At 40.3% G+C, this 144179-nt stretch overlaps 2 protein-coding genes and 1 long non-coding RNA gene across 3 annotated transcripts in view; all 3 read left to right on the top strand.

The window, feature by feature from the left end:
* The first annotated feature begins 39955 nt into the window (after positions 1 to 39955).
* LOC134303394 (uncharacterized) lies at positions 39956 to 45323 on the top strand. The gene is made up of 2 exons (XR_010007643.1): positions 39956 to 40197; positions 44844 to 45323. It is a non-coding gene; the product is annotated as an uncharacterized LOC134303394 (long non-coding RNA).
* A 6953-nt stretch (positions 45324 to 52276) lies between these two features.
* LOC134303719 (microtubule-associated serine/threonine-protein kinase 4-like) lies at positions 52277 to 107841 on the top strand. The gene is made up of 4 exons (XM_062989193.1): positions 52277 to 52567; positions 97645 to 97798; positions 106888 to 107015; positions 107824 to 107841. Exons 1-4 carry the CDS (start codon positions 52277 to 52279, stop codon positions 107839 to 107841), a joined length of 591 nt encoding a protein of 196 aa, XP_062845263.1.
* Positions 107842 to 125029: 17188 nt separating this feature from the next.
* Positions 125030 to 144179, top strand: part of mast4 (microtubule associated serine/threonine kinase family member 4) — a 123234-nt gene continuing 104084 nt past the window's right edge. Inside the window, exon 1 of the mRNA XM_062988874.1 lies at positions 125030 to 125108. Within this exon, the coding sequence (XP_062844944.1) occupies positions 125070 to 125108 (39 nt within the window). The 5' untranslated portion in view covers positions 125030 to 125069. The remainder of the gene's footprint in view (positions 125109 to 144179) is intronic.

Here is a 144179-nt window from a genome sequence, read left to right as displayed (position 1 = left end):
GCTAGGATTTAAAGATAAAGTATTTACCCCCCCCTCCCCCAAACACACACTGTACCTCTTCTATACAGCATTTAGATACGCTCACTTCCCACTGATGTAACCCCACTCACATACAGCATTTAGATACATTCACTTCCCACTGAGCATGGGGATTCGAACCCACACCCACCTGCCACGCCCATTTTTATGCTTTTATTCACTTCCATTCATTTTTTGAAAGTTCGAGATATCGACGCCGTTCCAACTCTATATCGTAAAGCTCACTGATGTAACCCCGACTCAGGTACAGCATGGGGATTCGAACCTACGCCCACCTGCCACGCCCGGTTTTTGTCCCCATTCACTTCCATTCATTTTTTGAAAGTTCGAGATATCGACACCGTTCCAACTCTATATCGTAAAGCCCACTGATGTAACCCCGACTCAGATACAGCATGGGGATTCGAACCCACACCCACCTGCCACGCCCGGTTTTTGTCCCCATTCACTTCCATTCATTTTTTGAAAGTTCGAGATATCGACACCGTTCCAACTCTATATCGTAAAGCCCACTGATGTAACCCCGACTCAGATACAGCATGGGGATTCGAACCCACACCCACCTGCCACGCCCGGTTTTTGTCCCCATTCACTTCCATTCATTTTTTGAAAGTTCGAGATATCGATGCCGTTCCAACTCTATATCATAAAGCTCACTGATGTTACCCCGACTCAGATACAGCATGGGGATTCGAACCCACACCCACCTGCCACGCCCGGTTTTTGTCCCCATTCACTTCCATTCATTTTTTGAAAGTTCGAGATATCGACGCCGTTCCAACTCTATATCGTAAAGCTCACTGATGTAACCCCGACTCAGATACAGCATGGGGATTCGAACCCACACCCACCTGCCACGCCCGGTTTTTGTCCCCATTCACTTCCATTCATTTTTTGAAAGTTCGAGATATCAACGCCGTTCCAACTCTATATCGTAAAGCTCACTGATGTAACCCCGACTCAGATACAGCATGGGGATTCGAACCCACGCCCACCTGCCACGCCCGGTTTTTGTCCCCATTCACTTCCATTCATTTTTTGAAAGTTTGAGATATCGACTCCGTTCCAACTCTATATCATAAAGCTCACTGATGTAACCCCGACTCAGAAACAGCTTGGGGATTCGAACCCACGCCCACCTGCCACGCCCGGTTTTTGTCCCCATTCACTTCCATTCATTTTTTGAAAGTTTGAGATATCGACTCCGTTCCAACTCTATATCGTGAAGCTCACTGATGTAACCCCGACTCAGATACAGCATGGGGATTCGAACCCACACCCATCTGCCACGCCCGGTTTTTGTCCCCATTCACTTCCATTCATTTTTTGAAAGTTCGAGATATCGACGCCGTTCCAACTCTATATCGTGAAGCTCACTGATGTAACCCCGACTCAGATACAGCATGGGGATTCGAACCCACACCCACCTGCCACGCCCGGTTTTTGACCCCATTCACTTCCATTCATTTTTTGAAAGTTTGAGATATCGACGCCGTTCCAACTCTATATCGTAAAGCCCACTGATGTAACCCCGACTCAGATACAGCATGGGGATTCGAACCCACGCCCACCTGCCACGCCCGGTTTTTGTCCCCATTCACTTCCATTCATTTTTTGAAAGTTCGAGATATCAACGCCGTTCCAACTCTAAATGGTAAAGCCCACTGATGTAACCCCGACTCAGATACAGCATGGGGATTCGAACCCACACCCACCTGCCACGCCCGGTTTTTGTCCCCATTCACTTCCATTCATTTTTTGAAAGTTCGAGATATCAACGCCGTTCCAACTGTAAATGGTAAAGCCCACTGATGTAACCCCGACTCAGATACAGCATGGGGATTCGAACCCACACCCACCTGCCACGCCCGGTTTTTTGTCCCATTCACTTCCATTCATTTTTTGAAAGTTCGAGATATCAACGCCGTTCCAACTCTAAATTGTAAAGCCCCCTGATGTAACCCCGACTCAGATACATTATGGGGATTCGAACCCACACCCACCTGCCACGCCCGGTTTTTGGTCCCATTCACTTCCATTCATTTTTTGAAAGTTCGAGATATCAACGCCGTTCCAACTCTATATCGTAAAGCCCCCTGATGTAACCCCGACTTAGGTACAGCATGGGGATTCGAACCCACGCCCACCTGCCACGCCCGGTTTTTGTTCCCATTCACTTCCATTCATTTTTTTAAAGTTCGAGATATCAACGCCGTTCCAACTCTATATCGTAAAGCCCCCTGATGTAACCCCGACTCAGGTACAGCATGGGGATTCGAACCCACGCCCACCTGCCACGCCCGGTTTTTGTCCCCATTCACTTCCATTCATTTTTTGAAAGTTCGAGATATCAACGCCGTTCCAACTCTAAATCGTAAAGCCCACTGATGTAACCCCGACTTGGGTACAGCCTGGGGATTCGAACCCACACCCACCTGCCACGCCCGGTTTTTGGTCCCATTCACTTCTATTCATTTTTTGAAAGTTTGAGATATCGACGCCGTTCCAACTCTATATCGTAAAGCTCACTGATGTAACCCCGACTCATAAACAGCATGGGGATTCGAACCCACGCCCACCTGCCACGCCCGGTTTTTGTCCCCATTCACTTCCATTCATTTTTTTAAAGTTTGAGATATCGTCGCCGTTCCAACTCTATATCGTAAAGCTCACTGATGTAACCCCGACTCAGATAAAGCATGGGGATTCGAACCCACACCCACCTGCCACGCCCGGTTTTTGTCCCGATTCACTTCCATTCATTTTTTGAAAGTTCGAGATATCGACGCCGTTCCAACTCTATATCATAAAGCTCACTGATGTAACCCAGACTCAGATTCAGCATGGGGATTCGAACCCACGCCCACCTGCCACGCCCGGTTTTTGTCCCCATTCACTTCCATTAAATTTTTGAAAGTTCGAGATATCGACGCCGTTCCAATTCTAAATCGTAAAGCCCACTGATGACTCCCTGAGTTGGATAAAGCATTGGGAGACGCGCGCCCGCTTGACCGCACACGGCAATCACACTCGCATTTTCTCCGGAAATGCACTCTCTAGTTATTATTATTATTATTATTATTACAAAGACCCATATGCATACATATACAAAATATACATGACGCAACAGAGGAGAGAGAAATGAAACAACCTTAAGAAATTTAAAACATTTGTCAGTCTAAGAAACAGCAGCCTGAACAGATACTGTATATGTATCAGTCTATACATCAGTCCCATTGAACACAGTCTATTCATGTTTGCCTATACAACACGAGGGTCAGGGTGTGTGTGTGTGTGTTGTCTACATTCATTTGATGCATGTATGCTGTGTCTGTCTGTCTCTCTGGATGTATCTCTGTCTGTCTGTTTCTCTCTCTGTCTCTGTTATGTTAAAATAATAATAAAGAGCATCATTTTTCTTTTGGTAAACATTGAAAACGGGTCCCACAGACAAAAACACCACACAAGGGTTAAGTAATACTGCACATGGGCAGTGGTGTATAAAGTACCTGAAGGCCGTACTTGAGTAAAAGTACAAGTATCTTACCAGTAATTTACTTAGATAGAAGTAAAAGTCACCTCATGGAATATTACTTGAGTAAAAGTCTAAAAGTATCTTATGTTTAATGTAGGGTGGGCCATTTATATGGATACACCTAAATAAAATGGGAATGGTTGGTGATATTAACTTCCTGTTTGTGGCACATTAGTATATGGGAGGGGGAAAACTTTTCAAGATGGGTGGTGATCATGGCGGCCATTTTGAAGTCGGCCATTTTGGATCCAACTTTAGTTTTTTCAATGGGAAGAGGGTCATGTGACACATCAAACTTATTGAGAATTTCACAAGAAAAACAACGGTGTGCTTGGTTTTAACGTAACTTTATTCTTTCATGAGTTATTTACAAGCTTCTCTTTGTTTACAGCCATTGACATGTCGCAGAGGTGAGGAGCGGATAGAAATTGTGTTGATGTCTGGTGAACGCAGTACCCGGGTCATTGCAGCAGATTTCAATGCAAGACACCCTACGAGACCACCCATCTCCCATGCTACAGTTAGCAAACTGCTTGCCAAGTTTCGTGAAACTGGTTCAGTGTTGAATTTGCCAAAATGTGGACGCATGAAAACTGTCACTAATGAAGAAACATCAGTGGCTGTCCTAGCTTCATTCAGCAAGAGCCCACAGCGTAGCACTCGCCGCATGTCACTGGAGAGTGGCATCAGTCGAACATCCCTTCGGCGGATATTAGCTACTCACAAATGGCACCCTTACAAACTCCAGCTGCTGCAGCATCTCAACGAGGATGACCCAGATCGGCGCACTGAATTTGCAGAATGGGCAAAACAAAAATTGGAACAGGACCCTCAGTTTACACAGAACATTTTGTTCAGTGATGAGGCAAACTTTTATGTGAATGGTGAAGTTAACAAACAAAACCACCGCTATTGGTCTGACACTAACCCACATTGGATAGATCCCTCCAAGACTGTTAGAACACAAAAATTGATGGTATGGTGTGGTATATGGGGTACAAAGATAGTGGGGCCATTCTTCATCAATGGGAACCTCAAGGCCACTGGATATTTGAAATTGCTACATGATGATGTGTTTCCCTCTTTATGCACTGAAGCTGGCACGTTCCCTGAGTTTTTCCAGCAAGATGGTGCACCACCACATTATGGGTGTCAGGTCCGAGCATTCCTAGATGAACAGTTTCCTGGAAAGTGGATTGGTCGTCGTGGACCAGTTGAATGGCCACCAAGGTCTCCCGATCTGACCCCCTTAGACTTTTATCTTTGGGGTCATCTGAAGGCAATTGTCTATGCTGTGAAGATACGAGATGTGCAGCACCTGAAACTACGGATACTGGAAGCCTGTGCTAGCATTTCTTCTGCGGTGTTGCTATCAGTGTGTGAAGAGTGGGAGAAGAGGGTTGCATTGACAATCCAACACAATGGGCAGCACTTTGAACACATTTTATAAGTGGTCAGAAACTTGTAAATAACTCATGAAAGAATAAAGTTACGTTAAAACCAAGCACACCGTTGTTTTTCTTGTGAAATTCTCAATAAGTTTGATGTGTCACATGACCCTCTTCCCATTGAAAAAACTAAAGTTGGATCCAAAATGGCCGACTTCAAAATGGCCGCCATGGTCACCACCCATCTTGAAAAGTTTTCCCCTTCCCATATACTAATGTGCCATAACAGGAAGTTAATATCACCAACCATACAGTGTAAATGTACTTAAGTATTAAAAGTAGAAGTAAAAAGTAAATGCTGTTAGTATAAACTGAAGCGATCATTTTGAAAATATGAAGATTGTTCTTTTAATCCTGTAAACCACCTTAACCTTTTTTCTTTCTTCCATTTGAACATGATTTGTGCAATTTATCATTATAATCAGCTGTTGACATCACCTGTTTAAAATCACGTCATTATTTTCTTTACCTTATTATTAGCTCTAACCTCCAGCTTTCCAACTTTTTTAGAACGTGTTGTAGGCTTAAAATGTCTATGTTAAGAATTGTAATGAAGTTGACCAGACAAAACATGAAATATTCTGGGTTCATATAAGATATGAATGTAAATGTAAGAAACACTGTCTTTTTTATTCGCATTTTCTATACTGTCCCAATTTTGTATTTGGGTTGTACAAGTCATAGATATATCTCAACAACCTATAACCACTGAACTTTGGCAAAATTAATTAATCGTAATTAATTAATTGTATTTAAATAATCTCGTTTGGGCCGGATCTACTCCCTGATTGGCATGTGTTAAACTAAAAAAAATATTGGTATTCACATTTAAAAAAAGCACAATTTCTAACTTATGTCAGCTTGAAGCAGCAGCTGAAAAATCATCCATGAAAAGTTGGAAATGTTAAAAACTAGTAAAAGCAAAGAAATAATCTTTTAAACATTCTTTTATTGTTGAGACCATTAAAGGGTTAAAGACGTGCTGCGTTTTCCTCAACACCCTGAATCTTTTTACTGTCTGTGTAATACAGAAGTTATCTGAGGAAATATTTGTCTGCAGGTGAGTTTTTGTAAATAATGGACGTGTCTTCATGTCTGCACTGAATTCATTCCAATCTAATTTAGTGAACCGTTTTATTTGTGGTTCGAATGTAATTGAAAATGATAGCTGGATATCTGAACAATCTCAACGCTATTAATAAGAAATAAAAAATCTGATGCAGTGGTTTTACTTTATTAATCATTCTTAACTGACATCAGCGTGTTTGGTGAGGTTAGACGGAGGTTCTGATATGCCGGGATTTTCGTGTGTTTGGGTGAACAGAGCGACGCGCTTCACTCAGAACGCGAACGTTTGTTTGCACATGCGCAGTAATGTGTTAAACCACCGCTCTAACTTAAAGCGCAGATTCGCCAAACCTGCGTGCAGTCTGTCACACATCTCACATCATTTAGCTAAAAACTATTCTTGTCGTTTTATTTTAAAGTAACGAGTAACGAATTTACATACGTGAAATGTATCGGAGTAAAAGTACACATTTTCTTTAGTAAATGTAGTAAAGTGAAAGTAAAAGTTGCCGAAAATTTTTATACTCCAGTAAAGTACAGATACTCCAAAAACTACTTAAGTACTGTCACGAAGTATTATTACTTCGTTACTATACACCACTGCACATGGGTACTCATGTTCTGTTGTATACTGTATGTCTGTATACTGTATGTATGTACGTATATCTGTATGCAGTGTTGTGTGGCTGTTTGCCCTGGGTACTTTTTTGCCCTGGGCAAATTTTATAGCATGTAGATATTCATATTTTCCACATTATTCATTAGTCTGTTGACTAATGTTGCTTTAGGTTCAGATTCCAGTGATGCATGCAGTCCACTAGAGTGGATGTGTGAATAACTTCATGAAAAAATGTTTGTTAAAGAAAATAAATTATAATAGCTTTTTTCATGCCTTGATAACAATAAAAACATATAGGAAAAAAAATCCTGACTCAGGATATCATAATTCATGCACCATATAATTTATACACCACAATAATAATAGTAATAATAATAATAAAAATAATAATAGCAATAATAATAATACAGATTATGTAATATTTTATATACTTTATACATACAATCCAGATAAAAAACAGCATTTTAAATCATATCAAATCTAATAGCAACATTTATAACGTATCGTTAAAGTTCAGAGATGCTACAGTTTATTTTTGTTGTCTGAAAATAATAATAATAATAATAATAATAAAACCTTACCAGGAGAGAAGAGTGTCGCATTTTCTCTCATTATTGCTCTCGCTGACTCGAAATTTGAGTTAAATTATTACCAGCTACTACCGAGTACCAGCTTCTCAAAACTCCCGAGTACGCACTACCCGACTCCGGACTAGTAGTGACGTGACGGTGCCTATGTGACACATGACTGGTAGTTCACCAAAAGAGTCGGTTCATGGAATCGACTCTTTTAGGTAAACATTTGGAGAAAAATACTGTTTGAACATTTGATTCAACTTGCGTTTGAGTTTTTGGGTAATTGAAGTTAAATGAATTATGAATTGGTACATCTGAATACAGTTATTATTTACTTTATATAACAATTCATATAATAATATTTAAATTTAAAGTCAGCATACTAACTAATAAATAATATTAATAAGCAGACACAATACAGTTCATGTGAGTGGGATAAAACAATATTGCATTACATGGGATCCACTTGTTCCCTACATAGGCTTATTAGTTTCCATATTCATAGTGGGGCGTCAGCGAGATGTAAGAAACAAAATGCTCTTGATGTATGGAAATTAGACCTTTACTTAGGAAAAATAGTTATTGTGTGAATTACAAGGGCGTAGAAAAAGAGACCAGAGCTGATGTACAGCAGATCCCTCCCACTCATTGAACAAGTGAAAATAATCACATAGGTTACTTAACAAATCTTTACAAGTCTTTACAAACTCATTACAACTCAAACACAAAATGTGCTATTCACTACATTACTTGAACACATCTCAATCTACACAAACACTCCTAAAACAATCCAACCATTAATTGCGTTTTAACCCTTATGACTGTTTTGGCCGGGGGCAAGCAGCATAATGGGATACAGAGCTCCCATGGCCGGCGGGGTGGCTCTGGGGAACCCTGGACGGCCGCCTACTTACCTGTTTACGACAGCGTGTTGGCTGCTTGCCACAATATCTTGGCTAGGTTGTTCAGTACAGCAAAATGAATTGGTATCAAGGTAAATGACTAAACATTTGAATAATTTATAGTGTATATACAGTGTATCACAAAAGTGAGTACACCCCTCACATTTCTGCAAATATTTCATTATATCTTTTCATGGGACAACACTATAGACATGAAACTTGGATATAACTTAGAGTAGTCAGTGTACAGCTTGTATAGCAGTGTAGATTTACTGTCTTCTGACAATAACTCAACACACAGCCATTAATGTCTAAATAGCTGGCAACATAAGTGAGTACACCCCACAGTGAACATGTCCAAATTGTGCCCAAATGTGTCGTTGTCCCTCCCTGGTGTCATGTGTCAAGGTCCCAGGTGTAAATGGGGAGCAGGGCTGTTAAATTTGGTGTTTTGGGTACAATTCTCTCATACTGGCCACTGGATATTCAACATGGCACCTCATGGCAAAGAACTCTCTGAGGATGTGAGAAATAGAATTGTTGCTCTCCACAAAGATGGCCTGGGCTATAAGAAGATTGCAAACACCCTGAAACGGAGCTACAGCATGGTGGCCAAGGTCATACAGCGGTTTTCCAGGACAGGTTCCACTCGGAACAGGCTTCGCCAGGGTCGACCAAAGAAGTTGAGTCCACGTGTTCGGCGTCATATCCAGAGGTTGGCTTTAAAAAATAGACACATGAGTGCTGCCAGCATTGCTGCAGAGGTTGAAGACGTGGGAGGTCAGCCTGTCAGTGCTCAGACCATACGCCGCACACTGCATCAACTCGGTCTGCATGGTCGTCATCCCAGAAGGAAGCTGACGCACAAGAAAGCCCGCAAACAGTTTGCTGAAGACAAGCAGTCCAAGAACATGGATTACTGGAATGCCCTGTGGTCTGACGAGACCAAGATAAACTTGTTTGGCTCAGATGGTGTCCAGCATGTGTGGCGGCGCCCTGGTGAGAAGTACCAAGACAACTGTATCTTGCCTACAGTCAAGCATGGTGGTGGTAGCATCATGGTCTTGGGCTGCATGAGTGTTGCTGGCACTGGGGAGCTGCAGTTCATTGAGGGAAACATGAATTCCAACATGTACTGTGACATTCTGAAACAGAGCATGATCCCCTCCCTTCGAAAACTGGGCCTCATGGCAGTTTTCCAACAGGATAACGACCCCAAACACAACCTCCAAGATGACAACTGCCTTGCTGAGGAAGCTGAAGGTAAAGGTGATGGACTAAACCCAATTGAGCACCTGTGGCACATCCTCAAGTGGAAGGTGGAGAAGTTCAAGGTGTCTAACATCCACCAGCTCCGTGATGTCATCATGGAGGAGTGGAAGAGGATTCCAGTAGCAACCTGTGCAGCTCTGGTGAATTCCATGCCCAGGAGGGTTAAGGCAGTGCTGGATAATAATGGTGGTCACACAAAATATTGACACTTTGGGCACAATTTGGACATGTTCACTGTGGGGTGTACTCACTTATGTTGCCAGCCATTTAGACATTAATGGCTGTGTGTTGAGTTATTTTCAGAAGACAGTAAATCTACACTGCTATACAAGTTGTACACTGACTACTGTAAGTTATATCCAAGTTTTATTTCTATAGTGTTGTCCCATGAAAAGATATAATAAAATATTGGCAGAAATGTGAGGGGTGTACTCACTTTTGTGATACACTGTATTTCATATATAGCACATGTGTCGAACTCAAGGCCTGTGGGCCAAATCCGGCCCGCCACGTCATTTTATATGGCCCATGAGAGCTTAAAAGACGTATGATTGTCTTAAAATACACTGTAAAATCGTACAAAACAAATCCGACCCGCCAAGTCATTTTATGTGGCCCACGAGAGCTTAAAAGAGGTTTCATTGTCTTAAAACACACTGTAAAATCGAACATAACAAATCCGGCCTGTCACATCATTATATGTGGCCCGTGAGAGCTTAAAAGACGTATGATTGTCTTAAAATACACTGTAAAATCGTACATAAACTGCATCTCCCACAACGCATGCCGATTTTGTGACCCGCAAAGTGACCGCATCCCGCCACAAGATGGCAGTGTTTCCACAGCAGCATTTAACTGAGGCAGTTTTCCAACAAGTGATGTTGAGAAATATTTACAAATAATCCCAAAATGTACAAGTAGAGAAAACTGAAGCAGAAGGAAGAGAATTTAATGAAAGATGGGAAAGTTAACACAAGTTTGTGCTTCAAGAAGAGAAACCAGTACGTCTCTTGTGTTATAAGGCCGTGTCTGTGGTAAAAGAGTACAATATAAATGTAGATATATATTACAAATATATAGTATAAATTTGAATTTAGCCTCCAAGAAAAACAACAAATTGTCCAAGACTTAAAAGGCAGACTGCAACCACAGCAGGATACGTTACAATCGGTAATCGGTACGTTACAATCGACCATAATGCAGATGTGGCCCTCTGTGAGAATGAGTTTGACACCCCTGATATATAAGGTCTTTTTAAATGTCTTTAAATAAAAGTTAACAACATGTACATTATTATTAACACTAGTGTTGTCTCTAACATAACATTTTACACATTATCTAAAGGTATACAAAAATGTAATAGGTATTTTGAACTTGACTCATGAAGTTCCTTATTAGACACCCTTTAAAGTGAGAAAACACAATGAAGCACACTTCAGAAGAAAATGAGATGCAGTGCCCTACAGTCTCCCTTAAAACATGCCCTCTAGGGCAGGCTTTCATGATGACAGTCTATAGGTGCCGCTTCATTCTTTTGATAAGAGTTTAAGAAGCCTTGTCATCCTAAGTCACTGTCTTGCATACTGAGAGTTTTATAATATAGAGGAAAAAATCCTGTCACTTACCTCAAGGTATTCCACTCATCATTTGCTCTCCCATCCAGCAATCTCAAATTTGTGCTAAAGTGCCATAAGACAACAATGTGGAATCAGTGTCCATACTCTGACTATGTTGTCAAAACACATTCTATAATTGCAGTGAGAACTGCTGTAGTAGAGCGATCATTCTCTAAAACCGAAACTGATTAAAACCCTACGTGGGAAAAGAAGGCTGTAATTGAGAGGGGTATCCCAGTCGGCCATAATGAGGTCACTGACAAATATAAATACACAGTAGAATTCTGCTATGACTCCACCACCCACCATCTCCCTTCCCTGACTACTAGACTCCCAAATAATAGCTTACTTATTGACATGATCACATCTGCGTGGGTTTGTGTGTGTGTGAAACAAATGTCAATAGTTCCCACTATATTTTACTTCAGAGGTGTTTGTGGTGGATTACAGCTTTTTGTGCGATGGTGGGGCCTCATGTCATGAAGCAGATGGCCTTTTTTATCTTTCAAACATCATAAAGCATAGTGGGATGCAAAAACAGGACAAAAACAGACATCAAAATAAAATTAATCCCAGGCCTGGTTTAAGTCAGTGAATGTGTTTGAGCAATATTTGACTTTTTTATGCGTTTTCCCCCTTTTTTCCCAATTTAGCATAGCCAATCTGCTGGCGTCCAAGGAGGGTGTATATTCGCTTGACACACTACCCTCTGATGTGTGTGCAGTCCACCAATCCCTTCTTAAGGCCTCAGTATACTTTGTGCGGAGATGACGTTTGCCTGGCTTCGGCGACCTATGTGACATAATTGCGGAGAAAGCGAACAACCAGACATCGTGCAGAGGCTTAGCTCGTCTTGTCGCACACATGGAAGCTGGGCAAACTCCGTAGAAGGCGACACTCCGCAACAACGCCTGTGATTGGTTGGTAAAAAAAAGAGGCGTGCCATGAAAACAAATATGGACGATTTTGTGGAGCGTCTCTCAGAGCAAGTACGGTGGTATTGTCACCTTTATGATTCCTCGCTGAGAGATTATAAAGACACTTTATAATGTTTTACCAACATTATAAACTCTCCGTCCTCAACCCTTAATCAGTTCAAAGGTCTCACGTACCACCTGCGTCTTTCTCTTTTCTTCTTTTGTTAAAGACAGAGACAGAGCAGCACAAACAGTTCTTCCTCTGCTTCTTCCTGTAGCATTTTTTATACACTTCCAATACCTCGCACGTCACCATAACTGTGATCATCGTTTTTCGGTAGTCATGGAACTTAACATCATAAATGTTACAGCGTCACCTACAGCTGTGGAGCAGATGCGACAGGCAAAACTAAACCGCTGAAAGTATGCCAGCTTGTAAACTCACAAAGGCGCGTTCAGATTCGTGCAATGCTCGGAAACTTAGTTTCGCAGGAAGTATGCGGAGGCCTTTACTCTCCCATACTTCAGTGGATTCGCGTGTGAGGTAGCAGGAGCTCAAAATCTCAGCGCTGGTTGCTAGCAGTATATCCTGCTGCACCACCTGGGCACCCCAATGTTTGACTTTTAATAGACTTTAAATACACAAAGGTTTACTGGTTTAATGGTACTTACAGGCTCCTGCTAGTCCCATTATAGAAATGCCTCAAAGAGGCCAGCGGTTGCTCTGGCTAAGATCAACTCCTCATCCTCCTGCCCTAGACTGAATGTAATGCAACTAAAGGTCGTACATAGAGCCCACTTGTGTAATGCCAAACTAGCCCAAATCTATCCAGAAGTAAACCCCAATTACCCTGGCTGATGTTATGTCCTTTCTGCATCTTGAGAAAATTAAATTTAGTCTCAGGTGTTCAACAGACAACTTTTAAAGGTGCTGGTCACCCTTTATAACATTCTTCAAATCCCTTCTACAACTTCCTATGGAGGACTCGAGTAACCTTACTTCTTAACTTATCCTCCCCCCCCCTTTTTTTTATTATATATATATATATATATATATATATATATATATATATATATATATATATATATATATATATATATTAGTTATTTATTTATAATTATTTATAATTATTACTTTACAATTTTAGCCTTTTCTTTCTCTTTTCTTTTCTCTTCTTACATACTTGCAATGTTTGTATGTATGGGTTTAATTCTCTGTATGTTTACTGCATTGTTATTGTTGACGGGTTTACATGTTGAGAAATTTTTGAAAAGCAGTTCACCACAGCAATTACTCACTAATGTAAAACATGACAGACCCTCTTGCTAAATAGTAAGCAATGCTAATGAGTAATGCTAATGAGCGAAGAGTGGTTTAGAGCCCAAATATTCCAAGTCTATACGGTTGAAAAACTGATCTCACTAGTGTTTGAGGAGCTGAAACACACACACACTCACACTCCAGTGTCATAAGTGGTTTATTTCCCTTAGCCACACCAGCAAGAAATGCCACCACATCTGCGCCTAGTGGGAGCCACACATAAGAAGTAAACATTTACTCTGTCAGTCCTGTTACTGGTAAACGCCACTCATGGGTGTTTGCGGAAGTTTCACTTCCTGAAATCTAAAATAGATGTTTGTCAGTTATTAAGCATTTCATACAAGGGGTTGAAGAAATGTCAAAAGCAGATAGTAGTATATTTATTTTAAGGAGCTAATGTGGAGTAGTGCCTCCCAGTGCATCTAGCTTTAATCCTTCTTGAAATGTTCTCATACAAGTTCAAAGTGGTTTTGTATAGCAATGCTTGATCATTCTTATGAGAATGGTGGTGGCTTTTAAGACCTTTAAGACATACAATTAAAACAATTAGTCTGTTTTTGTAGGTGCCAGAACTGCAAATAATAAAAAACACAGAGTTTCTTACATTTACTTTGACTTTTATTTCACTGCAGACAGGATGGACCTGAGATATTTCATGTTTTGTCTGCTCAACTTTATTTCATTTATTAATAAAAAGGCCTGCAACACATTCCAAAAAAAGTTGGGACAGTAAAGTATTTTTGCACCGAGGATACCAAGTGATTTAGTGTTTCAGCTTTTATTTTGTCCCATTCTTCCTGAAAACACGTCTTAAGATTTACAACAGTACGGGGTCGTCGTTGTTGCATTTTTTGTTTCAAAATTCTCCACACATTCTCTATTGGGGACAGGTCAGGACTGCAGGCAGGCCAGTCCAGTACCCGTACCCTCTTCTTCCGCAGCCATGCCTTTGTAATGTGTGCAGCATGTGGTTCTGCATTGTCTTGTTGAAAAATGCATGGACATCCCTGGGAAAGATGACGTCTTGAAGGCAGCATATGTTGCTCTAAGATCTCAATGTACTTTTCTGCATTAATGCTGCCATCACAGAAGTGTAAATGACCTTTACCAAGGGCACTGACACAGTCCCATTCCATGACAGTGATAGCTCAGTGGTTAAGGTACTGGACTAGTAAACAGAAGGTTGCTGGTTCAAGCCCTGCCACCACCAAGTTGCCACTGTTGGGTCCTTGAGCAAGGCCCTTAACCCTCAATTGCTCATTGTGTAAGTCGCTTTGGATAAAAGCGTCTGGTAAATGTAAATGACAGACCCTGGCTTTTGGACTTGTTGCTGATAACAGTCTGGATGGTCCTTTTCATCTTTGGTCCAAAGCACATGTCCATTTTTTCCAAAAAAAGACCTGGAATGCTGATTCATCTGACCACAATACACGTTTCCACTGTGTGATGGTCCATCCTTGATGCCTCTCCTCCTAGATTCTGTAGTGGAGGGATGGACCAGGCTTTTTCCAGATTAGACCATGCTTATCAAGATGCTAGCAAAAAACATTCTAGCAAAAATGCCACACTCAACATAAAATAGCCACCAGATTTCTTCACAATTGGGGTCTGTCATTTAGGACAGTCCTCAAAACATGCCAAAGACATGGCTTATGCCACCTATGCTTAAATAATCAAGACCCTTTTAAATTTGATTTGATTACTTTGTCTTGCAAAAGAAATATTTAGTCAGCTGGACCTGCTTAGTATTTTTATACTTGCCTTAAAGCATGGTAGGATGTTAATTGTTTAATTATATTGTGCAGTATACTCTACAGTGTCATGAAAACCTTATTAACCATTAATAATTTATTTCATTTTTGTATATTTGTCACAGTTGATTGGTTCATAACTTTAAATTAATATGACATAGACAAGCACATTAGCTCATTTAATTTATCATTTTGATTTAATGAAAACAACTTTTCCAACAACTGGCCCTCGTGTAAAAAAAGTATTTGACCCCCTAGATACTCAATTAAATAAGTAAACAAATGTTATAATTCAGACTAAACACACTCATGCTTAATTGCTAAAAAGTTAGATATTAGAGTAATAAGAGTAATGTTTAGATTACTCTAACAGAGCTGACAGTAATGTAAAGTGTGGAAAAAAGGTCTCACAAGCATCACACAATGCTTCACACTTATAGTTCCACTACTTGAAACAGTGGAGAATCTTCCCAGAAGTGGCTAGCCTAATAATATAGTGCTTTAACAACTTCTCCAGGAAGTTGCAAAATAACCCAGACAAGCATTTAAGCCCTCGCATCAGTGTTCATTATTTGACAGTAAGAATGAGACAAAAACTGGCCTAGTCAAAGCTTTTACTTAAACTCATATTAAGATGCTATAGCAGGACCTTAATCAATCAGTTAGGGCTTAAAGCCCCCCAACATGGCTAATAAAAGCAAGAAGTGAGCCATCAGCAGTGATGTTAAAGAATAATCTCCAGTCATTTAGTTGCAGTTGTTGTCGCTAAAGGTGACACAAGTTATTACATTTAGAGAGCAGTGTTTGGTGTTTTCCATGTCCTCCTTGTCTCAAGTGTGACAAGCAGAGAAAATCATGAGGAGGGAGAATACTTTTTACAGCACTGTACCTGTCTGCACTCTTTTTATACCTCCATTTATTTATTTATTTATTTATTCCTTTTTTTATTTTTAATTGTCTGTGTTAGTGTCAAACAGATTCACACATCAGAATTTATAAAATCTGAACTTTTCTGAAAAGCATACAAATGGACATGGGCAGTTGTAGCCTAGCGGTTAAGGGACTGGACTAGTAAGCAGAAGGTTGCTGCTGTTGGGCCCTTGAGCAAGGCCCTTAACCCTCAGTTGCTTAGACTGTATACTGTAAGTCGCTTTGGATAAAAGGCTCTGCTAAATGCTGAAAATGAAAATGAAAATGGAAATCTTCATGGATGGCATGGTGTTGCTGTGGGTAGTGCTGTCATCTCACAGTAAGAAGGGATTCAATTCCTGGACAGCCAGGAGCCTTTCTATGTGAAGTCTGCATGTTCTCCCTGTGTCAGCGTGGGTTTCCTTTGGGTGCTCCAGTTTCCTTTCACAAGTCCAAACAAATGCAGTCAGGCCTATTGGAGATACTAAAAAATAAAAAGTGTAAATGTGAGAGTGAATGTGTGTGTGTGTGTGTTTGCCCTGTGATGGAATGAATGAACATCTTACTTCACAGAGTTATTTAAAGTAGACGTAATTCAGTATTTTTGTTCACCTCTCAAATCTATTTGCTTTATCTGTTAGCAAATGTCAGAACAACTCATTTTTTTAAACAGCACAAAATATCCTCAAACATGGTTTTCTAGCTAAAATTTTAGTGTCTGTTTTTTGTTTTTTTTTTGTCTTTAAAATGTTTATTCTTAATTTTACATGGCTAGTATTATTATGTTAAACATAGTTATTTTTTCTTAGACTTTCTGTTAAAAATAACAAGTGTATAAAATAACACAATGCATTTTCTTGATTAAACAATGAACTATTATTGTAGCAACATTTTTTCATAAAGAAAATGTCTTCAATTGCAAATCAACTCATTTGCATGAATCTAAATATAAGTATGCAAATTAAAGTTTAAATTATATAGATATCATTTCAACACTATTTTAGTACACAATACATTTAATGTACAGGTACATCATTATAATTATTATATTATTATTATAAATTAATGGCTTTAATTAATAAATTTTTTATTTTATAGAAATTTTTACTACAACCCCAAATCAGAAAAAGTTGGGACAGTAGGGAAAATGCAAATAAATTAAAAATGCAGTGTTCCTTACATTTACTTTGACTTTTATTTGATTGCAGACAGGATGAACCTGAGATATTTCATGTTTTATCTGCTCAACTTCATTTAATTTGTTAATATACCTCCATTCCTGCTTTTCAGGCCTGCAACACATTCCAAAAAGAGTTGGGACAGGGCAATTTAGGGCTAGTAATAAGGTAAAAAAACTAAATAATGATGTGATTCCAAACAGGTGATTCTAATCATGGTTTGGTACAAAAGCAGCATCTAGGAAAGGTCTTTGATGAGCAAAGATGATCAGAGGATCTCCAGTTTGTCAACAAATGTGAGAAAATGATTGAAATGTTCAAAAACAATGAACCTCAAAGAAAGATTAGAAGGGATTTGCATATTTCTCCCTCTACAGTGCATAATATAATTAAACGATTCAAGAAATCGGGAGGAATTTCAATGCGAAAAGGCCAAGGGCGCAAGCTTAAGCTTAACGCCTGTGATCTTCGATCCCTCAGGTGGCACTGCATCAAGAACCGCCACTCAACAACAGCTGATATAACCACAATGCTGTGATGGCAGCATTAATGCCGAAAAGTACATTGAAATCTTAGAGCAACATATGCTGCCTTTAAGACGTCATCTTTTCCAGAGACGTTCATGCATTTTTCAACAAGACAATGCAAAACCACATGCTGCACACATTACAAAGGCACGGCTGCAGAAGAAGAGGGTACGGGTACTGGACTGGCCTGCCTGCAGTCCTGATCTTTCCCCAATAGAGAATGTGTGGGGAATTTTTGAAACGAAAAATGGGACAAAATAAAAGCTGAAACACTAAATCACTTGGTATCCTCGGTGCTAAAACATCTTTTAAGTGTGGTGAAAAGGAATGGCAACATTATAAAGTGGTAAATGCTTTACTGTCCCAACTGTTTTTGGAATGTGTTGCAGGCCTGAAATGCAGGAATGGATGTTTATTAATAAATGTAATGAAGTTGAGCAGATAAAACATGAAATATCTCAGGTTCATCCTGTCGGCAACAAAATAAAAGTCAAAGTAAATGTAAGAAACTTGTGTTTTTTTATTATTTGCTTTTTCTGATTTGGGATTGTAGTTGAAACTGAACTGAGCTGAATGTGACTGCACTCTTAATTATTCATATTGTAACTAGTAAAATAAAGCAAAGGTTTCACTTTTTAATGTAGGGAGTTTCATATGACAATTCAAAACATAATGATGTTCAGAAATGTGTCAGATTAGAATGAAAAGCTTTCAAGGAAATTATTTTTGCACTGTCTGAATTTAATTTAAATATGCTTCATTCTAACGTGCACTTTGACAATTTCTGCCAACTGCACACAAACCACATTGGCAGAGTCACGGCAGGCACGCACCTCCTCTGTGTAACACCGGAAAGCAACCTACCGAAGGCCTCAGCATGTACAGGGGACCCCACATTTTCTTGACAAGACAATAGCCAGGCCAGGTCAGTGGTGCTACTGAGACTCAAGACTTGAGTTAGAGCTGTGTTGAGATAGCATTCTGCACCACCCAAGCACTAGAAACTATTAATTTATCCTTTTTAAATCCCCTGACCTGCAAACAGGTCCAAAAGCATTATATTTTTAATGTATACTTTTTTATATTGGTAGCTGAGTTACTATTTAAAAGCTACTTTTTAATCATACCGACAAATTACTCACTCACTCACTCACTTTCTTAACCACTTATCCAGTTAGGGTCGCGGGGGTGCTGGAGCCTATGCCAGCTTTTCAATGGGTGCAAGGCACACAGTAACACCCTGGACTTGGCGCCAGTCCATTGCAGGGCAGACAAACATACAAACACACACACACACACACACACACACCCATTCACCTATAGAGCCATTCAGTGTCTCCAATTAACCTGACTGCATGTTTTTGGACTGTGGGAGAAAACCCATGCAGACACGGGGAAAACATGCAAACTCCACACAGAAAGGACTCGGATTGCCCCGCCTGGGGATCGAACCCAGGACCTTCTTGCTGTGAGGCGACAGTGCTACCCACCGAGCCACTGTGCTGACCCCTTCCAGCAAAGAAAACCGTTAAAAAAATTTTAATGATTATTTTTTGTAGCCGTTCAAAATGAACTGCTAAAAGGTTGAATAGTATTTGTGCTGCTTCATACTGTTTGGCCAAAGTCACTAGTAATTGCCTTGCTTTCTCCTTCTCACGCTCTTTTTCTCTCATTTTCTCTCTCTTACTTACTCTCACATGCACAGGAAGGAACTTTTCACACTTTATAGTCTCATGAGGCCCTAATTTAGAAAACACACTAACACCCACATCCAACACAAATTCTTTCTAGAAACAAAACACAAGAACTTGTAGAGTTATTGGACTGTTATAAAACGCTTCACAAACATGAATATGTTCGTTTCTTACTCACTTAGTCAGTGTGTATTTGTAACCATATGCTGGTATCAGTTAACTGACAATTTTAGAGCACTTACAGTAATGAATAAGCTAACATGAATTTCAGAAGGATCTACTTTAAGATGTAGATAGTGAGTCAACGATGAATCCTTCGCATAAAACAGGAAAAGGAAATGACTGGAAATTGTTCATTCGAAAAAATCCCCACCCATGACTTCTTAAAGCACTGATCAAACACTGGAGTGTTTTTTGACACCTGTCATATGGTGTTGAGATGCCACAGTGAGATATGAGTGTGTGGGCTCAGTGTGCATGATACTGTTTTGATGTTTTACTCGAGTTCTCTTTTTAATGACCGTAAATCAGTATGTTTGCACTGCAGAATGAATTTTAACCTCGTTTCAAGGTGTAAAGGGTTATGAATTATTTACAGTTAATGTCACATAGTCATTCTTTGATGGTTTGTAGTAGGCAGTCTTTTCAGTAAAGAAAAATGTTAATGCTACAGAGCAAAAAGACGTTTAATTGTATGCCTCCAGCTTGTGTCAACAGTTTGGGGAATGATTTTTCCTTTTTTACCATGACAGCACATCCCTTCACTACGCATGGTCCATAAGCAAATGGTTTGGAGTTAACTCCATACATTCCTATTTAAACTGAATCTGTGCTCAGCCTTACTAATAAAACATGTAACACCGGCTGTAACTCCCTGGAAATATGCCATGATCATGAATATAATGCCCTATGAAGTACAACCCCAAATCGGAAAAAGTTGAGACAGTATGGAAAGTGCAAATAAAATAAAAACACAGTGTTCCTTACATTTACTTTGACTTTTATTTGTCTGCAGAATACAAGATATTTCATGTTTTATCTGCTCAACTTCATTTAATTTGTTAATAAACATCCATTCCTGCTTTTAAGGCCTGCAACACATTCCAAAAAAAGTTGGGACGGGGACAATTTAGAACTAGTTATGAGGTGAAAAATCGAAATAATGATGCGATTCCAAACAGGTGATGTAAACAGGTGATTGTAATCATGGTTTGGTGCAAAAGCAGCATCCAGGAAAGGCTGAGTCTTTGATGAGCAAAGATGATCAGAGGATCTCCAGTTTGTTAACAAATGCGTGCGAAAATGATTGAAATGTTTAAAAACAATGTACCTCAATGAAAGATTGGAAGGGATTTGCATATTTCTCCCACTACAGTGCATAATATCAGTGCGTAAAGACCAAGGGTGCAAGCTTAAGCTTCGATCCCTCAGACGGCACTGCATCAAGAACCGCCACTTAACAATAGCTGATATAACCACATGGGTGAGGGATTACTTTGGCAAACCTTTGTCAAGCACTACAATACGTAACATGCACAAATGCCACTTAAAACTTTACTGTGCAAAAAAGAAGCCTTTACGTGAACCATGTCCAGAAGCGGCGTCGACTTCTCTGGGCTTGAAGACATCTAGGATGGACCATCACACAGTGGAAATGTGTATTGTGGTCAGATGAATCAGCATTCCAGGTCTTTTTTTGAATGTTTTCTTTGTCTAAAAATGATTCCATATGGCAAAATTTTCAGATTACTTAGATTCATTAAGCTTTAGTTTTATTTCACAGAAAACTTTTGGATTTTTATTAAAAAATTTAAAAAGAAATCATAATGTGTTTTAATAACAGTAATTTAAAAATACACTAAGAATATTTAACCAATCTCTTTTATAAAAGCCTTTATCTAAATAGTGACTTCACTGTAAATTACATAGTCTGACTCCAACAGGGCAATATTTTTGTTTTTAAAATATGCAAAAATACACTTTTAATTGGTTACACCTTGTTTACATTTACATTTACGACATTTAGCAGATGCCTTTATCCAAAGTGACTTACATTACAGTTACAGTATACAGTCTGCGCAATTAAGAGTTAAGGGCCTTGCTCAAGGGCCCAACAGCAGCAACCTGGCAGTGGTGGGACTTGAACCAGCGACCTTCTGGTCCATTAGGCTACTGCTTGCCCTACAAAGGCATTGTTTACATAAGACTTTTATTTTGCTTTTAATATTCTAACAGCGTTTTGCTTGTACTGAATTAAGAGAAACACAGAAGCTGAATGCGACCGCACACTTAATTATTCATATTGTAACAAATGAAACATTAAACAGAAGTTTCACTAACTGCACTGAAACATTGAGCAATTATAGTGGAAGATTTCATATGAAAATTCAAAACATAATGATGGTTAAAAATGTGTCAAATTACAAACCCCATTTACAGAAAAGTGTGAACATTTAGAAAATGCATTAAAACCTTTTTACTGACTAAAGTACCAAAAAAAGTACGATATTTTATTGACCAACATAATTGTATTTAGTAAATAAAAAATATGAGGTTGGCACAGTGGGTAGTGCTGTCATCTCACAGCAAAAAGATCCTATGTTGAATTTCCTTTCTGTATGGAGGAAATTGTATACATGTTCTTTCTGTGTCTTTGTGGGTTTTCTCAGGTGCTCTGATTTCCTACCACAAGTCCAAAGACATGCAGTCAGGGTGTTTCCTATTTTACTTCCAATTAATAAGACCCTCCGTGACCCTGACCAGGATAAAGCAGTGGTAAAACACAATGAATGAATGAATGAATGGCTGAAAACATAAACACATATAATATGTGATGCCTTGCAACACACTTAACAAAACACACTTGCAACAAAAAAGGGGACAGTGGCATGTTTAATAACTGAGGACACTGATTGCTGCAATTTTGCAAGTGGAATTTGTGCCCATTCTTGCTTGATTCGAGACTTCAGCTGCTCAACAGTCTGTTGTGCTGTTTTCTGATTCTCTCGTTTATGATGTGCCATACATTTTCAGTTGGGGGTGGCACGGTGGCTAAGTGGGTAGCACTGTCGCCTCACAGCAAGAAGGTCCTGGGTTCGATCCCCAGGTGGGGCGGTCCGGGTCCTTTCTGAGTAACTATCATTTCCTGTCATGAATGTAACCAAAGTGTAAAACATGATGTTAAAATCCTAATAAACAAACAAACATTTTTAGTTGGAGACAGATCTCGACTGCCTGCATGTCATTCAACCACACACACTCTGTGTCTACAAAGCAATGATGCTGTAGCGATCTTGTCCAATATGGCCATTATGATAAAATGGTCAAAAATGCAAAAAATAAATTGCATTAGACACAGTTGATTTCATTTGAAACATCTCTGAATTAACAAATTGCATTTAACTGTATGGAACCAATTGTAGATGCTTGCAGTAAAGTCACCCACTCAAATTGCAACTGCAATAATAAAGAGGTTATGGCATGGGAGGATGTAGAAGAGGGGGCTGCCACCTAAATGTACATGTGATGTAACTCAATTTACAAGAACAGACCCCAAGCAGAAGTCCAAACAAGCAATAACTGCTTGCCAGCAAAAATATTAATTTTATTATAGCTCCTGTTTACAAAATAACCAAACCCATTTTGCATGGCAGTAAAGTGTTATCAATAACCTCTAGTCCTACCTGCAGTTTGGAGTTCTGATGTGATGAACCTTCCAAAAAGAGTTGTAAGAAGCAGAAAATACAGACTGTTTAATACAATGCATGTTCAGGACTGCAGAATGAAACTGTGAGTGAAGACACTGTCAACAAAAAAATGTAATTTAAAACTGTTTTATAGGGTGTGTATATAATAACTCAACTTGAGATATTTTGGTATAATATAAAAATTCTATATCAGGCTGAAAACGTAGCAAAAAGAACAAGGTTTAGCTGGCAACCTGATGAGGTGTGTTACAATCTGCACATGAAATCTTATACAGTGTGTTCAAAATAGTAGAATTGCCATTTGTTGAAATCTAATTTAGCACACTATTTAGTATATATGTATATGAATGTATTTGGGGTACAGCAGCAACAGGGCAGGTATTATTTAGGTGGTGGATCATTCTCAGCACTGCAGTGACACTGAGATGTGGTGTGTTAGTGTGTGTTGTGCTGGTATGAGTGGATAAGACACAGCAGCGATGCTGGAGTTTTTAAACACCTCACTGTCACTGCTGGACAGAGAATAGTCCACCAACCAAAAATATCCAGCCAATAACCCCCCCCCCCCTTTGGTCAGCATCCTGTGACCACTGATGAAGGTCTAGAAGATGACCAACTCAAACAGCAGCAATAGATGAGAGATCGTCTCTGACTTTACATCTACAAGGTGGACCAACTAGGTAGGAGTGTCTAATAGAGTGGACAGTGAGTGGACACGGTATTTAAAAACTCCAGCAGCGCTGCTGTGTCTGATCCACTCATACCAGCACAACACACACTAACACACCACCACCATGTCAGTGTCACTGCAGTGCTGAGAATGATCCACCACCCAAATAATACCTGCACTGTGGTGGTCCTGTGAGAGTCCTGACCACTGAAGAACAGGGTGAAAGCAGGCTGACAAAGCATGCAGAGAAACAGATGGACTACAGTGAATAATTGTAAAACTACAAAGTGCTTCTATATGGTAAGTGGAGCTGATAAAATGGACAGTGAGTGTAGAAACAAGGAGGTGGTTTTAATGTTATCAGTGTAAGTATAAATATTTTAAAATAATATTGCATTAGTACATAAAATATTATTTAAGAATATTTTACCCATACATTCATATGTGTTTACATTGTTGAGTTAAGAAAGAAGTCCCGCACCTTTTTTAATTCTGTAAATGTATCATGCCCCCTGGTGTCATAATGTTCTTTATTTTATATTTTAGTCTAAGTTTTTGCATGAGCTGATCTAGTGGCTGGCTGCATGGTGTTGGAGTGGGCACCTGGTGACCTGAGTTTGATCTTCAACTGTTGTATGTGGGGAGAGACTTGAGAGTGCTTGTTACTAGCCAAGTGACAATGAATAAATAAATCAACCATCTAAACTCAAACCTTAAAACCTAAAATGTATATAATTCAAAACAAGGTTACAGTTTAGCGGAGTATATCTTTAACTGTGCTATTTAAATGTTAAAATGTTAGCATCTGTTTTTATAATCAGATAACTGTTGAAATAGTTATGCAAACAATGACCAGCTCTTGAATAATGTATTAAGTGACCGCACATTATTATATCATTTTTTGTTAAAGCTTAAAAAAGACTTACTTAAAACTGAATAATTATTAGACAGACAATTCTGATAATTAAAGACAAGACAGGGAAATACAAGACCGAAACAACGCTAAACAAAATACAAAGACCAAACTGGCTAAATGCTAATAAGCTAAACTAATCTAAACATACAAAGACTAAGCTAAACAGGAACTAGACAGGACTGGACCGGACAACACAAACTAAACTGGACTACAAAAACTAAACAGAGATAAACAGGACTAAAACTAAAGAACAAAGGCGAACACACAGAGCTAAGAAACAAAGGGCTAAGGCTAAACAGAGAGCTAACGAACAAAGGGCTAAACAGACAGGAACATTAGACAAACGAGACATAAACAGAACAAACAAACCGGATGAGACGGACCAGAGCAAGGCAAAAGAGTTCAGACAGAGTCACCAGAGCAAACAAGAACGAACAGAGTTACAAAGAACGAGCAGAGTTACCAAAAGCGAACAGAGTTACACAGAATAGTCTCCAACCAGCCTTTCCCTGATCCTCTCCTAAATACAGGCAGCTGGGGCTAATTAGCCCCAGCTAACCAATCAGGAGAGGGAGGCTGGCTGGAGACTGGGGAGAGAAGGGCGTGGCAGGAGACTGAGTGTGCACATGGAGAGAAGGGCGTGGCACATAGGAGCTCCAGAGCACAGAGGGGCTGAAAACGTGACAGTACGCCCCCTCCCGAAGGCACGACTCCTGGCATGCCCAAAAAACCCAAAACAAGGAGGTCCCGGGCCCTGAGGGGCAAATTCAAAGTCATTAAGAATGTCCTGAGGCAGTCTTGATAAAAGCGCTGTAACACAGGCTGCCGACTCGGGAGAGACCAAAAGCGCCGTCGGCGAAGAGGCTTCGGGAGTCAGCTGCGTAGAGCCTGGCGAAGAGGCTTCGGGAGTCAGCTGCGTAGAGCCTGGCGAAGAGGCTTCGGGAGTCAGCTGCGTAGAGCCTGGCGAAGAGGCTTCGGGAGTCAGCTGCGTGGAGCCTGGCGAAGAGGCGTCCGGAATCAGCTGCTTGGACCCTGGATATGCATCAGAAGTCAGCTGTTTGGACCCTGGAGAAACTGGACTCAGCTGCGAAAACACTGGAGAAACATTGTGAATCAGCTGCTTGAACCCTGGAGGGACGTCGTGAATCAGCTGCTTGAACCCTGGAGGGACGTCGTGAATAAGCTGCTTGAAACCTGAAGATTCGTCTTGAATCAGCTGCTTGAAACCTGAAGATTCATCTTGAATCAGCGTCTTGGAACCTGGTGAGGTTTTTTGAATCAGCTGCTTAAACCCTGGAGAGGTTTCTTGAATCAGATGCTTGGAACCTGAAGAGGTTTCTTGAATCAGCTGCTTGGAACCTGAAGAGGTTTCTGGACTCAGCTGCTTGGAACCTGAAGAGGTTTCTGGACTCGGCTGCTTGGAGCCTGGAGGCGACAGCAGGAGAGCTGAAGGAGAATTGTCTGTAGTAGACTGTGGCTTGAACTCTGCAGGCTGGAACATAACGCTTGGAACTTTGACAGGAAACAGAACTGGAGAGGACTTGGAACTGTTCGACTCTGTCTGGGTGGCAGGAGGGCCCGAACGTACAAACAGACCATTTTTGAAACCCTGACCTGCTGACTCATACTTAGGACTGATAGACAGCCGGAACTTGGAACAGGACTAGACAAACTAGAACTCAAGGAACCTGACTTAGACACGGAACAGCCTTGGACAGACTGACCAGGGCAAGACATGATAGACTGACTGACTTGATCAGACAAACCAGAATTCACAGAAACAGATGAAGATACATGACGGACTTGGACAGATGGACAAGACATGGCAGGCTGAATGACTAAACTAGCATGATCAGACAAACTAGGACTTACTGAACCTGACAGACACAGGACAGACTTGGACAAGACTGGACAGACTGTAAAGACGGACTAGGAACAGGCAAGATCGACGAACCAGCAGAATTAACAGCATTAGGTAAATTCATGGGACTACCATGAACAGACAAACGTGGCGACATAGGCTGAACTGGCAGAGGACTGACCTGAGTCTGGGTACTAGACACAGTTACTGGACTAGTGAGAACTAGCGAACATGACATGGACTGGTCTGACTTCGACACTGGCGAACATGAACATAACCGAACTGGCAGGATACAGTCATAAACTTTCCTAGACAAAGGCTTCGACTGACTATGAGTCAAGGAAACAGACGGAACCGGCATAGGATTGACCTGAACCCGAGTACCTGGAACTGGAGCCGGTGAACAAACAGAAGGAACCCTGGAACCTTTGGGGTCATTACAAGAAGCATTACTAAACACACGATCCTCACTGGCTACTAACATGGACATGGGGCGGTCACGAGCATTGATAGCGGGCACTGGCACCCGGACCACATCAGCAGTGGGCACTGGGGCGAAATTTTACATCCCCAGTGGTCACTGGATGCCGGGTATAAGCTGCAGTGGGCGCTTTGCTACGTGAAAGTTTGGCTCTCATGAGGCCCTCAAAATCCTTCACCGAGTTCAGCACAACTCCCCTGTCAGACCAAAGCTGCTTAGCCCACTCACGAGCAGCACCCCTCAGTCTAGACATCATAAATCACACCTTGTCGATTTTAGCTGGCTGGGGGTCCAGAAGGTTCTGCAGGTAGAGCTGGCTATGTAGAAGGAAGCCTTCGACGCCTGAGTCGCTTCAATCATATGGAGCTGGCCGACTAAGCGGGAAGGTTTGAGGAAACCTCATGGAGCGGAAGTCCGGAAAAACATGGACAAAAAACATCTCGTTGTGTCCTCTTTGGGAGATTATTATGTAACGGTTATGGGGGCTAGACCGACAGTAGGGCGGACACAAATGCAGAGATGTATAATAACCAAAATATTTGTATTGATAATTAAAGACAAGACAGGGAAATACAAGACCGAAACAATGCTAAACAAAATACAAAGACCAAACTGGCTAAATGCTAATAAGCTAAACTAAACACAAAGGAACTAAGTTAAATGCTAACTAATCTAAACATACAAAGACTAAGCTAAACAGGAACTAGACAGGACTGGACAGGACAACACAAACTAAACTGGACTACAAAAACTAAACAAAGATAAACAGGACTAAAACTAAAGAACAAAGGCGAACACACAGAGCTAAGAAACAAAGGGCTAAGGCTAAACAGATAGCTAACGAACAAAGGGCTAAACAGACAGGAACATTAGACAAACAAGACATAAACAGAACAAACAAACCGGATGAGACGGACCAGAGCAAGGCAAAAGAGTTCAGACAGAGTCACCAGAGCAAACAAGAACGAACAGAGTTACCAAAGAACGAACAGAGTTACCAAAGAACGAACAGAGTTACCAAAGAACGAACAGAGTTACCAAAGAACGAACAGAGTTACCAAAGAACGAACAGAGTTACCAAAGAACGAACAGAGTTACCAAAGAACGAACAGAGTTACCAAAGAACGAACAGAGTTACCAAAGAACGAACAGAGTTACCAAAGAACGAACAGAGTTACCAAAGAACGAACAGAGTTACCAAAGAACGAACAGAGTTACCAAAGAACGAACAGAGTTACACAGAATAGTCTCCAACCAGCCTTTCCCTGATCCTCTCCTAAATACAGGCAGCTGGGGCTAATTAGCCCCAGCTAACCAATCAGGAGAGGGAGGCTGGCTGGAGACTGGGGAGAGAAGGGCGTGGCAGGAGACCGTGGGTGTGTTCGAAAAGCTAGGGAGCTCTCTACATAGGCAGCATTTGACGTCATCCTGTGCGCGCTCCCGAGAAGGAGGCTGTTCGAAATCCTAGATGACTTAAAATCCTCACTACTGAGGCATCTTCATATTTCAATGTTATTTTGGCTCAAGAACGAGTGAGCATCGGAAGCGTCCTTAGTGATCAAGGCAACAGCGTTCATTGCGGGTCGGCTCTCACAGAAAAATAAACATTGCTGACGGGTCGGAGAAAAGAATGGAGTTATTTTTAAACGTAAATAAAATATTACTGATTTTTAACTTGTATAAACTTGTGCCGAGTGTTTTTATTTGCAAGTTCGAGCTTGTCAGGAAATGTAACCATTATCGGTACATGAAGGGAAATGTTATATTGACGTTAGCGTTAGCGCTGTGCTACCTCAGTTCATTGTTTTTAATGGCAAGATGCTAAACGCGAAACGCGATGGAAGCGCTATCTAAGTAGTGCGTTCGAATAACCTGACTTATAAGTCATTGACTTACTAGAATCTTCTCTACTGAGGCAGCTGCCTGTGTAGACAGTAAGACAGCAAGGCAGCTCCCTAGGTTTTCGAACACACCCTGAGTGTGCACATGGAGAGAAGGGCGTGGCACACAGGAGCTCCAGAGCACAGAGGGGCTGAAAACGTGACAGTGGTACATGGGTGAAGTTGTGAAAGGTTTTTTAAATCTCCACAAGGGGGCCCTAAAGGAATGGCCTCAAGGTACACAGTCAATTACCATAAAGTATGTGTAATATACAGTATGCTAAAACAGACTTGGTCTAACATTTATACAGAGTCCAGTACTTGTCATCTGTTTTAGGACACATTTATAACTTAGCATATCTCAAGCACTTCTTGGATTTAATATTGTGCTAGTTGTTTTTTTTTTTGGTTTTTTTTTGTTGTTGTTGTTGTTGTTTGTTTTATTAGGATTTTAACGTCATGTTTGACACCCTTCGGGTACATTTACTACAGAAACGGTACATGTTACACACGGTTTATCAGTTCACAAGGTTTTATCAAGCACAGTCATGGACAACTTTGTATCTCCAATTCACGTAACTTGCATGTCTTTGGACTGTGGGAGGAAACCGGAGCACCCGGAGGAAACCCACGCAGAAACAGGGAGAACATGCAAACTTTACACAGAGGGGACCCGGACCACCCCACCTGGGGAGCGAACCCAGGACCTTCTTGCTGTGAGGGAACAGTGCAAGCCACTGTGTCGCCCCCAACCAGTTAAGTAAAACATTGCATTTGTTTGGTCAGAAAATCCAGAAAAATTAAAAAAACTAGTATTTGTGAAAGATGCTCCAAATGCTTCACAGAACAAATCACTAGCAGAAATACATGAAATCCTAGAACTGACACAACTACATGTCACTAATGAGTCCATGTTAACTATTTTTTCAGCTGTAGGTAATGTAAAATGTATGCATGTTCTAAGACTATATGATGATAATGTATGCATGTTCTAAGACTATATGATGATAATGTATTCATGCGCTATATGATTAAGAAGAGCTCCATAAAGACAAGGCTTGGAGAGTCTGGTGTAAATAAACTACAGTGACCTAACCCCCTACCCCACCAAACAATACACTGAAGATACATCTACAAATGACCCCCTATCAGTTTTAGTGTACATATAGGCATGAAAGCCCCCAAAATAACAATTTTGTATAGTTTTCAAGTTTTCTTTATTACAAGCAACTTACTGCAGCCGGCAATCTTCTGTGCACTTTAAAACTACCATACACCATTTAATTTTTAAGTGGGGTGGCACGGTGGCTCGGTGGGTAGCACTGTCACCTCACAGCAAAAAGGTCCTGGGTTTGATCCCCAGGTGGGGCGGTTCCGTGTAGAGTTTGCATGTTCTCCCCGTGTCTGCGTGGGTTTCCTCCGGGAGCTCTGGTTTCCTCCCACAGTCCAAAGACATGCAAGTGAGGTGAATTGGAGATACTAAATTGTCCATAACTGTGTTTGACATTTAAACTTGTGAACTGATGAATCATGTGTAACGAACAACTACCATTTCTGTCATGAATGTAACCAAAGTGTGTGAAACAGGACGTTTAAGTCCCAATAAATAAATAAATAAAATACAGTTTATTTGTGACTTAAATATTTTATCCTTTGTTCCACTGAGCATAAATTAGGTACATATGCACTAAAAGGGCTTTAGGGCAGTGAAGCACTGATAATTTTGTAATGAGGAAATTAGCATGAATGTGTAATTTACTAATCTTTTAAATGATCATTTTATTTTATTCTTTTATTTTTAACAAATAGCTCTTTTTTCTTATTATTGTAGGTTCATCAACTAGTGAAATGAAAAAATAAATCATATGCAGAAGAAGTATTCCACCTTGTGCTGACTGGTGGTATCACTCTTATAAAGCATTGCTTTCTTTTTTAGTAGTTTGCCAAGTTGTTTTCTGTGACATTGTGTAAAATGTCATTTGTATGGATATTTACTGTACAGTTAAAAGATTATTGTACAACCCCAAATCAGAAAAAGTTGGGACAGCATGGAAAATGCCAATAATAATAAAAAAGTTTCTTACATTTACTTTGACTTTTATTTGATTGCAGACAGGATGAACCTGAGATATTTCATGTTTTATCTGCTCAACTTCATTTTATTTATTAATAAACATCCATTCCTGCATTTCAGGCCTGCAACACATTCCAAAAAAAGTTGGAAGAGTAAAGCATTTACCACTTTGTAATGTTGCCATTCCTTTTCACCACACTTAAAAGACGTTTTGGCACCGAGGAGACCAAGTGATTTAGTGTTTCAGCTTTTATTTTGTCTCATTCTTCCTGCAAACACGTCTTAAGATGTACAACAGTATGGGGTCGTCGTTGTGGCATTTTTCATTTCAAAATTCTCTACACATTCTCTATTGGGGACAGGTCAGGACTGCAGGCAGGCCAGTCCAGTACCCGTACCCTCTTCTTCCGCAGCCATGCCTTTGTAATGTGTGCAGCATGTGGTTTTGCATTGTCTTGTTGAAAAATGCATGGACGTTTCTGGAAAAGATGACGTCTTGAAGGCAGCACATGTTGCTCTAAGATCTCAAAATACTTTTCTGCATTAATGCTGCATCACAGAAGTGTAAATGACCTTTACCAAGGGCACTGACACAGTCCCATACCATGACAGATCCTGGCTTTTGGACTTGTTGCTGATAACAGTCTGGATGGTCCTTTTTGTCTTTGGTCCTGGAAATCCTCAGGATATCTTTGTAAATGTGAGGAACACTGCTTTTTTATTTAATTTGCATTTTCCATACTGTCCCAACTTTTTCTGATTTGAGGTTGTATTATTTTCCCCAATATTCCAGCACAGCCTGACTCCTGGCATCGGGCAGTAGAAGCACACCTAAAGCTTAGCAGACAGAAATAACAGATTGTTTGATAGTATGGGAACATACAGTGCTCGTCACAGGGTGTATGCTTAGCATTGTGTCAGGACTCCAGTGGGTCAAGCTCCAACAGTTTTACAAGAAAACAAAGTTGGTAGGTAGTAGAACCAGTTGGTGAGTAAGCATTAGTGGCACCTAATTCCCTGTGAGGCACGAGTCTATTACGTCTGCATTCTGGATGTACTGATTAGACGACTACTGAAACGTAAAACACAACTTAAAAATAGTTAAAAGAGGAGAGTTTAATTGTATTGTACTATGGCATGATAGATAGATAGATAGATAGATATAGATATAGCATATAGATGGTGGCAAAATATTTCATTTTGTAATATTTCAAGCAGTTATAATAAAGGCCATTTAAGTCTATGTATAACTTCTAGGGTTACAAAACAAGCAGAGGCAGATTGGCTTTTATTTGTCAGTCATTTGGAGGGCAGAACAGTAGCAGTGCAGACAGAGGGAGCGCTGCACAGCAACATGAACCTAACGTGAGCCAGTGCTATGTAGATTTATTGATTATTAGGATTTTAACGTCATGTTTTACACACTTTGGTTACATTCATGACAGGAACGATAGTTACTCATTACACAAGATTCATCAGTTATATCAAACACAGTCATGGACAATTTAGTATCTCCAATTCACCTCACTGCATGTCTTTGGACTGTGGGAGTAAACCGGAGCTCCTGGAGGAAACCCACACAGTCACATGGAGAACATGAAACTCCACACAGAAAGGACCGCTCCACCTGGAGATCGAACCCAGGACCTACTTGTGAGCTCTATGGTGGCCCTGACCAGGATAACACAGTTAGTGAAAATATTACATAAATAAGTGCATTTGGCAGTAATTATTACAGTGGCTACACTAAAGCAGCTGATAGTTAGGATTAACGACCAGGCATAACATTATGACCATTGACAGGTGAAGTGAATAACACTGCTTCTCTCTTCGTCACGGCACCTGTTAGTGGGTGGGATATATTAGGCAGCAAGTGAACATTTTATCCTCAAAGTTGATGTGTTAGAAGTAGTAAAAAAAGCAAGAGTAAGGATTTGAGTGAGTTTGACAAGGGCCAAATTGTGATGGCTAGACGACTGGGTCAGAGCATCTCCAAAACTGCAGCTCTTGTGGAGTGTTCCCAGTCTGCAGTGGTCATTATCTATCAAAAGTGGTCCAAGGAAGGAATAGTGATAAACCGGCAGGGTCATGGGCGGCCAGGGCTCATTGATGCACGTGGGGAGCAAAGGCTGGCCCGTGTGGTCCGATCCAACAGACGAGCTACTGTAGCCCAAAGTGCTAAGGAAGTTAATGCTGGTTCTGATAGAAAGGTGTCAGAATACACGGTGCATCACAGTTTGTTGCGTATGGGGCTGCATAGCCGCAGCAGACCAGTCAGTTGGTCAGAAAGGTGGTCATAATGTTATGCTTGATCTGTGTATACTCTCTTTAAAATGAATACTACTCTTTACCAAGTGAATTCTTACAGAAGCTAGGATCCTTGATTTTGACTTTTGGTTAATCAGTAACAGTTTTTGTATTAAACGAGATAAGGAGGAATTGATAAAGCTTGAGACAACAAAGACATTGATTGTATTGAGTGAACTTTACAGCCAGGAGGCAATTCAGCAGATCCTTTAGGACAGTGAAAGTAGAATTACATCAGTTATAAGAAACATTGTCAAAAATGTTACCATAGTGAAAAGCTTGACGAGTTAAATGGTACAGATTTAACCCTCTTTAGGAAATAACCATGTGATCATTTGTTGTAAATGGCCCTACGTCGGTACGTCGTAACGAATCCAGCTCTGCCTTACCGGCCGAGGCTGGGTGGCTATGTGAACAACGACTGGCCTGTTGTTCAGATGGGCCGGACTAAGGCCGGAAGTGGGTCTCTCTCTGTCAGAATGGTGCAGTAACGACCTCTGCTGGCTGATTAGAGGCGCCTACACGGAGATGAGGAAGGAGTGCCCTTAGGGTGTGTCTCTCCGCACGCAAAGCTAGGTGGCGCAACACTCGTCAATGTGTGGGTGGCAAGATGCATACGGCTTGCTGCTCAAGTGTCGGAGGGGATGTGGGTCAGCTTCGATCTCCTCAGTCAGGGCAGGGATCGGCAGAGGCAGAGAGGAGGTGTGATGCAAATTGGGCAATTGGACGCGCTAAAGGGGGAAAAAAAGGGGAGAAAATGCATTAAAAAAGAAAAGACGTTTTGGCACTGAGGAGACCAAGCTATTTAGTGTTTCAGCTTTTATTTTGTCCCATTCTTCCTGCAAACACGTCTTAAGACGCGTTTTAAGCCTCTTCTTTCGCAGCCACGCCTTTGTAATGTGTGCAGCATGTGGTTTTGCATTGTCTTGAAAAATGCATGGATGTCCCTGGAAAAGATGACGTCTTGAAGGCAGCACATGTTGCTCTAAGATCTCAATGTACTTTTCTGCATTAATGCTGCCATCACAGAAGTGTAAATGACCTTTGCCAAGGGCACTGACACAGCCCCATACCATGACAGACCCTGGCTTTTGGACTCGTTGCTGATAACAGTCTGGATGGTCCTTTTTGTCTTTGGTCGGGAGCAAACGACGTCCATTTTTTCCAAAAAAGACCTGGAATGCCCTAAATTGCCTCATCCCAACTTTTTTTGGAATGTGTTGCAGGCCTGAAATGCAGGAATGTATGTTTATTAATAAATGAAATGAAGTTGACCAGACAAAACATGAAATATTTCAGGTTCATCCTGTCTGCAATCAAATAAAAGGCAAAGTAAATGTAAGAAACTCTGTGTTTTTATTATTTGTATTTTCCATACTGTCCCAACTTTTTCTGATTTCTGAATGGCCCTGCATAATATCTATTTTTTCAGTATATTTGTTCTACACCGTTTTACTGTGGAATTTTCAGGTTGTTTACATAGTTTTCATATATTTTACTCATAATGAAAAAGGTGTCTTATAACTTGTGGTGGTATAACTTTACTGTCTTAATAATTTTGCCTGTTCACTCACTTACTCACTGTCTTAACCGCTTATCCAATTATGGTGTAAGGCACACAGTAACACTCTGGATGGGGCACCAGTCCATCGCAGGGCAGACACACACACACACACACACACACACACACACACATCCATTCACATATAGGGCAATTCAGTGTCTCTAATTAACCTGACTGCATGTTTTTGGACTGTGGGAGGAAACCGGAGCTCCCGGAGGAAACCCACGGTAGACACGGAAAGAAAATGCAAACTCTGCACCGAAGGGACCCAGACCACCCCACCTGGGGATCGAACCCAGGACATTCTTGCTATGAGGCAACAGTGCTACCCACTGAGCCACCGTGCCTTTTATTTTTAATTGTTTGATTAAGCATGTGCCTGTGCACTTTAGCTATAGGGAACACTGGTACTGTCGTTTTGCCCTGTGATGGACTGACACCCTGTACACTGAAACCTCAGATAGGCTCCAGCATTCTCTGCGACCCTGATTAGGATAAGTGGCTAAAAAAAGTGAGTGAGTGACTGAGTGATCCAGTTGTTGGTGTGAGCAGGGTAGTGTGTTAAAAATGCTGAATGCCAAAGCAATTTTATATTTATAAGCCAGTGATCAATTATTTTTGCTGTTGAACAAGTATATTCTTATTGTGAATGAGATATGTTGGCATAATGTTTTGCTAGCAGGTTTTAACCTGCCTTTTGTAATGAAATCTTACTGTATTATGTGACTCTGTTTGGGACACACCCTTCTAAAAAAAGAATGGTTTATTCACTTACAGAAAATAATGATATAATTGTGTTTGTTTTTCTCCTTTTTCTTACACAAATATATTTATACTATACACTGATCAACCATAACATTAAAACCACCTCCTTGTTTCTACACTCACTGTCCATGTTATCAGCTCCACTTACCATACAGAAGCACTTTGTGGTTCTACAATTACTGACTGTAGCACATCTGTTTCTCTGCATGCTTTGTTATCCCCCTTTCATGCTGTTCTTCAATGGTCAGGACCCCCAAAGGACCACCACAGAGCAGGTATTTTTTAGGTGGTGGATCATTCTCAGCACTGCAGTGACACTGACATGGTGGTGGTGTGTTAGTGTGTGTTGTGCTGGTATGAGTGGATAAGACACAGCAGCGCTGATGGAGTTTTTAAACACCTCACTGTTACTGCTGGACTGAGAATAGTCCAGCAACCAAAAATATCCAGCCAACAGCACCCCGTGGGCAGCGTCCTGTGACCACTGATGAAGTTCTAGAAGATGACCGACTCAAACAGCAGCAATAGATGAGCGATCATCTCTGACTTCACATCTACAAGGTGGACCAACTAAGAGAGTGGACAGTGAGTGGACACGGTATTTAAAAACTCCAGCTGCGCTGCTGTGTCTGATCCACTCATACCAGCACGACACACACTAACACACCACCACCATGTCAGTGTCACTGCAGTGCTGAGAATGATCCACCACCTAAATAATACCTACTCTGTGGTGGTCCTGTGTGAGTCCTGACCATTGAAGAACAGGGTGAAAGCAGGCTAAAAAGCATGCAGAATAAGAGATGGACCACAGTCAGTAATTGTAGAACTACAAAGTGCTTCTATATGGTAAGTGGAGATGATACAATGGACGGTGAGTGTAGAAACAAGGAGGTGGTTTTAATGTTATGGCTGATCAGTGTATGTTATAAATGTAAAATATGTAGAAAGTAGTAAACAGTTTCTTAATTCGAATTATACAGTATGTGATTATCTCTATTGCTTGCTTTGTGTAATGATCTATAGTGTTATAAAAGAGTGCAATCTATCATCATGATGTACTATGGCGAGGCTGGATGGAACAAGTGCAATATTTCAGCTATAAAGTTACACTTTTATAAACTTCTTGTTTGGTTATGATAATGTACAACACAGTCGTTTGGGAAATTTTGGGCACCCCTGGTCTTCCGAGGTAAAAAAAAAAAAAAGCAAGTGAACACATCATTTAAATACTTTTAATTTAGTTTTTATAGTTCACTTTATATTTAATAAACTTCATATAATATAATATAAATTGTTTTAGAAATTAGAAATTGTTAGGGAGGTCAAGAATATTGTTACTAGAAACTTATTGAGCACTTACAACCCAGCACGTTCACTTTGTTCACAAGATGCAGGGTTACTTATAGTTTCTTACAAAGCTCCACAACTTTGGAATAATTTTCCTGCCTCTGTTTGGGATTCAGACACAGTCTCAATGTTCAAGTCTAGATTGAAACCCACCCGAGGTTGTTGAGACTGCTGTGCCAACGATGCTGCTCCTGCTAGATTTTACGGGTCCAAAAATGTCACTACAGACTTTATTACAGACTAGACTGAATAATGAAAAACACCCATTTTTCCAGTAATAACTATTAGTTCAATTTAATTTTGTGTATGTATGTGTGTAAATTATATTCATTTAAATTATCCTCCAGGCCACCCAAGGAGGATGGGTCCCTGCTGAGTCTGGTTCCTCTCAAGGTTTCTTCATGTATTTTTATGGGAGTTTTTCCTTGCCACTGTCGCCCTCGGCTTGCTCAACGGGGGTTTTTGGCCTGTCAGTCCTGGATTCTGTAAAGTTGCTTTGAGACAATGTCCATTGTAAAAAGCGCTATATAAATAAAATTGACTTGACTAGAAACTAGGGATGCATCAATACCATTTTTTCCCAACCGAGTACAAGTACAAGTACATGTATTTTTGTACTTGCCGATACCGATACCGATACCTATTTAGAACAGAGGTGGAAAGAGTACTAAAATATTGTACTCAAGTAAAAGTACTATTACTTTAATGAATTTTTACTTAAGTACGAATAAAGTTACTAGTAAAGTAACTCATTTAAAATGTACTCAGAGTAAACTTTACTTAGTTACTTTTTAACAGGAGAGCGTGTCTCTTCTGTGTAATGCAAACAGGACAAGTAGATATTAATCTCACAATAGTTGTTTTTAATAATAATAATAATAATAATACATTTAATTTGTAATGCACTTTACATTTGTGTACAAATCTCAAAGTGCCACAAGATAAAAGACATCACTACAAATAATTAATTAATAAATAAATAAAATAGCTGCAATCACTACATAAATTAAAAATTATTCATTGGTTCTGCTAAAAAGAAAGGTTTTGAGTCTCTTCTTAAAAGTCCAAATCGTCTGTGGTGCCCTCAAATGTTCAGGGAGGGCATTCCAGAGGCGAGGGGCAGCAGAACAGAAGGCCCGATCACCCATGGTACTGAGCTTGGTTCTTGGGGGGAGAAGGCGATTTGAGTTGGTAGAGCGGAAGGATCGGAATGAGGTTTGAGTGGTGAGCAGTTCTTTCAAATAGGTGGGAGCATATCCATAAATACACTGGTGAGTGAGGAGGGAGACCTTGTATTCAATCCTAACAGAGATGGGAAGCCAGTGAAGAGAACGTAGAATCGGTGTGATATGCTCATATTTTCACACTCTCATCAGGATCCTAGCGGCGCTGTTCTGAATGCTCTGTAATCTATGAAGACTTTTGCTAGAAATCCCAACGAGAAGTGCATTGCAGTAATCCAGTCTGGAGGAGACAAAAGCGTGCATCAGTTTTTCAGCATCTGACAGAGTGAGAGTGGGACGAAGTTTAGCAATATTTCTCAGATGATAAAAAGAGATATTGCAGAGGTGTTTAATATGGGTATCGAAAGTGAGATGTGAGTCAAATCTTACACCAAGATTGGTGACTGATGAGGAAATGGGAATATTGTGACCAAAGAAAGTAAAGTTGTTTATGGAAGATGACTGAATCTGATGCGGAGTGCCAACCAAGATTGCTTCAGTTTTGGCACTGTTCAACTGGAGAAAATTGTGTTTCATCCATGACTGTATCTTCTCCAGACAGGCAGTAAGCAATGTCAGAGAAGATGATGAAAATAATGATGATGAAGAGGAGGGTGTGTTGATTTTCAAATACAGTTGTATGTCATCAGCGTAGCAATGAAATGAAATTCCATGGTGAGTAATGACATGACCAAGCGGGAGCATATACAGATTGAAAAGGATGGGGCCAAGAACTGACCCCTGTGGGACTCCGCAGGTCACAGTATGTGTCTGGGACCTTGCATTACCGAGGGAAACATACTCTGTTCTGTCACTGAGGTAGGATTGAAACCAGGAAAAGGCAGTGTCCGTGAGGCCAATAGTGTGATGTAGCCGATTTAGGAGTATTCCATGGTCCACTGTGTCAAATGCAGCTGATAAATCAAGAAGGATGAGCAAGGAAGGTGAGCCAGCATCAGCTGCCATTAGTAGGTCATTAGTGACTCTGATCAATGCTGTTTCGGTGCTGTGAGCAGAACAAAAACCAGACTGGAACTTTTCGAAAAGATTATTGTCTCTAAGGTGGACCTGAAGGTGGGCAGCAACCACTTTTTCCATTACTTTGGAAAGAAAGGGAAGGTTAGAGATGGGCCTATAGTTTGCAAAAACCTCAGGATCCAGAGTGGATTTTTTGAGAAGTGGTCTGATAATGGCAGTCTTTAGAGCAAAAGGAACATGTTCAGCCTGGAGAGAGTGGTTTATTACGGTGGTGATCAGAGGACTTATGGCAGAAATATTTGCTTTGACTAATTGTGTAGGAAAGGGATCTGAGGCACAGGTAGACGGTTTCATCCTCCTAATGATGTCTTCTACTTCTTGCTGTGAGGCTTCTGGAAAACAGTTAAGGTTAAAAAGTTAACCGATTCGCATTTCTGGGAGTCGTTATGTATATATACGGCTCTTTAAAAGGAATCGAGACAAAAGATCCGACTCCCCATCACAGAATTCACTGCAGCAGTTTCCCAGACGCGATTTTTTTTTTACTCAGTAACGGATGTTATTTAAAATGTAGCGAATTACAATTCTTAGTACAAAACATACTTAAGTAAAATTACAGGCTGTAAAATCTACTTTAAAAAGTACAAGTACACAAAAAAACGACTCAATTACAGTAACGCGAGTAAATGTCATTCGTTACTTTCCACCTCTGATTTAGAATGATGCAATCTGGAGCATTATGGAATAGTGTAGTTTTTAGTGTAAAATAGTGCAATGGAATGATTTGTTCCTTTGAGTACACGCACTGAACAGAAACCAACGGTCTCACAAATACCGTTTTTTTAAACAAAAACACGTGAGAAGTGATGAGGGGTTTAATGATACCACGTCCAAAAATGCACGTCAACAAGTAGCGAGTGATCAAAGTGTTTGTGCGCTGTGATGAAATCAAGGAGGAAAAATAAATGAATCTGAGTGGACGAATAGCATGGATTGTTCTGTAGTGAGTTGGATGTTTTGTAGAGAACGATGAGGTCAGAAATTATGGAGGTAAATATGTAGCAAAAGTTTTGCACCTGTAAAAACGAAATCTGTAAAATTTGTACCTGTAAAAAAAAAAAATCTGTAACTGTGAAAAAGATTTGTACCTGTAAAAAATAAATTTGTAACTGTAAAAATAATATGTAAAATTTTTATCTGTAAAAATAAAATCTGTAACTGTAAAAAAGATTTGTACCTGTAAAAAATAAATCTGTAACTGTAAAAAAGATTTGTACCTGTAAAAAATAAATTTGTAACTGTAAAAATAATATGTAAAATTTTTATCTGTAAAAATAAAATCTGTAACTGTAAAAAAGATTTGTACCTGTAAAAAATAAATCTGTAACTGTAAAAAAGATTTGTACCTGTAAAAAATAAATTTGTACTTTTATTTTCGATGTGAGAATAAAAACATTGCAGCAGTTTCAAATCTGCCCGCCATGAGTTTTGCAACAAATATCTCAGTCAGCGTGTTGCAAAACTGATCTGTACCTGTACTACTACTAGTGAGGGCTTAGATTCAGCTGTAGCAGTCCCGAATGCCAGCAGTTCAGGTACAGAACCCCAGACTCCGGCATTAGAGCCCTCACAGCGGGGCGACTGGGTGACGTCTCGGCGACATAGTCGTAGGGAAAAGCACCGACCATCTCAGTTGCACGTGTCCAACAGGTTTTCCCCACTCAGTGAGCCACCCGCTGAGCAGCCTGTTAATGTAAGTGCTCTGGTTATAGGAGATTCTCAGCTCCGACACGTGCGTATTGCGACCCCCATAGAGACACCAGCAACCATAGTCACTTGTATTCCGGGGGCCAGGGCGCCTGACATCAGAGCAAACCTGAAAGTGCTGGCTAATGCTAATCGTAGATTTTCGAAGATTGTTATCCACGTCGGCACTAATGATGTTCGTTTACGGCAGTCTGAGGTTACTAAGAGTAATGTTAAAGAGGTGTGTGAGTTAGCTAGGTCGATGTCTGAGGCAGTAGTGTGCTCTGGCCCCTTACCGATTCGACCCAGTGGCGAAACCTACAGCAGGTTGTTGTCGCTGAACCGCTGGATGTCTAAATGGTGCTCAGAAAACTGCATCGATTTTGTAGATAACTGGTCCACCTTTGAGGGAAGGCCTGGTCTTTTGAAGCGGGATGGTGTCCACCCCACGTGGGAGGGTGCTGCTCGCATTTCTTGCAGCATAGGTGACAGGCTTTACCACCGCGTTAGTGTAGCGGCAGATAGTGTTAAATGACTATCCAGAGCCAAGACCAGGCAGCAGACTAACAGGCCTAACCGACTGTCTGCGAGTCGCCATCGGACGTCACCCGGAATCCTTAGGTCACAAACCATTGAGACTGTGTCTGTTTACCGTGGCAGGTGTAAGCCAAAACAATATCAAAATGTATGTCATAATAACTTAATTAAAATTAATCTAAATGAGCATCATGAAAACCCTAGTAAAGTTAAACTAAAGTTAGGACTTCTAAACATCAGGTCACTTGCATGCAAAACAGTAATTGTAAATGAAATAATTACAGATAATTGTCTTAGTGCCCTGTGTTTAACCGAGACCTGGGCTAGACCTGATGAGTATCTAGGTTTAAATGAAGCATCTCCTCCGGGTTACAGTTATGAACATAAGCCACGTCTTAGCGGTCGTGGTGGAGGAATAGCCGCAATTTATGATAAAGACATAGGTCTTACTGTAAAATCAACTCCCATAACAAACTCGTTTGAAGTTCTTATCTCTGACATAACCAATAAATGTTCATCTGATAAAAATAGTATGTTTAAACTGGTTACTGTTTATCGACCCCCTGGTCCTTACTCAGAATTTCTTAACGAATTTGCCGATTTTCTTTCTAAATTAGTCTTATCAACTAAGAAAGCTCTAATTGTTGGTGACTTTAATATTCATTATGAGGATAAGTGTAATCCACTCAAAATTGCGTTTGATTCTATTTTAGAATCCTTAGGCATCACCCAAAATGTAACAGGACCCACTCACTGCTGTAAACATACCTTAGATTTAATACTTACTTATGGTATAAACATAGACAACCTGGAAATTATACCACAGAATGACTTAATCTCTGATCACTCCCTACTAATATAAGAAGTGTCCCTGTCCAATAATATACAGCAACCAAATCGTTTTAAATGTAAGCGCACTATTACATCTGCAACTGCAGCAGCGTTCATAAACTGCCTACCAGAATTACCAAATATATCAGCATCAGAACCTAAAGAACTAGATCAGGCAACTCAAAACCTAGAGACCGTACTGCGCACAACCTTAGATAACGTAGCCCCACTCAAAACTAAACTGATTAGGGAGAAAAAACTTGCTCCATGGTACAATGACCACACATGCGCACTTAAACAAGCAGCACGGAAATTAGAACGTAAGTGGCGTCACACTACACTGGAGGTGTATAAGATTGCTTGGAAAGATGCTCTAACTGAGTATAAACATGCACTTATAAAAGCTAAATCTGTATATTATTCATCCCTAATAGAGAAAAATAAAAACAATCCCAGATTCCTTTTTGAGACAGTGTCCAAATTAACTAAAAACGTCAATGAAACTGAATCTAATATACCGCCTGACTGTACCAGTGATGATTTTTTAAAATTCTTTAATGACAAGATAGAAAAAATACGACTTCAGAGTCAGAGTGTGTCACTTGCCAATGTTAAGTATGGACTCACTCCGAGCAGCAGTGGTGATAATAGTAACGAGTTAATCCAACTAAATTCCTTTAATCCAATCTCCCAAAAGGAACTAACTGTGTTGATTAAATCATCGAAGTCATCATCGTGTATACTCGATCCTGTTCCAACTCGTTTACTTAAAGATTTACTCCCAGCTATTGTAGAGCCCCTGCTTACATTAATCAATGCATCCCTTAGCCTTGGGTATGTACCTAAATTGTTTAAAAGTGCTGTTATTAAACCCCTGATTAAAAAACCTAATCTTGATCCACATGTTTTATCTAATTATAGGCCAATTTCAAACCTTCCTTTTGTCTCAAAGATATTAGAAAAAGTCGTTTCCAAACAGCTATGTTCTTATTTGAATGAAAATTGTATTCATGAAAAATTTCAATCAGGATTTAGACCCAACCATAGTACCGAAACCGCATTAATTAGAGTAGTTAACGAGTTGTTAATGTCTTCTGATAATGGATGTGTCTCTTTTCTTGTTCTATTAGATCTTAGTGCAGCGTTTGATACGGTCGATCATAACATTTTACTGGAGAGGCTAGAAAATACAGTAGGTGTTAAAGGACTCGCACTCTCTTGGTTTCAATCATATTTGACTGACCGCTCTCAATTCGTTTATGTAAATAATAAATGCTCAGAAACTACAAAAGTAAAGTGTGGTATTCATGGGGTGAATACCACATGAATTCCACATGAATTCCACATGAATACCACATGAATTCAGGGGTCGGTACTTGGACCGCTATTATTTACACTCTATATGCTTCCACTAGGTGAAATTATTCATAAACATGGCATAAACTTTCACTGCTATGCAGATGACACACAGCTGTATATATCAGCCAAACCAAATGATACTGACACAATCAGTAAGATAGAAGATTGTGTAAACGACATAAAAAACTGGATGTCGTGTAATTTTCTTTTACTTAATTCAGATAAAACTGAGGTTTTACTTGTTGGCTCTAAAGCTGCAAGAGACAAGTTGTCTAACCTGGTGCTAAACTTAAACACGTTCTCTGTTACTCCCAGCCCAGATGTAAAAAACTTAGGTGTCACAATAGATTCAGATCTCTCCTTTGATACACACGTTAATAATATTACTAGAGTTGCTTTCTATCATTTGCGTAATATCTCTAAAATAAGAAATATACTATCTGTTAATGACGCCGAAAAACTGATCCATGCGTTTATAACTTCTCGGTTAGATTATTGTAATGCTCTTCTAACTGGATGCTCTGGTAGATCCTTAAACAAACTCCAGTTAGTTCAAAATGCAGCAGCTCGAGTGCTAACTAGAACTAAAAAATTTGATCATATCACTCCTGTTCTATCATCTCTACACTGGCTGCCAGTTAAATTTCGCATTGATTACAAAATACTTTTACTAACCTATAAAGCGCTACATGGTCTGGCTCCACAGTATCTGAGTGAGCTTATTAATTACTACAGCCCAGCACGTCCACTTCGTTCACAAGATGCAGGGTTACTTATAGTTCCTAAAATTAAAAAGACCAAAGCTGGTGGAAGAGCATTTTCTTACAAAGCTCCACAACTTTGGAATAATCTTCCTGCCTCTGTTCGGTATTCGGACACAGTCTCAATGTTTAAGTCTAAACTGAAAACATATTTATTTTCTCAGGCTTTTGATTAATATAGACAAAGGCGCAGAGCTTGGGGGTTCTTGGTCATAGAAACTTGTGGTGATCAGGGATGTTGGGTCGCTGTCGTTCTGCCTCTCTTGTCCAATCACTCTGGTTTGGGTAGGAGAGGTGGGCGCTGATGTCCTGTGAAAGCCTTCATGACCTTGTTACCTGCTCGCTCTCCCTTTTAGTTATGCTGTAATAATTAGGGCTGCCGGAGTCTAAAACTCTCTGTAAAACTGTTTGTCAACTAGCATTGTACATTATTAACTACATTCTCTGTTGTTTTACCCCGAGGGCATTCTGATGGAAACCTGTTTACCCGCCGAGGTTAAGGATTAAAGTCGAGACTGCCGGGACAACGATGCTGCTCCTGTCAGATGTGATGGGTCTGGAGTAATTGCAACGACAAGAAATCACTACAGACTTTATTGAAGACTAGAGCGGATAACAACTCTATTATTATTTAATTGTTTATTTATCTATTTATTACCACTGTATGACTTTTAGATCATTCAATTCTGTGTTTGTATGATTTGTGTAAATCGTGTATTTATTTAAAGTATCCTCCAGACCACCCAAGAAGGATGGGCCCTGTTGAGTCTGGTTCCTCTCAAGGTTTCTTCCTGTAATTTTCAGGGAGTTTTTCCTTGCCACAGTCGCCCTCGGCTTGCTCAACAGGGGTTTTTGTATCTGTTGGTCCTGGATTTTGTAAAGTTGCTTTGAGACAATGTATATTGTAAAAAGCGCTATATAAATAAAGTTGACTTGACTTGACTGTAGCAGCAGGGGCGGGGCTTAGGGGCGCAGGGGGCGGGACTACTGGGGAGATAGACGTAATTACCGACCAATCAAAAGAGCTTGTTTTTAGAGCCGCAAGAAGCGTGTCAATCACAAAGTTTCAGTGTAGTTGGATCAGAACATCATAACTCACGTTATAACGTCCTTATTAGTGTTGCTGTGGGTATTATGTTGGATGTTTGCTGCGTGTTGTCTGCTAGTTAATGTGTTAATGCGTTTAACCCTGCTAGTTTTATAGTGGACATATTGGACACTCGGCCTGACATTCGAGTTTCTTTCATCTCGTTCTCGGCTAATAAACATTCAAAAGCGAATAAACCTGCACGAACTGACTCTGCAGTAAACAAAGCACAAACTATAAGCAATGTAAATTGCAATGAAAAATTTCAATATTTCATTCTTTATTATTATACTCATGCTGTAGGACTTTGTATGATTTATCACTGCTGTAAGACTATTATGTAAAATAGTGAGTAGTGCAAGTGACATGGTAACTACTACAATCTTTTTTGTATAAAAATGTACGTTTCTATGTTATATTTCTACGTTTATATTTTATTCTTTATTACTATACCCACACTAGAGCTTTTTTTCTGTAATTTAGGGGTAGTAGGTGGTGCATGTCACTACATTGCTTATTACATTAAAATGTACGTTTAGATTTCTTTTACACGGTATGTATTTGACTGTACCGGTACTGTAGGACTTAATACAGTTGTGGTGAATGGTACATGTCATTAGATAATACAGAGCTATAACCGGGTTTTACGCACTTTTGAGAGGCTCCCTTGGCTTTTCAAGGCAGATAAAGCTCACAGTCACGAAATAGCGTTAAATAAAAATAAACAGAAAGACTTTTAAAAACATATTAGATTGTAGTTTGTGCTTTGTTTACTGCAGAGTCAGTTCGTGCAGGTTTATTCGCTTTTGAATGTTTATTAGCCGAGAACGAGATGAAAGAAACTCGAATGTCAGGCCGAGTGTCCAATATGTCCACTATAAAACTAGCAGGGTTAAACGCATTAACACATTAACTAGCAGACAACACGCAGCAAACATCCAACATAATACCCACAGCAACACTAATAAGGACGTTATAACGTGAGTTATGATGTTCTGATCCAACTACACTGAAACTTTGTGATTGACCAGTGTTGCCAACTCCTCAGTAAGGAAAGTAGCTATTGGCTGTTCTAAAAGTCGCTAGAAGTCGCTAAATGACGTCATCGCCAAATTTGCATAAGGTCAATTTGCGTGTAATTGACGGTGTAGAAGAGAGGAATAACATCGTGGGAGAGACAAAAAGTGGGTAAAAACACCCTAAATATGTTTAGAACTACAGATGAACGTTCTTCTGTTGATTCGTGGTTTGTTTTAGTTTTTTAAGACAACACTGAGCTACTCTGAGCAGGGTTGCCAGATTGCGACAGTAATTTTCAGCCAAAATGCATGAAAAAACGCCCAAAACACAGGATAAGCAGATGATGTTTAGCATTTCACAAATAATAAACCAGTTAAACCATCATGACCTACAAATTAATATCTTAAAATGTACAGATCAGTAATTATACATTATAAAGGACAAATTATTTTTGCTTGCATGTCTTTAAAGTAGCCTGCCAAGTTAGTAAAATGCATTATTTGTTGGGACACACAACCCTTTGCATGTAAATAAGAATAAACTTGCAAGCAATGAAAGTTTGCCCTCTCGTACATATGAGAGGTTGTATGTACGAGACTTGCTTACCTTCATATTCAACTCAAATCACTTGTCTAACATATGAATCAGTGTATTGATGGGCGTGGCAACAGTGTCTTGGACTGGAAAGAATAACCTGTCAATCAAACTTTTGACAACGGGTTGGATGTGGTGGGAGAAGGTAGACCTATTTATATTCCACCTGATTTAGCAATAGCTTTTTTTATTTATATTTTAAGCTGCCAAAATTATTACAAACCAGCCCAAATTTTGTCCACCTGCCACAGTGTGTTTTTCCCTGCCAATTTCCAACAAAATCCGCTCATTTAGGTGGAAAACCGCCCAATCTGGCAACACTGACTGTGATACTGACCGCACGTGCTTTGGGAAGGGGGAGGGGCTCATGGCAGGACCCGCTGCTCGTTGAGGACAATAACTGCAGAACGATGTGTTTTTTCACGTTCGAGTCTCCAAAAGTCTCCAATAACACCAGAAAAAGTCGCTAGATTTGTCGCTAGTCGCTTTAAGAAAAAAAAAGTCGCTAGAGGGGTCTGAAAAGTCGCTAAATATAGCGACAAAGTCGCTAAGTTGGCAACACTGTGATTGACACGCTTCTTGCGGCTCTAAAAACAAGCTCTTTTGATTGGTCGGTAATTACGTCTATCTCCCCAGTAGTCCCGCCCCCTGCGCCCCTAAGCCCCGCCCCTGCAGCTTACAGGTACAGATCAGTTTTGCAACACGCTGACTGAGATATTTGTTGCGAAACTCGTGGCGGGCAGATTTGAAACTGTGCTGCAATGTTTTTATTCTCACATCGAAAATAAAAGTAAAAATTTATTTTTTACAGGTACAAATCTCTTTTACAGTTACAGATTTATTTTTTACAGGTACAAATCTTTATTACAGTTACAGATTTTATTTTTACAGGTAAAAATTTTACATATTATTTTTACAGTTACAAATTTATTTTTTACAGGTACAAATCTTTTTCACAGTTACAGATTTTTTTTTTACAGGTACACATTTTTACAGATTTCGTTTTCACAGGTGCAAAACTTTTGCTACATATTTACCTCCATAATAAATACTGTAAAACGTGTGTGTGCCGGTGTATTCTGATATAAACTATCAGGGCAAAAATCGTGTAGTGTGAACTAGGCATAACGCAGCAACGTGCACTAGGCACACGGTATCGGATGTTTAGTATCGGAGCCTCGTTTGCGAGTACGAGTACAAGTTAATGAGCGCGGTATCGGGCAAATACCCGATACCAGTATCGGTACTCATGCATCTCTACTAGAAACTATCAGCCAAAATTTTTAAACCATAATACATTTTCTGACTCATTAAAACCTTGTGCTAGCACACTGACTGAAGGTCTAAACAAATTAGTTTAATTAATGCCCACAAAGTACAGGCATATAAAGATCTAGCTCAATTTTCACTGACTGAAATATCATTAAGAAAATTTATGGGGAGCTGTTATGGTCAATGTAAGATCTAGAAGATTAAGAAAACTCTTAGACGCCAGAAAGGCATCTCTGACCTCTTCATATGACAGCAAAGGTCCTGCAAAGTTCAAAGGTGGTGTTACACTAATCTGCTGTGTAGAACTGCTTGCACAAACATGCAATGCAGAGTTTTTTTTGACTGATGACGTGAAAATGAAACTTCATGGTCACAATTGCTAAAGGTATGTTTCAAAAAAGAAAGAATATTTGATAAAAAACAACATCTTGTAAGTTGTTAAACATGAGGTGAGCTATTATGCTTTGGGGTTGTGTGGCAGCCAGTGGCACAGGACATATTAAACAGGTTAGATTGCACTAATATTAACTAATTATGTAAGAAAAAGTAAAAGTTTTAACACCAAACACTGAAGTAGAACCAGTAGCAGCGATTTGTGTTTTCTTTCTGACCTTGGTAAGGGGCTCACTGTTCCATGGAAAGACGTCACTGAACAAACTCACAACCATACTTGACAACTCATCACCAAATCCACCCCCCCCCCCCCAAACCCATCCAGCGCCACTGTTCCACTGTAACAAGTAACAGTACAGGAGATCATTTGTACCTGCAGCGAACACGCTGTATAACACTTAGGGACATCATCAAACACTGAACTACTATCCAGATAGACTCATGGAGCATGATCTAGCATAGGAGCCTACATTACCCATCTGCTAATATTTACTGCAAAGAACACTTCACAACAGTTGACAATGACACTTTTTATATTTTATTACATACTACATTTTTTATTCTATTTATTTAATTACATAGCATTGTACAACATTACTTGTGTACTTTAATACATTGTACATAAATACTCCTGTATTTTAATAATTGTGTACTTTAATAATTTTTTACTATCTGTTCAGTAAAACTAGTGCTATGGTCAGAAGTTGTAGACAATCATAATTATTAACCAGGGTTTATTGCCATGCCAAACGTTGCTATATGTATATTTTAAGCCAGCATTTCTTGGTCAACAAATCCACAGTAAAGCTATAAAATTACACATTTTTGTGAAAATATGCTATGTGTTGCAGACATCAACACTCACTTTATCAGCTCCACTTACCATATAGAAGCACTTTGTAGTTCTACAATTACTGACTGTAGTCCATCTGTTTCTCTAGATACTTAGCTCCTTTCATGCTGTTCTTCAATGGTCAGGACTCTCTCAGGACCACCACAGAGCAGGTATTATTTAGGTGGTGGATCATTCTCAGCACTGCAGTGACACTGACATGGTGGTGGTGTGTTAGTGTGTGTTGTGCTGGTATGAGTGGATCAGACACAGCAATGCTGATGGAGTTTTTAAATACCGTGTCCACTCACTGTCCACTCTATTAGACACTCCTACCTAGTTGGTCCACCTTGTAGATGTAAAGTCAGAGACGATCACTCATCTATTGCTGCTGTTTGAGTTGGTCATCTTCTAGACCTTCATCAGTGGTCACAGGACGCTGCCCACGGGGCGCTGTTGGCTGGATATTTTTGGTTGCTGGACTATTCTCAGTCCAGCAGTGACAGTGAAGTGTTTAAAAACTCCATCAGCGCTGCTGTGTCTGATCCACTCATACCAGCACAACACACACTAACACACCACCACCATGTCAGTGTCACTGATATATATAACCCAGTATTCTTTGTAGTATTCTTGGTTCCCAAATGATTGAATAATAGGAAAGTTGATGTAATGGTGGTAAACTTACAGCTAACATAACTTTTTCTGTGTGTGTTGCAGGGATTACATTTTAGATGAAAATAAATACAAATAAATTGTTGAGTAAATATTTTCTTTGTTTTTTTCCTGGTTAAATAAAGGGCTTTTTTTTATTTTACAAAGTGATCTGGAAATGGGGTTTGTAAAAAAAAGACAGAATTAAGGTAAAAGTGATGGAAACTTTTAAGTAATCATATCACAGTTTAGCAACATTCCGCCTTTAAACACACTGCACATTACAAAGCCATAGCCATGAATTGAACACTAGGAGGGGTGTCAAATCTATCACAAAGTTTCTGCCATTCTAGTGAGTGGTAAATGTCTGTTTACAGTTTTCACATCAGTGTATTGAGGAGGACATTTTAAGCATATCAGAATATGGGAGGGGACATGTCGCCCAGTCTTGGTACATTGTGTAACATTACTGAAATGAACACACTCATTCTCTTTCTGCTGTGCCAGTTTTCACACCAAACAAAAAGTAGCTCAAAAGAAGATGGAAGAAATTCCCTTGTTTTTTGTTTATATATGTTTATATACACCGATCAGGGATAACATTATGATCATCTTTCTAATATTGTGTTGGTCCCCCTTTTGCTGCCAAAACAGCCCTGACCCATCAAGTCATGGACTCCACTAGACCCCTGAAGGTGTGCTGTGGTATATGGCACCAAGATGTCAGCAGCAGGTCCTTTAACTCCTGTAAGTTGCGAGGTGTGGCCTCCATGGATTGGACTTGTTTGTCCAGCACATCCCACAGATACTCGATTGGATTGATCAACACCTCAAACTCGTTGTTGTGCTCCTCAAACCATTCCTGAACCATTTTTGCTTTGTGGCAGGGCGCATTATCCTGCTGAAAGATGCCACAGCCATCAGGGAATACCGTTTCCATGAAAGGGTGTACATGGTCTGCAGCAATGCTTAGGTAGGTGGTACGTGTCAAAGTAACATCCACGTGGATGGCAGGACCCAAGGTTTCTCATCAGAACATTTCTCAAAGCATCACACTGCCTCCGCCGGTTTGCCTTCTTCCCATAGTGCATCCTGGTGCCATGTGTTCCCCAGGTAAGCGACGCACACGCACCCGGCCATCCACGTGATGTAAAAGAAAACGTCATTCATCAGACCAGGCCGCCTTCAGCACTTTGAGCTACAGTAGCTCGTCCACACGGGCCAGCCTTCGCTCCACACGTGCATCACTGAGCCTTGGCCGGCCATGACCCTGTCCCTGATTTACCACTGTTCCTTCCTTGGGCCATATTTGATAGATACTGACCACTGCAGACCGGGAACACCCCACAAGAGCTGCAGTTTGGGAGATGCTCTGACCCAGTCGTCTAGCCATCACAATTTGGCCCTCGTCAAACTCACTCAAATCCTTAAGCTTGCCCAACAACTTTAAGGATAAGATGTTCACTTGCTACCTAATATATCCCACACACTAACATGTGCTGTGATGAAGTGATAATCAGTGTTATTCACTTCACCTGTCAGTGGTCATAATGTTACGCCTAGTCAGTGTTTATACACATATAGATATAGAAACAAAAATTACCAAATAAAATAATAAACTAAACAAAAAAACAAGTGTGACATGTATTTCTTACATCGTTTGTGCTGTTATTTTGTTTGGTGTGTAAACTGGCACAGCAGGAAGAGACGATCTTATTATTTTGTGTATGATCGAAACGTAAACACGATCAAAGGTGAACGATTTCTGCGCGAGCTGTCCTAAAGTGGGCGTGTCGGATTCTCCAGCTGGGCGGAGTTTCTCCTAAACTACGGATACCCGAGTTAGTTCTGTCATGGCACCTTCCTAAAAACAAGGCACGGATGAGACGCCCGGGTTTTTTATTTTGAGTGAAACTTTATTATGGAATGGAAACGAGTCCAGCGCTTTTGGTTTGTTCAGGGAAAGCGCGTGTAAAGTCTCTCCGCGCGCGTCAGTACAAACTTCTGATTCTCTTCTAACAAAGTCTGAGTACGTTTTCAACAATGGACCGGGAACCGGCTGAAGAGTTCGGAAGCCAGACCTCCTCCAGCTCCGAAACCCTGTCTGAGGGGGATTCACAGAGCTCTAATGAGGAGACCGAATCTGAACTGGAGAGCGCTGAGGTGCTTCGTCCTCGCGCTATAAGCTTCACATGTTTCGACCGAAAGGTGACGGAAATCTGCGAAGGAGATTCGGAAGACGACAGCGATGAGGAGAAAATGAGGAATAAATGGCAGAATGGCAGAAATGGGCAGAAACAGAACCGTGAAGAAAAAGAAGATGAAGACGAAACGGTAATTAATCTCTTAATGTGTGAAACTTTTAAATTTTAAACTTCCATATCAGGGCTTTAAATTTAAGAGCAGGTGTTTCTGTGTGGAACCTCTATCACGTCTATGAGTGTCAAATGGTGTATATTGTGTATTATGTTTTATTCATAAACCTTATTAACAAAACTCAAGTTCTAATAAGCACATTTAATAAGCAACCGTCTTAATAAGCAAGTTTATTCTGAAATAAAATGTTTTAAGCGTTCCAGAATTTAAAAGGACTGTATTTTTAATCCTGTCAGTCTAGAACTTTCTGATGCTGCGTTCACTAAATAAGTCAAAAGTGTGTTTTATAGTGTTTAGTAATCATAACTTGCTTCTTTTTTTTTTTTTTTTAGTTATCTAGCAGTCTCATTTAAACTACAACGTACTGTATGACCTCACTTGCAAATTGACACTATTGTTGTAGTAGACCAGTTTCTCCAGTTGCACTGAATAATTATGGTTTTGTACTCGTTACTAATGGGTTTACCTACACACCACTTTCGGTGCCATTAAAGCAGTCTGTTTTGAATTGGACGTTGGATTATACTCATATTTTCAAAAAGTCAAAGATAGTGATGGTTTGTTTTACACAGTATAAAACTGAACCAGACTTAATTCTGACGGACTAATTAGCTTAAAAAAGCTGATTTATTTGCCCCTTTTATTGCTGACTTATCTAAGGGATCTGTACATGAAATCATTCCAGTGTTCATTATTGTTGACTGACACCTACAGCACCTACAGTTTTTTTTGTCTTATTCACAATTAACACTGAGCTACACCGATCAGCCATAACATTAAAACCACCTCCCTGTTTCTACACTCACTTACCATTTAGAAGCACTTTGTAGTTCTACAATTACTGACTGTAGTCCATTTGTTTCTCTACATGCTTTGTTTGACCCCTTTCATGCTGTTCTTCAATGGTCAGGACCCCCACAGGACCACGACAGAGCAGGTATTATTTAGGTGGTGGATCATTCTCAGCACTGCAGTGACACTGACATGGTGGTGGTGTGTTAGTGTGTGTTGTGCTGGTATGAGTGGATAAGACACAGCAGCGCTGCTGGAGTTTTTAAACACCAAAAATATCTAGCCAACAGCGCCCTGTGGGCAGCGTCCTGTGACCACCGATGAAGGTCTAGAAGATGACCAACTCAAACAGCAGCAATAGATGAGCGATCGTCTCTGACTTTACATCTACAAGGTGGACCAACTAGGTAGGAGTGTCTAATAGAGTGGACAGTGAGTGGACACGGTATTTAGCAACTCCAGCAGCGCTGCTGTGTCTGATCCACTCATACCAGCACAACACACACCAACACACCACCACCATGTCAGTGTCACTGCAGGGCAGAGAATGATCCACCACCTAAATAATACCTGCTCTGTGGTGGTCCTGTGGGGGTAACTTACCATTGAAGAACAGGGTGAAAGCAGGTAAAAAAAGTATGTAGAGAAATAGATGGACTACAGTCAGTAATTGTAGAACTACAAAGTGCTTCTATAAGGTCAGTGGAGCTGATAAAACGGACAGTGAGTGTAGAAACAAGGAGGTGGTTTTAATGTTATGGCTGATCGGTGTATATCTGTGACCACAAAGCAAACCCGGGGGTAAAATTACATCTGACTATGATTATACAACAAACAGTTGTTTGTGGTTCTTTCATATGTTAATAAACACGGATGTGCCATAAATTAGGACAACCAAAACCCTCAAATAGTTAAGCATATGCCTATTCTGTAACAATTGTATATTCAATTTTATTTTATTTCAGTTTTATTTTAGGAACAGTTCAAAAATCAGTTTTAACTTTCTTGTGTCTTGGCATACTCCTCAGCAATCTTTTACATTGCAATTGGGAGCAAGAAGGTCCTGAGTTCGATCCCCAGGTGGGGCGGTCCGGGTTTTTTCTGTGTGGAGTTTGCATGTTCTCCCTGTTTCTGTGTGGGTTTCCTCTGGGAGCTCCGGTTTCCTCCCACAGTCTAAAGACATGCAAGTGAGGTGAATTGGAGATACAAAATTGTCCATGTCTGTGTTTGACATTAAACTAATGTGAGCTGATGAATCTTGTAATGAGTACCTACCGTTCCTGTCATACAGGGGTTGGACAAAATAACTGAAACACCTGGTTTTAGACCACAATAATTTATTAGTATGGTGTAGGGCCTCCTTTTGCGGCCAATACAGCGTCAATTCGTCTTGGAAATGACATATACAAGTCCTGCACAGTGGTCAGAGGGATTTTAAGCCATTCTTCTTGCAGGATAGTGGCCAGGTCACTACGTGATGCTGGTGGAGGAAAACGTTTCCTGACTCGCTTCTCCAAAACACCCCAAAGTGGCTTAATAATATTTAGATCTGGTGACTGTGCAGGCCATGGGAGATGTTCAACTTCACTTTCATGTTCATCAAACCAATCTTTCACCAGTCTTGCTGTGTGTATTGGTGCATTGTCATCCTGATACACGGCACCGCCATTGGATGCACATGGTCCTCCAGAATGGTTCGGTAGTCCTTGGCAGTGACGCGCCCATCTAGCACAAGTATTGGGCCAAGGGAATGCCATGATATGGCAGCCCAAACCATCACTGATCCACCCCCATGCTTCACTCTGGGCATGCAACAGTCTGGGTGGTACGCTTCTTTGGGGCTTCTCCACACCGTAACTCTCCCGGATGTGGGGAAAACAGTAAAGGTGGACTCATCAGAGAACAATACATGTTTCACATTGTCCACAGCCCAAGATTTGCGCTCCTTGCACCATTGAAACCGACGTTTGGCATCGGCACGAGTGACCAAAGGTTTGGCTATAGCAGCCCGGCCGTGTATATTGACCCTGTGGAGCTCCCAACGGACAGTTCTGGTGGAAACAGGAGAGTTGAGGTGCACATTTAATTCTGCTATGATTTGGGCAGCCGTGGTTTTATGTTTTTTGGATACAATCCGGGTTAGCACCCGAACATCCCTTTCAGACAGCTTCCTCTTGCGTCCACAGTTAATCCTGTTGGATGTGGTTTGTCCTTCTTGGTGGTATGCTGACATTACCCTTGATACCGTGGCTCTTGATACATCACAAAGACTTGCTGTCTTGGTCACAGATGCGCCAGCAAGACGTGCACCAACAATTTGTCCTCTTTTGAACTCTGGTATGTCACCCATAATGTTGTGTGCATTGCAATATTTTGAGCAAAACTGTGCTCTTACCCTGCTAATTGAACCTTCACACTCTGCTCTTACTGGTGCAATGTGCAATTAATGAAGATTGGCCACCAGACTGGTCCAATTTAGCCATGAAACCTCCCACACTAAAATGACAGGTGTTTCAGTTATTTTGTCCAACCCCTGTAAATGTAACCAAAGTGTAAAACATGATGTTAAAATTTTAATACACAAACAAACAATATTGTTAAATTATAAAAACATACAGTTTAAAAAAGCTATGTGGACTGTGCTTTGAACACGATGGTATGCTCATCCTAGAAGAGGAATGGGCCATTTTCTTTTATCCTGGTCTGCCTTTTCGCAGCAGGTCTGGTTCCTCTGGAAAACCCAGAGTGCAAGGCAGCAATACCCTTAGCAATACCTTTAGACATCTCCCCCTTAAGCATAGCCAGTCATTTCTGTGTAGATGCCCATCTGGTCAATAGCAAAACTGAGATTCAAACTCTGATTTCTGTGGCGGTGGGCTAGCAGTGGTGGGCTTTGCCACCTGTGGGCCTACTCACCCTCACCACATTTTATACACTGATCAGCCATAACATTAAAACCACCTCCTTGTTTCTACACTCACTGTTCATTTTATCAGCTCCACTGACCATACAGAAGCACTTTGTAGTTCTACAGTTACTGACTGTAGTCCATCTGTTTCTCTGCATACCTTTTTAGCCTGCTTTCACCCTGTTCTTCAATGGTCAGGACCCCCATAGGACCACCACAGAGCAGGTATTATTTAGGTGGTGGTGCGTTAGTGTGTGTTGTGCTGGTATGAGTGAATCAGACTCAGCAATGCTTATGGAGTGAAAAGGATGTGTCCACTCTAATAGACACTCTTACCTAGTTGGTCCACTTGTAGATGTAAAGTCAGAGACAGCCGCTCATCTATTGCTGCTGTTTGAGTCGGTCATCTTCTAGACCTTCATCAGTGGTCACAGGACGCTGCCCACGGGGTGCTGTTGGCTGGATATATTTTTGGTTGGTGGTCTTTTCTCAGTCCAGCAGTGACAGTGAGGTGTTTAAAAACTCCAGCAGCGCTGCTGTGTCTTATCCACTCATACCAGCACAACACACACTAACACACCACCACCATGTCAGTGTCACTGCAGTGCTGAGAATTGTCCACCACTCAAATAATACGTACTCTGTGGGGGTCCTGACCATTGAAGAACAGGGTGAAAGCAGGCTAAAAAGGTATGTAGAGAAACAGATGGACTTCAGTCAGTAATTGTAGAACTACAAAGTGCTTTTTATGGTAAGTGGAACTGATAAAATGGACAGTGAGTGTAGAAACAAGGAGGTGGTTTTAATGTTATGGCTGATCGGTGTATATTTAAGTATTAAAATATCATGTATATTATTTTTGACATGTTTGTTGGTCAAAGCAACCCTAAAATTAACTTAATTTTTGTAGTAAAAGAACAAGACAACTTATGTATAATAGATGACATTTCTAGTAATTTATGTGATTGTCAGGTACTGTGTTACAAAAGTCTGTCAGGATTTATCATGATTGTATTTGCTTAATTCTCATAAGACCTTCATCAGTCAGTATTAGCATTAGAATGTTGCTTCAGGGCTAAATAAAAGCATCTCTTGGAAGATTAATCACACTTTATTTTATTAGGTAAATAAAATATTGGGTAAACTTTTTTCTCTCTCGCTAAGACAGTCCTGAAGACACTATGTACTTGGTTTAATGACAGTATACATAAGGGAGTGTTTTTTTTTTATCTAGGTGCAAATGTTTACTCTATTATCATCAGGGATAGTTTCACTTTCTGAAAATACCTATCAAGCATAACACAATAAACTATAATTCACCCAACAGAAGTGCTGCTGCTTTACTTGTTTAATTTATCCAAGAATTCAAGGCCTTAATATGTATTACATTGTCTTAAATGGGAATTTATGTGGTCACATTTCGATTAGTTCACATTAGGTCACATTTTATACATGGTATTAGATGTGTAGCAATACAGCACTGTCCACAGTGTGGTTAACAGAAGTAACATGCTTCTGTATAGATGTAACTGGATAATACCAGATAATCTTTGTGTTTTTTTTTTTTATTCTATTTATGCATTTTCCCATTTAATTCCAATTCTGGGTGGCACAGGTAGCACTGTCGCCTCACAGCAAGAAGGTCCTGGGTTCGATCCCCAGGTGGGGCAGTCCGGGTCCTTTCTGTGTGGAGTTTGCATGTTCTCCCCGTGTCTGCCTGGGTTTCCTCCAGGAGCTCCGGTTTCCTCCCACAGTCCAAAGACATGCAAGTGAGGTAAATTGGAGATACTAAATTGTCCATAACTGTGTTCGATATAACCTTGTGAACTGATGACTCTTGTGTAATGAGTAACTACCGTTTCCTGTCATGAATGTAACCAGAGTGTAAAACATGACGTTAAAATCCTAATAAACAAAGAAACATTCCAATTCTAGTCATATCCAATTACCAGATGTACAGGGGTTGAATAATGAAACTGAAACACCTGTCATTTTAGTGTGGGAGGTTTCATGGCTAAATTGGACCAGTCTGGTGGCCAATCTTCATTAATTGCACATTGCACCAGTAAGAGCAGAGTGTGAAGGTTCAATTAGCAGGGTAAGAGCACAGTTTTGCTCAAAATATTGCAATGCACACAACATTATGACATACCAGAGTTCAAAAGAGGACAAATTGTTGGTGCACGTCTTGCTGGCGCATCTGTGACCAAGACAGCAAGTCTTTGTGATGTATCAAGAGCCACGGTATCCAGGGTAATGTCAGCATACCACCAAGAAGGACAAACCACATCCAACAGGATTAACTGTGGACGCAAGAGGAAGCTGTCCGAAAGGGATGTTCGGGTGCTAACCCGGATTGTATCCAAAAAACATAAAACCACGGCTGCCCAAATCACGGCAGAATTAAATGTGCACCTCAACTCTCCTGTTTCCACCAGAACTGTCCGTCGGGAGCTCCACAGGGTCAATATACACGGCCGGGCTGCTATAGCCAAACCTTTGGTCACTCGTGCCAATGCCAAACGTCAGTTTCAATGGTGCAAGGAGCGCAAATCTTGGGCTGTGGACAATGTGAAACATGTATTGTTCTCTGATGAGTCCACCTTTACTGTTTTCCCCACATCCGGGAGAGTTACGGTGTGGAGAAGCCCCAAAGAAGCGTACCACCCAGACTGTTGCATGCCCAGAGTGAAGCATGGGGGTGGATCAGTGATGGTTTGGGCTGCCATATCATGGCATTCCCTTGGCCCAATACTTGTGCTAGATGGGCGCGTCACTGCCAAGGGCTACCGAACCATTCTGGAGGACCATGTGCATCCAATGGTTCAAACATTGTATCCTGAAAGCGGTGCCGTGTATCAGGATGACAATGCACCAATACACACAGCAAGACTGGTGAAAGATTGGTTTGATGAACATGAAAGTGAAGTTGAACATCTCCCATGGCCTGCACAGTCACCAGATCTAAATATTATTGAGCCACTTTGGGGTGTTTTGGAGAAGCGAGTCAGGAAACGTTTTCCTCCACCAGCATCACGTAGTGACCTGGCCACTATCCTGCAAGAAGAATGGCTTAAAATCCCTCTGACCACTGTGCAGGACTTGTATATGTCATTTCCAAGACAAATTGACGCTGTATTGGCCGCAAAAGGAGGCCCTACACCATACTAATAAATTATTGTGGTCTAAAACCAGGTGTTTCAGTTTCATTGTCCAACCCCTGTATCCCCTCTACTGCTGCAGACCTCTACCCTGACTGAGAAGGGCTATACCTAACACGCCATCTCCAACATGTGTGTAGTAGCAAACCGCTTCTTTTCACCTGCATGGTGCAGTATTGCATACAGTCACACACTGATCTCCATTATCCTCCGTCTCAAAAACACAACAGTTTTAACTTTCCATGCAGCCACAAAAATAAAAATTTAAATACCTGACCCAAAATATTAAGTGCATAACTGGTGCAATTACGACCTAGGGCTGGGCGATTTTGCAAAAAAAAAAAAAATCTTGATTATTTTAAAATTATACCCGATTGTCGATTACGATTTCGATTTTTTTTGTTCTTGTATAATGCAATTAAAATAAGACTAAAATTTATTTTTTTGCATTGTAATTAAAGGCTGCAGAAGTGCAAAAATAGTAACAGCACCACCTATAATTATCCTTTAAAGGGACTCAAACTTTATAACAATAACGATATCACAATAATTAACAATAATTAAAACAAAATAGATCTAAATTATCTATATCCTTATCTATCTATATCTAAGAATAGCTCACAAACTACTTTTATTTTAAATAATGTTCAGCAGAACCTCCTTACATTAGGAAAAAAAACTACAAAAAGTTCTTTACAGGTTTCTTAAAAGGAACACGAGACTGTGCTGTTTCCACCACTGAGTGAGTCTGTATCAGTATCTACGTACATTGCTCAGCTCACTCAGCTCAGCTTTGATTTTGTCCTCTTGTGATTTGGTGGGTGGATACAACATTTTAAACATTTAAGGATGTGTAATGTGTCATTTTAGTCCCATAAAACTTTCAAACTGTATTAACCACTATTATGTGTCGTAGAATGATTCGATTCTATTGAACGGCCCTTTAAGCCAAAATAAAGGAACCGATTCGCGCATTTGGAGTCGTTACATACATACGGCTCTTTAAAAGGAACCGAGACAAAAGATCCGACTCCCTATCGCAGAATTCACTGCAGCAGCTTCCCAGACGTGATTTTTACTCAGTAACGGATGTGATTTAAAATGTAGCGAATTACAATTCTTAGTACAAAACTTACTTAAGTAAAAGTAAAATTACAGGCTGTAAAATCTACTTTAAAAAGTACAAGTACACAAAAACGACTCAATTACAGTAACGCGAGTAAATGTAATTCGTTACTTTCCAGCCTGATCACGCTCATCGGCTCCGTATTTTGATTCAGTTCAGCGGTGTTTGATTCAGTGAATCTTAATTAAACTCTTCTGTTTGTGTCTCGTTTTGCCGATCGTGTTTGCGTCCTTATTACTGAATCTAACCGTTACCGTGTATAATCCTTGTTGTCTTCCGTTTACTGTTTTGGTTTTCGCTGGTTTTGGACTCTACCTGATTTAGTACACTGTTTTCACCCTTTTTATATTAAACTTTCCCTGATTTATATTCCGCGGGCGTCTGGTCAGTTTCTGCTTCGTGACATGTTGGTATTTTATTTAAAATATAAAGTATGTAAACAATCGCGATTGTCACATTCTAACATCGTGTGAAAACGTTCATGCGAATTAACCGAATTAATCGTGAAAATCGCCCAGCCCTAATACGACCTCTGCTGGCTGATTGATGGCGTCTGCACAGAGTAGAGGAATAATGCGATCGGGGTGAGGCTCTTTGTGCACAAGGCTGATTTGCATATGAAGTCGCCTGGTGCAGGTGAAAAGTTGCAGTCGGCTACTGCTCACGTGTCGGAGGGGGCGTGTGTCAGTTCGCTCTCCTCAATTGGGGCAGAGGTCAGCACCAGTAGAGAGGAAGCATAACGCACTTGGGTGAAATTTGGACATGCTAAAAGTCGGGAGAAAAAACAAATTAATTAAAGAAAACAAATAAATAAGTAAATAAATCAATAAATCCCCCATCTCTGTTCAGGTACCAGCCAGCAGAGGCTGTTTGTGTTTGTGTTTGTGCCGCAGGCAGGCTGATAGCAGAGCTGAGATTAGTGATGGGCTAGCGTGTTTTACTGCTGCTCCCCCTGAGCGCTCTGATGTAGTGTCTTTAGCATGTGACTACCATCAGCTTAGCGCAAACTAGCTACCAAAAAGGGGTTAAAGTACTAACACTCATCAGTGTCATCATTGACAGCTTATCAGCTGATAAGCATACATTGTAAAATATATTTGTTGTTTTAATGTTTAACCACAGGCAAATAAATGTAAATAAATAATGTATATTTATATAATGGAAAAGCACTGGCTTGACTTTGGAATTGGAAAATGAGTGATTGCAGAATATGTGCAGAATATTGCAGTCTTGTTGTACAATAGCCATGAATACTATGCACTATGTAGAATATATAGTTGTGACCAAACATTCAGCCAAATGAATATTGTATGATTGTCTTTATAACTTAAGGATATGTTTAGACCCCCTTGGGTAAAATGTTTAGGTTACTGCTGGGATTGGAGAGCTTTAATTGCCTTGTCTGCCTCATAAGTAAAGCCCTACTAAATGTGCCTAATTTCACAGACCTCGTTTTTTAAAAAGTGACATGAGTCGTGTTTTTAGCTGCTTTAGACTTGGATATCTTGGATGTTTTGACAAACCGATTGCTAACTGAATTGCCGTAGGATTGCTAGGACCACCTGATAGTGGGGAGCGAAGGCTGGCCCGTGTGGTCCGATCCAACAGATGAGCTCCTGTAGCTTAAATTTCTGAAGACGTTAATGCTGGTTCTGATAGAAAGGTGTCAGAATACACAGTGCATCACAGTTTGTCGTGTATGGGGCTGCATAGCCACAGACCAGTCAGGGTGCCCATGCTGACCCCTCTCCACTGCCGAAAGCGCCAACAATGGGCATGTGAGCATCGGAACTGGACCACAGAGCAATGGAAGAAGGTGGCCTGGTCTGATGAATCACGTTTTTTTTTACATCACGTGGATGGCCGGGTGCGTGTGTGTCGCTTACATGGAGGATGCACTATGGAAAGAAGGCAAACCGGCGGAGGCAGTGTGATGCTTTGGGCAATGTTCTGCTGGGAAACCTTGGGTCCTGCCATCCATGTGGATGTTACTTTGACACGTACCACCTACCTAAGCATTGCTGCAGACCATGTTCACCCTTTCATGGAAACGGTATTCCCTGATGGCTGTGGCCTCTTGGTTCCAATGGTTCAGGAATGGTTTGAGGTGTTGACTTGGCCTCCAAATTCCCCAGATCTCAATCCAATCAAGCATCTGTGGGATGTGCTGGACAAACAAGTTCAATCCATGGAGGCCCCACCTTGCAACTTATAGGAGTTAAAGGATCTCCTATGAACATCTTGGTGCCAGATACCACAGCACACCTTCAGGTGTCTAGTGGAGTCCATGCCTCGAGGGGTCAGGGCTGTTTTGGCAGCACAAGGGGACCAACACAATATTAGGAAGGTGGTCATAATATTATACCTGATCAGTGTATAATGTATGTATACATCCAGAGTAGTTGTTACACCAACAAACAGTCAGAGGCTTTCCAATTGAAGGTGAAAAAAATATCCCAGCATACACAGTTACCAGCTCTGGCTTATCTCTCTGTTTGTTTGGGTTTTGTTTACTTTAGATGAGTTTAGCTGTAACGTGGCCTAAATTCTGATCAAGGGTCTGATATCACAGTAAACACAGGGCTTGTAAACATGCTTACAGCTCTGGATCGAACAAGGAAGGGCAGTGAGAGATTGGTGCACTTTACAGCGCAGTGTTTAACTGTTTACCTAGTCTTTTAACTGCAATGTTTATGATCCACAAACACTAACACTTAAAAACAGTGGTGTACACACAGCAGACTTTGGGAAAATGTTTTCTGCAGTACTCCAGGGCTGATGTGGCTATATTTATTACAGTAGCATGACGGTTTCTCATACAATGTCATCTGAGGGCTTGAAAGTCATGCACTGAGATAGCTCTGTGGTTAAGGTACTGGACTAGTAAGCAAAAGGTTGACGGTTCAAGCCCCGCCACCACCAAGTTGACACTGTTGGGTCCCTGAGCAAGACCCTTAACCCTCAATTGCTCAAGTCGCTTTGGATAAAAGTGTCTGCTAAATGCTGAAAATGTAAATGTAAATCTTTCTACACTTTTATGTATAGTAGATGGTAAAATACAAATTTGTTTACAATCTTAATTAAGAAATGTTCTTTTCTATGTGATTGATAATTCTCTTATGAGGTTAAAAATAAAAACATGCACCAATATAGCAGTGGTGCTGAAGTCTCAAACTCGCGAGTCTGCTACTAGCAGGTTGGGCGCCTATACGGGCATTAATTGGCTCGTCGATTGGCTAAGTAAAAGTGACACATTTCACGGCAGCTATTAAGTTACACTCATAAATTGAATGATAGAATAAATGGAAGCTACAATACACAGCACAGCCTACCTCTAAAGTTAAATGTAAACCTAGAACATCGATCAACGGTGTTAGGCATATGCGAAATTACAGTGTTGCCATTCTCGGCCATAGGATTTCTAGGACCGCTTCATAGTCCAAAATAGCCAGTAAATGTGAAGCACTTGAACGCTATGCGAATGAAAAACATTAAATTGCTAAACACAAACCTTAAAGTTTGAATTTCAGTGCCCAGTTGGCGCAGCGGGATATTTCACTAGCACACCAGCACCGAGATTCAGAATTCTTCAGTTCGAAATTCGGCGTTGCCACCAGTCGGTTGGGCTCCATCTAGTGGGCATAATTAGCAGTGCCTGCAGCAGACACTGATTGGCTACTGTTTCTGCTAGGGCGGGATGACCGGACTATGTGGGTGGGGTCTTCAAACGCTGTGTAGGGATTCTGATTGGCTGATAGAGAGCCTGTGCAGAATGCATGGATGAAAAAGGGTTCCGCTAAGGGCTGCGCGTGGGTCGGAGGAGGCGTGAGCAGCAATATACCCACCTCGACTGCAATCAGGGATCCCCCAGCAGCGGAAGACAAATTGACTATGCTAAATCAGGAGAAATAATGGGAGAGAATGCATAAATAGATAGGAAAAAAAGCTAGAATTTCACAGCTAATTGCATATTACACGGGAAACGGTTCGTTTCACGGTTTGTGGCGTGATTTTTCTTAGGACGTTAGTTATAATATCACTGTGGCCATTCGTTCAATAGATCCAAGCCTGGGCAACTTAGACTTCATTTCCGGCTTGATGAACAGGGCTTCTCTCTTTAGGGAGAGTTTAGATTCAGTAAACAGCTTACAAGTTAAGAGGATTCATCTGTAATCACTTTAAGGCTCTTTTACTTTGGACTGATGTCATTCTTGACATGCTTATCTGATGTCTAATGTTGATCTCTCACACAGTCTGTGCTGTTTAAATGTGAAAGCCACATATATAGTTTGCTTTACCTGAAAGAGACACTAATGACACTGAGGTGGAATTTCTCTGTACCAGAAACGGCTGCGTTGCTTGATAGATTCCAGGTAGGAAAATCTTAGCAGAATGTTTAAATGCAAGTGACCGCAGGTTACTGTTCCAGGATTTACTTTCTTTTAGCTGGAAGTTCAGCAAAAGTTCAGACATAAATAGAGACAGTTTTTATATACCATACTTAAAAACAGTTATCTAAATTTTTAGAGATAGTTTTAGAGATCATCACTCATAACTAAGGCCCTATAATTCACAGTTTACTGTGTAATATGCAATATGCTGTTAAATTATAAATGTAAGGTTTGTGTTTGTGATTTAACATTTTTCATTAGTGTACCATTCAAGTGCCTCTTGTTTACTGGTTAATTTGCACTATTAGGCGGTCCTAGCTAGAGATGGGACGATCGATCGGCTATGAATCGGTATCGGCCGATTTTTAATCAAAATATGCTATCGGCGATCTGCGATATTTCCTAAAAGTAGCCGATCCGATGGTGTGATATATAAAGATCACGTTAAGTTAACAGCTCAGTGGATTGATCCAGACTTTGAGCTACGAAGCACCAACCATCACATCACCATTCATCAACCATCGTACAGAAACCACAGTGAAAGCTCTTCATGACCTAAAATAACATCATTAACGTTGTGCATCATACATACGATGTAATTTTGCTGATTGTAATATTTACTTTAAAAAGATAATTCAACCCGGTCACATCTGAGTCGATTCTATCAGCACGTTATATAAACTCCTGGTTCACTTTGGTAAATCGTAAGCGGTTCTTACTTGTGATGTAGATGAGAACAGAAAACGTTACAGAGCCAATCAGAGGCAAAAGTTTATTCATTACCAAATTCGTTAGTTCAGGATCATCTGCTGAACTTTAAGCTCCTTAGACGGAACGAGTCTGAGTCGGTTACAGATCTGTGGTAATAGCAGTTTAATGAAGCTTTTTAATGAAGCTTTTTAATGTAAGAGAGTCACACAGAATGTTCTGTAGTAGCTGGTGTTTATTTAAAACCACGACATTTAATTAATAACAGTAAACACGGAGAGATAACTGAGAAGAGAAACTTACGCTTCGCGAAAAATGACTCGTGAATCAATGAATCACTTATAGCGATACAGTGAACAAAGCGTCTCTTCTAAAGGCGCACACACACACACAAACGCGCGCGCGCTGCTCCGGTTTATCTTCACTGTGAGGCTCTTTTTAAGTTTATTTATTTTATTTACTGCTACCCCCCCCCCCCCCCCCCCCCCCCCCGATCGCAATCGGCTATCGGCAGATGTCCCTGAAAGGAGATCGGAGATCGGAATCGGTGCCAAAAACCCCGATCGTCCCATCTCTAGTCCTAGCAATCCTACGGCAATTCAGTTTGCAATCGCTTAGTCATGACCAAGATGTCGAAATGTAAAGCAGCTAAAAACACGACTCGGGTAACTGAGTTTGGAAAACCAATTTTGTGGATGCAGAGGGGTGTGTCAAAACACGCACATGGACTGTTTTTGAGACCGTCGCTGAATGTTCTAGGTTTACATTCAACTATTAAGGTAGTCTTTGCTGTGTATTCTAGCTTTCATTTGTTCTATCATTCAGTTTATGAGTGTAATTTAGTGACTGCCATGGGGCCCTACTCATAGGATAGTAGCTCAGCTGTTAAAGTACTGGACTAGGAATCGGAAGGTCCCTAGTTCAAGCTTCACCACTACCAGGTTGCCCCTGTTGGGTCCTTTAACTCTCAATTGCTTGAATGATATGGTCCGAATTGCCACTATAGTGACTTTGGATGGCTGATTTATGTGAAAGTTGATTTATATTGGGCAGCTGTAGCCTAGTGTTAAGTTAAGTTACTGGACTAGTCATCAGAAAGTTGCCGGTTCAAGCCCCACCAATGCCTGGTTGCCACTGTTGGACCCTTGAGCAAGGTCCTTAACCCTCAATTGCATACACAGTGTTCTTGTGGACTGTACTTTATAATTCCATGAATAATTAATAGTGTTTAGGTCTTTTTACCACACATTTTTATTATATGGAGATTTACCAGTTAGTTAAAACAATGTTTGTGTGTATTACAAATACAGTTCAGCAATATAGAGGATTACTGGTTTATTACGCTAGCTATTGGCTGGCCAGGTGTATACACAGGTGTAATTGGCTATGTTCAGGGATGTGTTTCCCAGTGAAACCTGACCTTTCGCAACAGACCAGGATAAAGCAGTTCATGAAAATATTATACCTGTGGAAAAAAGGTATAGTGCAATCGGCAAGGCGTAAGGAAACATAACCAGATCTGATATACGGCAGATCCCTCCCACTTATGCCTAGTTCACACTACACGGTTTTTGCCCTGATTTGCGCTCGCCGAATGGTCGCCGCCGAACTAGGCTCTTGATCGCTATGTGTAAACTGCTCAACGACTCGATCCGAGCAGCTCGTCGACTGAAGTGAGATCTCTAGCATGCGACTGGCAGGGGAGAAGTTGTAAAACGTGGGACGGGGCATAACATAGTTTCTATCAGAATATATCGGCACACACAAGCTTTACAGTATTTGTGACCTTATCTTCGCGACAAAACATATTACCAACGTTGCATTGCAAAAAATATTTATTAACCTCCAACTCACTAAAGAACAATTCATGCTGTTCGCGTAACCAAATCAACTCATATTCTTTGATTTTTCCTCTTTTCTTTTACGCTTCACATCAGCGCACAAACAACTTTGATCGCTTGCTTATTGTTGACGTGCATTTTTAGACGTAGTATAGTTAAACCCCTCATCACTTAACCAAATACAGACCAAATAGACTTGTCTGCGATTCTAGTTGGTGATAAATCGTGTGGTGTGTGACCCCCTAATGCCGATCAGTCGTGTAGTGTGAACCACAACGACTGAAAAGACTCCTGTGTGCAAGAGATCCTGTTGTGTAGTGTGAACTATACAGCGATCTGAACAACTTGAAAGTTGTGTAGTGTGAACTTGGCATTATTGAGCAAGTAAATGTAACACACAGGTCACCCTACACAGCACAATGAGCGAAAATGGTAACTCGACAGACATAATACAAACACAATGTTCTAGGTGCTACATCATTTTAAACACAACTATTTTACTCAAAGCTCCTAAAACAATTCAACCATTAATCCTGTTATGACCCTTATTACTGTTTCGTGAGCAGGCGGTGTATCCCGGGGGAAACCCAAGCTGGCTGCCTGCCAACCTTTCAATGACTGCAAGCCGGCTGCTTGCTACAATACTACTGCATTGGGTAAAATACTAAAAATTCCAACAGTAGGAAGAGAGCCTATGAAGAGTTTTAATAAAGTATAAAGCACACTGGCATTAGACTTTGGAGCAGTATAAAGGTTTTCTTGAGTGTTTAATTGCTTTTGTCTGACTGAGGATTGGTTGATGACAAGAGAACATCGCATTTTGTTGTCCTCATGTTTGCCACAGAAAGAATAAAAGATTGCATCTGTTTGGAATTGTTTTTGATAAGATTCCTTAGTCTCATGAGGATTTTAATTTATTTCCATCCTGATTTCTCAGCACACAGTCCGTCAGTCCTTCTAGAGGATTGTATGACAATTGTTTAGGGGAAACCCTGTACTGTTTTTGCATGAAAGCTATCTGAGGTCATCTATAAAACATGTTAAAAAAATGTGTAAAAAACTTTGGACCGATTTGGACTTAAACTTGATCCCAAACTCATACACCTTTAGGATGAATTAGAATGTTGACTTTGAGCCAGGCTTCTAGTCCACTTGTGTCTGACCTTGCTATAGTTTTTGGTGGCTAAATACAACAACATGCAAAAAAATTTGTGAAATGTTACTTTTATGGGTTTAAGCAAGACCACTCCTAAAATTCTTAAGCCCTTTAAACTTTTCAAATTTTAAATTAATTTATATGCAATTTTCGCTGGATGAATTACACCTCAGCTTTAGCTCACAGACGAATAACCTTACATTCTCCCTAAGAAGGTTAATAAAAAGTGAGAATAATTGTTTTGTTGATGTGGCAAGTGTTCCAGGTCCTGATGCAGCGAAGCTTTACCATTGTTGGTATTAAAGTGTGGTGCCTTACCTTCATGATGTGTATATACTGTATATTTTTGTACATTTGTAAATATACAGTGGTACCTTGTAACTCAACGTCCCCTAAACTCAAAATCTTTGAAACTCAACGCCCTATGTTGAGAAATTTGTACCCTTAAACTAGCGATGTCCCGATCACGTTTTTTTGTTCCCGATCCCGATACCGATCTTTAATTTTGATCCCGATCCGATACCGATTCTCAAACCGATACTTGTATTTTCTAGATATTGTCTAGATAAGAACTAGATAACACTGTTTACACAGTGCACACTTCAAGTACATTATGGTTATTCAAATTAATCCAATGTATATGTTTAACAACTGAATAGCTCTGCAGTGCTGTAGGAAAAAAAATTGCCTGCATCCAAGCTATTGCTTAATGTTCTTTTACAAAATAAAAGTAAACAAACCTAGTGCAGCATTGTAGTAAAAATGAAGTGAGATAATTACAGTTTCACTTTGAACTTTATATTCAAAGAACATAATTCTGTTTATGCAGTGATACACTAAAAATGAACAAAAATCTCCACTCACAAGTGGTGTAGCAGCTTAACTTGAATATAAAAAAACAAATAAGTTACTTAACAGCATTACAGTAAAACCTGAATACCAAAATAAAATGGAAAGTCACTCTTGTTATGAAGGAAAGCCAGTTCTTAAAGTGCTTGTATTGTGACAATGGTTTGATGGACGGGTCTACGCAAAGTGAGTGTGTTTTGACCCTTTGGGGCTTCCATAGTGCATGGGATAGCGTGCTCGGCTCTGGCTGTCCGCTATTCGGAACAGAAGAAGTTAATAAAGTGTTTTGCTCCCGACAATTTGTGAATATAGCGTGTATTTATTTCTGTATTAAGCGAGTGCATCACCACCACGCTCGGTTACATAACTAAGCCAATCAGAGAGCTTGATACTGAGTCGTTCAGTCTTGTAACACGTAAACTCGTAAAAGCTGTATGTTATGGTCCTGAAGTTTTCATACTCTGATTAAAAGTTATTGTTTTGTAAACCGGAGTGACTCACACTCACACTCACACACCATTTAAACAGTAAAATTCTACAGTAATGAACGCAGCTCTGCTCCTACCGCCTCGTGAAACGCTCGCATTGCAGACATTACACCGCTGTTGGAATTGTTTCACTTTCCAATTTAAAGTATTTCCACACAGCGGACATGCTGACGTAAAACAAAAGATCGGGTTATGATCGGCATTAGTAAAGCCGATTTCCGATCAGTTAAAAATGCCTTGATCGGCCCCGATCCCGATCTGTGAGATCGGATCGGGACATCCCTACCTTAGACTCAACGTTTCCCTTAAACTTAAAGTTTTCAGTTTGTTTTTTTAAACAATTATTTATTTAATTTCTAATTAACAATGAACAGTCGCTTTGTTCAGCACTCAGCTGGAGCGGTGCAGTAAGACGTCATCAAAGTGTGAATATGAGACGAATCTGTATGTGTCTGAAAGCGTCCACAAGTATCTGTGTTTAGATGGATTTTTCTAACTGTTTTACTTTTAAACTTGTGTTACAGCTCGGGGTTCTGAGAAATTCTAAGAATCAGCTTTTTTTTTCAGTGTTCTTTATATTATATGTGTTATTTTCAGTGTATAAGTGTCAGAAACAACCCCATCATTTTACATTAACCTAAAATATATGCAAGTCCACGGGATCATGGAACGCATTAACAGGTTTCTCATACATCCTTATGGGAAAAATACCTTGAAACTCAATGCTTTTTAAACTTAACGCCAGAACCAAGTGACACTGAGTTTCAAGGTACCACTGTACTTATATTTTTTCACCCACATAATATATTTAAATATGCAGAAAGCAGACAGACTGGGGGTTACTTTTGTCCACTACCTGCTATACACACTACTTAATAAGACTAAGTGTTTCAGCAATTATAAAACCAACTATAAGTGTTTATTTAAGTTACCAATAGTGAACTTTTTTATAAAGGTGATATGGGTGCTACTGTGTTTTTAAAGTAAAGGAAATCGTATTTATATCTGTTTTCTTTGCATTCTGCCTTTTTAATGCTTTTATTTAGAAATTTTAAGCTCTGTATTTGTTGTTGGCTGAGGTTTAATTCATGCACCATTTTGTTTGTGCTGATTTTATTCTAATTTCTTATGGGTAAAATGTAGATTTACTCTTTTACAGGAATAAAACTTGAGTGTGCTTCTATAGTGAAGCATTTCCTAAGCAGTTTTCTGGCAGTTTGAGTGAGCATGAGGAATTATTTATAAACAAATTTATATATAACCACTTTTATACCAGCGGTATCTAACATGAGGCTGAAAGTCACACAGCTGCTTCTGTCCAGAGAGAAATCCTGGGAACACAGGAAGCTCCGTCTCATGGGAGTTTGCAGAGCTGGAGAAGCTTTCTTTGTGGAGGGGTGTAGGATAAGCTGAAGCTTCAATCATGTTGTGGGTCTTGGGTGATGGGAATGGGGCGCAGTGGTTGGCCTTTAAGGGTGCAAGATTAGGCCAAGCTGATGTTTATTACTGTATTTTTAGTAGCTGTTTTATCCTGATTAACTTGCATTGTATGTGTTGTTAAGCACGTTCAATAGAATTTGTGTAAATTGATATGTTGGTATGATTTGTGTTCTGTTTTTCTTTAAGGATGTGATTTCTTTTAGAGCTGCAGTATATTTTCATCATTAGTGGAATTGATTTGGTTGCTCTTTTGAGTTTCACGTACATCAGTCTAAAAAATTTGAACATTAATTGTGAACTTCCCCTAGATCACTGACTTTTACTTTACAAATTAGGGGCGGCACGATGGCTCGGTGGGTAGCAATGTCACCTCACAGCAAGAAGGTCCTGGGTTTGATTCCCAGTTGGAATGGTCCAGGTCCTTTCTGTGTGGAGTTTCCTCTGGGAGCTCTAGTTTCCTCCCACAGTCCAAAGACATGCAAGTGAGGTGAATTGGATATACAAAATTGTCCATGACTGTGTTTCTGGTTCAAGTCCCACCGTCACCAAGTTGCCACTATTGGGCCCCTGAGCAAGGCCCTGAATCCTCAATCACTCCAATTGTATTCAGTAATAATTGCAAGTTGCTTTGGATAAAAGCGTCTGCTAAATGCCATAAATGTGATAAATTTGTTCAGGACAGTGGTAGCTCAATGGTTAAGGTACTGATCTAGTGATCATAAGGTTGCTGGTTCAAGTCTCACCATCACCAAGTTGCCACTGTTGGGCCTCTGAGCAAGGCCCTTAACTCTCAATTGCTCAAATCGTATTCAGTGATGACTGCAAGTTGCTTTGGATAAAGGTGCCACAAATGTAAATGTATAATGTGCAATATACACTGACCAGGCTGCCAAAACAGCCCTGACCCATCGAGGCATAGACTCCACTAGACCTCTGAAGGTGTGCTGTGGTATCTGGCACCAAGATGTTAGCAGCAGATCCTTTAACTCCTGTAAGTTGTGAGGTGGGGCCTCCATGGATCAGACTTGTTTGTCCAGCACATCCCACAGATGCTCGATTGGATTGAGATCTGGGGAATTTGGAGTCCAAGTCAACACCTCAAACTCGTCGTTGTGCTCCTCAAACCATTCCTGATGCATTTTTGCTTTGTGGCAGGGAGCATTATCCTGCTGAAAGAGGCCACAGCCTTCAGGGAATACCGTTTCCATGAAAGGGTGTACATGGTCTGCAACAATGCTTAGGTAGGTGGTACGTGTCAAGGTCATATCCACATGGCTGGCAGGACCCAAGGTTTCCCAGCAGAACATTGCCCAAATGTCTGCGTTTTAGACTCTCTCAAAAAAGCCGATTCTCACAATTTTTCAGCACCCGAGCTATAACACAAGTTTAAAAGTAAAACAGTGAGGAAAATAGAGCTAAACACAGATACATGTAGACGCTTTCAGAGTGAATTTGACGGTTATTTTACACAAATGCAGATCCGTCTCATATTCGCACTTTAATGATGTTTTACCGCATTTAAGCCAAACGCTGAGCAAATCGGCAGTTTGCGCCAAGGCTTGCGGTGAGCGAACGCAAAACACTTCTCATGTATATGCACCCTAACATTAAAGAGTATTCCTGTGAAGAGTAGTACTGTGCTTTAACTATTTGTACACAGTTTATTTTATCATGAATTGATGAACACATGGCAATTATAAACGCTCTTGAATCCTTTTCAGACCTTATGTTTCTTTTTGAAATTTTATGCATGTAGTATGTTTTGTATTTTTACTTTTTTAAGCCATGGTACTTCTCCAATCCTAGATTCTATCTTATTTTATTCATTATTTTTTATTCAACACCTAACTTTTGGAGAGATTGTGAGCCAAAAGACTAGGAGGATTTGTTCATCCTGTACTGTGAACGAAACATCATCGTTTTTAGTAAAAGTAACAGTGAAATGTACCAGGCACCGTCTAGTGAAGCAGGGCATTTGAAGGTTGTGTTATGATTTCCAGATACAATGTTAGGCCGGGGTTTTCTTTCAATATATCACAGGGTCGTTAAACAGTAAAAGCAAGCAACATGTGACCACCTGAGTGGCATGTGTGCCATGTTTAAGTAGTTCTTTTGCTGTTTCTTAAGCTAAATAAAATATTATCTTGACCTTAAACATGGTGGTACGCACGCTGAGACGCTAGCCTAGTTGTTTGTTTGTAGCCTTTAGCTAAATAACTTTTTATATACGTATGTTTTAAACATATAATTTATACGTTAATCTTCCGTGTGTTGTTGATTTAGTTTTATTTTGTTTATCGTAAAAAAGCGCTTGTGTTTACTAACGTAAACTCGTGCTGTGTTGGAAACTAGGAAACTTCTGCTACCGGCATCCGAACGAAGCCGGTTTTGTTTGTTTTTGTACTTCAGCGCATAAACATCATAATTATCCAGAATTAAAACCGTTTTCGGTCCGCACGAAGCACGTTTGTGTTTGGTTGTGTTCTGTATTTCAGCTCTTAAAACACCTTTGTTTTGTGAGGAGTTATAACCGTTTCTGTTCGTAGGAACCGCGTTTATTTGTTTTGTACACCAGCGCATAACACCGTTTTCCTTTAGAATTACAGTCGCTTTTGTCCGAACGAAGCGCGTTTGTGTTGTTTGGTTGGTGGTTTTTGTATTCCAGCTTATCATCGCCTGTTTCATTTGGAATTAAAGCCGTTCTTCTGTGACTACCAGCAGAAGCGCCGGTGAATCCAACATAAACATCATCTCCAACTCATCTTGTAAAGCTAAGTATATTACTTTGTTACTATGGCCCCAGCAGGAGCTTTGTATCCATGTTCTGAGTGTAATATGTTCAGTTATTCCTTCTCCGTGTTTAGTGATAACTTTACATGTGATAAGTGTAGATTAGTGGTTAGTCTAACGGAGAAGATCTCAGTGTTAGAAGGGCGCATTCGGGCGTTAGAACAGACTACTACTAGTGAGGGCTTAGATTCAGCTGTAGCAGTCCCGAATGCCAGCAGTTCAGGTACAGAACCCCAGACTCCGGCATTAGAGCCCTCACAGCGGGGCGACTGGGTGACGTCTCGGCGACATAGTCGTAGGGCAAAGCACCGACCATCTCAGTTGCACGTGTCCAACAGGTTTTCCCCACTCAGTGAGCCACCCGCTGAGAAGCCTGTTAATGTAAGTGCTCTGGTTATAGGAGATTCTCAGCTCCGACACGTGCGTATTGCGACCCCCATAGAGACACCAGCAACCATAGTCACTTGTATTCCGGGGGCCAGGGCGCCTGACATCAGAGCAAACCTGAAAGTGCTGGCTAATGCTAATCGTAGATTTTCGAAGATTGTTATCCACGTCGGCACTAATGATGTTCGTTTACGGCAGTCTGAGGTTACTAAGAGTAATGTTAAAGAGGTGTGTGAGTTAGCTAGGTCGATGTCTGAGGCAGTAGTGTGCTCTGGCCCCTTACCGATTCGACCCAGTGGCGAAACCTACAGCAGGTTGTTGTCGCTGAACCGCTGGATGTCTAAATGGTGCTCAGAAAACTGCATCGATTTTGTAGATAACTGGTCCACCTTTGAGGGAAGGCCTGGTCTTTTGAAGCGGGATGGTGTCCACCCCACGTGGGAGGGTGCTGCTCGCATTTCTTGCAGCATAGGTGACAGGCTTTACCACCGCGTTAGTGTAGCGGCAGATAGAGGTAAATGACTATCCAGAGCCAAGACCAGGCAGCAGACTAACAGGCCTAACCGACTGTCTGCGAGTCGCCATCGGACGTCACCCGGAATCCTTAGGTCACAAACCATTGAGACTGTGTCTGTTTACCGTGGCAGGTGTAAGCCAAAACAATATCAAAAAGTATGTCATAATAACTTAATTAAAATTAATCTAAATGAGCATCATGAAAACCCTAGTAAAGTTAAACTAAAGTTAGGACTTCTAAACATCAGGTCACTTGCATGCAAAACAGTAATTGTAAATGAAATAATTACAGATAATTGTCTTTGAGTATCTTGAAAAGCGCTATATAAATAAAATGTATTATTAGTGCCCTGTGTTTAACCGAGACCTGGGCTAGACCTGATGAGTATCTAGGTTTAAATGAAGCATCTCCTCCGGGTTACAGTTATGAACATAAGCCACGTCTTAGCGGTCGTGGTGGAGGAATAGCCGCAATTTATGATAAAGACATAGGTCTTACTGTAAAATCATCTCCCATAACAAACTCGTTTGAAGTTCTTATCTCTGACATAACCAATAAATGTTCATCTGATAAAAATAGTATGTTTAAACTGGTTACTGTTTATCGACCCCCTGGTCCTTACTCAGAATTTCTTAACGAATTTGCCGATTTTCTTTCTAAATTAGTCTTATCAACTAAGAAAGCTCTAATTGTTGGTGACTTTAATATTCATTATGGGGATAAGTGTAATCCACTCAAAATTGCGTTTGATTCTATTTTAGAATCCTTAGGCATCACCCAAAATGTAACAGGACCCACTCACCGCTGTAAACATACCTTAGATTTAATACTTACTTATGGTATAAACATAGACAACCTGGAAATTATACCACAGAATGACTTAATCTCTGATCACTCCCTACTAATTTATGAAGTGTCCCTGTCCAATAATATACAGCAACCACATCGTTTTAAATGTAAGCGCACTATTACATCTGCAACTGCAGCAGCATTCATAAACTGCCTACCAGAATTACCAAATATATCAGCATCAGAACCTAAAGAACTAGATCAGGCAACTCAAAACCTAGAGACCGTACTGCGCACAACCTTAGATAACGTAGCCCCACTCAAAACTAAACTGATTAGGGAGAAAAAACTTGCTCCATGGTACAATGACCACACATGCACACTTAAACAAGCAGCACGGAAATTAGAACGCAAGTGGCGTCACACTACACTGGAGGTGTATAAGATTGCTTGGAAAGATGCTCTAACTGAGTATAAACATGCCCTTATAAAAGCTAAATCTTTATATTATTCATCCCTAATAGAGAAAAATAAAAACAATCCCAGATTCCTTTTTGAGACAGTGTCCAAATTAACTAAAAACGTCAATGAAACTGAATCTAATATACCGCCTGACTGTACCAGCGATGATTTTTTAAAATTCTTTAATGACAAGATAGAAAAAATACGACTTCAGAGTCAGAGTGTGTCACTTACCAGTGTTAAGTATGGACTCACTCCGAGCAGCATTGGTGATAACAGTGGTGATAATAGTAACGAGTTAATCCAACTAAATTCCTTTAATCCAATCTCCCAAAATGAACTAACTGTGTTGATTAAATCATCGAAGTCATCATCGTGTATACTCGATCCTGTTCCAACTCGTTTACTTAAAGATTTACTCCCAGCTATTGTAGAGCCCCTGCTTACATTAATCAATGCATCCCTTAGCCTTGGATATGTACCTAAATTGTTTAAAAGTGCTGTTATTAAACCCCTGATTAAAAAACCTAATCTTGATCCACATGTTTTATCTAATTATAGGCCAATTTCAAACCTTCCTTTTGTCTCAAAGATATTAGAAAAAGTCGTTTCCAAACAGCTATGTTCTTATTTGAATGAAAATTGTATTCATGAAAAATTTCAATCAGGATTTAGACCCAACCATAGTACCGAAACCGCATTAATTAGAGTAGTTAACGAGTTGTTAATGTCTTCTGATAATGGATGTGTCTCTTTTCTTGTTCTATTAGATCTTAGTGCAGCGTTTGATACGGTCGATCATAACATTTTACTGGAGAGGCTAGAAAATACAGTAGGTGTTAAAGGACTCGCACTCTCTTGGTTTCAATCATATCTGACTGACCGCTCTCAATTCGTTTATGTAAATAATAAATGCTCAGAAACTACAAAAGTAAAGTGTGGTGTTCCACAGGGGTCGGTACTTGGACCGCTATTATTTACACTCTATATGCTTCCACTAGGTGAAATTATTCATAAACATGGCATAAACTTTCACTGCTATGCAGATGACACACAGCTGTATATATCAGCCAAACCAAATGATACTGACACAATCAGTAAGATAGAAGATTGTGTAAACGACATAAAAAACTGGATGTCGTGTAATTTTCTTTTACTTAATTCAGATAAAACTGAGGTTTTACTTGTTGGCTCTAAAGCTGCAAGAGACAAGTTGTCTAACCTGGTGCTAAACTTAAACACGTTCTCTGTTACTCCCAGCCCAGATGTAAAAAACTTAGGGGTCACAATAGATTCAGATCTCTCCTTTGATACACACGTTAATAATATTACTAGAGTTGCTTTCTATCATTTGCGTAATATCTCTAAAATAAGAAATATACTATCTGTTAATGACGCCGAAAAACTGATCCATGCGTTTATAACTTCTCGGTTAGATTATTGTAATGCTCTTCTAACTGGATGCTCTGGTAGATCCTTAAACAAACTCCAGTTAGTTCAAAATGCAGCAGCTCGAGTGCTAACTAGAACTAAAAAATTTGATCATATTACTCCTGTTCTATCATCTCTACACTGGCTGCCAGTTAAATTTCGCATTGATTACAAAATACTTTTACTAACCTATAAAGCGCTACATGGTCTGGCTCCACAGTATCTGAGTGAGTTTATTAATTACTACAATCCAGCACGTCCACTTCGTTCACAAGATGCAGGGTTACTTATAGTTCCTAAAATTAAAAAGACCAAAGCTGGTGGAAGAGCATTTTCTTACAAAGCTCCACAACTTTGGAATAATCTTCCTGCCTCTGTTCGGTATTCGGACACAGTCTCAATGTTTAAGTCTAAACTGAAAACATATTTATTTTCTCAGGCTTTTGATTAATATAGACAAAGGCGCAGAGCTTGGGGGTTCTTGGTCATAGAAACTTGTGGTGATCAGGGATGTTGGGTCGCTGTCGTTCTGCCTCTCTTGTCCAATCACTCTGGTTTGGGTAGGAGAGGTGGGCACTGATGTCCTGTGAAAGCCTTCATGACCTTGTTACCTGCTCGCTCTCCCTTTTAGTTATGCTGTAATAATTAGGGCTGCCGGAGTCTAAAACTCTCTGTAAAACTGTTTGTCAACTAGCATTGTACATTATTAACTACATTCTCTGTTGTTTTACCCCGAGGGCATTCTGATGGAAACCTGTTTACCCGCCGAGGTTAAGGATTAAAGTCGAGACTGCCGGGACAACGATGCTGCTCCTGTCAGATGTGACGGGTCTGGAGTAATTGCAACGACAAGAAATCACTACAGACTTTATTGAAGACTAGAGCGGATAACAACTCTATTATTATTTAATTGTTTATTTATCTATTTATTACCACTGTATGACTTTTAGATCATTCAATTCTGTGTTTGTATGATTTGTGTAAATCGTGTATTTATTTAAAGTATCCTCCAGACCACCCAAGAAGGATGGGCCCTGTTGAGTCTGGTTCCTCTCAAGGTTTCTTCCTGTAATTTTCAGGGAGTTTTTCCTTGCCACAGTCGCCCTCGGCTTGCTCAACAGGGGTTTTTGTATCTGTTGGTCCTGGATTTTGTAAAGTTGCTTTGAGACAATGTATATTGTAAAAAGCGCTATATAAATAAAGTTGACTTGACTTGACTTGACCTTGCTGGACATGTTGCTCAGTGTCACTCTTTCTGTGACCATTGTGTCTACATCCCTAACAGCTTTTAGAGAGTGAGGTTGTGTTTCTCATGTTACCACTCTGGCTCTCATGCTAACACTATTTAAGTAGAAATGATTTTCACCGTTCTACTGCACATGGTGCTGGACCTGGGGTCGTACTGGCCGAACTGCTGAAACCACCTTGTGCTAGTAGAAGGTTTGAAGTTATGAAGAGCATTGAGGCCATGTAACTAAAATACAAGTGACGTTTGGTAGTACGGCTAGTTCAGAGTGTGTTAAATATACAGTGCTCCACCCATAAAAGTTGACCTGATTCCACATTTAGGGCGCTGTGCTGGCTCAAAGTGTACAGTGTGAAATGTTTACGGCAGTTGTGTTAGATTCTCAGTCATAAAACGCGTCCTTTGTATCCGTGACGTTAGCATCGGCTGTAAATCATGACCGTCATGGCAGCTCATGTTGAAGCGTAAATCATTTGTTGGACAGGCGGTTAGATAAGTGGAACTGCTATAAATAAAACGGGATCAGTTTGATAGTGGTTGATAGTCTCTAATGCTTTTTATGCATTTATATTAGATAAATAAGGAAGCCAGTTTGCGTCAGTATGGATTAAGGTTGCTTGTTATCTCTGTGGGCGTACGTGTCATTTATTTATTTTCATTATAGTTGTTTATGAAAATAATGTAAGTTCTGCATCATGTCCTAGGTTGTTGGGAAAAGCTTTACCGCATATCTGTCTGTCTGTCTGTCTGTCTGTCTGTCTGTATCTCTCTGTCTGTCTGTCTGTCTGTCTGTGTATGTCTATCTATCTGTATGTCTGTCTGTCTGTTTGTGTGTCTATCTATCTATCTATCTATCTATCTATCTATCTATCTATCTATCTATCTATCTCTCTCTGTCTGTGCATATTTCCCTCTCTATCTGTCTGTCTGTCTGTTTGTGTATCTGTCTATCTATCTGTCTGTCTGTATCTTTCTATCTGTCTGTCTATCTGTCTCTGTCTGTCTGTCTGTGTATCTCTCTATCTGTCTGTCTGTGTATCTTTTTATCTGTCTGTCTGTCTGTCTATCTGTCTGTCTGTGTCTCTCTATCTGTCTGTCTGTTTGTGTATCTGTCTATTTCTCTATCTATCTGTCTGTCTGTGTATCTTTTTATCTGTCTGTCTGTCTGTCTGTGTGTATCTCTCTATCTATCTGTCTGTCTCTTTGTGTATCTGTCTATATCTATCTGTCTGTCTGTCTATGTGTATATCTCTCTATCTGTCTGTATATCTCTCTATCTATTTTCCTGTTCGTCAGTCCATCCGTCCGTCCGTCCGTCCGTCCGTCCGTCTGTCTGTCTGTCTGTCTGTCTGTCTATTTCCACTATAATTTGTTTGCACATCCTTGTTTCTAAGAATTGGTAACAATCCTTTCAGCTTTGACAGACAGTTTTATCATGAATAATAGGAGATCATATACAAGTTAATCTTTCAGCATTAAGTTGCTCAGACTCTGAGCTAGATTGTGACATTAGTAGTGTAAATTTGTGATCTGTATTTGAGCCTAATCCTAACATAAACAATGCATTGCTAGATACACAGCCAATGAATTAGATCTTGTTTAATACCAGCCCTCATTTTACATCACCTACAACCTTTATTCTCTTTAACTGCATCGTAACACAAGTGTACACATCTATATCAATAATGAATCATTAATTACATAAGAGCTATCTGTAAGCTGTGTGCTTTGGTGATTAGGTTTATTTTGCAGTGTTTAAAATTAATCTTGTCGTTTATTTATCTCAGTAACCACAGACTATTAGTGTCCTCAGTTCCCAAACCATTAAAGAGTCTCATTAATAGGATAGGTGATGGAACACTGGGGTAAACACGCCTCTGTCCCAACTTTATTGAAGTGTGTTGCAGGCATTGAATTGTAAATGTGTTTATATTCACAAACTGCATTAGAGTTTATCTATCAGTGAAAACGTTGGAAAGTTTTTTTATCAGTCAAGTTAAGATAGGGACAGGGGTAGCACATTGGTTAACATTCTGAACTAGTAATCATGAGGTTGCTGGCTCAAGCCCCACCATTGCCAAGTTGCCACTGTTGGGCCCCTGAGCAAGGCCATTATCCCTCAATTGCTTGCATTGTATTCAGTGTTGATTCTTGGTCACTTTGGATAAAAGCATCTGCTAAATGCCACAAATGTAATGTAAATGTAAGATTTAAGATAATTAACAAATCACACATTTTTACTGCAAGATACAAAACGTCCCAACTTTTTTGGAAATGAGGTTTGTAATAACAAACATGGTTGAGAATAATTTAGCTTTTATTATGTGATCGGCTTACATAATGCTGCATGTCATTAAAGCCTGGCTGCATTATACTAATTACATTTGAACCATCATACTATTTAGATCTGCTGTTGTGCACTGACGGTGCTAATGACATTCAGCAAAAAGAAATGCAGGTCAAATATTACTGTTTCATTGAAAATATTTTTCATTATCTGTTATATAACTACAGTTTCAATTGTTGAGTTGAGTTTCTGATAACCAACTAGAGGTCTGCACGTTTCAAAACTGATATGCACAAAGAACAGTAATACAACGATCAGCCATAACATTAAAACCACCTCCTTGTTTCTACATTCACTGTCCATTTTATTAGCTCCACTTACCATATAGAAGCACTTTGTAGTTCTACAATTACTGACTGTAGTCCATCTGTTTCTCTGCATATATTGTTAGCCTACTTTCATGCTGTTATTCAAAGGTCAGGACTTTCCCAGGACCACCACAGAGCAGGTAATATTAAGGTGGTGGATCATTCTCAGCACTGCAGTGACACTGACATGGTGGTGGTGTGTTAGTGTGTGTTGTGCTGGTATTAGTGGATCAGACACAGCAGCGCTGATGGAGTTTTTAAACACCTCACTGACACTGCTGGACTGGGAATAACCCACCAACCAAAAATATCCAGCCAACAGCACCCCATGGGCAGCGTCTAAAATATGACCGACTCAAACAGCAGCAATAGATGAGCGATCTTCTCTGACTTTACATCTATAAGGTGGACCAACTAGGTAGGAGTGTCTAATAGAGTGGACAGTGAGTGGACACAGTATTTAAAAACTCCAGCAGCACTGCTGTGTCTGATCCACTCATACCAGCACAACACACACTAACACACCACCACCATGACATTGTCACTGCAGTGCTGTGAATCATCCACCACCTAAATAATACCTACTCTGTAGTGGTCCTGTGGAGGTCCTGACCATTGGAGAACAGGGTGAAATCAGGCTAAAAAGTATGTAGAGAAACGGATGGACTACAGTCAATATTTGTAGAACTACAAAGTGTTTCTATATGGTAAGTGGAGATGATAAAATGGACAGTGAGTGTAGAAACACGGAGGTGGTTTTAATGTTATGGCTGATCAGTATATAATAAAATTAAGACCCTAAAACTATTCTTAGAGGGAGAAAGAGTTGGAGTTTTATTTCACCGTCTCCCCCATAACTTTCTATATAGGTTTAGTAATGTTAAAATCTGCACATTTGGAAGGTGATGAGAGGCATTTGTCTTTACATTTACAACTCTAGTGTAAGTTAACAACAGTGCAAGGATACAAATCTGCTGAAACTCTGTTAGAACTCTGTAAAAAAATTTTTTTTAAATAATTTAAATGCTATAGAAGGTTAGTGGGCGGCACATTGGGTAGCACTGTCGTCTCACAGCAACAAGGTCCTGGGTTTGATCCCCAAGTGGGCCGGTCCAGGTCCTTTCTGTGTGGAGTTTGCATGTTCTCCCCGTGTCTGTGTGGGTTTCCTCCAGGAGCTCCGGTTTCCTCCCACAGTCCAAAGACATGCAGTCATGTCAACTGGAGATACTTAAATTGTCCATGACTGTGTTTGACATTAAACTTGTGAGCGGATAAATCTGGTGTAATGAGTAACTACCGTTTCTGTCATGAATGTAACATCGTGTAAAACACAATGTTAAAATCCTAATAAATAAATATTAACTATAGACGGTTAGTAAGTGCATGCTAGTTCTGAGCTTAAGTGCTTAGTAAAGAGGTGATGAAGGTCTTTAATCATCTGTTGAAGATGGTGAGAGACTCAGATGTTCGAACATACTGGGGAAGTTCGTTTCACCTCTTGATGTGTCTTCCTTGAGATCTTGTTAGGGGGGAAGCCCCCCCCCCCACTCTTTGATACCTGCCAAATACCTGTTTATATCAAACATGTACTAACTGGTTGTCCTAAATACTCATGCCAAGTTCACACTACACGACTTTAAAGTTGTTCAGATCGCTGTACAGTTCACACTACACATCTGGATCTCTTGCAATCGGGAGTCTTTTCAGCCGTTGTGTATCTAACACTACATGACTGATCGGCGATAGCCGGTTTCACACTACACGTTCATCACCACGACGAATCGCAGATGATTCTGTCTGGTCTCCCAAACTATGTTTTGTTCAGAGGTGGAAAGAGTACTAAAATAATGTACTCAAGTAAAAGTACGATTACTTCGATGATTTTTTCAAGTAAAATTACTAGTCTAAAAATCTACTCAAGTAAAAAGTAACTCATTTAAAATGTACTCCGAGTAAACGTTACTTCGTTACTTTTTTAACAGAAGGAGGGACATGATTTTCCAACAGAAGTTCATAGGTGAATGATACAGCAGATCACACACAGCTCACCAGCCATGCATATTAGCAGTTCATGTGTGGATTTAACCACTCTACACACCTAACAGACTGCAAAAAATATAACGGGTCTTACCCCGTCATAGGAACATGATCAAAATCAAAAACAAACCAGCTAAATCTCACAATCACATTTATGCTGTCCGTTTTACTTAAATTAATACTCAAATGAACATAAAAAAATCACAATATTTGATAATGCTTTTCTATCGTTGCAAAATGAAAGCCAGACGTAAACAGCAGAACCTTGACCCAGATCAGTCACACAGCAGCAGAAAATCATAACCACTTATCTGCTTACCTGATCTAAATCCATGTGTTGTTCCATTAGGGATATAATCTATTTTATATAAGACCAACTGTATTATCCACCTAACTAATGAAAACTATATTTATTCTCTCGGCTTTCCTGGTAAAAGCTTAAATTGGTGATTCGTTCACTAAACTGTCATTAATACAACAACCAATGAAGAAAGAGATTGAAATTCCACCCAGAATCTGAATTCTGAAGCTCTGATTAGTTTATACATCTGAATCTCTTCACCAAATGAACCGATTCATGGAGTTGTTTATGCACAACATCATAGTGAAACAGAGTGAGTCGTTTCTGACTCGTTAACTCGTGATTCAGTTCGCAAGCCCTACTCTAAAGAACAATTTCGTAAATGCTCAGCGGGCCGGATCAAACAGCCTAACGGGCCGGTTTGATGTGGAGTTTTTTATTGTTTTTTACTCAGTAACGGATGTTATTTAAAATGTAGCAAATTACAATTCCTAATACAAAACATACTTAAGCAAAAGTAAAATTACAGGTTGTAAAATCTACTTTAAAAAGTACAAGTACACAAAAAATCTACTCAATTACAGTAACGCGAGTAAATGTAACTCGTTACTTTCCACCTCTGATTTTGTCACAAATACAAACGCGAGCAGTGATGAGGGGTTTAACTATACTACGTCCAAAAACGTACCTCAACAATAAGCGAGTGATCAAAGTTGTTTGTGCGCTGATGTGCAGCGCAGGGATTGTCTGTTCTGTAGTGAGTTGGAGGTTAATAAACATTTTTGCAATGCAGCTTTGTATGTTTTGTAGAGAACGATAAGGTCAGAAATACTGTTAAACGTGTGTGTGCCGATGTATTCTGATAGAAACTATATTATGCACCTGTCCCACGATTTACAACTCCTCCCCTGCCAGTCGGCCGACTGATATCCAGATATTTAGCATGCTAGATATTTGTCTTCACTCGCCGAGCGCTTGGCGAGTGAACGGCGAGCCGCTCGGATCGAGTCATTGAACCGTTCAGACATAGCGATCGAGAGTCGAGTTTCGATCCCAGAGCGAATGCAGAGTTGCTTCTGAGCGACCAGTCGGCGAGCGAAAATCAGGGCAAAAATCGTGTAGTATGAACTAGGCATAACAGGAACAATAATCTATAGCAGTACTTAAGACTATGAGAAAAATCTTTAATCAAGCCAAAATGAAAACAGTCCTCAAGTTCTTAATAAAAGTTATGGTCTAAAAGAGCACATCTAAAGAACAACATATACGAACACTTGAACAAGGACTTTAGACTGACAGAAAAAAATTACCTACCCTTACTGCCATGTATGCATAGCGTAAAATATCTGAATTTAAGCTCAAAACTTGAACTTTCAGTTTTCGAGTTTTGTTTTTCAGATGAACACAACTTTTGTTCCGGATTGGGCTCCATAAAGTCTCGCTAGGCTTTCCTGTCTTTGGAGTTAGCCTGGAAGAGATTAAATATTACTCTTTGCACTCATTCTTCCCAAACTCTTAAGATTCAAGTGTAAACATGAAGCCAAATCCTCTATAATCACGTCTTTATTGCTCAACATTGGTTCTTCATTAACAGCTGTTTCCAAGGTTGAGTGTGGAATAACAGGCTAATGAGAAGCTATTGTTTTCTGTGTTTTTATTGGTGGCTTTTTATTTCCCCACAGCTTTTAATAATAAAACACATCACTAAACCAAGCCAGGACTAATATATTAATTTTGACGGGCTACGAGAACAGCCGTGCTTATCATGCTGCTCGTTGATTCTTGATTTGATTGATTGATAGTCCTGGAATTATGCAATTTCATCATTAATCTTCTGTGTTGTTGGTTTTATTATTATTACACTTTGATTGGTGCTGCAGTTTATCCTTGTATATCCTTGCGTGCCAGTACTTTTCACTATAATCCCTTTCTAGAGAACCGTCCACAGTGTTTGTTCATTATTACTCATGGTAGGCAAATAAATGTTCGCAACACTCCAGCTATGATGTCATTGTGGTGCGCTGGAAACAAAGAGAGTCAAATTACACATTTAAATGACTAACACAATGTCCAGTTCTGTAAGCAAATGTATCATGTACTGTCTGTTACACTCGCAGTGAGACGCGTGCTGTCTGTACACTAGCAGTGAGACGCGTGCTGTCTGTACACTAGCAGTGAGACGCGTGCTGTCTGTACACTAGCAGTGAGACGCGTGCTGTCTGTACACTAGCAGTGAGACGCGTGCTGTCTGTACACTAGCAGTGAGACGCGTGCTGTCTGTACACTAGCAGTGAGACGCGTGCTGTCTGTACACTAGCAGTGAGACGCGTGCTGTCTGTACACTAGCAGTGAGACGCATGCTGTCTGTACACTAGCATCTGCCGGCTTTCCTTCTTCCCATAGTGCATCCTGGTGCCATGTGTTCCCCAGGTAAGCGACGCACACGCACCCGGCCATCCACGTGATGTAAAAGAAAATGTGATTCATCAGCTCCGTGGTCCAGTTCCGATGCTCACGTGCCCATTGTTGGCGCTTTCGGCGATGGACAGGGGTCAGCATGGGCACCCTGACTGGTCTGTGGCTATGCAGCACCATACACAACAAACTGTGATGCACTGTGTATCCTGACACCTTTCTATCAGAACCAGCATTAACTTCTTCAGCAATTTGAGCTACAGTAGCTCGTCTGTTGGATCGGACCACACGGGCCAGCCTTCGCTCCCCACGTGCATCAATGAGCCTCGGCTGCCCATGATCCTGTTGCCAGTTTACCACTGTTCCTTTCTTGGACCACTTTTGATAGATACTGACCACTGCAGACCAGGAACACCCCACAAGAGCTGCAGTTTTGGAGATGCTCTAACCCAGTCGTCTAGCCATCACAGTTTGGCCCTTGTCAAACTCGCTCAAATCATTACGCTCGCCCATTTTTCCTGTTTCTAACATCAACTTTGAGGATAAAATGTTCAGTTGCTGCCTAATATATCCCACCTACTAACAGGTGCCGTGATAAAGAGATAATCAGTGTCATTCACTTCACCTGTCAGTGGTCATAATGTTATGCCTGGTCGGTGTATATCATGTACCAAAGCATTTTCAGTATTTCTATTTCTCATTTTTTTAACATACCAAATATTTGCCATGAATGTTTTCACATTTAGGCGTAGTAATGTACACTAACGTTTACGAGTTTACGAGAATGATCAAAAATGTTTGAATAGGGATTACCTGATGTGCACCACCCACAGCCAAATGACAGTACAGTACTGCATTATAAACAGCACCACCCTTGAGTAACAACACCTGTTGTAAGCCTGCCAACATCAGTCTGGTCATGTTGAAAGCATGTTGTCCCATTAGAGCAGGCTGGTTAGATTAAGCACATGAGCTTACATTAGTGAGAAGTACAAACAAGTGAGTTGTGTTTATATATACCGTAGTTCTGATGGAAAACCTTGTATTCTCAAGGGAGTAAATAAGTATATAAATATAAAAAGAAAACAATTGGAAAATAAATGAAAAAATACAATTACCATACGAGTAAGAAAAGAAAGAATTGGCATGTTTAATGTGTGTATTGTAGACACACACTAAAATGACAGGTGTTTCAGTTTCATTGTCCAACCCCTGTATATTTACAGTATATATTAGGGCTGTCAAACGATTAAAATTTTTAATCGCGATTAATCTCAGAATTTCATATAGTTAATCGCGATTAATCGCATTTAAAAAAATCTGTGTAAATGTTATAGAAAACAAGGATTTTTAAGTGAAATGTTACAATTAAAATGGTGAACACATTTTATGCTAAATGTACTGATGTTAAAAACTGCTGGGACAAGAGAAAACTGTAAGGGAGTTTATTCACTCACATACTAGGCAGTAAATGTCAGATTGTAGTTTAGAATTTCTCCATCAGCAAACATTGTAGATCAGCGGTGCTTTAGGTGGGATAAGGCATAGTTATTGTAACAGACTTTTCTGTGGTTGTATTGTGACAATGGTTGATTGTAGATCAGCGGTGCTTTAGGTGGGATAAGGCGTAGTTATTGTAACAGACTTTTCTGTGGTTGTATTGTGGCCGTAGATGTAGATGGCCGTTTCTACACGAAGTGAGTGTGTTTTGACCCTTTGGGGCTTCCATAGTGCATGGACTAACGTGCTTGACTCAGCTTTCCGGTATTTGGTACCTTAACAGAATAAGTTAATAAAAGTGTTCTGCTCCTGACAACTTGTGAATATAGCGTGTATTTATTTCTTTATAAGTGCATCAGTACAACGCTCGGTTACATTATGTTAACAAACCGCAAATGAAAAACGGTGGCAAGTCCGACATTAAAACGTTTGTTCTACCAGTCAAGTATCAACATGAACTAGAACTTGCGTTAACGGCACTATTATTTTTAATCGCGTTAAATTGAAATCGCGTTGATGCGTTATTATCGCGTTAACTTCGACAGCCCTAGTATATATATATATATAATAGGCAGGGTACCGAGCTGCTGATAAACAAGCTTGCAATATTTACAAGCAGTATCAAGTAAGATCTTCCTTATTGAAATTGTAATTTATTTAATAATTTTAATATGAAAAGTATTGTTGCAATGTTGCAAGCAGAATTAGCCCATGTGGCTGTATGTATCACAGTAGCATGAGCATTTTTTATGCAGAGTGCTGTATGGGCACGAAGGTAACACACATTCAACTTACCCTACATGGACTGAGATTTCTCCAGATTTCTTGAATCTTTTCATATATTATGTATGGTAGATGGTGAAAGACCTAAATGTTTTGCAGTCTAAGCTGTGAGATTTTTAACCTGACAATTATCTTTTGATTTTTGATGCCATGATACGTCTTTGCTTGCAATGACTGAGCCTTTGATGGATGAGGATCTTTTTTATTATTTTTTATAATTATTAATAATACTCTCAGGTGTTCCCAATTCATCTGCTTATTGCCAAATGTTTCAATCAGGTGTAACTCGAATATTTTATATTTAAGTTACACCTCTTATATTGGCTCTGTCCCAGTTTTTTGAGTGTGTTGCAGGCATCAAATTCAAAATGTATTTATATTTACAAACTACAATTAAGCAGGTCAGGTAAAACATTACAAACATCAAAATTTTCAAGAAATGGGGTTTAATAGCTATTTTAAGCAAACTAAATAATGATTAGATGTAATGCTAACAGTCAGGCAACTACCAGGCCAGCAAAATAAACTAGCTCACAATTTAGGGGAGTGGCACGATGGCTAAGTGGGAGTTTGCATGTTCTCCCCGTGTCTGTGTGGGTTTCCTCCGGGTGCTCCGGTTTCCTCCCACAGTCCAAAGACATGCAAGTGAGGTGAATTGGAGATACAAAATTGTCCATGACTGTGTTCAATATAACCTTGTGAGCTGATGAATCTTGTGTAATGAGTAACTACCGTTTCTGTCGTGGATGTGACCGAAGGGTGTAAAACATGACGTTAAAATCCTAATAAAACAAACAACTACAACAAAAAAATACAATTTAGGGTTCTAAATCAATTTGGGATCTTAATAATTTGATTGTTGGAATGGATCAGCGCTCTGGAGCATAAAAAGCTGAATAACTGTTTCATGCTCAATCATCACACAACTCTGTTCATCGATTTTTATCATATAGGAGTGTTATTTGTTAATAGAAATAATAATAAAAAATGTTTATCTTATTGTTTGTTCAGAACTCCTGGGTAACGTGTGAACTAACATGAGCTATAACAGACGGGAACTGAGCTTTGCATGCCATGTATTTCTGGTGGAAAGTTGGCAGTGATGTTAGTTCTGTCTGCTGTGTGGAATCCAGGTCTAAACCGTGCAACATGCACTACTAAATTACACACAGCAATTCTTCTGTTTGATTAGGTTTGGTAAACAAATTTCACATTAAAAATATTTTTTCTTCATTTCATTATTTTTCTGTAGAAAAGAAAACCAGACAGAAAATCCTATAACATTAAGCTCTGTTGATTTGCTAATGAAGAAAATAGGGATGCATGGTATCAAAGATTCTTATCAAGGCATCAAAAAAAACCCAAAACATTTAATTACTGGTTAAGTAAACTTTTACATTTTTTTATTTTTCGTAACCACATCTAACAGAAAAGCAAATTCATAAGTGAGTTGGTAACAATTAGAGATGCATGAGTACCGATACTGGTATCGGGTATTTGCCCGATACCGTGCTCATTAACTTGTACTCGTACTCGCAAACGAGGCTCCGATACTAAACATCCGATACCGTGTGCCTAGTGCACGTTGCTGCGTTATGCCTAGTTCACACTACACGATTTTTGCCCTGATTCTCGCCGACCGGATCGGGATTTCTAGCTCGTCAGATATCTGTGAGATGTGCGACTGGGAATGAGTGACATGTCGAGCAGCCAATGAGAACGCAGGATACGGTGTGAGGGGAAACGCAGGAGAGGAGTGTAAACAGGTGGGACAGGGGGATAATATAGTTTATATCAGAATACACCTACACACACGTTTTACAGTATTTCTGACCTGATCGTTCTCTACAAAACATAACAACAAAACACCAACATTGCAAAAATATTTATTAACCTCCAACTCACTACAGAACAATCCATGCTATTCGTGTTGCCAAATCCACTATTTTTCCTCCTTGATTTCATCACATCAGCGCACAAACACTTTGATCACTCGCTACTTGTTGACGTGCATTTTTGGACGTGGTATCGTTAAACTTCTCGTCACTTCTCACGTGTGTTTTTGTTTTAAAAAAAACGGTATTCTAAATAGGTATTGGTATCGGTATCGGCAAGTACAAAAATACATGTACTTGTACTTGGTTGGGAAAAAATGGTTGATGCATCCCTAGTAACAATAATCTTGCTGTCATATGCTTTTTCTATTTAAATTTTTAATATGACTTTTATTTATGTAGAGTTTTTAACAACAGACGTTCACATTTACTCACAAAGCAGCTTTACAAAGATTCATGTCAAGAATTTAAATATGAAACCAAGAGGTGACAGAGGCATGGAAAAACCTTGAGAAGAAGCAGGTTCCTAAAGGGATCTAATATAATACAATGTATCCATCAAACTGTCTAACAGTGAAGTGAAACTGTATATAAAATATGTAAGCTGTACGGTAAAGCATACTGAATAAGGCCAGCTTTTTAACAAATGTTTAATTGGCATCGCTTGCACTGGATGGCTGTAAAACCAGAGCTGCGTCTGGAATCGCATACTTAGAGAGTACGTACTAGATTGGAGGAAGTATGCACTACTCTGCCGGTAAAAAAGTACATACTTCCAGTACAGAAGTATGCAGTATGCACACAACACCGCTACGTACTACATCCGCCATCTTTCCAACGTCAAGTGATGACGTGGGACGTGATGACATAATATCACCATGGTTACAGACTCATTACAAACCCCACTCGCCAAACTTTTGGATATTTATCGTGTTTTTGTTATTAATTCGTCTTTAAAATGTTTTATTTTATTTATCTTACTTACACTTGTAAACAGAGGACCGCTATCTTTCTTGTTTCTTATTACGCTTCGAACGCCTACGCAGCTCCAGTTGCATTATGGGATACATTAACGGACCGCAAGTGTGCATCGCTTGCATACTCAAACATGGCTGCCCAATAAGTAGGTCATCCGGGTACTTCTCGCGTACCTCTTTGTGTATACTATGTATTCGGACATACTAACCGCTCTCGCGTACTCATTTCGCGTACTATTGAGTATGGAAGTATGCGATTCCGGACGCAGCCCAGGTCTTTGCAGCACTTACTTTATACGTTGTAGATATGTTTCACTTGCATGTGTAGGTGAAGCATAAAGTCTGTAAGATTGTACATTGAATTGTTTATAAATGACTCTATTTAGAAAAGCATTTGGATTAAGGCTTAACATACATTTTGGCTCTGGATACATTTGAATATTAATTGAGATTTTATTGCCACAGACAGCACAGACGTAATGTTACTTCATTATTTCATCATTCGTTTTGTTTGAGGAAATTTATACTTTAAATCCTGTAACATATTTTTTAAAAAGGTGGGACAGGATTACCTTTCCCATTAATTACAGTGGAGTATACTTATTGTTGCAATTTGGCAAGCAGAATTAACCCTTGTGGCTGTATTTATCACAGTAGCATGACCATCACACATTAAACTTGCCCTACATAGACTGAGATTTCTCCAGATGTCTTAAATCTTTTTACATGATGTATGGTAGAGGGTAAAAGACCTGAATGTTTTGCAATCTTGTGTTGTTTTTTGGATTATTTTATCATTGTCAGATTGGTTGAGGGCAAGAAAATGTAGGTAAATTGTTGTTAAATGTCACTACAATCTGCTGTATCAGTATTATTACTACAATGAAGGATCTTTGTTTTCCTGTGTGCTTGTTGCCAGTAGTGTTTTTGCTTGGAATTGATTTTTGATTTCTACAATTGATGTGCCATAGACTCAATGATTACGTGCCATTCTTAGTGTACATTTGCGATAACCACTTACCAGCAAATAGGTCACTGGTGACTAGTAAGCTGTGAAATGTGGAGGTTGTTGTTTTAGACTAAGCTACTTTGAATACAAAACTGCATGTGAGTAAACTGTCAATACTGTCTGTCAGTACTGATGATTGTTTTTAGGCTCACTGCTGAGTGACTCAGCCAGCAGAAAGCTGTTTTGCCACGTATCATGTCAAAGGCATAAATGCCATTATAAGCAACAATGTGTGCCCGGCCTTGCGGTGAACAAATTGTAAAATGCTTATCATATAAATGCAGCATTAAGACATTCTTTGGATGTGATATTTCTGAACAAAATAATACGGATATTATTTATTTTCCTTTCCAGATTTTTAAAGAAAAGTGCTTAATATCATTAATGATCTAAAATCATTCAGTTTGATATGTTCAATAACAGAGGGATTCAGAAAATTAGGCAATTACCTTTTCACTTTGCAAGTCTGGGCAGAACTGTTGTGCAACAGGTACTGAAAAAAAAACACACACAACTCCAGACACTTGGGTTTTATTCTTGCCCACACTCATTGTTCATGGTATGGTATACCATAACCATATCAGCCATAACATTAAAACCACCTCCTTGTTTCTACACTCGCTGTCCATTTTATCAGCTCCACTTACCATATAGAAGCACTTTGTAGTTCTACAATTACTGACTGTAGTCCATCCGTTTCTTGGCATGCTTTGTTAGCTTCCTTTCACGCTGTTCTTCAATGGTCAGGACTCTCCCAGGAACACCACAGAGCAGGTATTATTTAGGTGGTGGATCATTCTCAGCGCTGCAGTGACACTGACGTGGTGGTGGTGTGTTAGTGTGTGTTGTGCTGGTATGAGTGGATAAGACACAGCAATGCTGATAGTGTTTTTTAACACCACACTGTTACTGCTGGCCCGAGAATAGTCTATAAGGTCTAGAAGATGACCAACTCAAACAGCAGCAATAGATGAGCAATCGCCTCTGACTTTACATCTACAAGGTGGACCAACTAGGTAGGAGTGTCTAATAGAGTGGACAGTAAGTGGACACAGTATTTAAAAACTCCAGCAGCGCTGCTGTGTCTGATCCACTCATACCAGCACAACACACACTAACACACCACCACCATGTCAGTGTCACTGCAGTGCTGAGAATGATCCACCACCCAAATAATACCTGCTCTGTGGGGGTCCTGACCATTGAAGAACAGGGTGAAAGCAGGCTTAAAAATGTATGTAGAGAAACAGATAGACTACAGTCAGTAATTGTAGAACTACAAAGTGCTTCTATATGGTAAGTGGAGCTGATAAAATGGACAGTGAGTGTAGAAACAAGGAGGTGGTTTTATTATGGCGATGTACGATGTATATCTTATGATTCTATTTTTAAATGTAATATAATTACAGGGATTTCACTTGTAATCAATGTGTATTGACTTAATTTTAAAGTTGGTTGTACATTTTTAAACATTGTATTGTTTTACTTAATTGTTTTTCTTGGCCTAAGTCTATTTTTTGAGTCTATTTTTTGTACTTTAATGCAAACATCATTGTATTCTTTAACTTTAAGCTTTCTAGCTTCTCCTGCTGTGATTCTCAAGGTCCATAAAGACTTGGTTTTACTAGTTTAGTTTAACGAAGTTCCACCGGCCTGCGTAGAGAGTGCTGGCCTGGTTCCATTTAATACCCTTGGAATAAAACGTTACATTGTTGGTGAGCCAGGCCTTGTCCATCATCAGTTCCTGATCTCACAAATGCTGTTTTGACTAATTGGGCACAAATTCTTACTGACACAATTAAGACTTAGTGAATGCATTCCCAGAAGACTGGAGGTCACTTTTTGATTCTACATGTACATTTGTGGCATTTAGCAGATGCTTTTATCCAGTGACTGAATACAATTTGAGCAGTTGAGGGTTATTGCTCAGGGGTCAAGTAGTGGCAATTTGATGGTGGTGGAGTTTGAACCTTCTGATTACTAATCTAGTACCGTAACTGCTGAATAACTCTACCTAGGGCTGGACGATATGGCTAAAATTTATATCACGATATAACTCCTAATTTCGGTCGATACGATATAATTCCGATATCGATATGAATAATACAAATGTCAGAAAAACTGCCAGGAACACCAACATTGAAAGGCTGTACCTGCGAACCTCTGAAAAATTTATTTGCAAAGTCTATGAAATCTCACCCTTTACATCTACATAACATTTTAGAAATAATAATAATAATAATAATAATACAAATAAATTAGCTTTCACCTTTTACTTGTATTCAGCATTTGTATACAGACAAAAACACGACTTCATTCTCAAATAAACATAAGCTTTGACAATATATAATATAATATATTAACATATGTCTTAACCAGAGGTGGAAAGACTAAAATATTGTACTCAAATAAAAGTACTATTACTTTAATGAATTTTTACTTAAGTACGAGTAAATTACTAGTCTAAAAATCTACTCAAGTAGCTCGTTTAAAATGTACTCAGAGTAAACTTTCCTTTGTTACTTTATTAACAGCAGGGGGGGTCTCTTCTGTGTAATGCAAACAGGACAAGTGGATATAAATCTCACAATAGTTGTTTTTAATTCAAATATAATAGAAGAAACATGTTGATACAACATTTAAAACATTTAGTGGTGTGTAATGTGTCATTTTAGTCCCATAAAACTTTTTTAAACTGTATAACCACTAGTGATGTGTCGTAGAATTATTTGAATCTATTGAACGGCCCTTTAAACTGAAATAAAGGAACCGACTCTTCTGGGAGTCGTTATGTATATATACGGCTCTTTAAAAGGAACCGAGACAAAAGATCCGACTCCCCGTCGCAGAATTCTCTGCAGCAGTTTCCCAGACGCGATTTCTTTAGCGTTTATTATTTTACTCAGTAACGGATCTTATTTAAAATGTAGCGAATTACAATTCTTAATACAAAACATACTTAAGTAAAAGTAAAATTACAGGCTGTGAAATCTACTTTAAAAAGTATAAGTACACAAAAACAAAAAAGTACACTCAATTACAGTAACGCGAGTAAATTCGTTACTTTCCACCTCTGGTCTTAACTAACTTTAATCCACAACATGGACTGATTATTATTTGTATGTAAACATTTTCGAACAAAAGTGCTCAACCAGGATAAAGAATATAAAAAGTGCTTAAGAGTTGCTGCAGAATTTGCTGCAGCAGATGTTGTGCTTAAAGAATACAGAAAAAAAGAGTCTAGTCTTTCCTCTCTTATCAACTATTTCTACTGCTTCTTTTTTAACTGTGGATGCTCGTTCACTCACAGCTGTTGAACTCATTTAGCCGCTAATATCCACCGTGTTGTAGCGGAGTGTAATCAGAGCGGTAATGCTGAGCACTGGCGTCATGCCTGTGGCGTACGTCATCACGCACTGACGTATGCATATCGATCGAATTTGTTTAAAAATCATATCACTGTTATTGAAACATTTTCTGTCGCGATATATATCGATATCGAATTATTGTCCAGCACTAACTCTACCCTATGATTATTATATATTAATATTATTGTGTTTATCTTGTCATGATTTGCATGATGATGTCACAACTGCTCTGACCACTGTTTGTCTATTTGTATTTATATTGTGCTTTTTTTTATCAGCTTTAACGTCTTTTTCATTTTACTATGGATCGCATTAGCTATAAAAGAAACACTTTTATTTATATCCATTTACAATACACTCCTAATAATAGACGTTTTTCTCTGTTATGGTATTAGAAGCGTTTTAGCTACAATGACCAGCCATAACATTAAAACCACCTCGTTGTTTCTACACTCACTGTCCATTTTATCAGCTCTGCTTACCATATAGAAGCACCTTGTAGTTCTACAATTACTGACTGTAGTCCATCTGTTTCTCTGCATGCTTTTTTTTTAGCCCGCTTTCACCCTGTTCTTCAATGGTCAGGACCCCCACAGGACCACCACAGAGCAGGTATTATTTAGGTGGTGGATCATTCTCAGCACTGCAGTGACACTGCCATGGTGGTGGTGTGTTAGTGTGTGTTGTGCTGGTATGAGTGGATCAGACACAGCAGCACTGCTGGAGTTTTTAAATACCATGTCCACTCATTGTCCACTCTATAAGACACTCTTACCTTGTTGGTCCACCTTGTAGATGTAAAGTCAGAGATGATCGCTCATCTATTGCTGCTGTTTGAGTCGGTCATCTTCTAGACCTTCATCAGTAGTCACAGGATGCTGCCCACAGGGCGCTGTTGGCTGGAGTTTTGGTTGGTGGACTATTCTCAGTCCAGAAGTGACAGTGAGGTGTTTAAAATTTCCATTGTCATTGGTGTGTCTTATCCACTCATACAAGCACAACACACACTAACACACCACCACCATGTCAGTGTCACTGCACCACCCAAATAATACCTGCTCTGTAGTGGTCCTGTGGGGGTCCTGACTATTGAAGAACAGCATAAAAGTGGGCTAACAAAGCACGCAGAGAAACTTCATGAAACGTTCTTTTTTACATGAAAAAAAAATATTTCTATTGTGTAGTTATTTTTGTCCAATTCTGTAATTACTGTGACAAGCATTTTGCTACCAGTTGTACTGTTTGACTATGTGACAAATAAACTTTGATTTGATTTTGATTTGATTTATTAATGTAGAGTGGTAGTGAATTAAATATTTATAGTCATGAATTAGGTAAGAGTCACTGCATAGTGTAGCATTAACTTAAACTTAATGGATACTAGTCCTCATTTCTCAAGTATAGTATAGCAGTGAAAGGTATTATCATTTCACTGAAACCAGTTTTACTTCTAGAAGAGGGAGCCTTGAGGTGATGGTGATCCGTCATGTAAGATTTATAGCTCAACTATCATCCTGCACTGCAGTAAAGTAAAGCCTCATTTGTCAGGTGTAGATAAATAGAATAAGAATATCTTAAGCTAATTGTTTCAATAGCTTTTAAACAAATCCCTTAATAATGAATAATGCCGTTCATTTTCAAGTAAAAGTTCTATGTTTTCTTTTCTCCACTAGCTGGATCACATCCTGTCTCCACCCTTCACGCCTTTCAGCAAGATGAGCAATCCTGAGCTGCGCAGCGGTTCTGGCCAAGCACTTAAATTCACACGTCAGTTAAGCGATGAGGGCAGACAGCTCCGTCGAGGGAGTCTGGGCAGCGCGCTCACAGGTAACGGTTTTGACACGCATGTATTCATGATATGAATTTCCACACAGCACATACAGTTGTTCTTATACACTTATAAGCAGAGTGTGAATTATACAATGATACAATTGAGGGAGGTCAACTTGTGGAATTCAGATGGCGCCAAATCCAGACTATAAGCTGTCTCTTAGTCTCTTAGACACGACCAGAGCGGTAGAGAGAACAGAGTGGCGACATTCCCATAGGGAACCGTTGTAACGGGGGCGGGACATTTTTTTGTGCAGCTTCCGGGTTGTGGAGCTCTGTATAGTTCCAAACATCCCATAGAGCCCCATTCATTTCCACCACTTATCAAGCATTTTTAGCTGTATGTTGCTTTGTTTTTAAAAAAATAATGAATTTAATGTCATTAATATACTTAATACTGTTATTGTTTAGCATTTGCTCAGCACTAAATGTTACATGTTTATCTTAATTAATAGGTTTTACCCAATTTAGCTTAGTCAGTTAAGCTGAATTAATGACACACGAGTCTTTTCACCTAAAATGAGTTGATTAATCAAGAGTGTTGTTACAGAAATGATCATAAAACATTAGAGCCATAATAAATCATGCTACTTTTACTTTCATACTTAAGTACATTTGAAGGTAAATTTAGTTTAGTACTTTTACTCAAGTGGAGGTAAAGAGTATTTTTACTTTTACTACTACTTTTACTGGAGTAATATTTCACCTTGGATATTCTACTTCAACTCAACTACATGGTTTGTGTACCTTGTCCACCACTTACATTAGACAAAATGAACTAGTGCATATTAATTATGAATTACTTCATGTATTACATGTAGGAATAAATTATTACTTACTCATGAAATAAGACATGAATTAATGCTATTTCATGTACCTGCACTATAATGTTAAAGGTATTGGTACGGTAGTGTGTTTATGAATCTGTTCATTCAGTGCAGGTAAACCTTATGAATCCAGCCACATGGCTTAGTGTTTAACCAAAATGATTATTATTATTATGAATCCTCAGGAAAGTGAAGGGAGATTAGTTTATGCAAAAAACAAAACAAAAACTGTCTAATCTCTGTACTGTATATTGTCTCTACTACTTAATGATATCGCATTATGTAATGTATGCTAATATAATGTACTGTGTGTTAACAAGAACGACCTATTAAGTCATTATAAACATCAATCTTCCACTTTATATACCAAATTGGCATTAAAGCAGATGCAGTAAATGTAAACACAGTTGAAAATACCCAGAAATTGTACAAATGTTTATTATTTGCCGTTTAATATTTCACTCACTGCTGCCTGTCCCATATGAGAACATGACAGCGCCGGGTTTGTTTGGAACTATTGGAGGATTACATGAACCGGCGGCGAGATCAAGGAGTGTCGCAACTCTCTCTATCTACGGCTCTGGACACGACCAGTTACTACTCCTTCCGCCTTCTCAGTTTCCAACGAAAATACAAAAGTGCAGAAACTTCTTAAAGATCCCTCGTGTATATACAGTCAAGCTGGAAAGTCTGCACACCCCTTTCACCTTCACCACATTTTATTACATTACAGACTCATTCTATAATAGATTAAGTTCTTTTTTTGCCTCAAACATCTACACACAATCACCAATAATTACAAAGTGAAAACAGGGTTTAGAAAATATGCCATTTTATTTTACTGACAAAAATGGTTTATTTAGGGGTTACATATCTGTACACACCCTTAGCCCAAACTTGGTTGATGCACCTTTAGCAGCAATTACAGCTTCAAGGCATCTTGGGAAAGAAACTATGGCCTTGGCACACTTGTTTCTGGACATTTTTGCCCATTCCTCTTGGCATATCCTTGTAAGCTCCGTCAGATGTTCGTTTGGATTCGGGTCTGGGCTCTGACTGGGCCACTCGAGGACATTCACAGACTTTCTCAGAAGCCACTCCTTTGTTGTCTTGGCTTCAGGTCGTTGTCGTGTTGGAAGGTAAACCTTCGCCCCAGTTTGAGGTCCAGAGCGCTCTGGAGCAGGGTTTCTTCAAGGATCTCGATGTACTTAGCTGCATTCATCTTTCCCTCTATCAGGACTAGTCGCTCCGGTCCTGCTGCTGAAAAACATCCCCACATCATGATGCTGCCTTCGCCATGCTTCACTGTAGGGATGGCATTAGCCAGGTGATGAGCGGTGCCTGGTTTCCTCCAGATGTGACGCTTGGTATTCAGGCCAAAAAGTTCCATTTTGGCTTCATCAGACCAGAGAATCTTGTTTCTCATGGTCTGAGAGTCCTCTAGGTGCATTTTGGCAATCTCCAAGTGAGCTGTCATGTGCCTTTTACTAGGGAGTGGCTTCTGTCTGGTTACTCTACCATAAATGTGTGATTTGTGGAGTGCTGCCTGGATGGTTGATCTTCTGATCTTCTGATTACCCTCGGGTTCCTGTTCACCTCCCTGGCCAAGGCCCGCCTTCCCCGATCGCTCAGTCTGGCCGGGCGTCCAGGTCTAGGAAGATATTTGGTGGTTCCAAACTTCTTCCATTTACGAATGATGGTGGCCACTGTGCTCTTTGGGACCTGTAAAGCTGCAGCAATTTTTCTGTACCCTTCTCCAGATCTATGCCTTGACACAATCCTGTTTCTGAGGTCTGCAGATAATTCCTTTGACCCCATGGCTTGGAGTTTGCTCTGATATGCACTGTCAACTAATTAAATTGTAGAAACATCTCAAGCAGTATCAGTGAAAGCAAAATGCACCTCAGCTCACTTTTGGGTGTCATATCAAAGGGTGTGCACACTTGTGTACATATGATTTACATTTTGATTTTTAATAATTTAGCACAGATGTCTAAAAACCTGCTTTCACTTTGTCATTGTGGCTATTTTGTGTAGAATGTTGTGACAGAAATGAAGTCAGTCTATTATAGAATGAGTTTGTAATGTAATAAAACATGGAGAAGGTGAAAGAGTTGTGCAGACATTTCGGCTTGACTGTATAAGTATATATATTTATTAATAGTATATATAGTGTTTTCCTATATGGTTGTAATTGTGATACTGCTGTATAATAGTAATTGCATTACATAGTCAGTATTTTTTATTTTATTCTACTCTATTTTATTTACTGTACTTACACTGTGCTGGAGCCCATGGCGATCAATGAAGAAATCTTATCTTAAAAATAGTGCATATTAAAATAAAACTGTGTGAACATCTTTTAAAACAGGGGTGGGGAACCTTTTACCCACTGAGGGTCAGATTAATAATTACATATCTGGTCACGGGCCACAGACTACAATGGCGCAACATACAGCCAAATAATATAGGCTTTATAAATACATGATGCTGATGGTATGTAGTGTTTATATTTGATCTCAGACTTACCTTATCATAATTTCAATGTGACGGTTGTGAATGTTTGGTCTTGACCAGCTGTGGAATATCTGGGGGCCATGACGTCGTGGCAACACGTAACTGGTATGTGTCAACATCACTCATATTTGTTATGTGTTATAAAGCCCAGAAAATAAAATCTAGGAAACATATGGCGGGCCACATTTGATTGAGCGGGGGGGCCGTATACGACCCACGGGCCGGAGGTTCCCCACCCCTGTTTTAAAATGTATCACATGATTGCACAGTATTTATGTTTTACTGTTGTCAGATTTTTTACTTTATTTCTGATGCTTCCGGCAGTGCACGAACACACACTAATGAAACATGTAGACAGCTGCATGAAGATGGATCATCACCAGGTTCTACCTAATGATGATAAATAGGCACTTCCTTACTGCTGAGATGAATGACTATGAGGAAGCACAGATTTCCTTTTTATATCCTGTTTTTACCTCAACATGATGTAAGAGTAGATGGGAACATAGCGCATGAAAAACAAACCTCTACACCCTGTATGGGTGTGCGTGCACCCTATGCCCGGAGTCTGGAATAGATGGTGTGAGAGTTTGCAAATATGTTTTTGTAATTGACTGTCATCTTTTGTTACTTGTTGGACAGAGTTCTAGGATGTTTTTTAGCTGAACCTTGTGAGAGTCTTTTCTGTGCCAAACCCCCTTTGGCTGTAGTACCAAGATAATATGTGTTTGAAGGATGATAACAGGGTGTGGCTACAATCTTGCCGAAAGACATAAAGCAAGCATATGATGTACACATGATTATCTCTGCATGATCACACTGTGGTTTCTGAAGAACTTTCAACGTTCTTATTAAGGTTCAGAGGCGGAACCACTAATGATACTTAATAAATAACACAATATCAAGATAATTGCAGGTAAACATTCTGAGTTGGTCACCTTCTAGACCTTCATCAGTGGTCACAGGACGCAACCCACGGGGTGCTTTTGGCTGGATATTTTTGGTTGGTGGACTTTTCTCAGTCCAGCAGTGACATTGAGGTGTTTAAAAACACTATCAGCATTGCTGTGTCTAAACCACTCATACCAGCACAACACACACTAACACACCACCACCATGTCAGTGCCACTGCAGTGCTGAGAATGATCCACCACTCAAATAATACCTACCCTGACCATTGAAGAACAGCATTGTGAAACTGGTCATTGTAAGGTTTGGCACGTACTGTTTGTGTATTACTGGGTTCCCTCATACCTTTAAAAACATGCCAGTAGGTGGACTTTTTTTTAGCTTGACGAGAATTGAGTAAGCATTGTAATATTTCCTGCCTTGTGTTCAGTATTTTCGGGATAGGCTGTTGATCCACCCTGACTAAAAGCAGTTACCAAAAATGATTCACTGAATGAATCATTGCGTCATTTATTTTTCTACATCTATTGTTTCTTCATCTTTCATATTTCATATGCATATTTTTTTTTATAAATAATAGATTGTTGTTTTGACCTAGGATTGTCCAGATTGTTACCAACACAAAGTTCAAAATCCTCTGTGTGTGTATTTAATTATACAGTGGGGAAAATAAGTATTTGATCCCCTGCTGATTTTGTAAGTTTACCCCCTTACAAAGACTTGAACAGTCTATAATTTTTATGGAAGGTTTATTTTAACAGAGAGAGACAGAATATCAACAAAAAATCCAGAAAAAAAAAATTAAATAAAGGTTATAAATTAATTTGTATTTAATTAAGGGAAATAAGTATTTGATCCCCTACCAACCAGCAAAAATTCTGACCCCCACAGACCGGTTATGTGCCCATGAGGCACACAAATTAGTCCTGTCCCTGTATAAAAGACTCCTGTCACAGAATCAGTTTCTTCCGTTCAAATCTCTCGACCACCATGGGCAAGACCAAAGAGCTATCAAAGGACGTCAGGGACAAGATTGTAGACCTGCACAAGGCTGGAATGGGCTACAAGACCATCAGCAAGACGCTTGGTGAGAAAGAGACCACTGTTGGTGCGATCATTCGAAAATGGAAGAAATACAAGATCACAGTCAATCGCCCTCACTCTGGAGCTCCATGCAAGATCTCACCTGGTGGGGTAAGAATGATTCTGAGAAAGGTGAGGTCAGTCCAGAATTACACGGGAGGAGCATGTCAACGATCTCAAGGGAGCTGGGAGCACAGTCACCAAGAAAACCATTGGTAACACACTTCGCCGTAATGGATTGAGATCCTGCAGTGCCCGCAAAGTCCCTCTGCTCAAGAAGGCTCATGTACAGGCCCGTCTGAAGTTTGCCAATGAACACCTGAATGATTCAGAGAAAGCTTGGGAGAATGTGATATGGTCAGATGAGACCAAAATTGAGCTCTTTGGCATCAACTCCACTCGCCGTGTTTGGAGGCAAAGAAATGCCCGATGGGGGTGGTGTTCTTGGGGTCATATCCAGCATTTCTCTGCTCCCAGCTCCCTTGAGATCGTTGACAAGCTCCTCCCATGTAATTCTGGACTGACCTCACCTTTCTCAGAATCATTCTTACCCCACCAGGGAGATCTTGCATGGAGCTCCAGAGTGAGGGTGATTGACTGTGATCTTGTATTTCTTCCATTTTCAAATGATCGCACCAACAGTGGTCTCTTTCTCACCAAGCGTCTTGCTGATGGTCTTGTAGCCCATTCCAGCCTTGTGCAGGTCTACAATCTTGTCCCTGACGTCCTTTGATAGCTCTTTGGTCTTGCCCATGGTGGTCGAGAGATTTGAATGGAAGAAACTGATTCTGTGACAGGAGTCTTTTATACAGGGACAGGACTAATTTGTGTGCCTCATGGGCACATAACCGGTCTGTGGGGGTCAGAATTCTTGCTGGTTGGTAGGGGATCAAATACTTATTTCCCTTAATTAAATACAAATTAATTTATAACTTTTATTTAATGTTTTTTTTTCTGGATTCTTTGTTGATACTCTGTCTCTCTGTTAAAATAAACCTTCCATAAAAATTATAGACTGTTCAAGTCTTTGTAAGGGGGTAAACTTACAAAATCAGCAGGGGATCAAATACTTATTTTCCTCACTGTATATGGAATGGAATACCTTTATTTGTGATATACAACAATGAGGCATAACATTATGACCACCTTCCTAATATTGTATTGGTCCCCCTTTAGCTGCCAAAACAGCCTTCACTCCCCACGTGCATCAATGAGTCTCGGCCGCCCATGACCCTGACGCCGGTTTACCGCTGTTCCTTCCTTGGACCACTTTTGATAGATACTGACCACTGCAGACCGGGAACACCCCACAAGAGCTGCAGTTTTGGAGATGCTCTGACTCAGTCGTCTAGCCATCACAATTTGGCCCTTGTCAAACTGGCTCATATCCGTACGCTCGCCCATTTTTCCTGCTTCTAACATCAACTTTGAGGGTAAAATGTTCACTTGCTGCCTAATATATCCCACCTACTAACAGGTGCCGTGATGAAGAGATAATCAGTGTTATTCACTTCATCTGTCGTGGTCATAATGTTATGCCTAGTCGGTGTATACATATACATTTGTACAGCGCAATTAAATTCTTCTCTGCATATCCAAGCTTGTTTGGAAGCTGGCGTCGGAGCACAGCGTCAATTATTGGGCTGGCCAATAACACCACCGGGATTCTAACACAAATCTCTGTGGTGGTGGGCTAGCATAATAGTCCACTTCACCACCTGAGTGTTTCACAATTATTTAAGTCCTATATTACATGTACTTCATGTCTGTATGATCTAAACTTGGGTTACAACATGATACAACCATTGGGAACTCAGCTGTGATGTGTTATTTAAACTCCACCCAGAGATTCAAGTGTTCAAGGTGTGGTGCAAACATGGAGATCAGATCATTTCATTGCACCAAAAGGACAATGGGTATTAGAAGATTTCCAAGACCTTGAGTGTCCCTAGAGACCAAACAGGTGCATCAAAAAACCTGTCAGGCTGTTCAGAGGCCAATCTCATCTGGACAATACACATTGCCAACACACATTACTCAGGACGGGTTGACTAGAATACGCCAGAAGGAATTTGGAGGAACCTGCAAAGTTCTGGGACGCAGGTGTTTAGAGTGACGAATCAAAACTGGAACTGTTTGGCCGTATGGTTAAGCGGGTTTGTTTGGCACAATAAAGGAGAGGCTTATTTACATTTATATTTTTGGCATTTAGCAGACACTTTTTATCCAAAGCGGCTTACAGTACTGTGATATTATATTGTCTGAGCAATTGAGGGTTTAGGGCCTTGCTCAAGGGCCCAACAGTGGCAACCTGGCAGTGGTGGGACTTGAACCAGCAACCTTTTGATTACTAGTCCAGTATCCTAACCACTAGACTACAACTGCCCTGTTGGGCTTATGACCAGAATAGTTCTATCCCCAAGGTCAAGCATAGAGGTGATTCAGTGATGATGTGGGAATGTTTTTCTGGAACTGGAACTGGAAATATTGACCATGTGACTGGCATCATGGATTCAGAAGATACCAAGGGCATTTTGATTAGGAATGTTATACCTTCTGTGGTGAGATTGAACCTTGGTGGTTTTAAGACTTTCCAAGCACAGTGTCAAGTCAGTCAAAGTTTGGTTAAGGAATCAGTCCTGGAATATTCTGGATTCTCCAGATTGGAATCCCACAGAAAATCTTTGGTGGGATTTAAAGAAGGCAGAAGCCATCAAACCTCAATGAGCTTGGAAACCTTTGAATAAGAAGTATGAGAGAAGATTTTACAAGAGTGTGTCAAACGCTTGCTTGCACTAACCAAAATCACTTATTAGAGGTTATCAAGGTTGAAGGATGTTCCATCAAGTACTGATTGTTTTTTTTATATTTTGTTCATGCGTTTTCTCCGCTTTTTCTCCCTTTTATTGCGTCACGCTTCCTCTCCACCAATGCCGATCCCCGCTCCGATTGAGGAGAACGAAGCTAACCCACCGGCGCAGGCGCCATCAATCATCCAGCAGAGGTCGTAATTGCACCAGTCATGAGAGAGACCCTATCCGGCTTAATATCCCATCCATATATAAACACAACAGGCCAATTGCTGTTCATGTGGCCGCTCGGCCCAGCCGGCAGGCAGGGCTGAGACTTGATACGATGTATTCGAGATCTCAGCTCTGGTTCCAGCATGTTTTTTTTTTACTGCTGCGCCACCTGAGCGACCCATATAATGGATTTTAATCAGCTTTTTGAACTTCTTCACATTTTACATGGCTGTCTGTTTTATTTACATATTTTCTACCATTCCAGCTTCGTTTTAAGCTGCGGTTGTATAAAGCTAGTACAAATCTAGTTTTTTTTTTTTCCGATCATGAGAATTCCATCTTGTTAAAATCTCAAAACATTTCAGCAAATTAATCCCTTTAAGATTGTCGTAACAAGCAACCCCCGGCGCTTTACCAAGATATGTCTTCAGACTAAACTGTTCTCAGCATTAAGACCATGCTATGTCTTACCACTTGGAACAGTGGTAGCCTAGTGGGTAGAAATTTGGGCTATCAATTGAAAGGTTGAGAGTTTGAATCCCAGCTGTGCCATACAGCCACTATCGGGCCCTTGAGCAAGGCCCTTTCGGCTCCAGGGGCACCGTACAATGGCTGACCCTGCGCTCTGACCCCAGCTTCCAAACCAGCTGGGATATGTGGAAAAAGAATGTCATTGTACTGAACATCTGTATATGACAAATAAAGGCTTTGTATCTGTGCTTTTTAGGGAAGTACCTGTTGCCATACATGTTGACTCAGCAGTCATGGCCAGCTGCGAGGATGGACAGCTCAAACCTTGTGCGCATGAGATCCCAAAGCTTTGGGAAATCAGCTCCCTCTCTTACTGCCAGTTTGGTAAGTTTTACCACACTCTCTTTTAGCTTTTGGATTTCACCTTTTCTAATGTTTTATTTAGTTGTACACACCTGGGCATTGTACGGCCTCCGGGCCACATCCGGCCCTTTGGCTGTCCCCTATTGGCCTGCGTGAGGTCAGTGGTAATTACTAATCAGATGTAAATTAGTGTACATACATATCTTTTATTTTGAATAGACTGCTATTTTTTAATTTACGTTTGTGCGTGTGGGAGTGTATCCAGCTTCACTGTACTGTGTTGAACAGAACTGTAAGTGCGATTGATAGACATGGATGTTTAAGTGTTTATTCACTAAAGTCAGCTGTAAAGCTGTTTAAAAATTATAATTTAAATTGCACAGTACTAAACACACAGAACAATACAAGAACTTGAACAATGCAGAGCGCTCACATCTGAAGCTTTGCTAGATAAACTGCAAAAAGAGGAAGTACTTTTTAATAAAAAGCCGTCAAGACTAGCCTTGTGATTTTCAAGAAGAATATCGAACAATAATAAAGGGCTGAAAATAGCAAATTAGATTCCAAACTTTGTGTAAAATTAATTTAAATCCCACACATTTTGTTTACAATAGTGAAATACATTGATGTTTTTACTCTGTCTGCTTCTTGTTTTAACTGCCTCATTGTAACATCTACTCTTACTAGTAACAGCTTATCAACACTTATCAAACAATTTACTTAATATTGAGCAGCGTGAAAAACAGCGTAGCAAACGTGGCATGAATGTAGAACAGTATGATGGAGAAGCTAAGAGATTTAAGTGTTACCGTTATGTGTTGACGAACAGAAATGTGAGTGTGATTGATACAACGTGTAGAGTTTTTAACAAGACATGGACTTAAGAACAGTATTTATTTACTGAAGTCAGATGTAAATCTGTGTTCATTTATGGAAAACAGACCGCTGTGTTTAAGGTTCACAATTTAAACACCATCACGGTACTAAACGTTGCCTCACAGCAAGAAGGTCCTGGGTTCGATTCCCAGGTGGGGCGGTCTGGGTCCTTTCTGTGTTGTTTGCATGTTCTCACCGTGTCTGCGTGGGTTTCCTCCGGGTGCTCCGGTTTTTCTCCCACAGTCCAAAGACATGCAAGTGGGGTGAATCGGAGACACTGAATTGTCCATGATGAGTGTGATGAGTAACTACCGTTTCCTGTCATAAACAGTTGTCTGTTGTCTAATAAACAAACTAATAAACAAACGGTATTAAACACAGAGAAATAATGAACTTGAATGATGCAGAGCGCTCACATCTGCAAATCTGACTTTTTACACATCCATAAATGGAGTAGTCGAAACAAATATCCAACAATAATAAAGGACTGAAAACAGCAAATTAGGTAATTAGACTCTAAACTAAATAGCAGCTTCACTTTGTGTAAAGTTTATTTAAAACCTGCACATTTTGTTCTTGATTGCTTATGTGAATGTTGATAAAATAGTGAAATAATGTTGATGTTTTTATTCTAGCTGCTTTTCATTTTTATTGTCTGATTATAAGCAGAATTAGGTTTAGCCTATTGATTCGGCCCTCCACAACAGTCCCGGTTTCTGATGTGGCCCCTTCCAAAATGTAATTGCCCACCTCTGTTTTTGTGTATGTTGGACTCATTTTCAGTCACAAGGTGGCACTGTTTCTTTAAGATGTTGTACAATGCAGCTTTGTCTGGGTCACTGTCTCTGTTTGATGGACTGCTTGTGTGATGGAGAACAGGGTGTCCTTTCATTCCAATACAATGGACTTTGAAGATACTGTTGGGAATGCATCAGCAGCAATTCAGAACCATTACTCATCTGTCACTGAGGCACATACGGGAAAGAAAAGTGGCTGAGCTAGAAGGAACATAGTGCAGAGAGGGTTTTCTTTCTCTACATACAACTCTTGTATGTCTCACTCTTCTTTTCTTTGTTTTTCACTATTGAATTTACTTAAATATATTACTTAAACATATTCAAATATAATAATATATCTTATTTCTCTATTATAATTTAGCTGTTGTTACATATATATACATATATGTACAGAGCAGGTATTATTTGGGTGGTGGATCATTCTCAGCACTGCACTGACACGGTGGTGGTGTCTTAGTGTGTGTTGTGCTGGTATGAGTGGATCAGACACAGCAGCGCTGCTGGAGTTTTTAAATACCATGTCCACTCACTGTCCACTCTATTAGACACTCCTACCTAGTTGGTCCACCTTGTAGATGTAAAGTCAGAGACGATCGCTCATCTATTGCTGCTGTTTGTGTCGGTCATCTTCTAGACCTTCAACAGTGGTCACAGGGCGCAAATGACTGGATATATTTTTGGTTGGTGGACTGTTCTCAATCCAGCAGTGACAGTGAGGCATTTAAAAACACCATCAGCATTGCTGTGTCTTATCCACTCATACCAGCACAACACACACTAACACACCACCACCATGTCAGTGTCACTGCAGTGCTGAGAATGATCCACCACCCAAATAATACCTGCTCTGTGGTGGTCTTGGGAGAGTCCTGACCATTGACGAACAGCATGAAAGGGGGCTAACAAAGCATGCAGAGAAACAGATAGACTACAGTTAGTAATTGTAGAACTACAAAGTGCTTCTATATGGTAAGTGGAGCTGATAAAATGGACAGTGAGTGTAGAAACAAGGAGGTGGTTTCAATGTTATGGCTGATCAGTGTATATATATATATATATATTGAAAGTGGAACATGATTGCAGGGATGTGCCTTCACTGATGCGTGTATGACTATATATATATATATTTGTCTGACACACGCTCCTTCCGATGCATACACAGTCCACGACCGCTTCTTATTCTACCATACATTGGTGGCTTCATGCTTTGAGGCCAGTCTCTCGAACGGAGAGTCACGCACTGATCTTCATGTTCCTCCACTTCTGTACAGACACCTCAGGCTACTAACTAGGGTCCTTACACAGCGTCGAAGACCCAGTTTTTTTTTTTATGGTCTTTTCCCACCCAGCAAACTAGTGGCCAATTTTGTCAGCTGCATGCACTGCTAATTGTGACTGCTAGGGGGCGCCCAGCCAAACGGTAGAAGAGGTGAGATTTAAACTCGGAGAGTCCGGAATCCCAGCACTGGTGTTCTAGCGGAATATCCTGCTGTTCCACATGGCCGCCTCCTAGAACTGTTTTACTTTTGGTTTCCCATTTCCATTTTTTTCCCCCCTAGACTCCCCCACAAGTTCAAAAAGAACATGTTTGTGGGACTCCCTTGACATGCGCTATAATATTGTTCCTACTCTTTCAGTGAGGATGACAAAAGGTGTTGTGTTCTTGCTCATGGAAAATTTAATGAATACATGATGAAGGTAAATATCTTGCTATTTTCTGATTTTGGTTGATGTAGTGGGTTTACTTGTGGTAAACTGGTAGTAGGAGGTTCCTCATCTTTGTCTACTTCACCTGGATATGCATCAACTGCTGAATCAGAATCATTCAACGGGACCCCCCTCTAAGGGGCCTCAACCCTCTGGTTGAAAAGTTCTGCGCTACAATTCTGTATTACGGAAATAAAACTTGAATTCGGAACATGACTGCAGGGATGTGCTTTTACAGTTGCTTGTATGACAACAGAACAAAACTTCCCAAAACATTTGCTTTGGTCATACTAAACAGGAAAAGGTCTTGTCCAAATTATTGTTCCATAACCCACAATTCTTTAGAGTTGGCAGTACGGCATTGCACATTGTAGCAGTAAAAAAGACCAGCTCGGAATTTGGGAACATTTTAGGGCTGCCACTAACGACTATTTTTTTATCGATTAATCTATAGACTATTTTATCGATTAGTCAGTTAATCTAAACGATTATTTTTCTTTTATTTTAACAACAAACTGTATGGCATAATAATATGGCACAAAACTAAATGTAAACAAGGTTTATGTCCATATGATCTCAAGTGCTCCATATTAAACAAAGTGCTTAAACTTATAGAAATAAAATAGAGGTAGGCACGTCTCATTAAGTCCAACGTACAGTAACGACAGAATTAGGCCAGATTCTAACTACACATTCACTCAAAACTTACTTCAAATTCTAAGCGATGTAAACACAGTGGTAAGTGTTTCACATGAGAAGCTTTTTGTGCTTTGAGCACCGCGGCAACTGCAAAAATCACGAGCCCGACGCATCAAAGTGCGCGCCGGCCTAACTGAACTCGGAAATACGGTATTCCAAGATCTCCATGATTAAGAAGCTTAATGAAACAATATAGATGTGCTGGTGCTGCTGTGGTACCATCAAAGCTTTGCACAGTGTACAAACCAACTTGCCATTTTTTAAGACTGCGCTTTAATGCTGCCAACCAGTGAATGGACCAATTACGATTTAGGTCATGCACGCAGCAAGTAGTGCTGAGGAAAATCATATGAACGCTTATATGAATGGAAACAGTGTAGAAATTAAAAAGGATCATTTATTAACATAGTTTTAAAAACGATGCATCTACTTAAAATATCGACGTCGACGCTACTAGGTTGATCAATCTCGGCAGCCCTAGAGCATTTGCTTAAAACGTCATGCAACCTGCGAGAACAAGATTAGTGTCCATTGCTGTTTTTGTTACAGTCCAACAATAGACCACTGAAGTCGTGTCGTCATTTTGTAGTACACGCCATGTTGTTATGCCCATATTTGGTAACCCGGGTCTAAGAAAAATTTTGAATGGGGAAAAATGAATTGAGATTTTGTAAATTGCCTCTCTCGCATCCTGTAGTCACAAAAAATGTTCCAAAGCTGTTACGTTTTGTTTTATGGAGATTCTTCTGTCTATTATCACTGGATCCTCTGAATTATGAAGTTGTTAGAGTCAAAATATGAATATTGCTACACCGCTCAACATGACCTGACTGAAAGTGCTTTTCACCTCTTTCATTTTGTAATCATCCTTGAAAAAGGAGGACAAACCACAAAGCGATACGACCACCATAGTACGCCTTGCTTCGGTGTAGTTCAGTGACTCCAATTAATGCGCAGTAGCATTAGCTTTTGTGTAGCATTATTAGTATTACGACCTTTTAACAACCTTGTAGTTCAGAGGATCCAGTGATGTACAGGCGAAAAATGTACACAGGACAAAACGTACAGGGTTCTGAACATGTTTATTCAGCATGTGTACATTTTTCGCCTGTACATCACTGGATCCTCTGAATTACAAGGTTGTTAAAAGGTCGTAATACTAATAATGCTACATAAAGCCGATTTTTTTAAAAAACCCCATTCATTTTTGCCATAGGAAATCGGGCTTAGACCCGGGTCTCCAAATATGGGCATAACGAGGACTACAGAATGACGCACGACTTCACTGGTCTATTCAAACTCAATTGTAGACGGTTTGAGCTGCATTGAGATCTATGAATATAAATGTATAGGAGCACCACATGATTGGATGTGCTGTGAGAGGCTGATCTTTGTAAACATCATCAAGGGACATTTTCTAGCTTTGGATCTTCATTAACGATGTACAGAAGTGTTGTTTTTTTTTGGCATACACCAAACTCAATTTGTTTAGGTTCATCACTGCAGAGGGGTGGCATGGTGGCTCAGTGGGTAGCGCTGTCATCTCACAGCAAGAAGGGGGCCGGAGTTCGATTCCCCGGCCTAGGCACATAGGTTCCTTTTTGTGTGGAGTCTGCATGTTCTCCTTGTGTCTGTGTGGGTGTCCTCCGGGTGCAAAGACATGCAGTCAGGCTTACTGGAGATGCTAAAAATTGCCCTAAGTGTGAATGTGTGTGTGTGTGTGTGTGTGTTTGCCCTGTGATGGATGTCTTTCTTGCCTTTCATGTAATGAATCTGACACACTGTGACCCTGTCTAGGATAAAGCAGGAGCAAAACAGACAATAAATTAATGAACAGTGTTTCTACTGTGCCAGAGTCCTGTGGCATGTGATTTACACCACTTATGCTGATGCTTGGTATTTCTTAAAATAGTAGATTAGAATAGAATGTCCTTATTTGTCATATTTATATACACAGTTTGACAAACCCTGTTCTACGGTATATAACTGAGGGTGTTTTTGTACATTTTGTGTCCCTTCCAAACAGTAAATATCCTAAAAATGTTGCGTCCATCATCTTTTTCGCACCAAACAGTGAACCATGTGACAAATACTCAACATATTTCGTGAACACACATCTTCTGTCTTCTCACAGTAGAACTGTTTATACAAAACCAGCCGCCCTTTCAGTCTTCTCCTCAAAGCCCCTTTGTCCTTTTCTGTCCCCTGGTCATGATGTCATGCTGCTAAAGTGACTGTGATTAACTGCAAGATGAAGACTCAGACATTTATACTAATACCAATACTAATACTAATACCACACGAATCCTAAGCTTTACACATCTTGGACAATTTGAGCAAGTGATTGCTAACTGAATTGCCGTAGGATTGCTAGGACTGCCTCATGGTGCAAATTAACCAGTAAACGTGAGGCACTTGAACGCTACACTAATAAAACAATGTTAAATTGCTAAACACAAACCTTAAAGTTTGAATTTCACAGCAAATTGCATATTACACGGGAAACAGTCATTTCATTTCACAGTCCATGATGCCATTTTCATGGCCGTAAATTAGGTAATGCTTTATTTATACTACTTATCCACAAAGTTTTATCAGTTCATTTGGACATGAAGTTCGGTCATCAGGACGCTGTACCACTGAGCTAACAGCATCCGCACTGACACTTCGGCCAAGGAAAGAGAGAAGTCTCATCTCAAGAAGGTCCTGGGCGAATGTGGTTATCTCATTTGGACAGGGGTAGCTCAGCGGTTAAGGTACTGGACTAGTGGCACCCGGGTGGTGCAGCGGGATATTCCGCTAGCACAACAGCGCCAAGATTCTGAACTCCTCAGCTGGGTGCCATCTAGCAGGCATAACTGGCAGTGCCTGAGGCAGACACGTTTCTGCTAGGGCGGGATGACCAGACTATGTGGGTGGGGTCTTCAGACGCTGTGTAAGGACCGTGGTTAGCAGATAGAGAGGCGCCTGTGCAGAGTGCATGGGTGAAAAAGGGTTCCGCTAAGGACTGCGCGTGGGTCGGAGGAGGCGTGAGCAGCAATATACCCACCTCGACTGCAATCAGGGATCCCCCAGCAGCGGAAGACAAACTGAGTACACTAAATTGGGAGAAAATGCATAAATAAAACAGAAAAAAAGTTACTGGACTAGTAATAATACGGTTGCAGGCTTAAGCCTCCCTACTGCCAAGCTTCCACTTTTGGGCCCCTGAGCAAGGCCCCTAACCCTTAATTTCTCCCATCGTATTCAGTCAGAATTGTAATTCGCTTTGGATAAAAGCGTCAGATAAATGTTGAAAATGTAAATGTAAATTTGGGCATTTGTCAAAGCCGGAAACACACAAACTGAGTAATATAGGGTGTTCTGTTAGGTGACGGGGCAACTAAACAGCCACTGGCGAAACAGGTGATACAACATCCGATACAACATCCGTACAAGATTGCCCCCTTCTGGCCTGGCGGTTTACACTCACCACTCATTTCATGATGAAGATGTGCAGATCCTTGATATGGAAGAACGCTGGTTCGAACAGGCAGTCAAAGAGGCCAATGACCATCCCTGAACCGAGAAGGGCTGGGTAGTCGCTGGGTAGTCATCTCTCATCATTTTACAACGCTGTGATTGCGGCTATACTTCTCTCAGACGTGAATAGCACAGCCACTGTAATTAATGGTCATTGTGATTTGCATATGGATCTGATCACCTGTTCCACTGATTGTTACGCATTGCAAATCGGCTGCATATAAGGTTTGGGTATTCAACACCAGGTCAGACTGAAGAAGTCACAAACGTATCTCCACACCAAACTTTGTGTCCAGATGAACTGATTAAACTTTGTGGATTTGTTTACCTGGATTATTGGAAAGACAAAGACTACATACGCCCAATACACTTAAAGAAATCTTCGCCCAAGATAATACAGAAATAATCCTCATATAATATAAGATTGAAAAGACATATAAATATATTTCTATATCCGGCTGTGAATATCATAAATGTGATAACATGGTCTTATAAAAACAAACAAACAAACTTAGACTATTGAGCATGCATCAAGAGATTTAGACTCGTACTACTTGCTTAATAATATGTTAATAATAGTATGCATTGTTATTAGGGATGCATCAATACAATTTTTTCCCAACCGAGTACAAGTACATGTATTTTTGTACTTGCCGATACCGATACCGATACCAATACCTATTTAGAATACCGTTTTTTTTTAAAACAAAAACACACGTGAGAAGTGACGAGAAGTTTAACGATACCACGTCCAAAAATGCACGTCAACAAGTAGCGAGTGATCAAAGTGTTTGTGCGCTGATGTGATGAAATCAAGGAGGAAAAATTAATGAATCCGAGTGGATTTGGCAACACGAATAGCATGGATTGTTCTGTAGTGAGTTGGAGGTTAATAAATATTTTTGCAATGTTGGTGTTTTGTTGTTATGTTTTGTAGAGAACGATCAGGTCAGAAATACTGTAAAACGTGTGTGTGCAGGTGTATTCTGATATAAACTATATTATCCCCCTGTCCCACCTGTTTACACTCCTCTCCTGCGTTTCCCCTCACACCGTATCCTGCGTTCTCATTGGCTGTTCGACATGTCACTCCATCCCAGTCGCACATCTCAGATCAGATATCTGACGTGCTAGAAAACTCGATCCGGTCGGCGAGCGCTCGGTGAGCCGGTCGGATCGAGTTGTTGGATAGTTCACACTTAGCGATCGAGAGTCGAGTTTTGATCGCCGAGTGAACGCCGAGTTGCACCTTGTAATGTAACTTGTAATGTAAAATGGTGGCAATCTGGTCCCACTGTGGTTAAGCCTCCACAAGGGGTGTTTGTGTACAAGTTCATTTTGTGTTTATGTGCCTATTAGAAGAAGTTTATTTAATTATTAGTATTTTTCTCTGCGACCCTTTTTTGGCTTGGTCGTGACCCAGGGTTTAACAAACTGGGACACACACGTATTTTGTTTTACTTTTATTTTAGATGCTGTTTCATTTTTCATATGATTTAGCTCAGGGTTTTTCCAAACTTTTTTAAAGCAATCCACATTTTTGTCCATGATTTCTACCATGACCCAGGCAACATAAACGATGCATCAAAACAAACCACAAAAACAAATATACTTAATTAATAAAAATAGTGGCAATCTGGTCCCACTGTGGTTTACAAGATAATGTAAAGCTTCGACAAGGGGTGTTTGTGTCCAAGTTCATTTTGTGTTTGTGCCTGTTAAAAGTAGTTTATTTAATTTTATTCTTTTTCTCTGCGACCCTTTTTTGGCTTGGTTGCAACCCAGGGTTTAAAATAGAGATGGACCCGATCTGATCCCGGATCGCTATCGGGTCCGATATTGACGTCATATACAGATCGGCTGATCTACTTACCGATCCAAATTCCAGTCCACATCTTGTGCTGGACCACAAACCCGCCGTAACTTAACATAATGTAACATGAGGCACGTCACCGATCCAAGTTCCATTACACATCCTACCATGAACCCGTGACGACTTCAGTCAGTAACGGGGGGAAAAAAAACCATTAGCTGCTTATTTTACTAAATTGTCCTTTGTATGGAAAAGCAAAACAGCTACTTGCAATGTGTGCAAAGCTCGCGTGGCAGGGGGTGGAAGTAAGGTTTCATTGTAAAACACCACGAGGCAGCATTGGATATCGGTATCGGCAGTTGTGTATCGGAATCGGATCAGAACTGAAAAACTGTGGATTGGCCACTCACTAGTTTAAAAAACCCTGATTTAATCTGGGCAGTTTTAGTCACTTTATCTTCACGTTAACTGTGCAGTCACAGCGTGCACACTTCATGTTTACCTGCCAATCCAGAGTTGTCTCAGACACCTCTCCAAAATCTATTAGTAACTGTAAAATTACAGAATGTAATGCACACCCAGCATTGGAGAAACCGTAAAACTGGTCTCAGATCAGAGTTGAAAAAAGCAACCCCTACCAGACCTGCCACGGCCGCCTCATCCGTCTTGAGCATGATTAGCTTTGGCAGGAAATCAATACAGTCTCCCCATGGGCTGATATGGAGATAAAAACTCATAATCCTGAGATTCAACCTTCATTATGTTCAGAGATGTCCTTCACTGATAGCTGCGTGTACTCCTCCTTGTGAAGTGGATTTGTTCAGCGTGATCATGAGATAGTGGTGTAAACTGGGGTTGCTTTTGTTTGCCAGTATAAAGCTTCCATAGGTTTGTGATTCAGGTGAAATGACAGGATCTAGTGTGTTACTGTAGACTGTAGTGTTTGACTAGGGTGGCACGGTGGCTGGGTGGGTAGCACTATTGCCTCACTGCAACAAGGTTCTGGGTTAAATTCCTAGGTGGAGCGTTCTGTTTGAAGACCTAGTGAGCTGCCCTTGCTGCCTAATGCCTACTTAGGCAGCTGCCTACGTAGAGAGGTGGAGCGGTCTGTTTGAAGACCTAGTGAGCTGCCTTGCTGTCTACTGCCTACTTAGGCAGCTGCCTACGTAGAGAGGTGGAGCGGTCTGTTTGAAGACCTAGTGAGCTGCCTACTGCCTACTTAGGCAGCTGCCTAGGTAGAGAGTTGGAGCGGTCTGTTTGAAGACCTAGTGAGCTGCCTTGCTGCCTACTGCCTACTTAGGCAGCTGCCTAGGTAGAGAGGTGGAGCGGTCTGTTTGAAGGCCTAGTGAGCTGCCTTGCTGCCTACTGCCTACTTAGGCAGCTGCCTACGTAGAGAGGTGGAGCGGTCTCTTTGAAGACCTAGTGAGCTGCCTTGCTGTCTACTGCCTACTTAGGCAGCTGCCTAGGTAGAGAGGTGGAGTGGTCTGTTTTGAAGACCTTGAATATGACATTTTGCGCAGTGTTGGTGCACTCATGCTGAGGGGGGCATCGCTTTGTCCATATATTTGATTCCCTGAAAAGGCTAAGTTGGTATCAGGACTGGTCAGATGTGTGTGTGTGTGTGTTGTGTGTGTTGTGTATTAGTACTCAGCAGGACTTTAGATTCTATCGTTTCACCTCTGATGAGCTCAGGCCAGAGCTCCACCTCGAGGTCACTCAATCAACCCTCACCACAGGGTCTCTTTACTCCTCTGAGCCTTCCTCTCGCTCTTGACCTCTCTTTCACTCTCTCACTTGCTTTATTTTACTTTCTTCTTCCTCTCTGTTAAACCCTCTCATATCTTTTTAAGGTCGGCAGCGGTGCACATGGCTCGACCCGCCTCGGCTTATCCGTTCTTGGGGTTTTCCAAGCATTTTCAGCTCTCCTTCATCGATTGTTTTTCCGCCTTCACGACTGAACTCGTAACTCGTTTAAACGTTTTTTTTCCCCTGACGAATGAGTGAGTTTCCTGAAATTCGGCAGGAAATATGTAGCGACCACACAAACGAATGCATTGGCGATGAAGTCATTTCCAGACGAACATGATTTACAATACATCTGTGACACTGCTGTGATTTCCAGAAACTTCTCATTCATTAGAGGAAAAGCTGAGCCCTTTGTTTTCTATTCACACTTAAAAACAACTGCTTCTAATGGGAACCAGTAGATCTTGCGATTCTAGTCCAGTTTCTACCAAACATGCTTTACGCTTTGGTTACACTAATGGCAGAGGGCCGCTCAGGTGGCGCAGCGGTAAAATACGCTACCACATCAGAGCTGGGATTTCGAATACATCGTATCGAATCTCGGCTCTGCCATCCAGCTGGGCTGGGCGGCTACATGAACAACGTTTGGCTGTTGTTCATCCAGGCAAGGGAGCCGGATAGGGACCTCATAACTGATGCAATTACGACCTCTCCTGGCTGATTGATGGCGTCTGGACAGAGAGAGGAATAATATCGATCAGGGTGCGGCTCTCCGTGCACAAGGCTGGTCGACATATGAACTCGCCTGAAAAGATGCAGTCGGCTACTGCTCATGTGTTGGAGGGGGCGTGTGTCAATTCGCTGTCCTCGGGGCAGAGGTCAGCACCAGCAGAGAGGGAGCGTGACACAACTGGGTAAAAATTGGACACACTAAAAAATCGGTAGAAAAAGGGACGAAAAAAAACATTCATGGCAAAGCGCCCACGTGGCACAGCGAGGTAATCCGGTAGCATATCAGCACCAGGATTCTGAACTCCCTGAGTTTGAAACTCTGCTCTGCGACCGGTCGGCTGGGCACAGTTGGCAGTGCTTGCAAGCAGATGAAATTGGCGGTTAAGTCTGCTGGGTGGGAAAAGACCAGACTGAAAGTTGGTCGCGTCTTTGAAGCTATGCAAGGACCCTAGTTAGTAGCCTCGTGTGCCTGTGCAGAACGTGGAGGAGCATGGAGATCAGTATGTGGCTCTTCTTACTAATTCACAGAGAGTATGGGCAAATAAGTAGGGGTCAGTGGACTGTGCACGCGTCAGAGGGGGCGTGTGTCAGGCAAAATAAACCCTCCTCAGACGCAACCGTAGTCTCAGGCAGCGGAACTTATATTGGCTAAGCTAAATTGGGAGAAAAAGGAAGTGCTTTAAAAAACATTCTAGACAGGACAGGTAGTTACAGGTTACACATGATTCAGTGTCAAACACCATTACAGGGCAACAGATTCACCTCACTTCCATGTCTTTGGACTGTGGGTGGAACATGCAGACTCTACAAAGCAAGGATCCAGACTGCTCCACCTGGGAATCGAACCCAAGACCTTTTTGCTCTGAGGCTTGGAGCTACCCTCGAAATCTTGAACAGCCTTCATATTCACCCACAATTTTTTCCCAATCTAGTCGTATTCAATTACCGGATTGCATTTTGCTTCCCTTCTACTCTTGCTGACTTCTGCTCTAGGGAGAGCCGTGACACACGCCCCCTCCGACACGTGTGCAGTAGCCAACTTCATCTTTTCACCCACACAACACGGGTTCATTTGGGGCTCAGTCTTGCACATGGAGAGTCACACACTGATCTTCATTATCCACTAACTTATACCGGTCATAATTGCATCAGTTATGAGAAATCCCCTTCAGCATCCAACCTATCGGATGAGCCAATAATTGTTAGTGTAGCTGAGATTCAACCTCATGAGTTGGAGGTGTCAGTGCTGGTGTGCTAGCGTGTTTTGCACCACCTGAGCGCCCACATTTAACTAGAGTAAGGAAATGTTTACTGTGGAAGCACTTCTGTATGTCGCTCTGGGTAACGGTGTCTGCTAAATGCTGAAAATGTAAATGAATCAATGAGAATTTAGTAATGGAAATTAGGACTCGTAATCAGGTGATTTTGCTTGTTTGTTGTGTGATGTGAATAAATTACTGTCAGTGATTGAAGCAGACACTCTGGAGCTGACATTATACTGGTGACTGAGTTAAGTAATAATAATAATAATACATTTTATTTATATAGCGCTTTTCAAGATACTCAAAGACGCTTTACATAAGACAAATAATCAAAACAAATACGTACATACACCATACAAATCATAGTACAAAATCAAAATAGTACATCAACATCAAGAATAATTAAGATAAAAACAAAGAGAGCAGCATAAGACAGTTCATTAAAAATTAGCTAAATTATGAGAGAGAACAACAAATATAGAACAATTTCTTAAAATTAGACAGAAACAGGACAGATTCACATGCAATCAGGAAACTGAAAACTTTACAAGTTTTAGGATCTAGGACTTCACATTTCTGTCGTGATCTAAGTATAAAAACTATTAAAAAGAATAGCAAAAATAAAAGCATTTATTTTGTGTTGTTACAAGTTAAATGCCACTCTGAATAGATGAGTTTTGAGAAGTGACTTGAATTTGGACAGGTCAGGACAATCTCGTAGGTGTTTGGGGAGAGCATTCCATAAAGATGGAGCAGCTATGGAAAAGGCCCTGTCACCCCAGGTCCGGTGCTTGGTCCTAGAGGGTATGGACAGTAGGTTAGCCTCAGAAGAGCGAAGGCTACGGGAGGGAATGTGCTGATGGAGCAGGTCGGTGAGGTAGGATGGGGCCTGATTATGGAGAGCTTTGTGAGTGAATAGAAGAATTTTGAATTGAATGCGTTGAGCAACGGGAAGCCAATGAAGTTTTTGTAGAACAGGTGTAATATGATCACGGGAGCGAGTATGAGTAAGGAGGCGAGCAGCTGAATTCTGGATATACTGAAGTTTTTTTAGGATTTTGTTAGATGTACCATAAAGGATGCTATTGCAATAATCAATTCTGGATGTAATAAAAGCATGAATCAAGGTTTCGGCGGCAGAAAAGGAGAGTGATGGACGTAGACGTGCTATGTTTTTTAGATGAAAGAAAGCAGTTTTGGTGATGTGATTTACATGGCGGTCAAAAGAGAGGTTGCTATCAAAAATTACACCAAGATTTCGGATGTTAGAAGACGGAGACACAGTGAGCTCGCTGCTTATTTGTGTGCATCACAAAATATTCAGTGCTAATGTATGTGGTGTGGGACACAACCTCAGTGTTTTGAGTTTTAATGAATATCAACGGCAAGATCCTTGAGTACTTGTATTTGAAAACTAGTTGATCATACACTGATCAGCCATAACATTAAAACCACCTTCTTGTTTCTACACTCACTGTCCATTTTATCAGCTCCACTTACCATATAGAAGCACTTTGTCGTTCTACAATTACTGACTGTAGTCCACCTGTTTCTCTACATACTTTTTTTTTAGCTTTCACCCTGTTCTTTAATGGTCAGGACCCCCACAGGACCACCACAGAGCAGGTATTATTTAGGTGGTGGATCACTCTGTTGTGCTGGTATGAGTGGATCAGACACAGCTGGACTGAGGATAGTCCACCAACCAAAAATATCCAGCCAACAGTGCCCCGTGGGCAGCATCCTGTGACCACTGATGAAGGTCTAGAAGATGACCAACTCAACCAGCAGCAATAGATGAGCGATCATCTCTGACTTTACATCTATAAGGTGGACCAACTAGGTAGGAGTGTCTAATAGAGTGGACAGTGAGTGGACATGGTATTTAAAAAATCCAGCAGCGCTGCTGTGTCTGATCCACTCATACCAGCACAACATACACTAACACACCACCGCCATGTCAGTGTCACTGCATTGCTGAGAATGATCCACCACTTAAATAATACCTGCTCTGTGGTGGTCCTGTGGGGGTCCTGACCATGAAAGAACAGGGTGAAAGGGAGGGAAGGAAAAAAGAGAGGGAAGGAAAGAAAAAAGAGGGAAGGAAGGAAAGGAAAAAGAGAGGGAAGGAAGGAAGGAAAAAAGAGAAGGAAGGAAGGAAAAAAGAGGGAAGGAAGGAAAAAGAGAGGGAAGGAAGGAAAGGAAAAAGAGAGGGAAGGAAGGAAAGAAAAAAGAGGGAAGGAAGGAAAGAAAAAAGAGGGAAGGAAGGAAAGGAAAAAGAGAGTAAAGGAAGGAAAGAAAAAAGAGGGAAGGAAGGAAAGAAAAAAGGGGGAAGGAAGGAAAGAAAAAAAGAGAGGCAAGGAAGTAAAGAAAAAAGAGGGAAGGAAGGAAAAAAGAGGGAGGGAAGGGAAGGAAGGAAAGAAAAAAGAGGGAAGGAAGGAAAAAAGAGGGAAGGAAGGAAAAAAGAGGGAAGGAAGGGAAGGAAAAAAGAGGGAAGGAAGGAAAGAAAAAAGAGGGAATGAAGGAAAGGAAAAAGAGAAGGAAGGAAGGAAAGAAAAAAGAGGGAAGGAAGGAAAGGAAAAAGAGAGGGAAGGAAGGAAAGAAAAAAGAGGGAAGGAAGGAAAGAAAAAAGAGGGAAGGAAGGAAAGAAAAAAAGAGAGGGAAGGAAGGAAAGGAAAAAGAGGGAAGGAAGGAAAAAAGAGGAAGGGAAGGAAGGAAAGAAAAAAGAGGGAAGGAAGGAAAGAAAAAAGAGGGAAGGAAGGAAAGAAAAAAAGAGAGGGAAGGAAGGAAAGGAAAAAGAGGGAAGGAAGGAAAAAAGAGGAAGGGAAGGAAGGAAAGAAAAAAGAGGGAAGGAAGGAAAGAAAAAAAGAGAGGGAAGGAAGGAAAGAAAAAAGAGGGAGGGAAGGGAAGGAAGGAAAGAAAAAAGAGGGAAGGAAGGAAAAAAGAGGGAGGGAAGGGAAGGAAGGAAAGAAAAAAGAGGGAAGGAAGGAAAGAAAAAAGAGGGAAGGAAGGAAAAAAGAGGGAAGGAAGGAAAGGAAAAAGAGAGGGAAGGAAAGAAAAAAGAGGGAAGGAAGGAAAAAAGAGGGAAGGAAGGAAAGGAAAAAAGAAAGGAAAAAGTGAGGAAAGGAAGGAAGGAAAAAAGTAAGGAAAAAGCAAGGAAAGGAAGAAAGAAAAAAGCAAGGAAAGGAAGGAAAAAAGGAAGGAAGCAAAAAAAGAAAGGCAAAAGCGAGGAAAGGAGGAATGCAAGGAAAAAGTGAGGAAAGGAAGGACGAAAGGAAGGAAAAAGGAAGGAAGGAAAAAAGCGAGGGAAGGAAGAAAAAATCGAGGGAGGGAAATAAGGAAGGAAAAAACGAGGAAAGGAAAGAAGAAAGAAAAAAGCGAGGGAAGGAAGGAAGGAAAAAAAGGAAGGGAAGAAAGGAAGGAAGAAAAAAGCGAAGGAAGGAAGGAAGGTAGGAAAGAAAAGGCAAGGAAGCGAGGGAAGGTAGGAAGGAAAAATCAAGGGAAGGAGAGAGGGAAGTAAGAAAAAAAGGGAGGAAAGGAAGAAAGTAAGGAGGGAAAAAACCAGGGAAGGTAGAAAGGAAGAAATGAAATTGTAAAGAAAGAAGAAAGAAAGAAGGGAAGGAAGGAAGGAAAAAGTGAGGGAAGGAAGAAGATTAAAAGTGAGGGAAGGAAAGAAGCGAGAGTAAGAAAAAAAAAAAAAGCGCGGTAAGAAAGGAATGAAACAAATGGAGGGAAGGAAGGAATAAAAAAGAGATGGAGGGTGGGAGGGAAGGAAGGGGGAGGGAAGGAAATTTGCTGTATTTATGATTCTTTGCAGGGTCTTCTTTTCAGCCTCTGTGCAACACACCAATAACACACTATCAATAGCAGACTCATGGTGTAGCAAACTGGTCATCTCTATGGGGCAGTGGTCTTTGGGACAGTCGTAGCCTAGTGAGTAGAGCTTTGGGCCATCAATCGAAAAGTTGAGAGTTCAAGTCTCAGCTCTGCTATTCAGCCACTGTTGGGGTTTTGAGCAAGGCTTTTAACCCTCTTGGCTCCTGGTGTGTCTTACGATAGCTGACCCTGCACTCTGACCCCAGTTTCCAAATGAGCTGTATGATGTAAGATATATGTTTATGTTTATATGACAAATGAAGTCGTTCTATTTCTTCCCTGTGAAAAATCTTAAGGACCAGAAACCTGTGACATTCTAGTTCCTTCTGTCCAGCTGTTAGGGGTCTTTCATCAGGCTTTCTGTTGCCAGGTCATGGCCAGCGTCTCTCGCCTGACCTTCATACACCCGCTCTTATCTGCCGGGCCCAGAGAAAGATGGCCGCAGGCTCAATACTGCCTGCCGGTGACTTGCTAGCTCTATTGACAAATGGTGGCTCTACAGACAGGATGCCAGCTGCATTGTCTTGCCGTGGCAGAACAACGCAGCACAGGATTTCCTGTCTGGTCTTCCTCTCACCTTCCTCGCCCCTGTTAAGGCGCCAAAAGCATGTCTGTCCCGGGGTGAATTTGTACCTGTGCTGAGAGTGCTAATGTCTCACTTGCTGTTCCTGCACCCCGACACTCTCTCGCTCGCTCTCTCTCTTTCTCTCTCTCTCTCTCGCTCTCTCACACACACATGCACTCACACACACTCACACATACTCACACACACATGCTTTAGTTTCACATTGCCCTGAACTTCCAAGCAAGGGGGGGAACGACAGAAAAGAGAGGGACAGTGTCAGCTGACGAGCCCTCTCCAATCAGATAAGTTCTGATGTAAGTGCTTAGCAGCTGCTTAGACAGGGTGGGCGTACCCACAGGACTTGTGCGCCAGTGCACCATGGCTTACAACCGGTAAGGACTGAGGATTGAGAAGCAGTGAAAGAGCGTGAGAGAGCGAGAGAAAGCGAGGGCGAGAGGAAGAGCGCTGTGCTCCTCCAGCATGGACGAGTCCAGCATTCTGAGGAGACGAGGGCTACAGGTAGGGCTTCATAAACCCTGGTTACTAAACCTCAGCTGAATACTGAGTCGCCGTGCATTGGCTGTGAGCTCTTCGGACTTTTGTGTTAACACTCGGAGGTGCTGCTTGCATAGTAATAAGAGTCGTGAGCCGGTGGAGTTGAGCGAGGAATGAAAAGCGAAAGAGCAACAGGAAAGAGGGAAAAGATGAGAATGCCCGGATACATCAGATTTACTTTTAATAGTTTAGTATATTTATAACTTCTCTACTTAATAAGGACTTAATGTAGTAAAAACTTCTCTCATCTCGTCTGAACTTTTTGTTTTGCATAAATTAGTACCATGCTGAGCCAAAACCAGGCTGAGCCAAAACCAGGCTTCTATAGTTACATTCAATGGGATTCATGACACGGTGTAAAGTTTCATTTGTTATGTTTGTTATTATGCGTGTTGTTGTTTTCAGACCTGGTGATGCCAGAGTACGCCAAACAAAGGGCATCGTTAGCTCAGTGATCATGATAGGGGCTGTTAATCAGAAGGTCAGTGGTTCAAGCCTTATGACCACCACCACTCAGTTGCTAGTGTTGAGCCAATGAGCAAAGCTCTTTAACCTTTAATTGCATGCTTTTTATGATGTCATTAATTGTAAGTTCATTTGGTTGGTTCATTTAATTGTAGGTTACGTCTTGTGCCACCATTTGTGCCCTCAGAAACTTTAAATAAATAAAGAAATAGATTTTTCTCACTATGCGTACAGTCTTATTGAAACATTTAACCAAATAACCCCAGTATTTTGTATTTGCCTGTTTTTGCAAAGCTAAATTTATTGTGCTAAAATAAGTCAGCATAAATTTACAGACATTTTTAAACATACGTAAATTATAAACATTTAAATAACTTATCTGTTGTGTGTTGGTAGAACATGTATATAATCTTTTGTAGAAATTGGCAAGTTAAAATAGGCTGTTACTAGAGACACAAACAAAAGATTAAGAGCATTAGTACTGTTCTTATTATTTAGTTCTTGCCAAAAAATAATTATTATTATAATAATTGTCATTTTAATAATAATAATAATAATTTTAATTATTATAATAATTAATTATTATTATTTTTTATTTTAATTCTTATTTTTATTATTGTTGTTATTATTATTATTATTATATTAAAAAATGAGAGGAATATTTCTGTTAAAAAATATTCAAAAATATAGTTTATAATAACAATTACTATTATTATTATTATTATTATTATTTATATTAATAATATGAGAAGAATATTTTTGTTAAAAATATACAAAAATATAGTTTAAAATAACAAGTATTATTATTATTATTATTTATATTATAATATGAGAAGAATATTTTTGTTAATTTACAAAAAATATAATTTATAATAACAAATATTATTATTATTATTATTATTATTAATGCTCCGACCTGCGCGCAGCCCTTACCACCCATGCACTTTGCACAGGCGCCTCTATCCGCCAGTCAGAATCCTTACACAGCGTTTGAAGACCATGCCCACATATTCTGGTCATCCCTCCCTGCAGGCACTGCCAGTTATGCCTGCTAGATGGCACCCAGCCGACCGGTGGCAACACAGAGGAGTTCAGAATCTCGGTGCTGGTGTGCTAGTGGAATATCCCGCTGTGCCACCTAGGTGCCTATTATTATTATTATTTTTATTTGAATTTTTATTATTTTATTTTGTTATAATTTTGTTTTATTTTTATTATTATTTAAATTAATAATATGAGGAATATTTTTGTTAAAAAATATACAAAAAATATAGTTTATAATAACAGTAATTATTATTATTATTTATATTAATAATATGAGAGGAATATTTGTTAAATAATATACAAAAAATTTATATAATAACAGTTTATAATAACTAATTATTATTGCAATTATTATTCATACTAATAATATGAAATTAATATTTATTGTTATTGTTTATATATTTCAGTAAAATATATAAAGAATTATATTTTTGTTTTTAGTAATAATTGAAGTAAATAACAATAATAAAAATCTATTACATGAAATTATAATACTAGAATATTTGTAGTGTAAATAAAATAAAAGCCACTATGGATAAAAATGTAGTCATTTCACGCTTCGAATGGCACTTTGACCTCGTCTATATGTGCTCTGCCATTCTTTAGAAATGTGGTTATACTATAGAATGTATTTACTCTGACTCTGCTGGTGGGTGTGTGGAGTTTTCAGCAGGATGAATGGAACCTTGACTGATACTGCTGTCATCTTCCACTGAATCTGTGTCTCTGTGTGAAGCTCAATTTATTATGACTGTTATTCTGCGTGTGTATTGTGTCACTGATTGATATGGTAATAAACCAAGATTAACATTATTGTTAGACAGAACGGGTGATGCTGGAGTGTTGAGGAAATGCAGGGAAATTTCAGAAGGTTCATGTGACTAATAGTTTTAATTATATTTTAGGCTGAACACAGCATTGATTTCTATTAAACACAAACTGTTGAACTGTTTGTGTGGTGTGTAGTGCACGACACTGAAATGTTTCAAGATATTTGGAACAGTGTTTGATCTGTTAGGAGATTAAACCCTTATCTTTCTGTACTTGCTCGTTTTATATAAATGTTACAATATTATAGATATTGATATAGAAATAATATAACAATAACTACTTATAGGGATGTCAATAATTAACTGGTTAACCAATAACAACTTAAAAATCATTATTCAATTAATGCTGTTGGAACGATACAAGCTTGATGGTTATTTGTTAAGCGTTGACTAATGATGTTCTGTTATTGGTTAAGAGACATTTGCTCCCCCAAAATAAATCAAAAGGATAGTTTCACATGGTTATTTTTTATTGATTTATTGAGGGCGGTACGGTGGCTCGGTGGGTAGCACTGTCGCCTCACAGCAAGAAGGTCCTGGGTTCGATCCACAGGCGGGGCAGTCCGGGTCCTTTCTGTGCTGAGTTTGCATGTTCTCCCCGTGTCTGTGTAGGTTTCCTCCGGGAGCTCCGGTTTCCTCCCACAGTCCAAAAACATGCAGCCAGGTTAATTGGAGACACCGAATTGCCCTATAGGTGAATGGGTGTGTGTATGTGTGTCTGCCCTGCGATGGACTGGCGCCCCGTCCAGGGTGTTACTGTGTGTCATGCGCCCATTGAAAAGCTGGGATAGGCTCCAGCACCCCCCGCGACTCTAATTGGATACGCGGTTAAGAAAGTGAGTGAGTGGTTTATCGATTCTAGTCACGGCAGTCTATCACAGAGCTTCGGCCACCCCCTCCCTCCCAAACATAGCCAATCATGTCTGTGTAATCGCCTGGCCATCCGGTAGCACTGATGAGATATCAACCCAGATCTCAGTGTCAGTGCGGTAGCGTAATAGACCTCTTATTTTATATCATAAACAGGACATCTAGACTAATTGCAGTGTTTTATTACACGTCACGGTGGCTAAGTGGGTAGCACTGTCGCCTCACAGCAAGAAGGTCCAGGGATTGATCCCCAGGTGGGGCGGTCCGGGTCCTTTCTGTGTGGAGTTTGCATGTTCTCCCCGTGTCAGCGTGGTCCGGTTTCCTCCCACAGTCCAAAGACATGCAAGTCCATAAATCGTCCATTACTGTGTTTGATATAACCTTGAGAAGTGGTGAACCTTGTGTGGTGAATAACTACCGTTTCCTGTCATGAATGTAACCAAGTGTAAAACATTAAAAGCATTAAAATCGTGGCTTGAAATAATACACTAGTAAAGTGCACTATTAGGACTGATTAGGACCCCCCCTTGCCCCAAAGCAAATGTATGTAGCAACTGTTTTTTGTAACAGTAATTGTGTCACAGTCAGGTTTTAACGGCGGGCTGATGGTAATTGCTTGTAGTGCATGTGTTGGGGTGATTACCCACCAGTAGTGATCCAAGAAGGGCCACAAATTACCAGTCTCACTGATGTCAGAGGACGTGAAGGCAACGTCTTTCGGGTATGAACCAACCGGAGGACTGCTGTGGCTTAAATCGCAGAATATTTTTTATATTATTGATGCATTAAAAGTTTTCCTGTTTGGAATCCAATCTTTAATGTATCCATAAACAAAACTGCCACATGCACACCGAGGGTGGGTCAGTGCTTTTAATCTGTACAGATCTTCAGCTTTCTGCTCAGTTGCAATGAACCAACAGCTATTAAAATTCATTTAAATGACATTTTTTTATTTATTTATGATTGTTCTCTTGATTTAGCGTAGTCAGTTTGTTTTCCGCTGCTGTGGATCCCTGATTGCGTTTAAGGAGGGTATATTGCTGCTCACGTGCCAACCTTGCACAGCGTTTGAAGACCCCACCCACTTAGTCCGGTCATTTCCCCACCCAGCAGACACGATGGCCAGTTTATTTATGTTTTGTTTATGCATTTTCTCCCGACTTTAGCACGTCCAATGGCCAGACTGCGTCATGCTTCCTCTCCACTAACTAACTATCCCTGCTCTGATTGAGGAGAACGAAGCTATCCCATGCCCCCTCCGACACGTGGGCAGCAGCTGTATGCATCTTGTCACCTACACTTGACGAGTGCATATGCGGATCAGCACTGTGTACGGAGAGACACACCCTGATCAGCGCACTCTTTCCTTGTCTCTGTGCAGGCGCAATCAATCAGCCAGCAGAGGTCATAGTGCATCAGTTACGAGAAGTCCCTATCCGGCTTAATACCCCACTCCTATATGAACAACAGGCCAATCGGTGTTCATGTGGCTGCTCAGCCCAGCCGGCAGGCAGAGCCAAGACTCGATACGATGTATTCGAGATCCCAGCTCTGGTGTTCTAGCGTGTGTTTTTACCCCTGCTCCACCTGAACGGCTACACGGTTGCCAGTTTGTGTCTGTTGCAGGCACTGCAAGATTAAGACTGCAAGTCGAGACTGCAGTGCCAACAATGCTGCTCCTACTAAATGGGATGGAAACCTGGTGTGTTTGCACCAAAAATGTCCAGAACTTACAACGGACTTTATCACAGACTGGACTGAACCATGAAGAACTCCAATTATTTTATTTATTTAAAGTATCCTCCAGGCCACCCAAAGAGGATGGGGGTCCCGGCTGAGTCTGGTTCCTCTCAAGGTTTCTTCCTGTAATTTTAAGGGAGTTTGCCCTCAGCTTGCTCAACAGGGGTTCATGGTCTGTTGGTCCTGGATTCTGTTAAGTTGCTTTAAGACAATGTCCATAGTAAAAAGCGCTATATAAATACATTTGACTTGACTTCCAATTGTGCTTCCGTAGATGGCGCCCAGCCATCCGGTCTCGGCGCTGGTGTGCTAGCGGAACGTCCCACTGCGCCACCTGGGCTTCCTTAAATGACATTTTTACCCGAAAGTGTTAATTGGTTAATGACTTCCCTGTTAATTATTGACATGTTGACTATAAGATAAAGGATCTATAGACTGTTGTGATCACCCACATTTGTTTCCACAGTGTATGCATAGAATAGGAAAATGTTAGACGTCTGTTTCACTGACCTTCTCTGACATTTTATAAGACACCCTCTCATGCTGTGGAAAAACTACAGTGTCTTTAACACAGGATGAAAAGTGTGAACCATGTGCAGACTTCACTTCCACAGCTTTTACATTTACTGAATGTACAGTGTGTGATGCAAGTCAGAACTTTGCAGTGACTTTAAAAATGCTTTTGCTACCCCCACTAACTTCCTGTGCATACCACAGACTTACAGTCTTTCTATTCTTAGTAAGAAATTAAAAAATGTCTTTCATATGAGATCGTCCCTTCAAAAAAAAAAAAAAAAAAAAAAAAAAAAAAACTTTAAATCCCTGCATTAAAATCCCTGAAATTGCGTAAACAAATAATTGTTTTTAACCATGAAACCAAATCAAATCAAAGCAAATCAAGGTTTATTTGTCACATACATAGTCATACACAGTACAGCTGGCAGTGAAATGCTTTTGTGACTGCTCGGCCACAGTAGTTACAAAACTAACAGGATGCTACGCCGGGGAGCTCGGTGTGCCCTAGCCCTCAGCTTGTTAGCAGAAGCATAATCTTATAAACACTACAAAATGCATACAATCATTTTTGGGGTGGCATGGTGGCTCGGTGGGTAGCACTGTCGCCTCACAGCGAGAAGGTCCTGGGTCGGTCGGCTGGGCGCCTGCAGCAGACCCGTTTCTGCTAGGGCGGGATGACCGGACTATGTGGGTGGGGTCTTCAAACGCTGTGGAAGGACCCTGATTAGCAGATAGAGAGGTGCTTGTGCAGAATGCATGGGTGAAAAAGAGTTGGGCTGCATACATGTCGTAGTAGGTGTGAGCAGCAATATACCCACCTCCACTGCAATCAGGGATCCCCCAGCAGCGGAAGACAAATTGACTACACTAAATTGGGAGAAAATGGGAGAAAATGCCCCCTGGAGAGAGAGTTTGTTTTTCCTGTATTATTGTATCTATTGTAAATACATTTGTGATTGTGAAGCTCACTTCAGTGAAACTGGTGTGTGTAATTTTGGTGCATGAGATACACAGATACTCTAGGTTGGCGTGTAACAAAAAGGAGGTCCTGGGTTCGAGCCCCAGGTGGGATGGTCCGGGTCCTTTCTGTGTGGAGTTTGCATGTTCTCCCCGTGTCTGTGTGGGTTTCCTCCGGGTGCTTTGGTTTCCTCCCACAGTCCAAAGACGTGCAAGTGAGGTGGATTGGAGATACAAAATTGTCCATGACTGTGTTCGATATAACCTTGTGAACTGATGAATCTTGTGTGATGAGTGGCAACCGTTTCTGTCATGAATGTAACCAAAGTGTGTAGGGCGGCATGGTGGCTAAGTGGGTAGCACTGTCGCCTCACAGCAAGAAGGTCCTGGGTTCGAGCCCCAGGTGGGGCGGTCCGGGTCCTTTCTGTGTGGAGTCTGCATGTTCTCCCCGTGTCTGCATGGGTTTCCTCCGGGTGCTCCGGTTTCCTCCCACAGTCCAAAGACGTGCAAGTGAGGTGAATTGAAGATACAAAATTGTCCATGACTGTGTTTGACATAAAACTAATGTGAACTGATGAACCTTTTGTAATGAGTAGGGCAGTTGCAGCCTAGCGGTTAAGGTACTTGACTAGAAATGAGAAAGTTGCCGGTTCAAGCCTCACCACTGCCAGGTTGCTGCTGTTGTGCCCTTGAGCGAGGTCCTTAACCCTCAATTGCTTAGTACTGTATAATGTTACAGTAATGTAAGTCACTTTGGCTAAATGCCAAAAATGTAAATGAGTAACTACCATTTCTGTCATGTAACCAAAGTGTTAAAATCCTAATAAATAAATAACAAGCATTTTTCTGCTTGATAATGATCAGAACAGAGCTGGATTAAAGCTGAATTGCAGCCCTCATTGAGCCCTCTGTCGGAACTAGACTAACAGTTCACACATAAATCAGATAGCAAACCCGGCTATTTTTATTCTTTTGTTTTATTCTCTTTTATTCCCTTTTAATTTTTAAACTTTTTGATTAATTTCACTCCTCCAGTCATTAACAGTCCGGGAACTTGCAGTGCATGTTGATCAGGGCAGACCAAAGGTGTGATTGTCTTTTGAGGTCTATGAATCCTGAGTCTCTTTTGGATTTTAGCACGTCGAAGCGTAATTAAGCAATAGAACACGAGAGGGAGTGTGTTATCGCCTTGGGTTCGTGCCTGCGACCAAATCACAGCTGTGATGTTATTCGCGATAACACACGACCTCAAGTGTTCTATTGCTTTTATACAACAGTTTTTACAAAATAAAGAAAGAAAATAAATAACAAAGAAGCAATGAATTTCTAAATAAATATGCTTTAATATTGACAATACCTTCCGCCAAAAAGTAGTTCCACAACGAATATAAAGTTTAACACTACAAAGCAGACATCCCAAGTTGCAAAAACTCATTTCAGGGAGGTAAGAACAACAAGAAGAAAAAGGCAAGAACCTCTGAAGGGAAAAAAAAAAGAAATAAAAAACCTCTTGCACACACCAAAGGATTATGGGTGATAACAGAACTCTTAGGAGCTGCTAACTGGGCTATTAAGCTAACTGTTCGCGTTACAAACACATTACTGTTCCCTACATAGTGCACTAGATTGTGTATCAGATCACGGATTTATGTTCCCTACATAGTGCACTAGATAGTGAATTAGACAATTGGTCATGTTCCCTACACAGTGCGCTAGATTGTATATCAGATAACGGATTTAAAACGCGATCGGGAAAAAAGTCTGTGTCGCCTGCGTGCGCTTTGTGTGCATGAAGCTTGTCGTTACTGGCAACACGTCAGCGGAGTAATACCATTGTGGTGTGAAAAGGCCGTGCTGTCATCACGAATATCAGCACGGTTAGAACGCTTCTCAACCAATCAGATTGTAAGGTCGGAACTAACTGTTGTATAATCTAAATTATCTTTAATGGTTATACTTGTTTAGAAACACGTAAGGAATTTATTTTTTGAAGTCAAGATAGAAATAGTAAATATATTTTTGTTGGAGTCAGGTTCATATGAAAGAGAAAGCTTTGTGTTGTTCCATGTTTCCTTATGACTAGAGCTTGTCTTTATAAATCTTGAGTTGCTGTATCTCCTAACTTAACATCAGCATTATAAAATATACAATAGGAAGCATAGGATTTTTAATATCTAGTTAAATGAACAGTACATATACAATGTAAATGGCTCGGTGGGTAGCACTGTCGCCTCACAGCAAGAAGGTCCTGGGTTCGATCCCCAGGCGGGGCGGTCCGGGTCCTTTCTGTGTGGAGTTGGCATGTTCTCCCCGTGCCTGCGCGGGTTTCCTCCGGGAGCTCCGGTTTCCTCCCACAGTCCAAAAACATGCAGTCAGGTTATTTGGAGACACTGAATTGCCCTATAGGTGAATGTGTGCGTGTGTGTGTGTCTGCCCTGCGATGGACTGGCGCCCCGTCCAGGGTGTTACTGTGTGCCATGCGCCCATTGAAAAGCTGGGATAGGCTCCAGCACCCCCCGTGACCCTAATTGGATACGCGGTTAAGAAAGTGAGTGAGTGAGTGTTTTGTCGATTGTTGAGTCAGTTGTAGTTGTGATATAGCATGACTGTGCATGTCTGTCTGGACATTTTTACGGCACGGGAAATATGTGGCTGATACTATATATGTTTATTATCTTTATGCATATTATCCAATGAAAAGTGACTTTGCCTTCATCCCTATTGCCCTAGTACTTGGTGCCCATGTCAGCTGTTTGCCTGCTTACATGTTATTAGTTTTTCATGTTCAGCAGTGCTATTCTCTCTGCTACTTCAGGTCCCTAAATTGCTTGGACTTTGTTCTGTCACAATTGTAAGTTGATTTGGATAAAAGCATTTGTTAATGCCAAAAATGTAAACATACATAATCAAATTTGTCATTTTAACCCTTAACCCCTTCCTTCAAGCAGACAAGTGGACCAAATTCATGTCAGCAAAATAATTTCCCACCTTATTTTAGGCCACTGTTTGGATTCTTGCACCGCTATACTTTCAAAAGTCTATTTGTCTTTGTAATGTTGGGTCCTTCTCAAAGATGCCAATGTTAATGCAGTCACATCCTTAATTTTCTTTGAGATCAATAAAGTCTCTATTTATCTATCTGTCTGTCTGTCTCTCGGTATGTCTGTCTCTCGGTCTGTCTGTCTGTCTGTCTGTCTGTCTGTCTATCTTTCTATCTATCTATCTATCTATCTATCTATCTATCTATCTATCTATCTATCTATCTATCTGTATGTCAGTTAAGCAGTTAAGGTACTGGACTAGTAACCAAAAGGTTGCCAGTTCAAGCTCCACTACTGCCAAGTTGCCACTGTTGGGCCTCTGAGTAAGGCCCTTAACCCTCAATTCATTGAATGGTATTCAGTCATAATTGTTAGTTGCTTTGGATGTAGGTTTGTCAAATGCCAATGAAAACACAGAAAGCTTCATCCAATATTTATATATATTTATCTGTCTGTCTATCTATCTATCTCTCTACCGATCCATCCAACTTTTATATCTGTCAATTTATCTGTCTGTCTGTGTGTCTATCTGTCCATCCAACGTTTATATCTCTGTCTGTCTGTCTGTCTGTCTGTCTGTCTGTCTGTCTGTCTGTCTATCTATCTATCTATCTATCTATCTATCTATCTATCTATCTATCTCTCTCTCTCTCTCTCTCTCTCTCTCTCTCTCTCTCTCTATCTATCTATCTATCTGATGTCAATTTATCTGTCTGTCTATCTATCCATCCAACATTTATATTTATCTGTCTATTTGCTTGTCTATCTGTCTGTCTATCTGTCTATCTAGCTCTTTGTCTGCCTATCTCCATAGTTGATCCCTTTTCCAAATGACCAAACTGAAACCAAATTTCAGGTGAACTGGCTCTAATTAACATTCCTCCACATTTGTCTATAGCACAGGACTCTAATTGCATTACACCTGTCTGAAGGTGTCGGCACACATTATTTGTTTTATGACATCCCCCTCATTTTTTCAACTTTTTCATCACATTTTCCGTCTGTATATGTTTTGAGTGGATAGTCTGATGATTGAGATCTGCCGAGCAAAAATATCGAGTCGTGTGATCAGAATGAATAAGCCAGCGTATGATGATAAGACTGAATAAACAGCAGTGGTCCTGTATTAGTCGTAATTACAGTTGCAGTGGGCGAGCGTGCCCAGAGTTCTCCCGAGGCTCTCGCCTGGCACCGTCTAGGTTGAATTTAGATGAACTTCACACGTATGGTAATAAAGGATAACGCATGCATGTTCTAATGAGACGTGAACATGTAATTGCTTTTTTTCTTTCCCATATTGCTAATAATTCTGGGAGCAGCACTGATATTTTTTGTGGATGATTGTTTAATTATTTTTCAAGCCCTGAGACCTGGGAATTCACAGTAGGCACGTTCATTAGCAAATAATAAAGAAAAGCGTAATAGTTCATGTTTGTTGTAATCTCAGCTACATTTGTCAGTGCTGATAATGATAGCTCAATATATCTTCATATGAGATGCATGATGATGGATCACTCTTCAGTAACAGTGATTTATGACTGATAAAGACATGTAGGCAGATTTAGAAATATAAATTATGTCTCATTTATCATGTAAATGCCAATAATGTCTTTCATTCTCTGTGCAACTGCCTGACATTTACTTTTTGCAAAGTGCAAATAAAGTGTAGTAGTGTGTGTAGTACAGTATGTTATTTTGCTGTTGTTATAAAGACCAGGGTAAGGCCAGATAATGGCCTTTCTTTTAGCTCTCTTTCAGCTTTTGGACTCACTGGTGTTTTACATCATTTCATAGTTGAATTTACCAGTTGATAATTGCTAAGACTTTGTCATGTTTTCTTTCCTCAAAAAGGTGTGTAAGAGGCTTTGATCCAGTTAGTACAGGTGAACTGATGCTGCAAAATTGCAAATTTTCTCAGCTTTTTGTTTTCTTTTTGGACAAAAGCCCCTTTGTACCTGCTAATACACATGACATATGTCAGTCATTGTTCAGTAATGCCGATATCTTACATATATATCTTAATACGTTATATACACCGATCAGCCATAACATTAAAACCACCTCCTTGTTTCTACACTCACTGTCCATTTTATCAGCTCTACTTACTATATAGAAGCACTTTGTAGTTCTACAGTTACTGACTGTAGTCCATCTGTTTCTCTACATACTTTTTTAGCCTGCTTTCACCCTGTTTTTCAATGGTCAGGACCCCCACAGGACCACTACAGTGCAGGTATTATTTGGGTGGTGGATCATTCTCAGCACTGCAGTGACACTGACATAGCGGTGGTGTGTTAGTGTGTGTTGTGCTGGTATGAGTGGATCAGACACAGCAGCGTTGCTGGAGTTTTTAAACACCTCACTGTCACTGCTGGACTGAGAATAGTCCACCAACCAAAAATATCCAACCAACAGCACCCTGTGGGCAGCGTCCTGTGACCACTGCTGAAGGTCTAGAAGATGACCAACTCCAACAGCAGCAATAGACGAGCGATCGTCTCTGACTTTACATCTACAAGGTGGACCAACTAGGTAGGAGTGTCTAATAGAGTGGACAGTGAGTGGACACAATATTTAAAAACTCCAGTAGCGCTGCTGTGTCTGATCCATTCATACCAGCACAACACACACTAACACACCACCACCATGTCAGTGTCACTGCAGTGCTGAGAATCATCCACCACCTAAATAATACCTGCTCTTTAGTGGTCATGTGGGGGGTCCTGACCATTGAAGAACAGGGTGAAAGCAGGCTAAAAAGGTGTATAGAAAAATAGATGGACGACATTCAGTAATTGTAGAACTACAAAGTGCTCCTATATGGTAAGTGGAGCTGAGAAAATGGACAGTGAGTGTAGAAACAAGGAGGTGGTTTTAATGTTATGGCTGATCAGTAGGGCTGTCGAAGTTAACGCGATAATAACGCATTAACGCAATCTCAATTTAACGAGATAAAAAAAAATAGTGCCGTTAACGCACTAATTACATTACGAGATTTTTTCACTTCTAAAACTAAAGCAATTAATTTTTCACCCACGGGAGACAGATTGAATTATTCTCACTGACCACGCTCACACGCACGTTTAATGTTATTTAGTTCCGTTTGACAACAAAAACCCTTAAAAATAGAGCTAACAGTGAAGATAACCGGTTACAAAAGCAGCGACCGCTGTTTGTGTTCAATTCTCTGTTCACAGTGTCGATACAAGTGATTCAAGAATCGATTTCATTGTAAGCGCAGCGTAAATTTCTTTTCTCAGTCATCTCTCCGTGTTTACTGTTATAATGAATGTTGCGGTTGTAAATAAACACCAAATACTACAGAACATTTTGTGTGACTCGCTTACCTTATAAAGCTCAGGCTTAATTATACTGGTTATTACCACAGAGCGGGAGTCGACTCAGAGTCGTTTACGATTTACCGAGGTGAACCACGAACGTGCTGATAGAATCGGCTCAGATGGGATCGGACTGTATTATCTTTTTAAAGTAAATATTTCAATCAGCAGAATCGCATCGCATGTATGATGTGCACAACGTTAATTACGTGCGTTTATTAATGAACGTTTACGTTAGCTTGTCAGAAGCTTTCTCAATAATGTCTGTGCGGTGTTTTTTTTTTACCATTAGTGATGGCAAGCAACTGTTCCACTGCACTATTTTACACTAAAAACTAAACTATTCCATAATGCTCCAGATTGCATCATTCTAAATAGGCATCGGCGAGTACAAAAATACATGTACTTGTACTCGGTTGGGAAAAAATGGTATCGATGCATCCCTAGTGAAAACACACTCACTTCGTGTATAAACGTCCATCAAACCATCGTCACGATACAACCACAGAAAAGTCTGTTACAATAACTACGCATCTGACATATATACGAAGTCAAGGTTCTCTGCTAGATAGTATTACTGCCTAATATGTGAGTGAATAAAACTCCCTTACAGTTTTCTCTTGTCCCAGCAGTTTTTAACATAAGTACATTTAGCATAAATATGTTCACCATTTTAATTGTAACATTTCACTTAAAATCCTTGTTTTCTATAACATTTACACAGATTTTTTTTATGCGATTAATCGCGATTAACTATGTAAAATTCTGAGATTAATCGCGATTAAAAAATTTAATCGTTTGACAGCCCTACTGATCAGTGTATATTGTAAGCTCCTTACAATATAATACAAGGTATGAAGATGAAGATTTATATTGCGTACGGAGAACCACGCACCAATCTCCAGTATCCCCTGTCTCTTGTTCAGGCGCTATTGATCAGCCAGCAGAGGTCGTAATTGCAGCAGTTATAATAAACCTCCTGCAGCATCCCCACCCTCAGACGAGCCAATCATTGTTTGTTCAGGCGCTTAGTTGCCAGAAGCGGAGCTGAGATTCAAACCTGCGAGTTTGAGATGTCAGTTCTGCTGAGCTAGTACGTTTCACAAATGGAGCTTGTATTTACTTTAGACTGTATATATGTTTTTCTTCTTTTGTTATGAAACTGAAATGCTGAATAGTGGGGGGTAGATATGCCAATGTGTTCATGCCCACATCAAAGCACACCAATCTTTCACAGCTCCTTTGGAAGTTATCAGACCATCTAGGTCATATTTGTATGCACTGCATGGGATATGCTGGCACAGTGGTATTAACAGTGGGAAATCAAGTTACTGGCCGGTAACATGCGCACACACACACACACACACACACCCACCACAGTGCTCAGCAGAAACTAATACATAACATCATGCATTTATATTAGAAAGGAATATAACTACTTGTCTTGTTAGTACATGGGTAGTTTCAAATCAGTGCATTCATTAAATCCATTGTTGGAAACCAAGCTTTTCTAATTAATTGACAATAATACAATAATACAATAATACTAGATCATTTTTTTACTATTTTATTTATAAATTTTTTCACTTTTTATCTACATTTAGCATGGCCAATATGTCTTCCGCCACTGGTGACCTCGATCACGTTTAAGCAGGGTACATTTGCCTGACACGCGCTCCCTCCGATGCGTGCACAGTCCACCAGTGTTAATTTCGTTGACGAATGATTTTCGTCATAGTTTTCGTCAACGAACCTTTTTTTCATGACGAAAACGAGACGAAAACTAAATAAAAACTACATAAAAAGATAAAAACTATGACGAAATGAATCGACACTTTCGTCAACGAATAAAAACGAGACGAAAATGTTTGGCAGGGACGACATCCAATCAGAACTGATTTAGTTTTGTGGAAGGTAGGGACAAGTAAGGAAGAGATCCAATCAGAACTACTTTAGCGTATGAGGAGAGGCGGGACAAGCCGATTAGCCATCCAATCAGTACTAATCTTTTGCAGTACGGTGCTAAGAGCACACTCGCACACATTTGATCTAAACCCGGAAAGACCAGACTAGCCTGTGAACTTTCTTTACTCATGGAACTAAGTTAACTCCAATATGGCAACAGGGAGAAAGATGAGAGCCGATATATGGACACATTTCTCATTTGACGTCGTGAAAAACAAGACGATGTGTAAACCATGTGTGGCACAGCTGCTTTTACGGTACCCAGTTTTATAAAGAATGTAATATGCAATTTGTTATAAACAATGCATATATTTTTCAGGCAGAGCAGGCCTACTGGTCATTAATATTTTGTTATTGTTATGCTCAATAAGCGAGGTCAGGTAAATAAAGATGTTTGAAATAAGTTAAATCTGTTTTTGTGTGTATTGCACATTCAAACATTAATAATATTCCATAACTGGTTAAAAAATGTTTCATTTTGTGTAAGTGTATATAATGACTTAAATAATTTAAGGGAAGTGATAAAAAAAGCATTTACATTTTACACCCTTTATATGTATTTTAGGGCGGCACGGTGGCTAAGTGGTTAACACTGTCGCCTCACAGCAAGAAGGTCCTGGGTTCGAACCCCAGGTGGGGCGGTCCGGGTCCTTTCTGTGTGGAGTTTGCATGTTCTCCTCGTGTCTGCGTGAGTTTCCTCCGGGTGCTCCGGTTTCCTCCCACAGTCCAAAGACGTGCAAGTGAGGTGAATTGAAGACACTAAATTTGTCCATGACTGTGTTCGATATAAACTTGTGTAATGAGTAACTACCGTTCCTGTCATGAATGTAACCAATGTGTAAAAACATGACGTTAAAATCCTAACAAACAAACAAATATGTATTTTAGTCGACTGAATCGACTGTAGATTTAGTCGACTAAAGTCTTATGATAATTAGTCGACTAAAACTAGACTAAAACTAAAACAATTCAGATGACTAAATTACGACTAAAACTAAATGACATTTTAGTCAAAAGACTGACTAAAACTAAATCAAAATTTGCTGTCAAAATTAACACTGCAGTCCACTGAACCCTACTTATTCGCCCATACTTCGGTGGACTTGTGTGAGAGACCACACTAGACAACTTTCAAGTTGTTTAGAGCGCTGTACAATTCACACTACACAGTTTGATCTCATTCAGTCATTGTGGTTTTCACACTACACGACTGATCGGCGATAGGGGGTCACACACTACACCATCTATCACCAGGAGGAATCTTAGACGAGTCTGTCTGGTCTCTCAAATTACATTTTGTCACGGAAACAGACGCGAGTAGTGACGAGGGGTTTAGTGACACCATGTCAAGAAATGCATGTCAGCAAGAAGCGAGCGATCAAAGTTGTTTGTGCGCTGATGTGCATCGTAAAAGCAAAGAGGAAAAATAAATGAATCTGGGTGAAGGAGTGGGTTTGGCAACGTGATCAGCAGGGATTGTCTGTTCTGTAGAGCTGGAAGTCAGATAAATATTTTTTTGCAATGCAACGTTGGTATTATGGTTTGGCGTGGACGATAAGCCCCTGTTCCACACATTCACACTCCTCCCCCAGGGTTTCCCTTCTGTATTTTGTGTTCATAACAATCACAACCTGATCGCAACACCATTCACACTACATGATTTCGAGTCGCCGACTGGTCCAGATATTTGAGGGGTTGAACAGACACATAGTGATCGAGAGCTGATCACAGAGCTGCCTCCGAGCTGCCACATCTAGCAGTGACCTGTCGGCGAGCGAAAATCAGGCCAAAAATCATGTAGTGTGAACTAGACATAACCAGGGTCCTTGCACAGCGTCAACGACCCCACCCACTTTTTAGTCCAGTCTTTTCCTGTCTAGCAGACTAATGGCCAATTTTGTCTGCTACAGGCACTGCCAGCTGTGAATGCCAGGGGGCGCCCAGACGACCGGTAGCGGAGCTGGTGTGCTAGCAGAATATCCCGCCACAAATCATTTTTATAAATTGTAGAATAATGCATGTGTAATATGATTTTCATTTCTCTCTCTCTCCGATCAGCCATAACATTAAAACCACCTCCTTGTTCCTACACTCACTGTCCATTTTATCAGCTCCACTTACCATATAGGAGCACTTTGTAGTTCAAGTTTGTAGTACAATTACTGACTGTACTCCATCTGTTTCTCTGCATACTTTTTTTAGCCTGCTTTCACCCTGTTCTTCAATGGTCAGGACCCTCACAGGACCACCACAGAGCAGGTATTATTTGGGTGGTGGATCATTCTCAGCACTGCAGTGACACTGACATGGTGTTAGTGTGTGTTGTGCTGGTATGAGTGGATCATCTAGAACAGGGGTGTCAAACTCACGGCCCGCGGGCCAGATCCGGCCCGCCACGTCATTTTATGTGGCCCGCGAGAGCTTAAACGACTGTACGATTGTTGTGATGGTTCGAGTCGTTACAGAAACGCAGTTATAATTTAATGGGACTCCTGCTCCTTTAAGTGCAACTGTTGACATCGTAGTCATGGCAACTAACTTTGACCTTCGCTGAGAAGCCATGTGACTTTTACGGCAAAAGAACGCGGGTAGTAATGTAAACAATAATAATAAATATAAATAATTATCTTGCAGTATAATACAGAAGCATCGTCTGTAAGTAGTGGCGTTTATATTCTCAGCTGTTAGTAAATGTTTAGTGAGTATATCACAGCGCTTTAGTTACAAATTTACCGTAATTAAATACAATTGTTACCGTTACTATAGCAATTAGTATCTTTACACAAAATGCTAACTCCTTAGCGCTATTTTACGTTTGGTTAAATCTCATATTGTACCAGATGTAACACTTGACTACAGCTGTGTGCTTTTACTGTATTAGGTTCTTTATTGTTTTTATTGTTTGTATTTTTACTTCATTTTGATGCACACAGTGTATCACACAGCTGGGAAGCAAATAAACCGACTGTATTCTGAAGGGAGCTGTCTGTCTGTCTGTCTAGCTGGGAAAGGGGGATAAACTATTAGTGAGGGCAAAACAATTGTCTTAAAATACACTGTAAACTCCTACATTAACTGCATCTCTCAAAATGCATGCTGATTTTGTGACCTGCAAAGTGACACAGCCCGCCAGTAGATGATTTACATATAATAAGTAGATATTTACACATAATCCCAAAATGTACAAGAAGATAATTAAGAAAATTAAGCAGAAGGAGGAAATTTAATGAAAATGAAAACAAGTTTGTGCTTCAGGAAGAGAAACCGGTGCGTCTCTTGTGTTATGAGGCCGTGTCTGTGGTAAAGTAGGACAATATAAATGCAGAATTCGGCCTCCAAGAAAAACAACAGACTGCAATCACAGCAGGATACGTTACAATCGGCCCTTTGTGGGCCACAATAATGCTGATGTGGCCCTCGGTGAAAATGAGTTTGACACCCCTGGTCTAGAAGATGACCAACTCAAACAGCAGCAATAGATGAGCGATCGTCTCTGACTTTACATCTACAAGGTGAACCGACTAGGTAGGAGTGTCTAATAGAGTGAGAATCATCCACCACCTAAATAATACCTACTCTGTAGTGGTCCTGTGTGGGTCCTGACCATTGAAGAACAGCCTCAACCTCCTAGAAAGGATTTTCATAAGTTTTTAGACAGTGTCTGTGGGAGTGTGTGCATTTGAAATAATTTCCTAACTAGCATTTTAATATTCTCTGCATTGCTTAATTGCAATAAGCCAAAGTATCTAGGCAATGTCAGCGCAAAGCCAACAATCTTCCTGTAGCCATCCTGTATTAAATCATAGTCATACAAGAAGAGCAATCATTTAAAAATTCTATAAATTTTTACTCCAGGGTGTTTTATTATTGTATTACATGGGTATGTGTGGATATAGCAGATTACTTAAACATTGTTATGCTGACAGCAGGAGTACCAGAGACTGATACATTTCATCTGCTGTCATTCAGTAGGATCCTGCAGTGTTAGAACCATAATAGTTGTTGGGGGAAATTGAGAATATCAAATTGAGGGTCCTCCCAGACTTTGAAACTGCACTTTAAAGACATTCTAGATTCAGTTGCCTGGAGAGTTCCACATGCTGAAAGAATACACAGTGTTCCTATTGTTTAGCTCTCCAGTGAATTTTTTTTTTTTTTATTGGTGTATGAGAATTAAAATCTAGAGGATTGTAAGTTTTTAACTCTGTGAATTCCTTTGTAACAAAAAAATGCTCATCTGTTCATCCAGCCGTCCATCCATCCATCCAT

This window comes from Trichomycterus rosablanca, chromosome 26 (assembly GCF_030014385.1).
Source record: "Trichomycterus rosablanca isolate fTriRos1 chromosome 26, fTriRos1.hap1, whole genome shotgun sequence".
NCBI classification, from domain to species: domain Eukaryota; kingdom Metazoa; phylum Chordata; class Actinopteri; order Siluriformes; family Trichomycteridae; genus Trichomycterus; species Trichomycterus rosablanca.
This window is presented reverse-complemented; position numbering and strand designations above follow the sequence as displayed.

Coding starts and splice junctions, on each gene's coding strand:
- LOC134303719 (XM_062989193.1), top strand. CDS start 52,277: ATGGACCGGGAACCGGCTGAAGAGTTCGGAAGCCAGACCTCCTCCAGC. Junction 52,568..97,644: donor AAGAAGATGAAGACGAAACG/GTAATTAATCTC, acceptor TTTCTCCACTAG/CTGGATCACATCCTGTCTCC. Junction 97,799..106,887: donor TCTGGGCAGCGCGCTCACAG/GTAACGGTTTTG, acceptor TGTGCTTTTTAG/GGAAGTACCTGTTGCCATAC.